The 125532-nt window shown below is 42.1% G+C and overlaps 1 protein-coding gene across 1 annotated transcript; it reads left to right on the top strand.

The window, feature by feature from the left end:
* The first annotated feature begins 10990 nt into the window (after positions 1-10990).
* nox5 (NADPH oxidase, EF-hand calcium binding domain 5) lies at positions 10991-89963 on the top strand. The gene is made up of 16 exons (XM_059952453.1): positions 10991-11061; positions 14064-14187; positions 17563-17713; positions 20071-20281; positions 22490-22727; positions 26289-26442; positions 27546-27721; positions 36390-36572; positions 44051-44183; positions 45957-46099; positions 56597-56641; positions 59022-59146; positions 62308-62392; positions 72168-72267; positions 74285-74451; positions 89279-89963. The coding sequence occupies exons 1-16, from the start codon at positions 10991-10993 to the stop codon at positions 89411-89413; spliced, it is 2241 nt and encodes a 746-aa protein (XP_059808436.1). The 3' UTR covers positions 89414-89963.
* The last annotated feature ends 35569 nt before the right edge of the window (positions 89964-125532 follow it).

Below are 125532 nucleotides of genomic sequence, written 5' to 3'. Positions count from 1 at the left end.
ACTTCTGCCTTAAATACACCCAACGACCTGACCTCCACTTCTGCCTTAAATACACCCAACGACCTGACCTCCACTTCTGCCTTAAATACACCCAACGACTTGACCTCCACTTCTGCCTTAAATACACCCAACGACCTGACCTCCACTTCTGCCTTAAATACACCTAACGAGCTGACCTCCACTTCTGCCTTAAATACACCCAACGACCTGACCTCCACTTCTGCCTTAAATACACCCAACGACCTGACCACTTCTGCCTTAAGTACACCCAACGACCTGACCTCCACTTCTGCCTTAAATACACCCAACGACCTGACCTCCACTTCTGCCTTAAATACACCCAACGACCTGACCTCCACTTCTGCCTTAAGTACACCCAACGACCTGACCTCCACTTCTGCCTTAAATACACCCAACGACCTGACCTCCACTTCTGCCTTAAATACACCCAACGACCTGACCTCTACAGCTACCTGCAGCAACACATTCCACAAATTCACCACCCTCTGGCTAAAGGAATCACTCTTCATCTCCGTTTTAAATGGGTGCTCCTCTATCCTGAGGCTGTACCCTCTTGTCCTACACTCGCCCGTAATGGGAAACATCCTTTCCACATTTACTCAGTCTAGGCCTTTCAACATTCGAAATGTTTCAATGAGATCGCTCCTCACCCTTCTAAATTCCAGCGAGTACAGACCCAGAGCCATCAAAAATTCCTCATATGATAACCCTTTTATTCCCAGAATCATCACTGTGAACCTCCTCTTAACCCTCTCCAGTGCCAGCACATCTTTTCTTAGATGAGGAGGCCGAAACTGTTCACAGTGCTCAAGATGAAGACTCACCAGTGCCTTATAAAGCATCACATCCCTGGTCTTGTATCCCAGACCTCTTAAAATTAATGCTAACATTGCATATGCCTTCCTCATCACCAACTCAACCTGCAAGTTAACCTTTAGGGTGTTCTGCACAAGGACTCCCAAGTCCCTTTGCATCTCAGAGTTTTGGATTTTCTCCGTTTAGAAAATAGCCTGCATGTTTATTTCCACTACCAAAGTGCATGACCATGCATTTTCCAACATTGTATTTAATTTGCCACTTTCCTACCCAATTTCCTAAACTGTCTAAGTCCTTCTGTAGCCTACCTGTTTCCTCAACACTACCTGCTCCTCCACCAATCTTCATATCATCTGCAAACTTGGCAACAAAACCATCTATTCCATCATCTAACTCATTGATATACAGCGTAAAAAGAAGCAGTCGCAATACCAACCCCTGTAGAACACCACTGGTCACTAGGTTTTTAAAAGCTTCCTAATACTCATCTTCCCGCTAATTTTTGCTTTGTTGTATGCCGTCTCTTTTACTTTTACATTAGCTTTGCCTTCCCTTGTACTATTTTGCCATTTGAGTATTTCTTCATTTTTGGCATACATCTGTCCTATACCTTCCTCATTTTCCCCAGAAAGTTATGCCATTGCTGTTCTGCTATCAGCTCCTTTGAATTTACTTTGGCCAATTCCTTTCTCATACCATTGTAATTTCCCTTGCTCTACTGAAATACTGTTACACCTGACTTTACTTTCTCCCTATCAAATTTCAATCCTATTATGATCACTGTCTCCTGAGAGTTCATTTACCTTAAGCTCCCCAATCACCTCCTGTGCATTACATAACATCAATCCAGTATAGCTGATCCCCTAGTAGGCTCAATTCAAACTGTTCTAAAAAGCCATCTTGTAGGCATTCAACAAACTCACTCTCTTGAGATCCATTACCATCCTAATTTTCCCAATCGACCTGCATGTTGAAATCTCCCATGACTATCATAACATTGCCTTTTTGGCACAGCTTTTCTGTTTCCCATAGTAATCTGTGGTCCACATCCCAGCTACTGTTGGGATATAACTGTATATAACTGCCATCAGGGTCCTTTGATCCTTGCAGTTTCTTAACTCAACCCACAAGGATTCAACATCTTCCGATCCTATGTCACATCTTTCTACTGATTTGATGCCATTCTTTACCAGCAGAGTTACATCAACCCCTCTATCTACTTTCCTATCCCTCCAATGCAAAGTGTAACCTTGGACATACCGCTCCCAACTACAACCATCCTTCAGCCATGATTCAGTGATAGCCACAACATCATAGCTGACAATCTGTAATAGTGCAACTTATTTCTTATACTCCATGCATTGAGATGTAATACTTTGAGTACTATCTTTGTTACCCTTTTTGATTCTGCATCCCTAAAGCTGGCTGTAATTTTGTCCTATCATCTGCTTGCCCTACCTGTCAGTCTGATTGCATGCTACCTTTGCTTTTTTACCATCTGTCCTACCCTAAGTCTCTTCACTCTGGTTCCCACCCCCTGCCAAATTAGTTTAAACCCTCCTCAACAGCTCTAACAAAGCTGCCTGTGAGAATATTAGTCCCCTTTGGGTTCAGATGCAACCCACCACTTTTGTACAGGTCATACTTCCCCAAGAAGAGATCCCAATGCTTCAAGAACCTGAAATCCTGCCCCTGCAGTGGTTTCTGACCCATACACTAATCTGCTAAATCATCCTGTTTCTATCCTCACTCGCTCATGGCACAGGCACCAATCTAGACATTACTACCCTGGAAGCTCTGTTTCTCAGCTTTCTGCCCAGCTCTCCAAATTCTCTTTTCAGGAACTCTTTACTTTTCTTTCCTATGTCATTAGTACCAATATATACCAAGACATCTGGCTGCCATTCCTCCCACCTCCAAAATGCTGTGGATGCGATCTGAGATGTCCCTGACCCTGGCACCAGGGAGGCAACACATCATTTGGGTGGCCCTTTCACATCCACAGAACCTCCTGTCTGTTCCTCTATCTACTGAGTCCCCTAGCACAACCACTTCCCTCTTCTCCCTCTTTTCCTTCTGTACCATGGACCCATGCGCAGTGCCAGTAACCCAGTCTCTTGAGAGGTTGTCCCCCACAACAGTATCCAAAATGGTAAACTTATTATTGAGGGGAATGGCCATAGGGGTGCTCTGCACTAACTGACTATTCATATTTCCATTTCTCCTGAGGATCACCCAGCTACGTGCCTCCTGCAGCTTAAGGGTAATTACTTCCCTGTAACCCTGTGGCTTCAAGTGACCCTGATAAGGGGTGGTGGGGTGGGGGTTGCTAACCAGATGCTATACCTTGCCCAAGATGACCTGCAGGCTAGCGGAGGGAAGGACCACTTTTCACCTCCTTTAGTAGAGACGTATCTCCACTCTTCCACCCTCGAGATGTACCATGGAGAGCATCCTGACTGGTTACATCACCATCTGGTATTGGAGCCACAGTACGCAGGATTGGACAAAGCTGAAGAGGATTGCAAACTCAGCCATCTCCATTATGGGCACTAGCCTCTCCACTACTGAGGGCATCCTCAATTGGCAATGTCTCAAAATGGCAGTATTTATCATTAACGACCCCCATCACCCAGTACATGACCTCTCCACATTGCTACCATCAGGGAAGAGGTAAAGGAGCCTGAAAGCACACACTCAACGTATTAGGAACAGCTTCTTTTCCTCTGCCAACTGAACACTACCTCTTTTTTTGCACTACTTTTCTCAGCTTTCATAATTTTTTATGTATTGCACTGCTGCTGCGACACAAGAAGTTTCACAACATGTATCTGTGATAAAAATCCTGAACCTGAATTTAAGATCCAAGAAAGTTTTTTTGGCTTAGCCATCTTCAAAAGATCAACAGAAGATGTGGGGTGAATATTATCACCTGAAGAATCTTGCCACTACTCAGTTACTCATGTCACGTTTTTAATTAAATGACCAGAATCACATAAGACCAGATCATTTAAGGTTGGGAGCTGCCTCTGGAAGGGTGAGAACCAGCTCTGAGCTGGAGGCATTCACTATGAGAAGATGCCAAGGAAGTGAGTTTCAATCAACTCTCATTAGAAACATGAAGTCAAGCAGAAATAACTGAGGGTGAACAAGGTAAAAGACCATGGTGGACATCTCAGAACAACCACATCCCTTTCCTTAGCAATCAGGCTGCATTTCTCTTGATTGCCATCCTATCACAGACATTCCTCTTGTACTCTGTCATCTCCAATATGTTTGACTTCAAACTTTTCTCGGTACTGCGTTGCCAGGAAGTCTTTGTTTCTGTTTCCCAGAATTTGCTAATTTTTGCTTATCACAAAAAATTACAAAAATGTACTGTTCTGATTGGCATAAATCTTCTGTGCTTTGGTCTTAAAGGAGTAATTGGTCTCCAGTGCTAAGTGGCAGATTCATTGCATGTGAAAAATATATTCTCATGAATCTGATTGTAGAACTAAACCAATGAATTTGGACCTGTAATATATCAGGTTAATTGTAGACACAGTAGGAAGACTTTTTTCATTTGTTATTTTGAGTGTGATCGTAAATCTAGAGACAGTGAGTTCCCCTACCACCCACTGGATTAAAAAAAAACATTTTCCCTTGTCTTTCCTCTAATCCTTCCTCCAATTACTTTCAATCAATGTCCACACTGAGCCCTCTGGAAAACAGGTCCTTCCTTTATTTCCCAATGTATTTTGCATTCATCAGCACTTTTCACTTAAGGCTTGCTGACCATAGCAGAAACACAACAGTATCTTCTAATTCAGATAGCTAACCTTTTATTAACACACTTTCTGTTGAAGTACAGTACTGTGCAAAAGTCCTAGACACAAATTTTGAGCTAGGATCCCTAAGACTGTTGCATAATACTGTAGTAATTTTGTGTATTGTACCATCCAATACACACCCAAAAAAAGTACTGCCACACCCAAAAAAAGAAATTTCATGACATTTGTGAGTGATGGTAAACCTGATTCTGTTCTGGGTCTTTATTGTGTTCTGAGAGTGGGAAGGGGGCAGGGAGAGGGGAAGCATGGCTGGGAAAAGGGGAAGGGAGTGGGGAAGGAGCAGTGAGACATTCTGTAATGATCAATAAAGCAATATTTTTGCTTTGGAATCAAATGACCTTGCCTGGTGTCTCAGGTCTGGGTGTGTCTGCACCCACAGCATCCCCTGCCCTGGCACTCCTTCTTTGCCACCTGTCCCACATCCCTCCTGCAGCACTCCACTCTCGCCATTCCTAAAATCCTTTGCTCTGGCAGGAATTACAGACTTGCTCTCTGCTCCACGTTGACCATTATAGTATTGTGCGGAAGTCTGAGGCAACCCTGTATATGTGCCCAAGAGTTTTGCACAGTACTGTATAACTGCTAATCTTGAAGTACATAAGATCCTGTTGGGGTTCACAGGGTAGATCTTGGAATGTTAATTTTAGAATCAGAATCAGTCTTATTATCATCAACATGTATTGTCAAATTTGTTAACTTAGCAGCAGTACGGTGCAATACATGATAATATGGAAAGAAAAAATAAATAAGTAAATTATTTAAAGCAAATATATATGGATATGTATATTAAATGGATTAAAAATAGTGCAAAAACAGAAATTATATAGATAAAGGGAGGTAGTGTTCAAGGATTCAATGTCCATTTAGGAATTGTATGGTAGAAGGGAAAAAGCTGTTCCTGCATCATTGTGCGCCTTCAGGCTTCTGTACCTTCTTGCTGATGGTAACAATGAGAAGGGGGCATGTCCTGGGTCATGGGGGTCCTTAATAAAGGATGCTGCCTTTCTGAAGCACAACTCCTTGAAGATGTCTTAGACACCTTGGAGGCTAGTGCCTAAGATGGAGCTGACCAATTTTACAACTTTCTGTAGCTTCTTTTCGTCCTGGGCAGACAGTGATGCAGCCTGTCAAAATGTTCTCCGTGGTACATCTATAGAGGATTTTAAATGTTTTATCTGGCAAACCAAATCTCTTCAATCTCCTAATGAAATATAGCAACTGTCTTGCCTTCTTTATAGCTGTGTTGATATGTTGGGACCAGGTTAGATTCTCAGAGATCTTGACAGCCCAGGAACTTGAAATTACTTGCTCCCTCCACTTCTGATGGCTCAATGAGAATTGGTTCATGTTCCCTCATCTTGCCCTTCCTGAAGTCCACAGTAAGCTCTTTCATCTCACTGACATTGATTGCAAGGTTATCCCTGCGACACCACTCACCTAGTTGGTATATCTCACTGCTGTATGCCCTCTTGTCTCCATCTGAGATTCTACCAACAACGGTTGTATTATCAACAAATTTATAGATGGCATTTGAGCTATGCCTAGCCACATAGTCATGGGTATAGAGGGAGTAGAGCAGTGGGCTAAGCACTCGCCCTGAGGTGAGTTAATGTGGACTGTCAGCAAGGAGATGATATTATCACCAATCTGCACAGATTGTGGTCTTCCAGTCAGGAAGTCGAGGATCCAATTACAGAGGGAGGTACAGAGGCCCAGGTTCTGTAGCTTATCAATCAAGACTGTGGGAATGATGGTGTTAAATGCTGAGCTACAGTCAATGAACAGCATCCTGACATAGGTCTTTGTATTGTACACATGAAGAGCCAACGAGATTGCGTCTTCTGTAGACCTATGGTGATGATGGGCAAGTTACAGTGGGTCCAGGTCCTTGCTGAGACAGGAGTTCATTCTAGCCATGACCAACCTCCCAAAGCATTTCATCACCATAGATGTGAGTGCTACAGGACGATAGTCATTAAGGCAGCTCACACTACTTTTCTTAAGCACTGGTGTAATTGTTGCCTTTTTGAAGCAGGTGCGAACTTCTGACCGTAGCAATGAGAAGCTGAAAAGGAGAATCATTGGGAGAAACTCACATTTGATAGGTACACCTGTACATCTGCACATTAATGCATATATTTAATCAGCCTATTCTGTGGCAACAACTCAATGCATAAAAGCATGCAGACATAGTCACGAGGTTTTGTTGTTCAGACTAAACATCAGAATGGGCAAGAAATGTGATTGTGAAATGTGGAATGATTGTTGGTGCCATTCAGGGTTTTTTTTAAGTATCTCAGAAACTGTTGATCTCCTGGGAATTCAATGCAGAGCAGTTTCCAGAATTTACAGAGAATGGTGTGAGAAACAAAAAAATCCAGTAAATGGCAGTTCAGTTTGTTGAAATGCCTTGTTAATGGGAGAGGTTAGAGGAGAATGGCCAGACTGGTTCAAGTTGACAGTAAGTCAAATTGCCATGTGTTACAAGTGGTGTACGACTTACAAGCATCTCTGAACATACGATATACCGAATCTTGAAGTGGATGGGCTACAGCAGCAGAAGACCATGAACATACACTCAGTGATCAATTATATTAGGTACACGAGGTGCCTAATGCGGTGACAACTGTCTAGTTACGTGATCATGGGGCAGTATGTAAAATCAATATGCCTTCCTCTCACTGTCAGTAGCAAGTTTCTGGAATCCTCTGTTCCTTAGGATTTTTGATGTTGAATGTCAAGTCAAGTCACTTATTGTCATTTCGACCATAACTGCTATGTACAGTATATGGTAAAAATGAGACAATGTTTTTCAGGACCATGTTGTTACATGACACAGTACAAAAACTAAACTGAACTACGTAAAACACAACACAGAGAGGAAAGAATAACAACTACACTAGACTAGACTTACCCAGGTCTGCATAAAGTGCACAGAACAGTGCAAGTAATAAATAAGTAATAAACATGACAATAGGGCAGTAAGGTGTCAGCCCAGGCTCTGGGTATTGAGGAGTCTGATAGCTTGGGGGAAGAAACTGTTACATAGTCTGGTTGTGAGAGCCTGAATGCTTCGGTGCCTTTTCCCAGATGACAAGAGGGAGAAGAGTTTGTAATTAAAGAGAAGGTAAATTTATTTTGAAAAGTTCAGGAAATGGAGAATTTGCACAGAAGGAGAGGGCATGATCATATTGGATGATAGGGTGGTTTGAGAGGCTAAGTAACTTACTCCTGACTCCTATTTTCTTATGTTCTAATCTGTTCCACTTACAGTGACTGTACAGAAGGATGTTATTTACTGTTCATCCTTCTGCAGCCTCCTTGTCCTCCATTGATGCTGAAATTGTGTTAATTTAGTTTTATGTCCTCAAACCTCATATTACATGGAAACGTGGGCTTTAAATAAAGAGGAGGCCACTGTGCCTGTCACTGCCCTGAATTTTAAACTCACTGTGAAGAGTTGCTCTGGAATAAGTTTTACTAAATTTCGTATCCTTATTTCCTTCACTATCCCTACATCTACATTACCTTCTGTAAGTAATTGCTGGTACTTTTCCAATCAATGAGCAAGACAAAGCATAAATTAAAATTCATTTTATAAATGGTTATCTTTCTAAATTAGATTCTTTGAAGTCAAGTTTATTGTCATTTAATTATATACATGTACATAACACATATAACCATATAATGTATTGTAGCAATGTACTACATACAGAGCTAGAGACGACAACACGCAGTTGGTAAGTCGTTTCAAGGCTAGTTTATTCAAACTTCGCGGCACTGGTTTTTAATCCCTAGTGCCTGCCCTCTCCAGGCGGAAATGGCGTCAGAGGTGCATTACCAAAGTCTCTCCCTGTGTGCGGGCTATTTGTGAGCCGGTTCACCTGCGCAGAAAGTGGGTCGCCACAGTATATAGAAATAAGACAGCAGTAGTAGACATAACACATATTGCACAGTAACTTACAAAGGGAAGGATAAAACCTATAGATGAATCAAACATAAATAACAATCTAAAGTGCATAAATTAAATATTGTATGATGCATAACAGTTTAACTGATGACAGTTTGAATGTGATGTGGCAAGGAGTTCAGAAGCCTAATGGCCAGAGGGAAGAAAATGTTTCCCATCCTGACCGTTCTTGTCTTTATGCATCACACTCTCCTGCCTGATGGAAAGTGAAAGGGGATGCTGGATGGATGGGTGGGATCCTTAACAATACACTAAGGGCCCTGTGTACTCAGCGCTCCTGATGCTTTTCCTAATGGATGGTAGGGAGACGCTAATAATCCTCTCAGCTGTACTCACAGTCCTTTGTAGGGACTTCCAGTCTGATGCTTGGCTGATCCCAGACCAGATGGAGATGCAGCTTGCCAGGATGCTCTCAATGGTGCTCCTGGAAAATGCACTGAAGACAGGGTGCGGAGAACCTTACTTTCCTCAATCTCCTTAGGAAGTGGAGGCACAGCTGTATCTTCTTGTTCAGAGAAGTGATATTATGGGACCTGCTGGTGTTACCTGTGATATGAACTCCCTGGGACTTGGTGTACTTAACTCTCTCTACAGAGGAACAATGTATTTGTAGAGGGGGATGGTACTTCTGCCCTTCCTGAAGTCCACAATGATCTACTCGGTCTTCTTCATATTCAGGCTTGGATTGTTCTCCTGCCAATTCATCAGCCGCACTTTATCTTGGCATTGGTGTTGATGAGGCCAACCAGAGTTGTATCATTCGCAAAGGGTGACACGGTTTGAGCTGAATCCTGCGACATCATTATGTGTCAGCAGTGTGAACAGTGGGCTGAGCACACAGCCTTGGGGTTTCTGCCTTTTATTAAACTATGTCTTTGCATTATATTATTGTAAAGGTTCTTTTAGATCGCTATCTCCAATTAAATAATTCTTTTATGAGTCAGTCTTCATAACTTGAAATTAGATGGAACAGAGCAGAGGAATGAGACCATAAGACACAGGAGCAGATTAAGGCCATTCAGCCCATTGAGTCCATTCTGCCGTTTCATCATGGCAGATCCCGGATCCCATTCAACCCCATACATGAGCCCTCTCAGGATATCCCTTGATGCCCTCCAATCAATCAGGAATTTCTCAACTTTCGCTTTAAATATACCCACGGACTTGGCCTCCACAGTCTGTGGCAGAGCATTCCACAGATTCACCACTCTTTGGCTAAAAAAAACTCCTCCTTACTTCTGTTCTAAAAGGTCGCCCATCAATTTTGAGGCTGTGCTCTCTAATTTTAGATACCTTCACCAGAGGGAGCATCCTCTCCACATGTACCTTATCTAGTCCTTTCAACATTCAGTAGGTTTCAATGAAATTCCCCCCCCCCCCACTCCCCAGCTTTCTTCTAAATTCCAGTGAGAACAGGCCTAAAGCTGCCAAATGTGCCTCATAAGTTGGAAGCAGTTTGAATGAAGATTGATTTGGAGGAGTTCAAGTCAGTGTTCAAAGTAAAATAAGTAACCTATCTTAGAGTCGTAGAGTTATTGTAAAGTACTGTATGGAAACAGGCCCTTTGGCCCATCTGGTCTGTGCTGAACATTCTTCAGAAGAACAAAAGAATATTTCACCTATCTTGAATGGTGCCACAGCAGGAACTTCTCACTTAGCATCGGCAAAACCAAAGAGCTGATTATCAGCTACAGGAGAAAGAAGCTGTAGGTCCAGGAGCCAGACCACCAAAGGGGAACGGAGGTGAACAGGGGCAGCCCTTTAGATTCCCTCGCTTTTTCATGTCACAGGATCTATCCTAGCACCAGCAAATAAATGCCATTACAAAGAAGGCATGACAGTGCCTCTACTTTCTTAGAAGTTTGCATAGATTTGGCATGTCATCTAAAACTTTGACGAACTTCAAAGGTTCATTTATTATCAAATTATGTATCAGTACACAGCTCTGTGATTCATCTTCTCCAGCTTCAAGATTCGAAGCACATTTATTATCAAAGAATGTATAAATTATACAATGTTATATTACACTAAATTATAGTCAGGAAAGGCATGGAAATAAGTTAAAAGAGAAACAGCAAACTGACTCCCCCATAGCACAAAAAAGAACAGCAACATGATCATAAACCCCATAAACCCCCTTTCTCCTGCCCAAAAGCACAGTAACAGTGGCCCCCACACAAATCTCCCTCCCCACACAAAAAACTAACAAAATGTAGCAAGAACATCGACCCCCAAATCCCGCTCCCTCTGTTAGAGTGATTTTTGGGTTTAGGTCATTTATATTTAGCAAATGGCTTTGGCTACCAGTCTTCTGTTTCTTGATAATGTATTGTGGATTTAATTTGGAACAATGCTCTTCCTAAAAGCTGTGGATCCCAGTCCAGACACTGCTGGCACTGGTGGGATGGATGTAATCAGAAGGTGTGAAGCTTGTATGTAGCTTCAAAAGAAAGCATTGTCTATACTTTGTAAATATGGATTGCCCTTTGTGTGTAGCGAATAAATACCAGCCCCACACTGGGCCAACAGACCTTTCCACTGAAAGTGTCTCGGTGTGATATGATGCTTGCTGTACCTTGTCTTGTTGAATAAAGAAGCTGCTTTATATCTACCAGTAACTCTCTCTCTCTCTGGTGATTTCATTCATGCAACTACACCCCCCACACAAAAAAGACAATGAGAAATAACAGGTGACAACACATAACATGAAAACCATAACACTAAAAAGATCCATAGTCCATAGCTCAAATCCATAAATGTAAACCCTTGGTAATATCCTCTCATGTCATTGAAAGAGAGAGAGAGACACTGCGCAAAAGCAGAGACTTACCCCCTCCCCTCGCCGGGCACAACGATAGGCCATGCAGCACCTTCTCTGGCAGCAGGGGGATCCCATCAGCGATCAAAAGGTAGGTTGTCTGCACAGAACCCTTGTTTGCCTTCCACATTCACCTCGATGTTTCAATCTTTGTCGTCACTTTAATTGATGAAATGGAGTCGACCATCAGCTCGTGCCCTGACTCGTAGCTTCTTTGCCTCGGGACTCACACTTACTTCCCACTCAATCAATCTATTTCCAAATCACAGGCTCTAACAATTCCAGGCACAAACTTAAGGTGATAAACAGACGTAAAAGAAGTGAAATAAACAGTTTTGTGGTCTATCCAGAAGACATTGACTGAGAAAGCATTGTTCGCAGGTGCCATCTTGGCCAGATGCATAGTGGAGAGTATCTTGACATAGCAGCATAGTCTGGTATGGAAACACTAATGCCCAGGGATGGAAAAGTCTACAGAAAATGGTGGATACAGCCCAGTCCTTTGCAACACTGAGCATATTTACAAGGAGTGCTGCCAAAAGAAAGCAGCAACATCAACAAGGAACCCTGCAGTCCAGGCCATGCTCTCTTCTCACTCCTACCATCCTAGAGATGCCTTGGGTTACACTCCACCAGGTTTAGGCAGGGTTATTACCTTACAACCAACAGGCTCCTCCTGAACCAGCACAGATAACTTATGTTTTCAGTTTTTATTGTCTGTCTATTTATCTATTTACTTGTTTCCTCGCACAATTTCTCTTCTTTTGCACATTGAATGTTTGCCAGTCTTTGTTTATGTATAGTTTGGTTATCTATTATATACCTGCAAGAAAATGAATTTCAAAGTAATATATGGTGACGTATATGCACTTTGATAAATTTACTTTGACTTGAATATTTCCTGTTCAATATACAGAGCCTGAAGATTTTTATAGTTTCTATACCATAAGATTATGTTGTGTTTCCCTTTGAGCTAACAGTGTACGAGTTTTATACCTATATGTAATATTTAACATCAATTTGTAGGAAAAATAACCTTCCGTGCTCTGTATTGTAGGTCTAAAGTTCATCCTTCAGCAATAAAAGAGATGAATTAATATTTTAAGGGGACATTTTCAATGGTTCTATATTGCTTAATTCCCTTTTTATCTCAATATCCATGGTTCAAGTTTATTGTCATCTGACTGTACATATATACAACCAAATGAAACAATGTTCCTCTGGACTATGGTGCACCCACAATGCATATATCACACATGGCGTATAAGACAAAATATAGCCACAAATAAGTTAATAAAATGTAATTCATAATGCATGTGAAGTGTACAGCACAGGTATACAGTAAACAATTAAGTAAACAGCTCGTAGTCCCAGTGATGATACCTCGGTGGTGGCAGGGTATTCGCACCCTAGGAGGAAGAAGTTGTTACTCAGACCTGATCCTAGGTCTGATGCTCTGATACTTCCTTACTGTTTACTGTATTCTTTATTGTTTACCTGTGCTGTGCACTTCACGTGCGTTTTGAGTTGTGTTTTATTGTTTGTGATAATATTTTTTGTAGTACTATGTACTGTATGTGTATGCAGTCAGATGATAATAAGCTTAAGCTTAAATTTCCTGATGGTGGTGCCTCGAAGGGATTGTGAGATGAGTGGTATGGACCCTCAATAATGCTTTGGGCCCTTCATATTCAATGCTCCTCGTAAATGCCACAAGCAGGGAGGGGGGAGACCTGGAGACCCTATCGGCAGTTTCTAATGTCCACTGTAGGATCTTGTGGTGCCTTGCAGCTTCTGTATCACACAACGATGTAGCTAGACAAGATATCCTCGATGACGTTCCTGTAGTAGGTTATTAGAATAGTGCCTGGGAGTCTTGCATGGCTCAGAAGGTGTAGACGGTGCTGTGCCTTCTGGACTAATGAGGTGGTGTTGTGTCTCCAGGTTAGATCATCCATTATGTGGACACTAAGGAACATTGTGCTCTTCACTCTGCACTGTAGAGCCATCGATGCGTAATGGGAGTGGTTGTCCTGTACCTTCCCGAAGTCCACAATCATCTCTTTGGTCTTGTCCACGTTGAGATTTAGGTTGTTTTCACACCATTGAAAGCACTTGCTAACGCACCAAAATTTTCATGAGGGTTGGGAGCTTTAATCTGCACACACTGTAGCAGTTATTACCTCCCAAATAACATGGTGAAGTTAGAATAATGCAAATCTAGATTTAGATATATTTATCATATGTACATGGAAGCATACAGTGAAATATGTCATTTGTGTTAATCAACACAGCTAAGGATGTACATATGAATACATAATTTATGGATGAAAAATAAACTTTTCGCATTGTTAAGATCACAGGTCTCAATGCAACAGGATGCAAGTTGGGATTAATAAATGAAATGAGGGGAATATTTACAATCAACATCTCTTGGACTTCCAAGGAAAAGTATAAATGACTTCAATGAGAAAAAAAGTTGGGTTTTAGAGGAATGATCGAGAACTTTGGGGAGAAAGGGGAGAGGCACTGAAATGTTGATAGCAATGATATTTACTGTTTCCAAGTACTGATCAGTTGTTTTATTATCCCTTGCTTATTACAGCACTGTGACCATGGATGATGATGCCAAATGGTTGGAGTGGGTAACTAAGCAGTTTGAAAATATTGCTGGCGAGGATAAGGAGATTGATTTGGAAGAATTCAAGACAGCACTCAAAGTGAAAGAGGCAAGTATTCATTCATGCACAAAGAGAATATTCCACATCTATTTTATACCTCAGTAGTTAAAGATTGCTAATGTTAACCAGAGAAAGTGAGCTAACACTGCAGATGGATAATTGAATTGCAACACCTTGTGCTTTTACGTGCTGTGTGATTTAACTTCAGTGAGGTTGCAAAGATTAACCTAAAGATTCAGTCATGATACCCCCCCCCCACCCCAAAAAGACAAACCATTGAAAATGAGGGCATTTTTTAACAGAGCGTGTTATTTTGATCAGGAAAGCCCTGACCATTGTTACAATCAGTAATGCCATTTCTGGAGGCAGGTTAATACATCACTTAAAAAAAGTATAGATAAGAAATTGAAATTTGGTTATTTACAAGCTTTTTGGCAATGAACAAGCAAATGAGTCTAATTAAATGGTTGTGTTATGTTTTGTAATTATTTTTGTAAATGAATTATTTAAATGAACATGAATTGTCACATACCCCATGACTGGGTTACCAAACCAGCAAAAATGGAATAAACGTCGGAGTCTGGTATTATGGTAACTAAAAGTGTTTATTAGTAAACTAAGTAATACAGTACTATAAAAATGCAAATATATAAAACAGGTTAGCAATGATATATACAGAAGTGTGGAAATAGCAATCAAAAACCAAGCTCTATTGAAGTCTAGGGGCAAATGAACAGTCTTATGATGGTGCAGAGTTCAGTTCAGTTCAGTTTAAGTTGAAGTAGATGCTGTTGTACCATTGGAGAGAGAGAGAGCGCGAGAGATGATGCAGTTGCAGGAAAACCTTCCGTTGTCTCCTTGTCCTGTTGTGGTCACCGACTGTGACCCCTCCGTACCAGGCCAGACCATTCTTCAGTGGTCAGCCTGTCACCCAGATGAGAGTGGACACACATACAAGCCCCCACCGGTCTGCCTTCACACACTGAGAGCCTCTGGTCGATTCCTCCCAATCAATCCTCCAAACCCCCACCTTCCTGTGGGTGCACAGTGCTCTTCCAGTGTCCCGTGGTGAGTCTGCTTGTGTCTGAGCAGACTTGCTTTTATCTCCCCTGACGGGGTACCAGCCATTCATCAGCTGCCCAACACCTGGTACCGCCTTGCTGTCTCAGCAGGACTTCACACAAGCAGGCAAAATGAGCGTCCTTGGAGCAAAGTAAACAATTATCCATGGAACCATAACTTTAAATTTTTGTCACTCTCTCTCTCTCTCTCTCTCTCTCATCTGCACTGGGTGCCTCCCCCCTCCTCTCTCTCTTGTTAGCAGCACAAACAGTGTCCAGAAACCAGACTCATTCTCCTGACATTTTAAAGTGGTTTTCCGCAGAAAATATGAACCCTAAGGGAACCTAACAGAATGCTTGCTCAAATATTATTGAAATATTAAATGCACAGTCTCTTTCAAAGAACTGTCACTTGCACTATGATAAGCCCCAACAGACCTGAAAGACAAAATGAAGATTTATGGAACAGACACAGAATGAAGTGGTTGACAAAGAATGAAAGGTTCTTTTGTCAATCATTTTTATATTATGAGAGATTAGGAGTTGGAATGTTTGACTGAATGTAATACTTGAAATGTATTTTATTGTGATGATCAAAAGGAAAAGATTGAAGATTAAAGATTGGCTTTATTTGTCACATGAACATCGAAATGTGTTATTTGTGTCAATGGCCAATACAATTCGAGGATGTGCTGGAGGCTGCTTGAAAATATCACCATGCCTTCACCCTACCATGTAGTAACCCTAACCTGTATGTCTTTGGAACTGGGAGGAAACCAGAGCACTTGGAGGAAATCCACACAGCCAAGGAGAGTGGCAGGAATTGAACCTGGGTTGTGGGTGCTTTTAATTGTTACATTAACTGCTATGCTATTGTGCGGAATTCTGGGAATAGGGTTAGCAAGATTACCGTTAAATGGATCTAGCATTCTACTCAGTCTTCTTCATTGAAGAAACATGCCTGCGATTCTAGGATGGGCTGGTGACATCTACTTGCACATTGATTCCAAGAATCAATCTGGAAGTAGGTACACATTGTAAGAGTGGGCTCCCTCATTTCTGACTTTCAATAATAAGTAGATGCTTTGAGAGGCTGGTCAAGGTTTACATCTACAGCTTGTTACCACCCAAACTGAAACCCCTACAATTCGCCTACCAACACAACCAATTGACAGATGATGCAATAGCCACTGCTCTACATAGCGTCTTTACACATCTGAAGAAGAAGGATGCTTATGTGAGAATGCTGTTCTGAGACTACAGTTCAGCGTTCAACACCATAATTCCATTCAGGCTTGACAAGAAGCTCAGACACTTTGGCCTTGATCCTGTCTTGCACAGCTGGATCCTGGACTTCCTGTCAGATTGCCGGCAGGTGGTAAGAGTGGGCTCCCTCACCTCCGCCCCTCTGACTGTCAATACAAGAATTCCTCAGGGCTGTGTACTATGTCCCCTCCTTTACTCTCTGTATACCCATAACTGTATCGCTACCCACAGCTCCAATCTGCTAATTAAATTTGCCGACGACACTACATTGATTGGCCTTATCTCAAACAATAACAAGGTGGCCTACAGGGAAGAAATTATCTCTCTGACACAGTGGTGTCAAGAAAACAACCTCTTCCTCAATGTCACAAAAACAAAGGAGCTGGTTGTGGACTACAGGAGGAACTGAGACGGGCTCACCCCCATTGACATCAATGGATCTGGGGTTGAGAGGGTGAACAGCTTCAAGTTCCTCGGTATACACATCACCGAGGACCTCATGTGGTCTGTACACACCAGCTGTGTGGTGAGAAAGGCACAACAGCGCCTCCTTCATCTCAGACGGTTGAGAGAATTTGGTATTGGCCCCCAAATTACAAGAACTTTCTACAGAAGCACATCTGAGAGCATCCTGACTGGCTGCATCACTGCTTGGTAAGGGAACTGTACCTCCCTTAATCGCAGGTCTCTGCAGAGAGTGGTGCGGACAGCCCAGTGCATCTGTAGTTGTGAACTTCCCATGATTCAGGACATTTACAAGGACAGGTGTGTAAAGAGGATTATTGGGGACCCAAGCCATCCCCACCACAATCTATTCCAGCTGCTACCATCTGGGAAGCTGTACCACAGCATAAAAGCCAGGACCAACAGGCTGTGGGACAGCTTCTTCCACCAGGCCATCAGACTGATGAACTCATGCTGACTTGAGCGTACTCTATATTACATTGACTGTTCCATTTATTATAAATTACTATGATTGCACATTGCATATTTAGATGGAGAAATAATGTAATAAATTTTACTCATGTATGTGAAGGATGTAAGAAATAAAGTCAATTCAATTCAATCCTTTTTATTTTATTGTCTCTTGCCTCAGTCTTTCTTTGCAGAGAGGTTTTTTGCTTTGTTTGACTCTGATGGGAGTGGCAGCATAAGTCTGGATGAATTGTTGAAGGCTCTGAATCTCCTCACACACGGGACTGAAACAGACAAGCTACGATTCCTTTTCCAAGTCTACGATGTAGATGGTAATATCTTTATTCCATTGCACCTTTGGATTTGCAAGACCTTGTGGTTACCAAAATAATTAAGTTTTATATGTAACCCTCTCACCAGGCTCATGTGCAAACTCGGGTCATTAGCGAGCTCTGCTAAAAGCCATGTGACAATGGTCAGAAGACCACTTTAAAAAACACTCTACATCTACGGTTGGTATGATTTGGGGTTCAACCAAACAGGAACGCCATGATGTTGCAATTAGAGAAACCTCAAATTTGAGCGAGTGCTGTGAAGCATTCTGGCTCTCACGACCAGACTGTGTAACAGTTTCTTCCCCCAAGCCATTAGACTCCTCAATTTCCAGAATCTAGTCTGTTACCAACCTATATACATATATACATACATACATACACACACACACACACACACTCACTCCCTTTGCAATTTTTGCTCATTTCTTTCTCAATTCCTGCTAAAACATCGTTTAAGTTTACATTTACGTCATTTATTATTATATTGTAATTTGCCCTTTACTGTGCCTATTGTCTTGTTTATTAATTATTGTACTTTCTTGCACTGTTTTGTGCACTTTAAGTAGTCCTGTGTAGGTCTGAAGTCTAATGTAGTTTTGTGTTGTTTCATGTAGCACCAGGGTCCTGGAGGAACGTTGTTTCGTTTTTACTCTGTACTGTACCAGCAGTTATGGTTGAAATGACAATAAAAGTATTTGACTTGACTTAAATACTGCCCATATGCAATTTTAGATTGGCAAGAAATAACAGATCATACAGTGCATAAAATTATAAAATAAGTATATTTACCAATATCAGCTTTATCAGTCATTAAAAGAAAGAAAAATAAATAAACAGGCCTATTGCAGTTAAACCAGTCTGAATGTGCACATAACCCTTGGAACTCGTCTCTTCCAAAGCTGGGCATAAATGTTACTCACAGTGCCAAACCCATGGTTGGCGTGAAAGCACCTGCCACAGTTTGAACTTCCCTTGAAGTCCATCTCGAACAGAGTGACTCTTTCTCAGGAGTACTGGCTCTCCTCTTCGGAACCACTCATCTGCAGAAAGCACTTCTTGCAAAGGGGACTCTCCCTCCCATGGCATTCTGTAGCATCTTCCCTTCTGTCCCACATCCCAAAACATCCCCAAACCAGACTACTGTCTGTCACAATCTGTCTCCGCCCTGTTCTCTCCAGAACTTTCTTCAGATCCCACAATCCTGATTGGCTGTCACGACATTCTTAAGTTGAACAGCAGGTCTTCTCAACTTTAACCAAAGCCAAAATTGTCTACTTGCAGGACACATTATTTTTTGCGGAAAACTACTAAAATGAAATGCCTATAGCATAGCAATAGAAACCTTCACCAGGGCATTACATATATTATTTACTTTTGGATACAATAGAGTCTTTTAAGAGACTCTTAGATAGATACATGGAACTTAGAAAAATAATGTGCTGTAGATTTTCTATGTTTCTATGTTTTTATGTTTCAACGCTGGAGACAGGGCTAGAAAGTTGCCTTCAATTTTTAGAAAAAATAAAGATTATAAAAGATTCTGAGACAGATTGTTAGCGTAGATGGCGAAAGAATAGTTTCTCTAGCTGGAGAGCTGAGGACTAGGAACATGATCTCAGGTTCACAAATTGGCCTTTTGGGATTGTGATGATTGGTGATTGTGGGATTGGTTGTAAATATTTGGAATTCTTTAGTTGTGAATGAATATGTTCAAGGCAGTTGCTGAGGCACTTCCAGGCACAGACATTATGATTGGGAGTTAGGTCAATCCACGTGAAGCGGGCGTAATGAACAACATGATCTACTCTGGCTTTTGCTTCCAATGTTCAGTTGCTGTTCTCACACCACAAGGAGAAACTGACTCCTGTTTTATTGATGGACAAAGCGGGACTGATTTCCATCACAAGGAAGGTCACTAAGGATGAGTGAGACTAAATGAGGAATATGGAGGATCTTGGTGAAGTCAATCGAAAATGCAGTAGGAGGAGAAATTTTGTTAGGTTTTATACCAGACACAATATAATAAGATTCTCAGTGTCACTTCAGACTTGAATTTAGCATAATCTCCCAGTTTAGAAATGTCAAATTGTCGAGGGCATAGCTTTAAGGTGAGAGGGGTAAACTTTAATTTAATTCAAAGAGGATGTGTGGGGCAAGTTATTTTTACATAGAAAGTCGAAGCAGAAATGATAACTGCATCCAAGGGGCTTTTGGATAGACAGATAAATATGCAGTGAATAGAGGAAGGTGGATCCTGTGAAGGTAAAAGTATTAGTTTAGCTTGGTATCTCGCTCGGCTCACACATCGTGGACCAAAGGGTCTGCTCCTCTTCTGTACTGTTCTTTGCTTATAGGCAGTGGCTCCATTGACCCTGATGAGTTACGCACGGTCCTCAAGTCCTGCTTGCGCGAAAGTGCCATCTCATTGCCCGAGGAGAAGCTGGACGACCTCACTCTCGCTCTCTTTGAATCTGCTGACAAAGACAACAGTGGCACCATTACCTTTGAGGAGCTCAAGGAGGAGCTAGAGAACTTCCCCGAAGTAATGGAGAACTTAACAATCAGGTAATTACTCTGGATTGAATTCAGTTTCTTAACCTGTGCCTGTCTGTGCCAAAATTACTCCTGGCGTTGTTCTAACTGGCACGATATTTTCTGTCTTGGAATTGGAATTGGTCAAGATACAGTGTTTTGCATACAGTTCAGTTAAGATTCTGATGAAGGGGCTCAGCCCAAAGTGTCAACAGTTTATTCCTCTCCATAGATGCTGCCTGACCTGAGAGCTCCTCAGCATTTTGAGTGTGTTACTCTGGATTTCCAGCATCTGCAGAATCCCTACTGTTTGTCATTTGTCCTGTGGTGTTTTTAATCTTCCTTATTCCCACTTCTTATCATTCATTCTTTACATAATCATTTACTCCTTACTCTTTCATATATTTCTCCATCATTTCCTTGATATGTTTAGACTAAATTTTCCAATCATTCCATGAGAAAAGACTATTTCCCATTAGATTTTAATGTGACTATCTTTTATCTATGGCCTCTTGTTGTGGTATAGATCAAAGTGGTGTTCATCCACCAAAGTCTTTCAGGCACTCATAATTTTCTTTTTTTGTAAAAGAAGTTAACTTCAGCCTGTTTAATCTTTTCAGATTGCTGTAAGGTCTATAACACCCTTGTAAATATTTTCCATACCCTTTCAAGTGCCCATATATTGCTAATATACACTCAGTGGCCACTTTATTAGGTACACCTGTACACCTGTTTGTTAATGTAAATATATAATCAGCTAATCATGTGGCAGCAACAGAATGCAGAAAAAGTATGCAGGCATGGTCAGGAGGTTCTGTTGTTGTTTAGATCAAACATCAGAAAGGGATGTGACTCTGACCATGGAATGATTGTTGGTGCCAGATGGGGTGGTTTGAGTATCTGAGAAACTGCTGATCTCCTGGGTTTTTCACGCACAACGGTCTCTAGAGTAGGGGTTCCTAATCTGGGGTCCACAGACCCCTTGCTTAATGGTATTGGTCCATGGCAGAAAAATGGTTGGCAACCTCTTCTCTGGAGTTTACAGAGAATGGTGTGGAAAATACAAACATCTGGTAAGTGGCAGTTCTGTGGGTGAAAATGTGGGTAATAAGAGAGTTCGCAGAAGAGTGGCCAGACTGGTTCAAGCTGTCAGGAAGATGACAGTAATTCAAATAACCACCCGTTTCAACAGTGCAGAGCAGGGGCTACAAGAACAGAAGACCACTAAGGTAGTTGGTGGTCACTTTATTAGAGGCAGGATGTACCTAATAATGTGGCCACTCTGTGTATATTGCCATTTTACAGTACCAGAATAGTTTATCGTGCTCACAGCAACTTTTCATTTGTTGGAATTGGGAACTATCTGATTCCGCTCAGTATCAATTGAATTTGTGTTCAACAGCAGATCTCATAGTAGAGATGAACATGGATGAAAAATTACACATAAGCTGCTTTAGCAAAGACCCAGCAGATACAAAGGAATGAATGTTTTTCTTCTGTGCTGTTAACATTCAATTGAGAGTTAGTTATTCTTGTTTGAATCTTCTCTGATCCCAGTTCTTGTCAGTATAATCATCTAATCCTTGAAAAGTGTCAGATTGCACTTAAACTAAATGCTGAAAGTTTCAGTGAACAAAAATGTTGTCTGTATCTCGGTTTTGTGTTCCTGAATCAAATATTTTGGATTTAGATCCCTCTATAGAGGTTGAACCATAGAATCCATATTGACACTTTAGTCCAGTGATGAAGATCTCCAGCCTGTATTCACTGGAGTTAGAAGAATGGGGGGGAGGGGGGGGGGTTCTCATTGAAACTTAACAAATATTGAAAGGTCTAGATACAGTTCATGTGGAGAGGATGTTTCTATAGTGGGGGAGTCTAGAACCAAAGGGCACAGCCTCAGAATAAAAGAATGTCCCTTTAGAAAAGAGGTGAGGAGGAATTTCTTTAGTTAGAGAGCGGTGAATATTTGGAATTCCAAATGGCTGTGGAGGCCAAGTCACTGAGTATATTTAAAGTGGATGTTGATAGGTTCTTTATGATTAAGGGTGTCAAAGGTTATAGGAAGAAGGCAGGAGAATGGGGTTTAGAGAGATCCTAAATCGGTGATGATGGAATGAATGACAGAGAAGATTCAACGGGCAGAATGGCCTAATTCAGCTCCTTTGTCTTATGAACAAGGACTTGAGGATATCTCCAAAGGATATTAGCTAACCTGGTACTGTGTTCACTCTCTTCCAGTGCTGCCAACTGGCTAAAGCCACCAACTGCAGAGAATTACACAAGGACACCCCCACGGTACCTGACACCAGCCTACTGGCAGAATAACATTCGCAAGCTGCTCTTCATGTGTGGCTACATCCTGGTCAACATCTTGCTCTTCACATTTGCGGCTATGAATCACAGTAGCTCTGGTGAATGGTTTATGCTGGCAAAGGGCTGTGGTCAGTGTCTGAACTTCAACTGTACCTTCGTTGTGGTGAGTGGTGACGTGCACTTGCATTCAGGAAAGAAAGCTGTGTGGACTTTCATGCTGGCTCAAGGCCTTAATGTTTTATTTTGTGTGCTACTTAAGTAGAGTTTAGATTTGATGATTAGGCAAGTGTTCATAAGACGGGGAAGAAGAATTAGGCCATGGGGGCCATCGAGTCTACTCTGCCATTCCATCACGGCTGATTTATTATCCTTCTCAACTCCATTTTCCTGCCTTCTCCCCATAACCTTTGACACCCTTACTAACCAAAATCCATGTCGCCATGCTTCCAGAACCAACATAGCATGCCCCCAACCTACTAATCCTAACCCCTATATTTTTGGAATGTGGGAAGAAACCAGAACATCTGGAGGAAATCCATGCAGTCACAGGGCAAACATACCAACTTACAGACAGCAGTGGGAATTGAACTCCAGTTTTATACCTGGTACTGTAATACCATTGTGCTAACTGCTTGGGAAGCATAGAAGCTAGGAACCCTTCACGTCTACTCCACCATTCAATATGATTGTGGCAGGTCATCTACTTGTACCCTGTTCTCATCAAATCCCTTCATCTCTTTATCATTAAGAAAAGAAAAACACTCTGTGGCCACTTTATTAGGTACTTCCATTCTAATGATTGGGTCTGAACAACAACTGAACCTCTTGACCATACATGCCTGCATGTTTTATGCATTGAGTTGCTCCTACATGTTTGGATGATTAAATACTCGTAGTAATGATCAGGTGTTCAGGTGTATCTGCAGGCAGCTGGGGTTCATCAGCCTTAGATGGCAGTCTGCCTAGGAGAAGGAAAATTTAAACCTCCGCTGCCTTGCGGCCATGCCCACCCATGGGAAAGGCTTCAGGAGCAAACCACGAGGAAAAGATCCAGTGCTGTTTGATGTTGTTTTCAACTTCACTCTGGCAACCTCTACGACGACACCGGCGCCAAGCTGTATGGGCGCTTGCCATTCCCTTAGATGACATCAGCGACGTGGAGAGGGGGAACCTGCTGCACGGGCAACAGTGGGTTCCTCAAATCTTCCCTCCCAGGCTTGTGCCCTGGGGAGGACACAGCCCACCAGAGGCGCAAACCCATGATCCATTGGGATCGACAGCTGCCTACTACTACAGGTGTATCGTATAAAGTGGCCACTGACTGTATAACCACATTCTAAAATTCAAACTTCATTCATTATCAAAGTATGTATAAATTATACAACCTTGAGACTCATCACCATACAGGCACCCACAAAACCAGAAACCTGAAAGAACCCTTTAAAAAAGCACTAACCCAGCATTACAGGCACATTGAGAAGGGAAAAAAAAAAATCACACGTCATACAAACAATGAAAGTAACCAATAGCATTCAGAACTAAAGTGAGTCTATAGATTTGGTCTGCACTGTCTTCTATGGTAAGAAACTTCACAGTTTCCCCACTCTCCAGCACCAGGGGCCACAAGGTATCTGCTGGTAGTTCTCATCGGCTGTCTACTGGCTGTGTCAGGCGTTGTGATTCAATAATTTCCTTGTGTAAGAGTAAACTTGTGTCTGGTTACACTCTTTGATTGTCCAGAGGTTCAACTGTGTTCTCAAAGTATAATCCTTTTGCCTTGGAAACTGCCTTCCTTCAGCCATAGCAATTCACTGCTTGTCCCCCTCATGGAGCAGCATGATAGTGTGTAGGGCAGCCTGGTAGCGTAGCAGTTAGCACAATTGCTTTACAGTGCCTGCAGTCAATGATCAGAGTTAGATTCCCATCATTTCTATAAGGAGATTGTACGTTCTCCCAGAGTGCACCTGTTTCCTCCCACATCCCAGAGATGAATAAGTTAGGGTTAGTCAGTTGTGGGCATGCTACGTTGGCACTGGAAACATGATGACACTTGTGGGCTGCCCCAGTACAATCCTAGCTGATTTGAGTTGATGCAAATGACACATTTCACTATATGTTTTGATGTATGTTTGAAAAAGAAAGCTGATGCTGCTGCTCTACTTGTAATTCATAAGTTCCATTAAAATCAGCATTACACAACAAGATTTGTGTGAGCTCATCCCTGTATCAGTTACGATTTGTAATTCAGATGATCTTAGCCAGGTTTAAGGAAGGGGTGAGCAGCTTCAAGTTCCTGACTTCAGCATCTCAGAGGATCTATACTAGGCCCAACCTACTGACATGATCACAAAGAAAGCACACCAGCAGCTGTTTTTTGGTAGGAATTTGAGGAGATTTAGTATGTCACCAAAGACTTCAGCAAATTTCTACAGATGTACCGTTGAGAGCATTCTGACTGGATGCATGGGATTGCAAGAGGTTGCAGACTCTGCCATCTCCATCACAGACATAAATCTCCCCACCATTGAGGACATCCTCAAGAGGTGGTGCCTTAAGAAGGTGGCATCCATCATAATGAAACCTCACCACCCAAACGTGCCTTCTTCTCATTACTATCATCAAAGACAAGGTTCAGGAGCCTGAAGACACACCTTCTGCATTTTCCTTTTTGCTATCAGACTTCTGAATGGTCCATGAACACTACCTCTTTATTCTTCTTCTGTTCTATTGATTGATTCTTTTTTAAAAATTTTAACTTACAGATTATTTTCTTTATGTTCTTGTACACGGGGTGATTGATAAGTTCGTGCCCCAAGGTAGAAGGAGTCAATTTTAGAAAACCTAGCACATTTATTTATCAACATAGCCCCCCTCCTACATTTACGCCCTTAGTCCAGCTTTCGTGGAGCATACGAATCTTGGACCTCCAGAAAGTGTCCACAGCAGGGATGATTGATAAGTTTGTTGTCTAAGGTAGAAGGAGATGAGTTATACAGCTCTCGTTACACGCACATGCAGATCAACTCTTTGAGTGATTATGCAGAAAGTTTGAAGTTAATAACATCTCCTCTTACCTTAGACCATGAGCTTATCAATCAGCCTGATGAGTTATTAACTTCAAACTTTCTGCACAATCACTCAAAGAGTTGAACTGCACGTGCATGTAATGAGAGCTGTATAACTCATCTCCTTCTACCTTAGGCCACAACCTTATCAATCACCCCTGCTGTGGACACTTTCTAGAGGTCCAAGATCCGTATGCTCCACGACCGCTGGACTAAGTGTATAAATTGTAGGAGAGGACTATGTTGGAAAATAAATGTGCTAGGTTTTCTAAAACTGACTCCTTCTAGCTTAGGCCACAAACTTATCAATCACCCCTCGTATTGTACTGCTGACACAAACAGCAAATTTCATGACATACGTCAGCAATGGAGAATGAAACTTCCTCTAACCAGTGTCTTGTTAGCAGATGTACAGAATCTGGGAAAATAAAGACTGAGGACCTGAAGGCAAGATTGTATCTGCATAGTTTGTTGTCTTTTGTGCATTGGTTGTTTGTCCGCCTTATGTGTGGTTTTCAATTGATTTTATGGTGTTTCTTTCTATCTACTGTGAATTCCTGCAAGAAAATGTATCTCAGGGTTGTATATGTATTTTGATAATAACATTAATTTGGAACTTTGAAGATAATAAACTTGATTCTGACTCTGATTTCTTGAAGGTGCTCATGCTGCGCCGGTGTCTGACATGGTTGAGAGCAACCTGGGTAGTGCGCGTCTTGCCACTGGACCAGCACGTTCTCCTGCACCAGCTGGTGGGATTCGCCATATTCGGACTGAGTACCGTTCATGCTGCTGCACACCTTGCCAACTTTGGTAAGTGCTCAGAAGCAGTCTCAGCCGATACTGTAAAACACCACCAAGCTGTAGAACTCTAACAAGACACCTCAACCCTGAATTGATTCCACAACCTATGACTCACTTTCAGAAGCTCTACAACTCTTATTCTTCGTATTCTCTCTCTGTCTCTGCCTGTCTCCCTGGGTCTGTCTATCTATCCTTTTCACAGTTTGTCTTGTTTTGCACGTTGGCTATTTGTCAGACTTTGTGGGTAGTTTTTCATTGATTCTATTGTGTTTCTCTGTTCTTCTGCAGAAAATGAATCTCAGGGTAGTACATGGTGACATACGTACTTTAATAAGTTTGATAAATTTACTTTATTGTCACATGCACAGGTGCAGTGTGATACAGGTACAGTGGAAAGCTTGCTGACAGCAGCATCCCAGGCACATTGGTACAGACATGAACACGGAGCTGAAATTATTCCTAAATTCTACATGAAACCTATACCCCACACTGAAACAATTGACAGTGCATAACAAAAGCAAAGCCACCGTCAGCTACAAGTCCACAGCTGTGCTAAAGGTGGACCGTAGTGTTGCTATACAGATCATTCCAAAACAGGTGGTATAAAGGGAAAAGTGTATTTCATCACTTACATTTAAGATATGATTAGCTTTATTTGTCACACTTACACCAGTACATTGAAACATACAGTGAGATGTGACATTTGTGTCAGTGACTAACACAACGTGAAGATGTGCTGGGCAGCCTGCAAGTGTCACTACACTTCCAGCGTCAACATAACGTGCCCACAACTTGCCAACCTTAACCTTATGTTCCTGGAATGTGGAACAAAATCAGAGCACGCAGGGGAAAACCATGTAGTCACAGGGAGAATGTACAAATTATTTGTAGACTACAGCAGAAATTGAACCCCAGTTGGTAATCACTGGCCTCGTGCCACCCACATTTACATTTTGAAAAACAGAGAAATGGGCCATTGGTCTATAGTGGCCTTGCTGCCTGTGCTCCCTAGCCCATCTGGCTCACCTTTGCCTCTGTTTCCCGACTGTGTCCGTGTCATTTGCCACAAATACTCCGAATGATTTACTGAAGTTTGCTTCTTTCTTCGTCAGTGAAAATGACTCACAGGGATGGAAGCTACCAGTTGTGGGAATACCTCTTCACAACAAGGCCTGGGATTGGATGGATTTATGGATTGGCATCCATTACTGGAATAATTTTGCAGTTCTTAATCATGTTGATGTTGATCTGCTCGAGCACGTTCATCCGCAGGAGTGGACACTTTGAGGTACAAGAAACTGTCGATCAGCTTGGTAGTACAGGTTGAAACTCTCCGGTCAGCATCCTTGGGACCTGACCACTGCTGGATCAGAGAAAATGCTTGACCAGGAGAGTTTCAGGCTGTACATGTAAGCAAGCTTGCCAAGGCTGTATGATGCATTGATGTGTTTATCACTGAGCACTTGAGACGATCTGAGTATCAGCTCAACAATCCAGACTCACCTTGTTTGGAATTCTCCTTGTATTCCTCCGCTCACCCTATACTTTGCCACTAATGACTAAGAGCCCAGAGGACCATATGTGTTACACCAATGATAAAACCACCAACAGCAAAGTAATTCATTGCATTCAAATGACTGTATACTTGTGATGGTTGGATGAGTCAGACAATTCGCAGTTAGTCACAGCAGCCACGTTCTTTCTTGTTGTCACTGCGCGATTTGTTCTTTTTGCACGTGATGGGGATGTTGATGTTTTTTCTTTGAGCGTGTTCCCATGCTTTTCTTTCATGTTTTGCTTTGTTTCATGGCTGCCTGTGGAGAAGATGAATCTCAGAGTTGGATACTGCATGCATACTTTGATAATAATGAATCCTTTGAAACTTTGGGGCTGGAGCTCAGATGAGAAATAAGAGGCAGTACCTGTGAGTCAGAATCACTGACATGTGTCATGAAATCTGTTGTTTTGTGACAGCAGTACAGTGCAATACATAAAATATATTATAAATACCTTTATAAAAATTCAATGTGCCAAAAGAGGGCAAGCAATATTGAGATTGTTTTCATGTGTTCATTTTTGTTCATAAATCTGATGGCAGAGGGGAAGAAGCTGCCCCTGAAATGCTGTGTGTGTCTTCAGACTCCTGTAGCTCCTCTCTGATGGGAACAATGAGAAGAGGCATCTCCCTGGATGGTGGGGTTGTTAATGATGGATATTCCCTCAGTTCTTACCTCGAAAGAATGGAGATTAGGGATGTGGAAGGCTATGGTCCAGATACGGGTTAATGGGACTAAGCAGTGTAGGGGTTCAGCATGGGCGAGATGGATAGAATGGCCTATTTCTGTGCTGTAGTTCTCTATGACTCTGTACTTCAGAGCAATCAATATTGTTGAAACTGAAGATAAGGGTGGAGATAGGCCTGGTCAGACAAGAGCAGCTTAATTTCAGGTTTATTGTTATAAACATACCTGTATATCACCAGGGTATAAATGCCATGAAATTTCTCTTTTTTAAACAGCAGCAGCACAGTGCATTAAAGAGACTAAAGATTAGCTTTATTTGTCACATGTACATCGAAGCATACAGTGAAATGCGTCATTTTGCTTTAAATCAAATCAGCGAAGATTGTGCTTAGCAGCCTGCAAGTGTTGCCATGCTTCCGGCACCGATGCAGCATGCCCAGGACTCAGTAATGCCAAACCTGTACATCTTTGGAGTGTGGGAGGAAACTGGAGCACCTGGTGGAAACCAGCACAGTCATGGGTTTCCATGCACACAGCAACAGGAACTGAATCCTGATGGGTGATTACTTGGTGCTGTAAAGCAATGCTCAAGCCCCTACACTGTTGTATCACCACATTCATGCTGATAAGTGTGAGGTGCTACATTTTGGTAAGAATAATCCAAACAGTACATACATGGTAAATGGTAGGGCATTGAAGAATGCGGTAGAACAGAGTGATCTAGGAATAATGGTGCATAGTTCCCTGAAGGTGGAATCTCATGTGGATAGGGTGGTGAAGAAAGCTTTTGGTATGCTGGCCTTTATAAATCAGAGCATTGAGTATAGGAGTTGGGATGTAATGTTAAAATTGTGCAAGGCATTGGTGAGGCCGAATTTGGAGTATTGTGTACAGTTCTGGTCATCGAAGTATAGGAAAGATGTCAACAAAATAGAGTACAGAGAAGATTTACTAGAATGTTACCTGGGTTTCAGCACCTAAGTTACAGGGAAAGGTTGAATAAGTTAGGTCTTTATTCTTTGGAGTGTAGAAGTTTGAGGGGGGACTTGATAGAGGTATTTAAAATTATGAAGGGGATAGATAGAGTTGACGTGGATAGGCTTTTTCCATTGAGAGTAGGGGAGATTCAAACAAGAGGACATGAGTTGAGAGTTAGGGGGCAAAAGTTTAAGGGTAACACGAGGGGGAATTTCTTTACTCAGAGAGTGGTAGCTGTGTGGAATGAGCTTTCAGTAGAAGTGGTAGAGGCAGGTTCGGTATTGTCATTTAAAGTAAAATTGGATAGCTATATGGACAGGAAAGGAATGGAGGGTTATGGGCTGAGTGCAGGTCGGTGGGACTAGGTGAGAGTAAGCGTTCGGCACGGACTAGAAGGGCTGAGAATTGTTATATGTTATATTACAAAAATGAGAAAGAGAAGTTGATGTAAACGCAACATAAATTATAAATACTTTGCATGATAAATATAAGGACATTAGTGCTAGTTGAGAGAGAGAAAAGCACTTATTCTACACAGACTTGATGAGTATGTCACTTTATCAAAGTTCAAGGTACATTTATTATCAAAGTATGTATTCATTATACAACCAAGAGGTTCGTCTCCTCGCAGGCAGCCACAAAACAATGAATCCCAAAAGAACCCATTAAAAAAGTTGATCGTCAAACACCCAATGTGCAGAGAGAAAAAATACTGTGCAAACAATAAAATAAGCAACTAGCATTCAGAACAGAAGTGGGTCCACGGACTCGAAGCCCGGAGCAGGCCACTGCCTCAGCCTCTGTTCAGCTGAAAACCGACTACGCGTCGCGGAGCCCTCAGACACAGAGTCTGGAGCCTCTTTCTGAACAGTAGATAATCTATTTGAAGCAGTGGTGGAGAGATTGCAAAATCGCTTCAGCCCAGTGCCATCGGAGATTGTAGAAAGTTACATAGTCAGAGCTAAAAAGCCAAAGGTCAGCTTGTTAACTGGTTTCAGATGGCATTGGATGGGCTTGGGTTTGGATTTGCATGCAGCCAGATGAATTCCTCCCTTAAGCATATTTGGTGACCTAGATGGATTTTGTTCGATAATCCAATAGTTCCAATACAGTCTTTCAAGTTAGACAATGTCTGTTTAATTTACTGAATGTAAATTATCAACTAGAGACCCGAGAGACTGTAGATGCAGAATCTCGAGCAATGAATAGTCTGCTGGAGGAACTCAGTGGGTGGAAAGGAATTGTTGATGTTCCAAGACGAAGTCCTGCTATGTTGTCTCCCAGGGACGTTTTGGATCAGGTCCACAGCATTCTAAAGGGGGAGGGAGAGCAGCTGGAAGTCTTGGTGCATTAGCATTGGCACCAATAATTTAGGTAGGAAAAGAGAGGATCTAGAGAGCTAGGTAGAACCTGAAAAGCAGAACATCTAAGGTAGTAATCTTTGGATTGCTGTCCCTACCATGTGCCAGTGAGGGTAAGAATAGGATGATTTGGCACCTGAATGCTTGGCTGAGGAGCTGGTGCAGGGGACAGGACTTCAGATGTCTGGATCACTGGGATCTCTTCTGGGGAAGGTATGACTTATACAAAAAGGACAGGTTACACCTGAACCTGAGGGGGAATCAATATCCTTGGGGCAGGTTCGCTAGAACAGTTGTGGAGGGTTTAAACCAATTTGGCAGCGGGCTGGGAACCAGAGTGATAGGGCTGAGGATGGGTTAGTTGGTATACAAGCAGAGGCAGTGTCCAGTGTCCAGACTGTGAGGAAGGACAGGCAGATAATAGGGCAAAATTCTCGTCAGTGGGATGGGATGCAATGTAACGGGGACAAAATTGAAAAGGGTGGTGAATACAGGACTGAAGGTGTTGCAGCATATTTAGATACACGTAATATATGGAATGAGATAGATGATCTTGCAGCACAGCTTGAGATGGACAGTTATGACATTGTGGGCATCACTGAGTCATGGCTGAATGAGGATTTATAGCTGGGAGCTAAACATCCAAGGAAATACACCGTGTCTACATCATATCGGCAGCAAGGAGGGCAGAGGGGGTGGAGCAGCTCTGTTGATAAAATAGGAAATCAAATCCTTTGAAAAAGGTAACACAGGATTGGAAGTTGTAGAATCCTTGTGGGTAGAGTTAAGAAACTGCAATGGTAAAAAGATCCTGATTGGAGTCATATTCATGCTTCTGAAAAGTAGCCAGGATATGGGATACAAATTACAACTGGAGAAAGATGAGGCATGTCAAAAGGGCAATGTTACAATGGTCATGGGAGATTCCAATAGGCAGATAGATTGGGAAAATCAGGTTGGTGCTGGATACAAAGAGATGGAATTTGTAGAATCCCTATGAGCTAACTTTTTAGAGCAGCTTGTGGTTGAGCCCTCTAGGGAATCAGTTATTCTGTGTTGGGTATTGGGTAATGAATCAAATTTGTTTAGGGATTGAACATAAAGGAACCCTTAGCAGATAGTGATAAAATTCATCCTGCAGTTTGAGATATTGAAGCTAAAATCAGATATATTAGCATTACAGTAAAGAGAATTACAGAGGCTTGAGTGAGGAGCTGGCCAACGTTGAGTGGAAGGGGGCACTAGCAGGGATGATGGTAGAGCAGCAATGGTTGGAGTTTCTATGAGCAATTTGGACGGTGCAGGATAGTTAGATCCCAAAGAAGTAGTATTTGAAAGGCAGGATGACACAGCTTTGTCTGACAAGAGAAGTCAAAGCCAATATAAAAGCAAACAAGGGGTCAAATAATATAATAAAAATTAGTGGGAAGTTAGAGGATTGGGAAGGTTTTACAAACCAATAGTGAAAAGATGAAATATGAAGGTAAGCTAGCCAATAATATCAAAGAGGATACCACAAGTTTTTTCAGATATGTAATGAGTAAAAGAGGCGAGAGTAAATATTGGACTGCTGGAAAATGATGCTGCAGAGATTGTAACGGGGAAAAAGGGAATTGGGGACGGACTGAATATATATTTTGCATCTGTCTTCACTGTAGAAGACACTAGCAGTATGCTGGAAAGTTGAGAGTGTCAGGGGACAGAAATGAATGCAGTTGCTAGGGAGAAGTTACTTGGGAAGCTGAAAGATCTGAAGTTAGATAAGTCACCTGGACCTGATGAACTACACCCCAGGGTTCTGAATGAGGTAGCTGAAGAGATTGTGGAGGCATTAGTAATGATCTTTCAAGAACCAATCGATTCTGGCATAGTTCAAAAGAACTGGAAAATTGCAAATGTCGCTCCACTCATTAAGAAGGGAGGGAGGCCGAAGAAAGGAAATTATAGGCCAGTTAACCTGACTTCTGTGGTTGGGAGGATGTTTAAGGTGGAGTTTGATAGTCAGGGCTTGAAAAGTTATAGGGAGAAGGCAGGAGAATGGGGTTGAGAGGGAACTTGATCAGCCATGATGAAATAGTGGAGCAGATTCGATGGGCAGAATCACCTATTTCTGCTCCTGCGTCTTATTTACATCAACAACCAATACTTTCTGAGGTGCTCCCAGTGCTGATGTAGAGTGCTCATACCTTGCTAATGTAAGGTGTGAGCACTCTATACCCACCTATGTTCCCTTCTTGCTTACGCTCGTGACACTTCTCATGCTTTGAACTTTTTCAATGATTTTAAGTTCCCTGGCCCCCACTGCCTTGTTTTCACCATGGATGTCCAGTCCCCCACCGGGAAGGTCTCAAAGCTTTCTGCTTCTTTTTGGATTCCAGTCCTAACCAGTTTCCCTCTACCGCCACTCTCCTCCATCTAGTGGAATTAGTCCTTACTCTTAATAATTTTCCCTTTGGCTCCTCCCACTTCCTTCAAACCAAAGGTGTAGCCATGGGCACTCGTATGGGTCCCAGCTATGCCTGCCTTTTTGTTGACTTTGTGGAACAGTCCATGTTCTAAGCCTATAGTGGTATCCGTCCCCAACTTTTCCTTCGCTACTTCGACGACTGCATTGGTGCTGCTTCCTGCACGCATTCTGAGCTCATTGACTTCATTAACTTTGCCTCCAACTTTCACCCTGCCCTCAAATTTACCTGGTACATTTCTGACACCTCCCTCCCCTTTCTTGATCTTTCTGTCTCTATCTCTGGAGACGGCTTATCTACTGATATCTACTATAAGCCTATGGACTCTCACAGTTACCTGGACTATTCTTCTTCCCACCCGAATCCCAAAAATGCCATTCCCTTCTCGCAATTCCTCTATCTCTGCCGCGTCTGCTCTTAGGATGAGGCTTTTCATTCCAAGACAAAGGAGATGTCTTCCTTTTTTAAAGGAAGGGGCTTCCCTTCCTCCACCAACAACTCTGCTCTTAAACGCATCTCTCCCATTTCACACACTTCTGCTCTCACCCCATCCTCCTGCTACCCCACTAGGGATAGAGTTCCCCTTGTCCTCACCTACAACCCCACCAGCCTGCAGGTCCAACATATAATTCTCCGTAACTTCCGCCATTTCCAACGGGATCCCACCACCAAGCACATCTTTGCCTCTCCCCCCTTTCTGCTTTCTGCAGAGATTGCTCTCTATGCGACTCCCTTGTCCATTCGTCCCCCCCCCCCATCCCTTCCTACTGATCTCCCTATCTTATATTCCGTCTAGGTAGCCTCCAACCTGATGGCATGAAAATTGATTTCTCTAACTTCTGTTAATACCCCCCCCCCCTTCTTACCCCATCATTTATTTATTTATTTATCTATTTATTTCCTTTTTTCTCTTTTTTTCTCTCTCTGTCCCTCTCACAATCACTCCTTGCCTGTTCTTCATCTTCCTCTAGTACTCCCCTCCCCCTTTCTTTCTCCCCAGGCCTCCCATCCCATAATCCTCTCCCTCTCCATTTGTGTATCCCTTTTGCCATTCAACTTTCCAGCTCTTAGCTTTATCCCTCCCCCTCCTGTCTTCTCCTATCATTTTGGATCTCCCCCTCCCACTTTCAAATTTCTTACTATCTCAACTTTCAGTTAGTCCTGACGAAGGGTCTCGGCCCGAAACGTTGACTGTACTTCTTCCTATAGATGCTGCCTGGCCTACTGTATTCCACCAGCATTTTGTGTGTGTAACTCTACCCCAAGTGTACTTTTGGAATGTGGGAAGAAACATCAAGTGGGAATTGAACCCCGGTTGCGAATTGCTGGCACTATGAAGTGCTGCATTAACTGATACGGCACCGTCGTTGTGATTGCAAGTAGCCAGTGGTAATGTCAAAATCTGAACATTGACTTACCAGTTTAGTGATTATTCAGGCACCTTAACATAATCAGAACTGATGTAGTATTCAGCTTTTTGCACTGTTTATCTCATTGTGTTCATTACTGAGCAACAAGCAGTGGCTTCTCGGACTATTTAAGCAACCCTCCAAAGAGAGGACAGCAGTTTGAGTTGTGTGGAATATGTAGGCATTTCATGAATAACTCCCTAACATTGATAACCCAGCTAATCAGGCATCAAACTTTATAACTGGGTAGATGATTCAAAAGGGTTGTGTCAAGTGACTGTTGTTGTCTGTGAGAGATGCTGATGGTGTTTTACAAGTCATAGAATACTGACTTTGTTTCAATGTCAGCTTTCTACTAGATTGTATACAACATTGCAAGCTCTGAACTACTTTAATGTGGAGAGCCTGATAGCACTGAACAACTGACTCTATAAACACACGCTGTGATTGTTTTTGATCGGCAATTCAAGCTCAATTGACATTCAACCATACAGTTAAAGGAAACCTCATTCCTCTGGGAACACAAAACACAGTACATGTAGTCACACACAACACACGTAATTACAATGGCACATACAGTCACAGAATATCATTCGCGCAAGTCCTTAAGTAGCATGGCCCAAAGGTGATGGTGCATGAGATGTTGTCCCGGAGCCATGTTTCTGTAAGGACAAGCGTGCAGCAGTTCCTCACCTTGTGCTGGGTCAGCCGCAGGTGAAGGCAAATCAGCTTGTCTCATGTCCATGTATTAATTTGTCCTCCCTGTGACACTAATTGTCAACTGTTGTCCTCTTGGAAAGACCTTCATTGTTGAGTTAGATGGTGGTGGGTTCAGGAATTAAGCATAAAAAATTAAGGCACTTTGGTGCAGTACTGGTAGTGATGTTTATATGATGGTATATTAAACCCATGAACTCTTGAGTGGAAGCAAAAGATCTATGGCACTATTTTAGTGAAGGTATCCCTGGTACACTGCCAAATATTCATCCCTTAGTCATTTTGACTAAACAAGATTATCTTGCTGTTATTGCAAAGAGGCACAGTAGTGCAGTGATAAGTGCAACTCTTTACAGTGGTATCTGTAAAATCGATCGCAGTTCAATTCCTTCTGCTGATGTAAGCAATTTGTACATTCTCTACTTGATCGTGTGGGTTTCCTCCCAGTGTTCAGGTATCCTCCCACAACCTAAAGACGTATAGTTAGGGTTGGTAAGTTGTGGACATACTATTTTGGCACCAGAAGTGTGGTGACGTGTGTGGGCTGCCCTAACACATCCTCGGATGTGTTGGTCATTGATGCAAGCAACACAACTTGTTTTTTGTAGTAGTGGGATAGTAGCAGTAAAACCTTTGGGAATTCTCAAAATACTGTAAAAGCCATTGTGTAAGCGCAAGTATTTTTTCTTTCAATCCTCTTAAAGACATGAAATTAAAAGCTGAATCTTTTTTGTATGTTTGAATCTTATGTCACTCAGCCCTAACTTTTGGTCTTTCCTGCAGCTGTTTTATTGGACTCATTTGTGCTACATTTGGGTGTGGGGTCTGCTAATTCTTCACTGCCCTAACTTCTGGAAATGGTTTGTTGCTGCGGGCTTCTTGTTCCTCATGGAAAAAATAGTCGGAATCACAGTCTCACGTATTGGCGGGACACAGATCGTGGAGGTCAACTTGCTACCATCCAAGGTGAGCAACTCTTTGCTGCTGCTTCGTATTTCTCAATGAAAATATGGGGATAGATGGATAGGTTGGATCAAAGATCAGCATATTGAAATGGTGCATGGAAACTCTGTTACATTAATCTCATCACCTACTCATCTTCATCTCACCTAGTGCTTTGTACAAGTGGACCTCGACACATCTGTCTCTGAAAAAGATGGAGGAATAGATCATAGTTGAAGAGTCTTGATCCAACTTTGGGAGAAATGAGTCAGCAATTTGCATGCTTTTTTTTAACTGAGGGCTATTTGATTGTGTCTGGTAGCAACCTCTTCCACCACCTTCCTTTAATGAATATTTGGATTTGAATGCCTAGTGGCATCTTGTGGCATTTTCCTACCTTGAAAAGAAATTATTGATAACACACACACCTGGTGTGTATTGACATCCTGCAGTGAATTCCCACTGACTCAGTGCTATGAAGTTTTGCAAATTCAGGGGTTTATGCTTTTATCAGAATGATAAACCTGAGATTTACAAGAGAAAGTTGGTCATTGAAATACCTAATATGACTGGGAGAACCGGACTTCTTATTTTGTTCCTCTGCTTTATAGCTTAGAATTATAGAACACAGATACAGATCCTTCAGCCCATCATAACACCACCACCCACACCCTGTCTAGTCCATGGGTTCCCAACCTTCTTTATGCCATGGATCTACCATTAACGGAGGGGTCTGTAGACCACAGGTTGGGAAACCTTGGTCTAGTCCCAATTACCTGCATTAGATCCATAGTTTTAGAAACATAGAAAACGTATAGCACTATATGAGCCCTTTGGCCCACAAAGTTGTGCCAAACATGTCCCTGCCTTAGAAATTACTAGGGTTAGTACTCTTACTAGGAAATAATTATCACAGGAGAGCCCAACTTTAAAAGCATGGATGGAAGTTACAATGGACATTTACAAAATGGAGAAGATAATAGCATCTGTTAATCATAAACTGGAACAATTTGATTCATACTGGGGAAAAATGGTTTAACTACATAATGCCTCATAGGCCTGATTTTATTCTCATAAATCAATGCATCTGTTGTAAAAAAAAGATTACTCCATACTTGTACATAGTTTTTTTCCTTTTGCTTGTTTTTTCTTTCCACTCTTTTCTATAAGTGTATACCTCAGATAAATACTATGTGGAGATTTGTGACATATATGATTATATGATATATATGTACAATGTCTGAAATACATCTTATGGAAATGTTTGTTTGATGATGAACTTCAATAAAAAAATAAATTACAAAAAAGAAATTACTAGGGTTACCCATAGCTGTCTATTTTTCTAAGCTCCATGTACCTATCCAAAAGTCTCTTAAAAGATCCTATTGTAACTGCCTCCACCACCATTGCCGGCAGCCCATTTCATGCACTCACCATTCTCTGAGTAAGATAACTCACTCCTGATATCTCCTCTATACCTACTCCCCAGCACCTTAAACCTGTGCCCTCTTGTGGCAACCATTTCAGCCCTGGGAAAAAGCCTCTGACTAACCACACAATTAATGCCTCTCTTATACACCTCTGTTAGGTCACCTCTCATCCTCCTTTGCTCCAAAGAGAAAAGGCCGAGTTCATTCAACCTATTCTCATAAGGCATGCTCCCCAATCCAGGCAACATCCCTGTAAATCTCCTCTGCACCCTTTCTATGGTTTCCTGATCCTTCCTGTAGTGAGGTGACCAGAACTGAGCACAGTACTCCAAGTGGGGTCTGACCAGAATCCTATATAGGGGCAACATTACCTCTCGGCTCCTAAATTCAATTCCACAATTGATGAAGGCCAATACACTCTATGCCTTCTTAACCACAGAGTCAACCTGCACAGCAGCTTTGAGTGTCCTATGGACTCAGACCCCAGGATCCCTCTGATCCTCCACACTGCCAAGATTCTTACTATTAATACTATATTCTGCCACCATATTTGACGTACCAAAATGAACCACTTCACACTTATCTGGGTTGAACTCCATCTGTTACTTCTCAGCCCAGATTTGCATTTTATTCATGTCCCACCGTAACCTTCAACAGCCCTCCAGACTATCCAAAACATCCCCAGCCTTTGTGTCATCAGCAAACTTACTAAACCATCCCTCCACTTCCTCATCCAGGTCATTTATAAAAATCACAAAGAATAAGGGTCCCAGAACAGATGCCTGAGGCACACCACTGGTCACTGACCTCCATGCAGAATATGACCTATCTATAACCACTGTTTGCCTTCTGTGGGCAAGCCATTTATGGATCCACAAAGCAATGTCCCCTTGGATCCCATACCTCCTTACTTTCTCAATAAGCCTTGCATGGGGTACCTTATCAAATGCCTTGCTGAAATCCATATACACTACATCTACTACTCTTCCTTCATCAATGTGTTTAGTCACATCCTCAAAAAATTCAATCAGTCTCGTAAGGCACGACCTGCCTTTGACAAAGCCATGCTGACTATTCCTAATCATATTGTGCCTCTCCAAGTGTTCCTAAATCCTGCCTCTCAGGATCTTCTCCATCAACTTACCAACCACTGAAGTAAGATTCACTGGTCTATAATTTCCTGGGCTATCTCTACTCTCTTTCTTGCCTTGGTGATGCAAGCACACGTCTAGATGCTTCTTGGAGTGTTGTGAGCAGCTTTGGGCCCCCGATCTAAGAAAAGATGTGTTGACAGTGAAGAGAGTCCAGAAGGAATTCATGAGAATGACCCTGGAATGAAAGGCTTAACATATGAGGAGCGTTTGAAGGCTCTGGGACTGTACTTGTTGGAGTTTAGAAGAATGAGTAGGGATCTCATTTAAACTTCTGAAATATTGAAAGGCTTAAATGAAGTGCATGTCTCCTATAGTGGGGGAATCTAGGACTAGAATGCGCAGTCTCAGAATGTAACAGAGATGAGGAGGAATTTCTTCAGCCAGAAAGTAGAAGTGGAATTTATTGTCTCAGATGGTTGTGGAAGCCAAATCATTGGGTATATTTAAAGGAGTTGAGAGGGGTAATAAATCAGACATGATGGAATGGCGGAGTAGATTTGATGGGTCAAATTCTGCTCCTATGTTTTATGGTCTTATGGTTTAAATGTCTAGATGATTCTCATATTTTCAGGCACTACATTCAAGATTTCAGACATCCTCTCCGTAAAAAAAAAAAAATTCCACCTCAGATCTCCTAGGAACCAATCTCTCATCTTAAGTCTATACCCTCTTGTTTTTAATATCCTCACAATGGAGAAAAAAGCCTTTTTACCCTACCTATGTCTTCGATCATTTTGTACACCACTAGCATGTCACCCCTCAGCCTCCTCTGCTCATTGTACAGTATTAATGTGCACAAAACAGCTCTTTTCAGCCTCCCCAGCCCTTTAGTCTTCACATACTTTCCAGAGAGTAGTGACACAATACTCCAGCTCTGGACTAACCACTACTTTATAGAGCTGTAACATGATATCCGTGCTCTTGTATTGTATACCACAGCCTGTGATGGCAATCATCCCAAATTACCTCATTTCCCATATCTGTTCCATGTATAAATACACTTTGTTGCATGGCACAGACCTGAACAATCTATGGAGGGCCATTGCAGAGGAACAGAATAATTTGCAGAGGGCTGTAATCTCAGCCAGCTCCATCATCACATTAGCCACCCCAGCATCAAGGACATCTCCTCAAGATAATAACTCGAAAAAGGACATATCTATCATTAAGGACCCCATCACCTAGTGCGTGCCCTCTTCTCAATACTACCATCTATAATACTCTGTACAGTATTTCATGATATATGCCTGTGATATTAAACTTGATCCTGATCCTGATTCAGTCTTCACCCTTGTCTATGCCTAACGACTTAAAGCTTAGCCCCTGCAGGATGTTGGAATCTCTTTGATTAATGGAGGCAAAATCTAAGAACGTTTCTGCTCATAGTTACTTGAACTTTTCCAGAATGTGCACGATTATGGAAGAACTGAATTTTATCCAAAAATGTGTTTCACAATATCCTAACTCATAATTATATGCTTAGTCCAAGTCTGCCAACATTTCCATTGTAAAGGTCTTCCCTTGCATTCAGATTCTTTTGTAGCCTGGTTCCTTCATCCATAAGATATAGGAGTAGAATTAGACCATTCTCCCTGAGTCTGCTCTGCCATTCAATCATAGCTAATTTATTATCCCTCTCAACCTCATGAGGCAGCGCAGAGGAGGTTCACCAGGTTGATTCCAGAGATGAAAGGGTTAACCTATGAGGAGAGATCAAGTTGCCAGAGACTATACCAGGCATGGGCAAACTACGGCCCGTTAAGCTTTTTAATCCAGCCCGCAGAACCTGATGAAATTATATTAGTAAACCTTGTTAACGGTTTTTCCCCGCAATTCTGGCATTTTCCCAATAGATGACGCACTCTATATACATTGACCTTTGTTGAGGTGCAGTGTATTACTCCACATTTGCGCTTTACTCTTTGTTCGGCTCGACCTATTTGTGTGAACAGGCGTTCAGCGTCATGAACATCAACAAAGCCAACCACAGACCCAAGTTAACTGACCAACACCTCAGATCCATCCTGAGAATCGCCACAACAAAACTAAATCCAGACTTTGATGCGCTGGCTAAAAAGGGAGACCAACAACACTGTTCCCACTGAAATTAAAAATAAGTTTCTTCGTTGTGTTATGTAAAAAATGCATTTGAAAATATTTTTTTCAATAAGCTTTATATGTTACATGTCATTTCTGTTAAGTGATGGACATGAGTAGTGCGCAGGTGCACGTACGTTCTCAAAATAAAAAATGCGCTCCAGATCAAATAACGCGCTCCGCATACTGGCGCGCTGTCCCTGTTCTGTCTTTGTGCTGGTCGTTGTTGAGTTTTGGCACAGGGGACAATTGAATAAGAAGGAGCAGGACAAGTAGACCTGCATCTCCTACCGTTTTTGAAATAAAGACAGTCAGGAGGAGAGTGATGATGATAATATCTTGAAGGATAACAGAATTTTCAGTGCTTTAAAATAATAACTGTTACTATTAAAAAAAGCTGTATTTTATTCATTTAATTTTCAGTGTTTTAAAAGTCATTTCAATAAATAGCTAAATACCATGGGACTTCAAAGACAGATATTTTGTTGTAATGCATTTGTTCATTTTCAATTGAAATTAAAGCACATGTTTTCTACATATCCCATGATATTTTATTTTCTCATGAGGTGTATTACCAAAACACTCCGTCCATCTGCTCCTGGTCTGGCCCCCCTGTCAAATTTTAGAACCCTTTGTGGCCCACAAGTCAAAAAGTTTGCCCACCCCTGGACTATACTCTCCGGAGTTCAGAAGAATGAGAGGGGATCTTATAGAAACATACAAAATTTTGAAAGGGATAGATAAGATAGAAGTAGGAAAGTTGTTTCCATTGGTAGGTGAGACTAGAACTAGGGGACATTGCCTCAAGATTCAGGGGAGAAGATTTAGGATGGAGATGAGGAGAAACTCTTTTTCCTAGTGAGTGGTGAATGTGGAATTCTCTGCCCACGGAAGCAGTTGAGGCTTCTTCGCTAAATATATTTAAGATACAGTTAGATAGATATAGTAGAGGAATTAAGGGTTATGGGGTAGATGGAGCTGAATTTACAGACAGATCAGCCATGATCTTATGGGCCAGATGGCGTACTCCTGCTCCTATTTCTTATGTTCTTATACCATGCCCATAACTTACTAACCCTAACCTGCATGTCTTTGAAATGTGGGAGGTAACCAGAGAAGCCAGAGGAAACCCACATGGTCACGGGAAGAATATACAAATTCCTAACAGACAGCATGCAAATCAAACTCCAATTTAAAAGCTAACCATTATGCTACTGTGCCATGGTACAGCACAGTTTGGGCCCGTCATTTCGCAAAGTTGTGTTGATCTTTTAACCTACTCCATGATCAATCTAACTCTTCACCCCACATATCCCTTAATTTTTCTTTCATCCATATGCCTATATAAGAGGCTATTAAATGTCCCTACTATCACCACCGTCAGTGCCTAGGCACTAGGGAAGCAAAGCTTAGTTGTACCGAGCTCAGAGCAAAGTGTTTTTGGTCATTGGACGTGGATCACCCAGCTACAAGCAATCACTATAGGAATTTGATGGGACAGTGTTCTCCACACTTTTCAGCCACTTCATCAATAATTCCATAGATGTTACGTTTAGTAAGTCAATGAGCATGCTAAATTGGCACAGGAAGCACAGTGATACTCGCGGGCTGCCCAGCACAATCCTCACTGATCTGATTTGACACAAGCAATACATTTCACTGTATGTTTTGATGTACATGTGACAAATAAAGTTAGTCTAAAATTAGATAATCTGTCTTTACTGTCCCTGTTCTATGATCCCGATTCACATCGACTTTAGTTTTCCAGACTTCCTTAATGCTGCATTCTTTCTGCTTCCCGTATGCCACTTGGCTCCCATAAGCCATAACTCAAGCAATAACCATGTCCAAGCATTGCATGTCTGCAGAGACGAGCTCTAAATAATGCTGAACATAGAAAATGCTTTGGGTAGAAATTAGTCAAATGTACATCTCTCAAGGCCTCCCTTGGTCAGAATTAACTATGGATGTTGCTCCCTATGTATCTAGGTACCCAAGCCTGGGCAGTACAATACGGAGAGCAAGCTGTTGCCCATGTAGTAAGCTCCCCCTCTCCACGCATCTGATGAACTGAAAGAAACAGCAGAGACCAATACACTGCAGGAGTTACTAGAGCAGTGAACTCCATGTTGGACTGTCTTAGGGACTGCAGCTCTAGGCTTTTCCTTTGGGATTTACTCCCAAAGCCTTCCCCATGAGTGGGTATAGTGGCCAGGCAGCAGAGATTTGAGATCAGAGTTTTCCTTCTCAATGAACTGCCAATCACAGCAGATGAGCCCATCTGCCTGAAGCGGCTGGTTTTAAGGCTCCAGTGACCCACCTTTACCCTTTCACCTCTCAGTAGAAGTTGTTCTGCTGGGCTTAATAGCTGAGCCACACCTGAAGGCCAGGAGCTGAAACTGGTTGTCAGAGGCTATTTGAGGTGTACATCATTGGGAACGTTTAATTGGTAGCAAGAGCTTGCCCCATTACCATCCCTGGTTATAACAATCTTAAGAAACAAAGTATACAGCCCACAATAACACACCAGTTTAAAAAAAAATCTACCCCCCCATCCTGAGGTGTGATGGACATCGTAATTAGCTACTGGAGAGGAAATCGGGGGGAAATTCTTGAAGTAGGGTCTCAGTCCAAAATATTTACACTTTATTCCTCTCCACAGATGCTACCTGACCTGCTGAGTTCCTCCAGCATTTTGTATGTGTTGCTCTGGATTTCCAGCATCTGCAGAATCGATCTGATGTGCTTCCGATTGGAGGGAAAATGATTGTGTGGGACAGTTTCATCAGAATATAATTGTTAAATTTTTTTTGATATGTAGGTAACCCATCTAGTTATCAAGCGATCAGCGTTCTTCCATTACAAGCCGGGAGACTATGTATACCTCAACATCCCAGAGATTGCCAAGTACGAGTGGCATCCATTCACAATCAGCAGTGCTCCAGAACAACAAGGTATGGAGTTCTGATGAAGGGTCTCAGAGTCTAAATGTTGACTGTTTCTCCTTCCATAGACGCTGCCCGACTTGCTGGACATCTCCAGCACTCTATGTTATTGCTGTGGAGTGAGAATATGCTTTTAGACCATAAGACAAAAGAGCAGAATTGGGTCATTAAGGCCATGGAATTGGCTGTGCCATTTGATCATGGCTGATTTATTTCCTTCTCAACCCTATTCTCCTGCCCTCTTCCCATAACATTTGACATCCTTACTAATCAAGAAACTTTAAATATCCCCCATGACCTGACATCCAGAGCTGTCTGTGGCAGTGAATTCCAGAGATCCACCACCCTCTGGCTGAAAACAGTCCTCCTAATTTCTGTTCTAATGGAATATCTGACAGGGTGCCCTCTGGTCCTAGACTCTCCTACTATTGGAAACATTCTCTCTATGTCCTGGCTATCTAGGCATATTCATTATCTGTTCTTCTTCCATTGAAGATTGACGGTAGATGACGTAAATTGGGATAGGCTAACCTAAGTAAAAGAGGCTTTGTTGTGACCAGACAATCATTTTCAGGCAATTGATTCACTCGTTCCCCTTACCTTTTCATATTGATCATCTTCCCTACTTCTTTCTGATGAAGGGTCTTGACCCGAAATGTTGACTGCTTATTTCCCTCCCTAGATGCTGCCTGACCTGCTGAGCTCATCCAGCATTTTGTGTGTGTTGCGACAGATTTCCAGCATCTGTCGTCTCTCTTCTGACTGTCATTTCTGGGGTTATACACAAAAAAAGTTTTGAATAGTAACTCATGCAAGGGATTTCTTGATTGATAACAGAAAAATGTACCTGTGTTGTTTGGCAAATGGAAATTCTTACCCAAAGGATGACAAACACCAAAATGGAACAGACATTGGACCAGGTTCCAAGGAAAATTAAAAGAGGGAGAAAGGGAAAGAAAGTGGTGGGGTGGGGAGTGAGAGAGAGATAGAAAGTGTGACAGTGGGGAAAGGAAGAGAGAGGGAGAAGGTGTGTGAGGGGGAGAGAGAGTGAGAGAGAGAGAGAGAAATTGAGAAACAGAGAGAGAGAGATAGAGAAAAGTGTGAGGGGGAGGGAGAGAGGGAGATAGAGAAAGTGTGAGAGGGAGAGAGTGAAGGAAAGTAAGAGAAAACATTTTTTTACTTATACATACAGCAACTGTAACAGGCCATTATGGCCCAATGAGCTCACACTGTCCAATTACACCCATGTGACCAATTCACCAGTACTCACCAGTACGTCTTTTGGAATGTTGGAAGAAACCAGAGCACCTGGAGGAATCCTATGCGGTCACAGGGAGAATGTACAAACTCCTTACAGGGAGCGGCGGAATTGAACCCTGCTTGCTGGTCTATAATAGCGTTATACTAACTGCTGTGCTGCAATACTAGCCCTCTGTTACTGCTTGGGTGAGTTCAACATGGTTGCAGAGTGTCTTTAAACTTCTCAGATGAGTGGGTGAAGGGTGAAGGAGTTCTACATATGCAATCTGTGATTGGTTTCAAAATAACTATAACTTTGAAAAAAGTGAGCAAACAACTATCTCATTTACCAGTGTTAGAGGTGGCATTAACACTTACCAGAGGGGTCTGTTGGTGATGCATTTTTGCCAACTTCATTTCAAACCATGTGTAATGAGCAGCATCTAGTGGCAAGTTTTTAATGAATGACCTTGACTCACAGCAGTTTGTAGGAAAGAGGAGAGGGATGATATTTGTGATGCCTGCATTTACTTTAATCCACAGACACCATTTGGCTTCACATCAGATCACTTGGCCAGTGGACCAACCAACTGTACGAATACTTCCGCCTCCCTGGAAAATCAGGCAATGAGCCAAAGAGGCTGACGAAAAACCTGAGGAACAAAAAGCATCAGAAATGTATCCAGGTCTGCTCTGCACTGTGTGTTGTTTCCAGTTCCTTGTCAAAGCTTTAACTTTAGCTCACAGGTTCATACTGTTTTCCAAAGCAATTTCCCATCTATTATATGATTGTAATTAATTCATTCCTATTTTAGTTCTTACTGGGTGAACTTTGTGCTAAGATTTAACTCTGAAAGGTGAGCAATGTTTGTCAGTAGCATCTTTCAAGAGTTGGTCCTCTTCCTCCTTTGTTCTGTTGTACAGTATGATGTAGTTTTCAACATCCAGGCAAGTGATTGAGAAGTCAACATTCCTATCCTGTCACACTCTGTCTGAAACCCGACGACATAACTTTAAGCTGATCAAATCCAGAGGACACAGATTTAAGGTGATCTGAAACTAGAAGACATCAAAGTTCAAAGTAAGTTTATTATCAAAGTATGTATATGCCACCATGCACTCACCAGAGATTCATTCTCTTGAATGCATTTATAGTAGAACAAAGAGATACAATAGAATCAGTAAAAAAACTAAACACAAAGACTGTCAAACAGCCAATGTACAAAAGAAGACAAACTGTGCAAATTAAAAAATAAACAAATAATGAATAAATAATACTGAGAACATAAGTTGTCTTCCAGTTTAAGATGGTGCCACTGAAAGTGGGTGACTACTTACTGATGGTTACCAAAACATGGAATCCAACTAAATACTTTATTAATAATATTTCATCTGGAAAAAGCAATGGTAAGCGATTACTGCAAACAAAGAAGAGGCGAGTGAAGGTGAGGCTGAGTCAATGGTTGAAGGGTGCGGGTGCGAAGTGAGGTCGAGCCACCTTCTAGAAAAGTTCGGGGTAAGTTGAGCAGAGTGGTGGAGAAACCGATTCCAGACCCATCAACTTAAACCAAAAGCGAGCTTTGATCAACCTAAACACTGGGCTGAAACGTGGAGGCAGGCTCCAGGACCAGACTGTCTCAATGCCACAGGGCCCAGGTCTTACAGCAAAGAATGACCTGACGTTTAGACAATTTAAACGCCGGGCCAGATGGATTGAAAAGGCAGGGAGTCGGGAACAGAGGCGACAGCTGGGCTGGTTCTACACACTGCTCCATGATATTTACATTCTTTCCTACACTGAGGCTGAGGCTGTGGCCCGCTCTGGCTGCTCTGGGCTCCATGTCTGCAGGCTGTGCAGCATTTACTCTGCTAGACACTGAAATGAGGCTTCATGTCTGAGGACTCATTTTCATTCTAATTGCTATTTGCTTACTTGTATTGATTGCACGATTTGTTTTTTTATCTCTCTGCACATTGAGTGTTTGACAGTCTTCTTTTCATTTATGGGTTCTTTTTTTTGTTTTGTGGCTGCCTGTAAGGAGACGAATCTCAAGGTTGTGTAATGTACGCATACTTTCATAATGAATGTACTTCGAACTTTGTAGAGTTAACATAGAAGGTTGTGAGTATATGGAAAGCCAGAGAGCTGATTTTGGCCTGAAACGTCGACTCCATATTCCTTCCAAAGATGTTGCCTGATCTGCTGATCTGAGTTCCTCCAACGTATTTTGTCTGTTACTCTGAAAAGCCAGGGAAACGGGCATAGGCAGGTACAAGAACATTTAAAAGACATTTAGACAGGTACATGGATAGGGAAGGTTTAGAGAAGGGGCTCGCAACCTTTCTTATGCCATGGACTCCAGGTTGTGAACCCCTGGTTTGGAGGGATATGAGCCAAACACAGACAAATAAGACAATCTTGCATAGACATCTTGGTTGGCTGAAGAACCTGTTTCTGTGTTGTGTGACTGTAGAACTCTGACTCATCTCTACCAGTTACTGACATTCCCATTCCTATCTGCATGTATTTGGTAGTTAGTGTTATGGCTGTAAGAAATGTCACGTATCCTGCAAGAGGGGACATTTGCAAACTGATTGGAACATCAACCTCAGTCCTGAGCCAGTTATTTCCCCATCCCCTTGCCTAATGTAAGACCCCTTCTCAATTTCCTTTGCATTCCTGGCTAGATATCAAAAGCGAAAAATCACTGAAAAAGATGAGGAAAAAGATACAAGACTCAAAAGATGAAGGTTAGCTTTATTTGCCACATGTACATTGAAACGTACAGAGAAGTGCATTGTTTGCATCCAACTAGATCAACGAGGATTATCCCGGACAGCCTGCAAGAGTAAACTTTCTTTTGGTGCCACCATAGCATGCCCACAACTCAGTAACCCTAACCATATGTCTTTGGAATATGGGAATATAGAAACCCACGCAGTCACGGGGAGAATGTACAAACTCTTCAAGACCTGATCGGTGATCACTGGCGCTGTAAAGTGTTGTGCTAACTGCATGCTACCATGCGCTACCAGTGGACAATAGGTAACAATATAATTTCTCCCCACTCTTACTGAGCTTACGTGATGCGCTAACTTCTCCTGGAGCACATGATGTTTGGCGCCGTCTGTTCACATTACTTCTGGTCAGCTTTCGTGAATCAGATGTGGGAGTCTGCCATCTGGAGTTGCTGAGAGATGTCCCGAGAGACCCATCAATAACGTCCAGTGATGTTAAGTTTACAGATATTACTGCTTCCTGTGTGTCCCTAAGCAGCAGCATATTGAGAAATTCAGGCAACACTGATAAATGACTTCAGTTTCAGCCTCTGGGGAGATAATCCTAGCACTGTGCAATGATATAAAATGGCTGAGAGTGAGGTAGCTATCTACTTTCAATGGATTTTAATGGAAATAAAGATCAGGAGAGTTGTAGCAACTGTTTTATGCTGTTGCAATGAGTCAAGATCTACTGAAATCTGTGGCATCTGCTCAGCATGTTGTTGCTATTATGTTTTTGTAACTACACGGACAAATGCACAAACAATGTATTTGACTGTGTGTTTCAGTGTACATGTGACAAGTTAATGAATCTAAATCTGAATCTGCTGGAGGAACTTGGCAGATCAGGGAGCATCTATGGAGGAGAATAAGCAGCTGACGTATCAAGCTGAGACCCTTCATGTGTCCTTTTTAGCCCATACCAACAATTTATTCTCCTCCATGGGTGTCAGAGTGGAGATACATCTCTACCAAAGGAGATGAATGGTATACCTTCCTTCCACTAGCCTGCAGATCACTCTAAGGCAAAGTGCAGTGTCTACTTACACCCCCCCCCAACCCCCACCACAATCAGGGTCATGCGAAGTCATGGGAGCAGGTGGTGGATGGTTGTATGAGCAGCCGGTGCATATTACAAGTCTGGATTATGTGGCCACTGACGCCAGGTGAACAATCTGTGAAGGGCATTGAAAATAGGTGGGGTCACCCGTCTTGTAAAGACACTGCCCAGAAGAAGGCAATGGCAAACCACTTCTGTAGAAAAATCTGCTAAGAACAATCAGGGTCGAGGAAAGTCCATGATCACCCACATCATACAACATGGCACATAATGAAAATGACATAGATGCTGCCTGACTTGCTGAGTTCCTCCAGCATTTTGTGATCACTTGGAAAATAGAACATTACAGCACAGTACAGGCCATTTGGCCAACAATGCTGTGCTGACTTTTTAACCTACGCTGAGATCAATCTGACCCTTCCCTCCTACATAACCCTCCATTTTTCTACCATCCATGTGCCTATCTAAGAGTTTTTTAAATGTCCGTAATGTATCTGCCTCTAACACCACCCCAGGTAGGAAATTCCACACAGTCACCATTCTCTGTGGAAGGAACTTGCCTCTATTCACTTTAAAGTTATGCCCCTTTGCTCAGGATTGCCAGCATTGGCAGATTGTCTTGTGTCTATATTGTAGTAGATGCATTGCTAGCCTGGATTCAGTACAGTCCTAGTTAGCTGCCATCATTGCAGTTCATGCTCATTCCTTCCTACAGCATTGGACATGATCCGCCTGTGTATTACACTTTCTAGGAACACCTGATAAACTCAACTGCCTCGATTGATTCAGTCGCTACAAACAAGGATGATAAAGTGGAGCTGACGTCATATAAACAAGGCTTGTCTTGCCAGAGTGAACCCTTGGAAATCACCATCAAGATGGATGATACAGATGGACCTCAACCCAGGGAGGTATGAGACGGTCTAGGGTAGAAAAGGATGCATAGTTGGGATGAGAAGAGCAGGGTGCAATTGTTGGAGAGAATGGTGTATAAATACTATGCTATTAGAGTCATACAACATGGAAATGGGTCTTTTGGCCCAACTAGACCATATCAACTGTGTTGCCTAGCAGGCAAGTTCCAGCTGCCCACATTTAGCCCATAGTCAACTTATCCATGTAACTATCTGTATAGCTCTTTAAGTGTTGCTTAAGTACTTTCTTCAACTACCATATTCCAAATATGCACCTTTCTTTGTGTGAAGAAGCTGCCCCGATGTCTATTTTAAATCTCTTGTCTCTAATTGTAAACCTACGGTATGCTGTTTTGTTTTTAGCACCTCCTTTGATTGTGCGCTTTCACCCTGTCTATATCTCCCATGATCTTTTATACCTCCATCACATAACCCTTCAATCTCCTACATGGCTACATCTCCCTATAATTCAGGCCCCCAAGATCAGGCAACAATCTGGTCAATCTTTTCTGCAATCTGTTAGGTTAATAACGTTTTTCCTAAAACAAGGGGACCAAAATTAGTAGAAAAATGGAGGATTATATAGGAGGAAAGGATTAGATTGATCTTAGAATAGGTTAAAAGATTAATATAACATCACAGGCCCAGTAGTGTACTATGTTCTAAAACTGTACACATAAGCACTTTATTACTAAGTTATCAAATCATTCTTGTCCTTCTGTCATACTTCAGTGTATTCCTGAGGAAGTATCATCAATGAATAAGTAGGACACCCAATAGTTCCAACTCATTAAACACTTGAGCACCTGATTATCACCCTGGTTGTATCTACTATTGTGTATTTAGAATTTAAGTAATGTTTGAGTAATTAGTTTTGACAAGCCATCTCAGGTTTGTTTTAAAAAAGCCCATCCTTGTCACCAGTGTTAGGCTCTATATCTTCAAAACCTTAAACTAATTCAAAGGAAGACACAGGAGTCCAAAATATGGGTCTAACCTTGAGTTTACTTTTAAGCAAGGAGCGCGCATATCAAATGGTAGCATGATGATGTGTGTAATTCACATATTTATACATTTAATCCATAATTATTTATATATATATATGTGTGTGTGTGTGTGTGTGTGTGTGTGTGTGTGTGTATCAAGCAATTACTCAAACATTACGTAAATATTAAATACACAACACCTCCTATCTCAGTGAATGTACTTGTTCTGTGTAAAATTGATACTACTGCTAGCATGGAACATTTCAAAAATGTTTAAATAATCATTACAAAACTTTTAAAAAAGTTAAAAAATATACAATTTTGTAGTACTCAAACAAGAAAAAAAGTACTCAAACTAGTAGAGTAACCCAACAGGTCATGTAGCATCTATGGAAAGGACGAAGGAGTCAATGTTTCAGGCTGAGATACTTCATTTGGACTGGAAAAGAAGGGGCTTGTGTATGTTACTCTGGACTTCCAGCATTTGCAGAATCTCTTCTGTTAAGGAAATACGTACAGTTTTTTAGCACTGTTCAAACTTCTAATGGATTTGAAAACACACTGTGTCCGTAAAGGGGGCAACCAACCTATGTGCAGCAGGATCTCACAAACAGAAGACCTGGTTTCATTATATCAATTGGAATATAAATATTCATAAGGCAAACACACTCTTTGAATTTTGTGTGTATTTTTTTGCTATGAATGCCCACATACCATTTGTTTTTTCAAAAACTTTTTACTTGGATGTACTGGTGTATATGACATCTGGGTCTCATCACAGCCTCCCCTATTCCCACTCTGTCAACACAATTTATAAACACAAGTCCTGATGAAGGGTCTCAGCCTGAGCCAAGGATTGTTTACTTCCCTTCATAGATGCTGCCTGATTTGCTGAGCTCCTCCAGCATTTTACGTGTGTTGCTGCCTGCAAAAATTAGTATTGCTATTTGTGCACCAAGGTGGATAGCCTCATATTAGTCACATTATATTGCATTTGCTGATTCCTTTCATCTATCCAACTTACAATGGAATCTCTGCATCTTCTGCAATGCTGACACTCATACCCAGCTTTGTGCTGTCTGCAAACCCGAAGCTACTATGTTTAGTACACTCACCTGAATCAGTAATATATATCCTGAGTGGCTATCATCCAATCACTGTATCCTGTGTTATTCCCTCTGCTCACAGCCTGCCTCTTGGAAGAAGACACGTTTAGTCTGTCCTTTTTGTTTTTTCTGTCTGCCAAACAGTTCTGTGTCCATGTCAGTAGATTACCCCGCAATCCCACATGTTTTAATTCCGTACATCGACCACATTAATAGATTATTCGAAAGAAAGCATGCCCTCATAGAGCAGCGATCCCTCAGTACTGTGTGGGGGCACAAGCTGAAAACTTTGTGCTCTGGGGTGGTATTGAGCGTACTACCTCCTGTTAGCAGTCTCTAGGTAGCAGCTGTTGTATGTACCGCACGCCGAGCTGGGTTGGTATAATTTATATAGCTAATGTTTTCTGAGCTTTTCAGCTGACAGTAGGTTTGTTTATTAATTAATAACTTTGGATCATAAGGCTTGCAGGCTCAAATCCCACTCCAGCAAATGGAATGCAGAAACCTAGGCTATTCCTCCTCTGCAGACTAAGCTTATTGTCAAATCCAAGGTTACTGAAACACTAAGATAGTTCTGCAGATGCTGGAAATACAAAGCAACACACAATATGTTACCTGGGTTTCAGCTCCTAAGTTACAGAGAAAGGTTGAACAAGTTAGGTCTTTATTCTTTGGAGCGTAGAAGGTTGAGGGGGGACTTGATAGAGGTATTTAAAATTATGAGGGGGATAGATAGAGTCAACGTGGATAGGCTTTTTCCATTGAGAGTAGGGGAGATTCAAACAAGAGGACATGAGTTGAGAGTTAGGGGGCAAAAGTTTAGGGGAACATGAGGGGGAACTTCTTTACTCAGAGAGTGGCAGCTGTGTGGAACAAGCTTCCAGTAGAAGTGGTAGAGGCAGGTTCGATTTTGTCATTTAAAAAAAATTGGATAGGTATATGGACAGGAAAGGAATGGAGGGTTATGGGCTGAGTGCAGGGAAGTGGGACTAGGTGAGAGTAAGCATTCTGCACAGACTAGGAGGGCCAAGATGACCTGTTTCTGTGCTGTAATTGTTATATGTTATATGGTTAATATCCTGGAGGAACTCCGCAGATCAAGTAGCAGTACTGTTGAAGGATCTCAGCCCGAAACGTTGACTGTATATTCATTTCTATAGATGCTGCCTGACCTGCTGAGTTCCTCCAGCATTTTGTGTGTTGCTGAAACACTGTCTTTTTTAAGTACCTTAAAATGAAAGTGGGGGGGGGGGGGTGAGGCGACGGTGGAGAAACACATATATCTGAATTGCTAGAAAATTCTGAAAATGTACGTAAATTGATGTTAGTATATTTAAGAAAACAGGAGGAAATCTGCAGATGTTGGAAATTCAAACAACAACACACACAGAATGCTGGTGGAACACAGCAGGCCAGGCAGCATCTATAGGGAGAAGCGCTGTCGACGTTTCGGGCCGAGACATCAACAGCACTTCTCCCTATAGATGCTGCCTGGCCTGCTGTGTTCCACCAGCATTTTGTGTGTGTTGATATTTAAAAAAAGGATATTTTAAGGATAACACACAAAATGCTGGAGGAATTCAGAAGGCCAGGCAGGAGAGGGGAATAAAGAATCAACATTTCAGGCTGAGACCCTTCAGGACTGGAAAGAAAGTTCAAAGAAAATTTATTATCAAAGTATGTATTGTTACCATATACTAGCCTGAGATTCATTTCCTTGCAGGCATTAACAGTAGAATAAAAAGTACACATAACCAGTGGATGAGAAACAACCAATTTGCAAAAGAAGGCACATTGCACAAATACAAAAAATGCTAATAATAATAGTAATAGATAAATAAGTTAGTAAATAATACTGGGAACATGAAAAAATGAATAAATAATACTGAGAAGCTAGAATAAGAAAGTGGAATGAGGAAAAGGAGTACAAGTTGGAATGTGATAGGTGAAGGCAAGTGAGGGGGAAGGTAGATAGGTGAGGGAAGTGAGAAGCTGGGAGGTTTATAGATGGATGAAGCAAAGGGCTGAAGAAGAAACAATCTGAGAGGAGGGCAGAGTGGACATGGGAGGCAGGGAAGGAGAAAGGCAACAGAGGGAAGTAATGGGCAGGTGAGGAGAAGGGGGTAAGAGGGGAGCCAGAATGGGAAATGGAACAGAAAAAGAGAGAAGGGGAAGGGGGGATTTCAAGAATATCATCAAACCATTTTTATTTTCTTCATTGTAGTGGTTTACAAATAATAGAGGAACAAAACCAAAATTAATGAATTAAACAGGAATATAGAAGTGCCTGAGGCAGTCGTTCATAAAAGAATTAGATTTCCTGCTGTTGTTAGATCTGCAGCAAAGTAACTTTATCTCCAGTTGTACACAGTTCTTGTCTGTATTGCCAGGAGGAGATGCTTTCATGTCCGTATTTTAATCATCGTTCTTCACTTTGTTGTACTTTAATGTAATTTCCTCCCCTTTACTCCTGCTTTCGTTAGCTATATGCCATCTCTTCGATTCTTACATCTTGAATTTGTCCACAAGGTGGCACACAAAACTAGCCTTGTCCCTGTAGAGTCTTTCTTGTCCCTTTCTGGATGTCTTGATGAATGTTACGCCAATGAGGGTTTTTGAGTTGAAAATGCTGGGTAACGTAGCAGAAATAACAGTGTGTTCTTTATCAGATCTTCTGTCATCAGCATCAGTGATGACAATGTTGGCAGGACTCTGAAATACCCCCAGTGGTCTTCTTATTTTTTTTATATGTGGTTTGTTAGTTACAAAAATGTAAAGTAAAAAGAAATATTTTGATGGCTAGATAGTGCAAGTTAAGAGGACTCACAGGAATGTAACTGGAAGAGGTGATTACCACAACCTCAAAGCCCAATTTCTTCCTGTTGTTGTCTGTAAAGAGGTTGTATGTTCTCCCCGTGACCACGCGAGTTTTCCCCGGGTGCTCAGGTTTCCTCCCACAGTCCAAAGATGTACCAGGTAGGTTAATTGATCATTGTAAATTGTTCTGTGGTTAGGTTAGGGTCAATAGGGTTTGTGGGCGGTTGTGGAGCATGACTCAAAAGGCCTAGTTCATACTGTAATTCTAAGTAAAATAAATAAACCCAACTCCAGATGTCAACCTTCACTCCAGACGCCCATCCCTGACTCCATAAACCCAGCCCTGCTCCATAAATGCCAATCCCAACCATGAGAGCCCATTACCAACTCCACCAACTGAACTGCCAGCTCCAAAAACCCAACTCACCCAAGAGTAAATGTAGCTTCAAAGTCTGGGTTATGTTGACTTAGCACACTATAATTATGCAAGGTGTTGACAAGACTATCTTTGGAACATTGAGTATAAGTCTGATCTTCCTACCAAAGGAAGGATATATATAGAGTTAAGGGGTGGAGGAAGGGATTGTTCTTTAAAAAGCACTTAAGCAGACTGAGTCCACACTTTCTAGAGTTTCTAGAAATGAAGAGTGATTTCTTTGAAGGGTTTAAAACTCTTAAAGGGGAGATGCAGGAATAATGTTTCCCCAGGCTGGACTGACTAGCGCTAGAAATCACAATCTCAGCATAAGAGGTCAGCCAGTCTAGGTTGAGATGAGAAGAAATTTCTTCATGAAAGTGTGGTGAATCTTTAAACATCTCTCCCTTAGTGCTGTGGGAGGTCACTTGCAGAGTATATTCAAGACAGAGGTCTATAGATTTTTGGACAATGAGTATAATGGGTAGTGGCTGAATGGCCTAGTCTGGTTCTATTTCTCATGGTGTCACAGCTGATCAAATTTGTCAAAAGTAATGAGAAGAAAATGGACAATTGCATCACTACCCTCTACCCCTGACCTTCTGGTTTAAGATGGCTTTCTGCACTTTGTGACTACGGACTCACTTTCATTCTGAATGCTGTGCTTGCTTTTATTTTCTGCACAATTTGTGTTTCTTTTCCCCTCTCTGCGCTTTGGGTGTTTGTTAGTCTTCATCTAATGGCTTCATTGGGGTTTCTTGTTTTGTGGCTGACTGTAAGGAGACAAATCTCAAGGTTGTATAATTTATACATACTGTGATAATAAATGTACTTTGAACGTTGAACTTGGTCATTGTTAGCAGAAGTAAACACGAGGGATTAAGGTATGGTTGGAGTTAGCATGGGCTCTGGTATGTTCCAGACTCACCAACAAAGCATGCCCATTTTCTAGAAATGCAGAAGTGCAACAGGCATCTGCAAAACCATCTTTCCCTCACGATGAACAGCTTTAGAAAGAAAGAGCAAAAAGGAAGGCAAAGAGGTCTTGTTGAATCTGTGGAGTTTTTCAGTATCACCAATTCAGCCATGACTATTGTTTTTCAGGTCTCTACAAAGCTGGGTGAGAATCATCAATACTGCAACATTAAGGTGAAGAAAAACTTTCTAACGTTAAAGATAGATTCTCTAGCACATTAGCACATCTTTAAAGGAAATGAAAGTATTTCTGATGCACAGCGCATTACCTTAAACAAGTGTCATTATTTCATGTATACAAACATGGGGTAATTTTTGACTCAACCAAGGAGTGTGAGCAGAATCAGAATCAGGTTTGGTATCACTGACATATGTCATGAAATTTGTTGTTCTGCAGTAGCAGTACATATAAATAAACTATAAATTGCATTAAGAAATACAGTAAATATATATATTTAGCTAGGGTCCCTAAGACGTTTGCATGGTATTGTATTTGTCAATGTGGAGCAAAGGGTGAGTTTGTAAATCTGGCAGGAGCAAACAATGTTGGAAATGGCGAGGGTGGAGCACCGCGGGAGGGGTGTGGAACAGGTGGCAGAGAAGGAGTGCTGGGGTGGGTGGTGGCATAGGTGTAGACACACCCAGCCCTGAGACACCGGGTAAGGTCATTTGATTCCAATAATTGTTTTACTTATTGTTACAGATTGTCCCTCTGGTGCTTCCCCCTCCCTCCCCACTCCCTTCCTCTTTTCCCAACCATGATTCCCCTCTCCCTGTTCCCTTCCCACTCTCAATCCTCAATAGAGACCCATATCAGAATCAGGCTTACCATAACTCACAAATGTCAGGAAATTAGTTTTTTTTGTGACAGCCATACAGTGCTGTTCATTACATTATTACAGTACTGTTCAAAAGTCTTAGGCTCCTTAGCTATTAATACGTGCCTAAGACTTTTGCACAGTACCGTATATATAAACAATTAAATTAAATCCAATAAGTGGTGTTAATAGAGAGCAAAAATAGTGAGGTAGTATTCATGCGTTCAATGTCTATTCAGAAATCTGATGGCAGAGGGAAAGAAGCTGATCTTAAAACACTGAGAGTGTGCCTTCAGGCTCCTGTACCTCCTCCCTGATGGTAGCAATTAAGAAGAGGGTTTATCCAGGATGATGGGGTCCTTAATGATGGAAGCCACCTTTTTGAACTGGTTTTGGTTAGGTTAAAGAACTAACACTCACCAGGATACCGGGAGAATTTGCTGTTCTTTGTGGGATGATAGTAGGATCATTAAGGTACAAGCTAGCAGGTCACAGGTGAAACCAGGTGGGTGGGTAGGGGAAGGGAGATGAATTGAGAAGCTGGGAGGTGGTAGGTGGGAGAGAGGTGGGGGAGGGGGCACTGTCTCATTTGACATAAAATTTGTTGTTTTCCAACAGCAGTACAGTGCAAAGACATAAAATTGAAATAAATTACAAAATAAATAAATAGTGCGTAAATGGGAATAATGAGGTGTTGTTCATGGACCATCAGAAATCTGATGGTTTAGTGGATGAAGCTCTTTATGAATCACTACATGTGGAATTTCAGGTTCCTGTGCCTCCTCACTGATGGCAGTAACAAGAAGCTTAGGCATCCATCAAATGAACAAATCGAATGAAGAAGACTCCCCCACCCACCCACCTTCCCCTCACCTGTCACCTGCTAGGTTGTAGACATTCCCCTCCCCTCAACCTTTTCATCCTGTCTTCTTTTCCAGACATAGCTTATAATGGAACAGTATTTTGACTAAGTAAATTTATTTCTTATTTCCTTCCTCCTGCAACCTCAGAAGACTTCTTCAGTCCAACACTTTATGTTGGTAAAAGATAGAGAGAGATGTTGAAGTTGCAGACAGATGTAAAACCTATGCTGCTCCTGGAAAAAGCCTTGTTAGACCACAAGACATAGGAGCAGGATTCAGCACCTAGAGTCTGCTCCACCATTCCATCAATTTTCCTTCTCAACTCCATTCTCCTGCCTTCTCTCCATAACCTTTGACATGCACCAATCAACCTTCTCATGGTCTTGTGACCATGAATGTCTAGGCAAATATTTCTACAGAAGTGCTTGGCCATTGCCACCTTGTGGGCATTGTCTTTACAAGACAGGTGACCCCAGCCATTATCAATACTTCGGAGGTTGTCTGCCTGGCGTCATTGGTTACATAACCAGGACCTGCGATGTGCACCAGCTGCTCGTACAACCATCTATCTTTTGCTCCTATGTCTTCATGTGACCCTGATCGGGGGGCTAAGCAGGTGCAACACCTTGCCAAAGGGTGACCCGCAGGCTAGCAGAGGGAAGGAGTGCCTTGCACTCCTTTGGTAGATACGTATCTCCACCCTGCTATCTGTTATATTTTTCAGAGATTTTTTTAAAAATACAAGAAGCAACATTTGTATCAGGCAAGAGATTTCACTGTCCTTTGTTTCTCTTTACAGGGAATGGTACAGATTTAGTCAATACTTTCATCTGCAAGCGTGTTCATTAATGAATGTTCTGTGTTCCCTGCCAGTGCTACATTGATGGCCCATATGGAACTCCAACTCGGTCCATCTTCACCTCCGAACACGCTGTGCTGATTGGAGCTGGCATAGGTATCACCCCATTTGCCTCGATTTTACAAAGCATTATGTACAGGTGGGTTTCTATTACAAGCAATAATATTAGCAGTAATTATGGCACTAGATTCCATCTCCTTTTTCTCCAGAATGGGTTCACCTTCTATTTCAGCCGAGCAGTGTCAACAGAGTCAACATTTTGGAACCTCATGTAGATAGGGTGGTGAAGAAAGCTTTTGGTATGCTGGCCTTTATAAATCAGAGCATTGAGTATAGGAGTTGGGATGTAATGTTAAAATTGTGCAAGGCATTGGTGAGGCCGAATTTGGAGTATTGTGTACAGTTCTGGTCATCAAATTATAGGAAAGATGTCAACAAAATAGAGTACAGAGAAGATTTACTAGAATGTTACCTGGGTTTCAGCACCTAAGTTACAGGGAAAGGTTGAATAAGTTAGGTCTTTATTCTTTGGAGTGTAGAAGGTTGAGGGGGGACTTGATAGAGGTATTTAAAATTATGAGGGGGATAGATAGAGTTGATGTGGATAGGCTTTTTCCATTGAGAGTAGGGGAGATTCAAACAAGAGGACATGAGGTGAGAGTTAGGGGGCAAAAGTTTAGGGGAACATGAGGGGGAATTTCTTTACTCAGAGAGTGGTAGCTGTGTGGAACGAGCTTCCAGTAGAAGTGGTATTGTCATTTAAAGTAAAATTGAATAGGTATATTGACAGGAAAGGAATGGAAGGTTATGGGCTGAGTGCAGGTAAGTGGGACTAGGTGAGAGTAAGTGTTTGGCATGGACTAGAAGGGCTGAGATGGCCTGTTTCCGTGCTGTAATTGTTATATGGTTATATGGTTTATTAAACACTCTCAGGTGAAATGGAGAACTAAAGGAAGATATTTGGGGCATCCCAAAACTCAGGACAAATGCTGTAAATACAGGATATTTTGCAGATGCTGGAAATCCAGAGCAACACACATGAAATGCTGGAAGTACTCAGCAGGTCAGGCAGCATCTATGGAGAGGAAAAGTCAGTCAATTTTTCAGGCCGAAACTGGAGAGGAAGACAATAGAAGCCAAAGTAAGAAGTTGGGAGATGGGAAGGAGTAGAAACTGGAAGGTGATAGATGAGACTAGGTGAGGATAAGGTGGTTGCATGGGGGAGGGAGGATGAAGTAAGAAGCTGGAAGGTGATAGGTGGAAGAGATAAAGGGTTGAGGAAGAAGGTGTCTGATAGGAAAGGAGAGTAGACCATGGGTGAAAAAGGAGAAAGGGAAGCAGAAAGAGCTGATGGGCAGATGATAAGAGAAGAGGTGAGAGGGGATGCAATACAGAGAATGGAAGAAAAAGAGAAGGGGGAGTAGGGAGAAATTAATGTCAAATATTTTAAGCTGTAGTCAAGGCAGCCAGCTTGTTGGTAGGGAGGTCCTACACACAGCAAAATAGTAAAGTCTGGATAATCTGCAGCACCAGTACTAACCGGAAAGGGAAAGGGAAGTAGTCCCCTGCTCCTCTACGAATGGTGTCATGGGATACCTTAACAACCTCCTCAGCCCCTTGGTTGAAGTGTTCATCTGGAAACCACCTGGTAAATTCCAGCAGAAAGCAGAACAGAGCTGCCTTAGCTCCGCCCAATACAAATTATTGGGCTCAATCCCAAGTGAGTGCTTCCCAGTGCACAGTGGAAAGGTTCCTAATTCCCATAGTCTGTAGCCTCTAGTTTCACAATGAAGAGTCCGAATCAGCAGCGACTTCCAGCTGTACATCTATGTTCAGGATCTGAATTAACACCCCAAGTAGAGTGTAAAGAACTTAGACACAATAATTTATTCCATCTCTGTGGGATAACATTTGGAGAAGTTTTATCCAGTAGTACTGTAATGGAACTTTGTCCCAGGGAGAAATTTGTCTTTGATCACTGGTCAAAGTATGAACAAGAATACTGGACCTTGAATGTTCATCTCTCCACATTTGGTCCTAATGAAGTTGGTGGAACTGAATGAGCAAAGTGTGCATGATCAGTAATAAAATTCATGTGTGTATTATGTGAAAGGTGAGTTTCTCCTCTAAAAGCTTGTTACATCATCAAGTGGAAGCCCTGATATATAATAGGACTGCACATTGAATGGGTGGATGGAGCTCTCAGGACACAAACATTGAGAAGAATGAATGTCTTGGTTGACAGGAGTCCCTAGAAATGGATGCCACCTTTTAGGGGCATCACCTTTTGAAGATGTCCTCAATGGTGGGGAGGCCAGTGCCCATCATGGGGCTGGTGGAGATGCAACTTTCTGCACCTTTGTCCGATCCTGTGCAGAGGCCCCTCTATATGAGTTGGTGATGTAAGCAGTTAGAATGCTTTCCACGGTATATCTGAAGAAATTTACAGGAGTCTTTAGTGACATACCAAGTTTCCTCAAACTCCTAATGAAATACAGTTACTGCCGTGCCTTCTTTGTAATTGCATTAATTTGTTGAGCCCAGGATGTATCTTCAGAGATGTTGATGCCCAGGAACTTAAAACTGCTGACCCTTGCCACTGCTGAATCCTCGATGATGGTTGCTGTGTGTTCCCCAGACTTCCCCTTTCTGAAATCTGCAATCAAGTCTTCGGTCTTACTGATGTTGCGTGCGAGGTTGTTTCAATGCCATTCAACTACCTGATCTACCTCACTGCTCATCACCATCTAAAATTGTGCCAACTATAGTTGTATCATTGGCAAATCTATAAATGGTATTTGACCTGTACCTTGCCACACAATTGAGTGTGTAGAGAGAGAAGAGTAGTGTGCTAAGCACGCATCCTTCAGGTACGCCAATGTTGATTGTCAGGGTGGAGGAGATGTGATTTCTGATCCGCACTAACTGTAGTCGATGATGAAGAAGACAAGGATTGAATTGCAGAGGGAGGTACAGAGGCCCAGGTTTTGGAGCTTGTTGATTAGAATTGAGGATATGATCGTGTTGAGCTATAATCAATAAACAGCAGCTTGATGTAGGTATTGCTATTATCCAGGTGATCCAAGGCTGAGTGGAGAGTCAGTGAGATTGCATCTGCTGCAGACCTATTGTGGCGATAGGCAAATTGTGGCAGGTTCACACCCTCGCTTAGGCAAGAGCTGATTCTGGCCTTGACCAGCCTCTAAAAGGACTTACTATTGACTGTAATTACCTTGAGTGTTTCAACATATAAAACTAATCTCCTCACTGTGGTAATCTGTTGCCTCTTGTTTATCGCAGGTATCGCATGAGAAAACAGAATTGTCCTAATTGTAACTACTCCTGGTGTGAAAACGTCAAGGATAATGAGATGAGTTTGAGAAAGGTAATTGGACTCACAGGAGGTGATTGCCTCGAGTCACCAACAACCTGGGTGCACTCTGTGGATGGTACACACAGAAGCCATGGTAGTGATTATAGCCAAGAAATTAAATTGCAGACCGAGTGGGAATATAACAAACAACATTTCAGAGTCACTTTCAGTCCAGAATTTCCCAACATGAGACGGTTTCATTGTTGGATTTGAATTTAATGACATCGTTCTCTGCTCTGTGTGTGTGTGTGTGTGTGTGTGTGTGTGTGTGTGTGTGTGTGTGTGTGTGTGTGTGTGTGTGTGTGTGTGTGTGTGCGTGCGTGTGCGTGCGTACGGGATCATTTTGGGTCTGACCTTTGAGCTACTCACCTACTAATGATACCCCCCCCCCCAACCCACCTTCTCAAGGCTCCCAATCCTGAAAAGGGTAGCTTCTCCTATCCCACTACCGCTGACCCCAATGTTAATCACCAATCCAACCATCACCCTTGCCCTTAAGCTTGTTGCTAACTCCCCACCCATCCACTGGACTCTGCCCTCTCTTCAAAACAGTCATGGGTGGTTTGGGCCCAGAGCCTATTCTGGGTCCTTATTTCATTTCATATAAAATTGTATTATTTACAAATATGATGAGTGTTTGGGGATCCTTTGATGAATAGCAGGTATGTGTGCCCTATCCATCAAGGAACCAAGGGAATGATTCCTGTCACTAAGATCAGTGGTTCAGGAAGGGCCCGGTACCAGAAGGTCCTTCTCCCAGTGGCAACTGAAGAAATGTTACTGGTGGATTTCTTGCCTTCAGTGCAAGCTTTAGAATTACAAGGCTAAAAGACATGTGACCAGAATTAGACCATTCAGCCCATCGAGTCTGCTCTATCATTTTATCATTGAATTATTATCCTTCTCAACTCAATTCTCTTGCCTTCTCTCCATAGCTTTTCAAGCTTTTACTAATCAAGAACCTATAAACCACATTAAATATATTTGATGCCTTGGCATCCACAGCCTTCTGTGGCAAAAAATTTCACAGATTCATCATCCTCTGACTAAAGAAATTTCTCCGCATCTCTGTTCTAAAGGGACGTCCTTGAATTCAGAGGCTGCTCCTTCTGGTCCTGGACTCTCCCACTACTGGAAACATTCTCTCTACATCCACTCTGGCTGGAGCTTACAATGTTTGACAGGTTTCAATGGGAAACCCCTCATTCTTCTAAACTGTAGTGAGACACTGAACAGAAACTAAATTTTTCGCCAATCAAAGCTGCACTGATAATCACACTAATCCTACAGTAGTTACACTTTTTATTCTCTTCAGAATTTTTGTCAACTCTGTTTATTTTTATTTATTAATTGAGATACAGCACTGAATAGGCCCATCTGGCCCTTAAAACTGTAATGCCCAGCAATCTTCTGATGTAATCCTAGCCTAATCATGGGAAAATTTACAATGACCAATTAACCTTCCAACTGGTACATCTTTTGGACTGTGGAGGAAACCCACATGGTCACTGGGAGAACATACAAACTCCTTACAAGCCACCGTGGGAATTGAACCCTTGTCACCTATACTGTAAAGTGTAATACTAACCACTACATTACCGTGCCTGAGATCCTATGCTCACCTACACACAGAGAGCAACTTACAGCACCACCCTGGATGTCTTTGGGATGTGGGAGGAACAAATGCTCTGTAGAAATATGGGGTTTGTTTAGGTATCACGTATGGGGTTCTGGACAGAATTGTCCCACAGAACCAGGGAATGAATTGGTAGGGTGAAGAGAGATGAAACATATTGTCAAAAGGAAGAAGGAAAACAAAAGGTTTAGGAAGCAATAATTGCTCAGAGCTTTTGTGAATTATAAGGTAAACAGGTTGAGCGGCAGGGTGGAGATATGTCTCTTCCAAAGGAGGTGTAATGTGCTCCTTCCCTCCACTAGCCTGGAGGTCACCCTTGGGCAAGGTGGAGCACCTGCTTAGCCCCCCCCCCCCCCCCCCCCCGATCAGGGTCACGTGAAGCCATGGGAGCAGGTGGTGGATGGTTGTTTGAGCAGCTGGCTCACATCATAAGTCCTGGTTATGTGACCACTGATGCCAGGCAGACAGTCTCTGAAGAGTATTGATAATGGCTGGGGTCACCCATCACATAAAGATACTGCCCCAAAGGAGGCAATGGCAAATCACTTCTGTAGAAAAAGAAATTGCCAAAAACAATCGTGGCCAATAGACCATGATCACACACATCGTACAGGATGACACATGATGATGATGATGATGATGAAGACAAACAGGAAGGAGCTTTAGAAAGGGTTTGGGGAGCCAGAAAGGGAAATAAGAAGTCCTTGGTGAGTAGGATTAAGTTCTGGGATTCACTATGGTAACGTGGTAGAGGCAGATACAACAGTGCCATTCAAAAGGCAGATGGATGTAAGAAAAATGGAGGTTATGGGCAGAGTAGGAGGTGAGTAAGTGTTAGATTGAACATGGAGTAGGTTTATATTTGCCTGCACAACATCATGGGCTAAAGGACCTGAAATGGGCCACAGTAATTTGTATTCCATGTTCTCCGGGGGAGACCTGTGCGTCAGAATGAAAATGCACAAACTCCATCAGGATCGAACCAGGATCTCTGGTGATGTCAGGCAGCAGCTTGACTCAATGAATCACTTTGTGTGGGCCACACTGCTTGTGTGTTGACCATCGTGGGTTTAAAGTCAGGTCAGGAAGCAAAAGAGTTCGTCAGATGCCAATAGTTAAACGTTTACAAACCGCCTAACGTCTCTCACAAATGTTGAAATTTGATTGGAGTGTGGTGCCCTTTGGTGTGGTGGTAAGTATCCTTCTCTTAATTTCAACCTTTAACATTCTTGTCAGGTATTTAAACTAGGACTCAAATTCATGCTGCAAAAGTTTTGATTGATTTAGATTTAATTGTTTATATTGATTAAGAATACTGCTCTACCCAATGGATAACTGGACACCAGCCCTTGTCTGAGATGCTCTTGCATGAAACTGTACTGAGCACAATAGAGTTAAAGTGCCATCAGCCCTTTGCATCACAGTGCACAACAGTCACCTATTTCTATACCTAGGTTGGGTCTGCCTCACTTTGTATGAGGCATTAACATGCTGTGTGAAATCACTAATTGAGTTGGCATCAGCTTATGGAAAACTTGGGGACCACGCTGTGATCCCTGAAGATTAAAACTGTACGCCTGTCAATGGTCTTTTCTGTCAAAGTGAGTAGAATAGGACATTCTTCACAGTAGGCCAATATCATTCAGAAGTCTTTTACTTCAATTCTAAATGCTAATTACTTAATTAATGTTATGAAATATGAACTGGTATTTTCTGACAGTAACAGACTTGGGTGGAGATTAGCAGGGGTAAGGAAATAATTGGGAGATCATAATTTAAGGCACAAATCCCAGCTGCATGTCAGAAACCATAAGAAATAAATGCCTGTGGTTTGTATTTAAAATAGGTTGGTTTTCTCTCCGGTCCTTGAAATTCAGCAGCTATGCACTTATCCAATGGGCAATTGGCCATCAGTCCTCTCTTTGAGATTTGTTCTGGATATTTAACCTAACGAGCTAATCATTGCATATTTAGCTCATTATATTAAATCTGGCTGATCATCTACAAGAAAAGCAACACGCACAAAATGCTGGAGGAACTCAGCAGGTCAGGCAACATCTATAGAAATGAACAAACAGTGGAGGTTTTGGGTCATGACCCTTCTTCTGAACTGAAAAAGAAGGGGGAAAGATGTCAGAATAAAAAGGCAAGGGGTGGGAAAGGAGGACAGCTAGAAGGTGATAGGTGAAGTCAGGTGAGGGGGAAAGGTAAAGGGAGAAGAAAGAATCTGTTAGGAGAGGAGAGTGGGCCATAGGAGAAGGGGAGCCAGGGGGAGGTGAGAACTGGTAAGAGGCCAGAGTGGACAATAGAAGAAGAGGGGAGGGGAGGGGGGGAGGGATTTCTTAAAAGTGGAAATCGTTATCTATAAGAAAAGCAGCATTGTCACTCCTAATTCTGTCATTATCCACGTCCCCACTTCTATCCTGCCCCTGAATCTACATAGACAGATAGAGCTTACAGTTCCACTCAATAGCTGGGTGGGACCCAGTTATTCTTTTTCCACCAACTTTTCCTCATCCCTTTGGCCAACGTATTTCTGGCTCACTGCATCCTCACATTTAGTCCAATTTAATATGGATAAATGTGAGGTTATCCACTTTGGTTGCAAGAACAGGAAAGCAGATTATTATCTGAACGGTGGCCGATTAGGAAAAGGGGGGATGCAACGAGACCTGGGTGTCATTGTACACCAGTCATTGAAGGTGGGCATGCAGGTACAGCAGGCGGTGAAAAAGGCAAATGGTATGTTGGCATTCATAGCAAAAGGATTTGAGTACAGGAGCAGGGAGGTTCCACTGCAGTTGTACAAGGCCTTGGTGAGACCGCACCTAGAATATTGTGTGCAGTTTTGGTCCCTTAATCTGAGGAAAGACATTCTTGCCATAGAGGGAGTACAGAGAAGGTTCACCAGATTGATTCCTGGGATGGCAGGACTTTCATATGAAGGAAGACTGGATCGACTGGGCTTATACTCGCTGGAATTTAGAAGATTGAGGAGGGATCTTATTGAAACGTATAAAATTCTAAAGGGATTGGACAGGCTAGATGCAGGAAGATTGTTTCCGATGTTGGGGAAGTCCAGAACGAGGGGTCACAGTTTAAGGATAAAGGCAAAGCTTTTTAGGACCGAGATGAGGAAAAACTTCTTCACACAGAGAGTGGTGAATCTGTGGAATTCTCTGTCACAGGAAACAGTTGAGGCCGGTTCATTGGCTATATTTAAGAAGAAGTTCGATATGGCCCTTGTGGCTAAAGGGATCAGGGGGTATGGAGAGAAAGCAGGTACAGGGTTCTGAGCTGGATGATCAGCCATGATCATACTGAATGGCAGTGCAGGCTCGAAGGGCCGAATGGCCTATTCCTGCACCTATTTTCTATGTGTCTATGTTTCTATGCTTTTCTTGCTGCCATTAAAAGTTTAAAGATCAGCTCTATTTGTCACGTGTATATCAAAACATATAGTGACATGCGTTGTTTGTGTGAACGGACAACATAGTCCGAGAATATGTTGGGGGCAGCGCGCAAGCATCACCATACTTCAGGTGCCAGCATAGCATGCCCACAACTTACTAACACTGACTCATAAGGTTTTGGAATATGGGAGGAAACCACAGAAAAGTCATGCAGTCATGGGGAGAATGTACAAACCGTTTACAGACTGGGAATCGAACCCTGATCATTGGTGCTGTAAAACGTCATAGATCTGTGATGCACAGATCTAAAACACGTTTGTGCTTTTTGCCTTTAAAAGTCATTTTTCCTGACTATCCTTTTAGATTTTTTTGTGACATTCCCATATTACTGGGCCCTATTGCTGGTCTTGTTTACAAGTGGAAACATTTTCCCTGAATCTTACTGATCAAAACCTTTTACACTTTGAAAGATGTTTGTCATCTCTCAGTCTTCCTTTTCCTGAGGGTCCTCAACTTGTTCAGACTTTTCGGATGTGCATGATTTCTTTTTGTATGGGGGAGGGGGTTTTGGGGCTCGATGTATCTGTACCGTTTTTGTTTGTTTTTTTGTACGGGGAGGGGGATTTGGGGTTGATGATCATACTGCTATTCTTTTCTTTCTTGGTTTTGTGGCTATCTAGAGAAGAAGGATTTCAGAGTTGTAATCTTTGATAATAAATGAACCTTTGAATCTTTGAACTCAAAGGTCTGATTTCATTCTGGTAAATACCTTTTCTCTCTCATCTCCTTTGGCAAGGATCAGAGAATTGTTACAGCCCACTGAGTTGACACTGGATGTTTGTAGAATAATGCAGTAAGTCGTGCTGTCTTGCTTTTCTCCTGTGACCCTACAGAGTCATTCTGAAGTGCAGTTTAACTTACTTTTTAGACGTTAAACATCTGAGTCTTTCAATTTTGCCTCTTTTAAAGTGAGCCACAGTTTATTTCATAGTTACAAAGTGCATTGTATAAGGTTATTCAGCTCATCCTGCCCGCACAGACTGTCAAGAACCTCTCTATCGTTCATTCGTTATGTGCTGTGTTGTATGACATGGGCAATCATGGTCTTTCCATGACCATGATTGTGCTTAAAAGGCTGTTTATGGATAGACACGTGGATATGTAAGGAATGGAGAGATATGGATCATGTAACCAGAATACATACGTGCAGATTTAGGCCATTTGGCCCATTGTATGTATTCTGCCATTCTATCGTGGCTGATTTATTATCACTTTCATCCTCATTTTCCTGCCTTCTCCCCATAACCTTTGACACCCTTACTAATCAAGAAACTGTGAACCTCTGCTTTAAGTATACTCAATGACTTGGCCTCCACAGATGACTGTGGCAATAAATTCCACAGATTTATCACTATCTGACTAAGGAAATCCCCCCTGATCTCTGTTCTAAAGGGGCGTCCTTGTATTCTGATACTGTGTCCTCTGGACCTAGACTCACCCACTATAGGAAACTTTTTTCCACATCCACTCTATTTAGGCCGTTCAGTATTCAATAGGTTTCGATGAGCTCCTTGCCCATCCTTTTAAACTCCAGTGAATATAGATACCGAGCCATCAAATGCTCCTCGTACGCTAAGCATTTCATTCTCGGGATGGCTCTCATGAACCTCCTCTGGACCCTTTCTAATGCTAGAATATGATCAATAAAGTATGTCTGTCTGTCTGCCTGCCTGGGTCCCAAAACTGTTCAACATAATGCAAGTGAGGCCTCACCAATGCTTTATTAAGCCTCAGCATATACTTGTCCTTTTGAAATGAATGCTAATATTACATTTTTCCTTCCATACTTCTGATTTAACCTGGGAGTTAACCTTTAGGGAATTGTGGACAAAAACTCCCAAGACCCTTTGCACCTCATATTTTTGAATTTGCTCTCCAATCACCTTAAAATTATGCCTCCTCATATCAGCCATGTTTATCCTTCAGATCCTTCGGCCCACGACATATTAACCGACTATAAGATCAATCTAGCCCTCCCCTCCCACAAAAACCTCCATTTTTCTTTCATCCATTTATTTATCTGAGAGTCTCCTAAATGGCCCTAATGTTTGTGCCTCTACCACACCCCTAGCAGTGTGTTCCATGCACCCACCACTCCATGTGTATTAAAAATCACCTCTGACACACCCCATGCTTTCCTCCGATCACCTTAACATTATGCCCCCTCATATTAGCTATGTTTATTGTTCAGAATTTCACAACAACTTGTACAAGGGTGCTGGCATAATTGGTTCATCATTTGGCTGCAAGGTAGGGCGAGATAACACCACTTCATTCTTTTAACATCTTACCTTCGGTCCATGTCCAAACTTGTGGGACTTTTGTTCACAGGCGACAAGCTGTTTCAGCACAACCTTTTCATCCAGCAATGAATGTCTTCTAATTAGGGTGCACATTTATTCTCCCATGCTTTGAAGAATCGCGGTCAAACAACGCAGGCACTGAGCAGCTAAGCCCTATGAATTTTTGTGTGTAATCCGATTGCTGGTTGATAAGCCTGAGAAAATTCATTTTAACCCTCTGTGAAGTCCCTGCATCTGGTACACTGAAACAAAACAAACCTTCTGGTTGTATTGCTAGATTCTTTTTTAAAGAAAGCATTAAATAAAAGGAAGAAAATAGAGGATGTCAGTTTAAATGGTTCAGTGGAATGTCTGTAGCCAGAGATAATTTGGAACGGTTCCCAGATGGGTTGATCAAAGTGGAGCATCTGTGGGGAAATCAGATTAGCATTTGGGGGGTGGGTGGGTGTGGAAGTATAGAGGGTTATAATGAAAGGATTAAATGAGGAAGGGTGTGAGGAAGTTTGAATGGGACATGAGCATCCAAACACATCAAAGAGATCCTGCAGATGCTGGAAATCCAGAGCAACACCTACAATATGTTGGAAGAACTCAGCGAGTCAGGTAACATCTATGGAAAGAAGTAAATAGTTAACATTTTGGACCGAGCCCATTTAGTCCTGAATCCTCAAATCCTCGCTGATTTGAGTTGAGTGTGTTTCACACACAAAATGCTGGAGGAACTCAGCAGGTCAGGCAGCACCTATGAAGGGGAATAAACAGTTAACATTTTGGGCAGTCTCCCTTCAGTCCTGGCCTGCTGAGTTCCTCCAGCACTTTGCATGTGAAACACATTGAGTTTTGCTGGGATTGAATCTATAATGAAATTCTCAGTTACTTTCATCAGCAAATGATCAAGTAAAACTATTCACTTTTGTAGCTAATACTTTTCTCCTCTTCATCAACTTTTTGCTTGTTGGCTCTCAGGAGCAAGCTGAAGGAACTCAGTTTGTACTGCTGTATCCCTGTCATTGAGAAATTGAAGTTTAATTGGCATTGGCGTAAAATAGAGGGGAGTTTACCAAAACTGAAGCAAAATTTCCCTTATCCAGTTTGTAAAAGAAATTAATTGCAAGCGTTAGTTATTGAATCAAGCATAATTCCTTGAATTTGGTAAAACAGAGATGGACATTTGTCTCCATCTAACTGAGGATGGCATGGTAGCGGTTAGCACATCTCTTTACAGCGCCAACTATGAGATCGGGGTTCGATTCCTGCCGCTATCTGTAAGGAGATGGTACTTTCTCCCAATGACTATGTGCATCTCCTCTGAGTGCTCCAATTTCCTCCTACATTCCAAAGGCATATGAGTTGGTGGCTTGTGGTCATGCTGCGATGACACTGGAATCATGGCAACATTTGTGGGTCATCTAGCACAACCCTTGCTGATTTGATTTGACAAAAACAAGCAACTCACTGTATGTTTCGATGCACATCTGACAAATAAAGCTAATTTTTGAGATGGTAAACCAGAAGTCTAGATTATGACCCTCTGATATGCTCATGCACCCACAATGGCAACTGTGCAACAAAATTAGGTTTATTAATAAAGCTTGGGACTAATGGTGTTTCAAACGGATCCATACTGGGACAACTTATGTTTGTGATATTTTGGATAAAAACTTGGACCAGTGGGTTAGTAAGTTCACAAAACATACAAAGATTGATGGCATTGTCAATAGGGTAGAGGGATACCAAAAGATACAGTTCAGTTGCCAATATGGGCAGAGACATGGCAGTTAGAGGGATGGGGGTGGCTGAGTATTTAGACAAGTTGTACATGTACTGTATGCTCGTTGGCAGCTGGGTGTTAAGAAATCTAACAAACTGTTCTGGAATTATAAAGGAAGTTGAAATGAGGACCAAGGTACTGCTGAATTGTTAAACTCACCCAGTTTACCAATAGAGAAGGGTGACATTCTTGTGGATAAATTATAAAGGATTTCAAAATTGCACAGAGTATGTGTTTATCCTACACCTCTTAATCTTTCTTTACAACATAAATAATGATCTTTAACAGAGTGACAAAGGAAGGTATATTTTCTTGAGTTAAATTTACTTAAGATGAGCAAGCCTTCATAGCCCTTCTCTGGATTACAGACAGCTTCTGTCATTCAATATATACCTTGCATTTGAAAACATATACCTGTGTTTGTATAGAACGATCAGGGTTTTGTTGGCAACCAGAAATATTTCTTTGCTGTCTCTGCTGATCTAATGCTCAAGATATAAAAGAAATAATAAGTTTTATATTGGAGATGCAACCTTGAATAGAGTGCGGATTATGCATTGAAACTGGTTCTCAGTGAGAGATTTAAGGCTGTTTTTGGTTGCAGGTTGACTTTATCTGGATCAACAGAGACCAGAAGTCATTTGAGTGGTTTGTTAGCCTCCTGACTAAACTGGAGATGGACCAGGCAGATGAGGAACCTCAAGGTAGGTTCCTAATAAATCTTTAAATTTCAACATAAATTTATTATCAAAGTACATAGACTGTATGTCACCATATACAACCCTGAGATTCATTTTCCTGTGGGCGTATTCAATAAATCCTATAACCATAATAGAATCAATAAAAGATCACACCAGCAAGGCAGACAACCAGTGTGCAAAGGATAACAAACAGTGCAAGTACAAAAAGAAGCAACAGTGATGATGATGATGATGATATTATTATTATTATTATTAATAAATAAGAAATAAATATCGAGAATATGAGATGAAGAGTCCTTGGAAATGAGACCATAGGTTGTGGGAACAGGTCAGTGGTGTGGCAAGTGAAGCTGAATGAAGTAACCCCCTTTGGTTCAAGAGCTTGATGGCTGAGGGGTAATAACTGTTCCTGAATGTGGTGGTGTGAGTCCTGAAACTCTTGTACCTTCTTCCTGATGGCAGCAGTGAGAAGAGAGCATTGCCTGGGTGATTGTGGTTTCTCATGATGGATGCTGCTTTCCTGCAACAGTGTATCACGTAGATATGCTCAGTAGTGGGGAGGGCTTTATCTGTGATGGAGTGGACAGTACATTTTACTTTTTGTAGGATTTACTGTTCAAAGGCATTGGTGTTTCCATACCAAGCCTGATGCAGCCAGTCAATATACTCTCCACCACACATCTACCAGAAGTTTGTCAAAGTTTTAGATGTCATGCTGAAACTTCTAAGGAAGTAGAGGCACTGCCATGCTTTCTTCATAATTTCACTTTGGTGCTGGCCACAGCTCAGCTCCTCTGAAATGATAACACTGAGGAATTTAAAGTTGCCACCATGACAAATATGCACCCTGATGAAAACTGGTTCATGGACCTCCAATCTCCTCCTCATAAAGTCAATAATCATCTCCTTGGTCTTGCTGAATTTGAGTAAGTGGTTGTTGTTGTGGCACCACTCATTCAGATCTTCAGTCTCCCCCCTATATGCTGATTTGTCACCACCTTTGGTTTGGCCTATATGACAGTGGTGTCATCAGCAGACTTAAATATGGTTTAGAGCTGTACGTAGCCACTCAGTGATAAGTGCAAAGTGAGTAGAGTAGGGGGTTAAGCACACAGTCTTGTGATGGAGATTATGGAGGAGAAGTTGTTGCCAATCCAAAGAATTGTCCTCTTATTCCATGCAAAGTTCTATCAAAACAAACAGTGATACGTGGATGCACAGTACAGTTTAATTATCACCATGCAATGTGAACCTAAATCACAGGTAAGACTCAATTTGATTATGATGTGGAACTTGCTCAACATTTAGATGGAATCTGATGACAGTAGTCCTTCCCCCATCCCTTGCAGAGGGCTCAAGTAGATTTGAAGGGCTAAACTCTAAGTTAAAAATTAGTAGTTTAGATTTTCCTTAATTATTTCAGCACTTGAAATGCTAACTGTTTTTAAGTTTCAGGGTTTTTAATTTAGGTTCTTCTTTTCAGAAAGTTTTGACAGTTTTAATAACTTGAATGTTTCTAATTGTTCAAAAAGTTTGATGGCTTTAGCAGTTCCAAGAATATTGTTTTGCTGGAGAAAAAGGACTTTTGATGAAGTGCCTTGGCCCGAAATGTTGACTGTTCTTTTTTCCATGGAGGCTACCTGGCTTGCCAAGATCCTCCAGCATTTTGTGTGTGTTGCTGGGATTTCCTACATCTGCAGATTTTCTCTTGTTTATGATGGCATGCTCACAGGTCACTCACCCTAACCTGGAAGTCTTTGGAATGTGGGAGGAAACCAGAGCACCCAGAGGAAACTTTTCACACTAGCCATCTCACCTCTCCACTCTCAGTCCTAATGCAGGTTTTTGGCCTGAAATGTCAACAATTCCCTTCCACCCCACCAATGCTGCTCGGCCCATTGATTTCCTCCAGTAGATTGTTTGCTGGCTTATTTGATGTTTTCCTTATGAAACATTATCAAATACATACGTACATTGACAAAGAAACACTAAATTGTTAATTCTTTTTCCAAATGTGCAGGCAGGTTTTTGGAGATGCACATGTATATGACCTCTGCTCTCAGTAAAAATGACATGAAGGCTTTGGGTCTACAAATGGCTCTGGATCTACTGGCCAAGAAGGAGAAACGTGACTCTATTACAGGCCTGCGCACCAGAACACAACCAGGTCGGCCAGATTGGAGCAAGGTAACACTGTTCGTACATAAGTAGAGAGTGAATATAATTGTAAACCTTTCCTCTCTGATATCCTGAGTTTTTAATAAATCAGTTCCACTGGGGACAGGTGCGGAAGGGACCAAAGGTGAGTGAGTTGCTCCAGAATGAGCATGACAAGCCTGTAACGTTCTCCTTCGGGTGTAACGAACGCCGAATTTAACGTCCGGATAAACCACAGCCAATGCAAACCAGATCGCAGTAAGATTAACCATTTACTGTTCACTCTTCACATTAACATATGGTGAAAACTGTTGATAAAACAATACAAGATTGATACAGTATTTGTTCCTTCCTTAATACCACATTTCAAGTGTAAATACTTGCAAAGGTAACTATAACTACATTACACTAAGGTGCAGTATACAGGGAGAGTTTACCTGCTCCATTGACTACTTTAAATACACTTCCATGCAAACTATCCGCGATTCTTTAACTAACGAAAGCATAAACATTATCTACCGTCGTTACTTCTAACAGGATCGGCATTAACATCTTAGTTCAATATATCGATTATCTATTAACTTACAGCGTTGCTCTCACTGTGATTTCTCATGCCTGCAAAACTGCTTCTGCTCAGGTGAGCCTCGTGGAAAGCCCCCACCCTCGCGCTAATTTCAAACCGGTGTTTTCCCACAAGACGCGGCGAAACCGGATGTGACGTCATCGCATGCCGATATATTTTACATGCAATGAATACACTTTAAACACTTCTAATTCTAACTAGAAAATACTATTGAATGAATTACTAAGCGAAAATATTATAAACTAAATAACTGTCGTAAAGACAGCACACTCCCCGCTTGACCTTCGTAAGGTCACAATGAGCAGAGTACAAAACTTAGTCTCTTAATCAGTCATTGGGTAGAAGTAGAATAACTTCTGTAACTGGCCCTTGGTAAATTTTCACATCGCCTTGGTCGGTAGTCTTCAATTCGATCTTCCTGACATGTCCATCCTCGTTAGGGAATGTAGCAGTGATTCTGGCCGTTGGCTTGCTTGTCCCTGAGCAGGACTAAGTCTCCAACTTGAAGATTCCTTCGGGGTTCTGTCCACTTTTGTCTCTGTTGCAACAAAGGTAGATATTTTTGTCTCCAGCGAGGCCAGAACTGATTTGCCAGAGCCTGGACTTGTCTCCATTGCTTTGTGTACAAATCCTTGTCTGAGAAGTCTCCTGGTGGAGGAGGTGCTCCTGCCTTCTGTGTAAGGAGCGTTGATGGCAAAAGTATAAAGGGGTTTTCTGGGTCAGAAGACACAGGTAGGAATGATTGTGCGTTTATAATGGCTGTGACTTCTGCCATTAGGGTGCACAGTACCTCATGGGCCAATCGGGTGTGTTGCTGCATCTCAGGTTTCCTTTTCCAGGTTTTCCGTAAGGACGTGAACTGTTTGCCTGCTCTTTGTTATCTGGTGAGCGCTGGCATGGTTCTCTGATAGGCAATGGGGCAACCCCATTATTTGCTTCATCTCTGAAGACCTTGGTGTCTTTGGGTTTTAAAGAAATGGTATCTTGAGCTGATTGTGCAAGTTTGTTTCCGTGCTCGGTTTGAACAAAAACTGACTGACCTAGCGTCTCGTCGGTTACTTTACGCTTGGTAATGTCTTGTTGTGCTTCTTTAGGGTACACCTCAGTGAGGCAGATCTCGGAACAAGAACGGCTTGACTGAGTTTGACCGCAAACTTCTTTACAGTTAGAGCTGACAATTGTTGTCCTGGAGTGAACCTCTCCCTCCCCGCCGTCCTGTTGTGGGGGTGAAGGAGCGTTGTTGGTTCTTTCATTCTTGACTTCATCACGGAGCCGTGAGGGTAAATTTCCTTCCTCGTATGGATGTGATGCAATCGTGACTCTCTGAGGTTCCTCGTAGCTGGGGAAGTTATCGAATACATATGGAGAGGGGAGACGAGCCTGCCTATCTATTTGAGATTGTACATAGTCGCTTGTGCGTTCCAGTCTGGTCCTTTCTAAAGTAGATCTTACTTCGGTCAGATCACGCAACCCTTCAGCTTCTTCTATGTACTTTGCTTCCGCCATGGCAGCTTCTTCTTCTCTTTCTAGCTGCAGCACTTGCAACTCTGTCGATATTTTTGCCATTTCCAACTGGGTTTCGGCTTCTCTGGCGGCCTCTTCTCTTTGTCTGGCGGCCCTTTCGGCTTCTCTGGCGGCCAGTTTCATTTTCAAAACTGCTTCTTGTTTGGCGTAATGCAGTCGCACCTTGGCAGCTTCTGCCTTGGCTCTTGCCTGTGTGGACTTACTTGATGTCGGTTTACTGCCCTTGTCGCTGGGCACCATCGACTTGATCCCGGATCGAGCTGACATTGCAGCACTTGGAACACCTGATAACGCCTGGGTGGGCTTACTTGATGTCGGTTTACTGCCCCTGTCGCTGGGCGGCGTCGACTTGATGCTGGATTGAGCTGACATTGCAGCACTTGAAACACCTGATAATGCCGCTTTTTCACTGTAACGTTCTCCTTCGTGTGTAACGAACGCCGAATTTAACGTCCGGATAAACCACAGCCAATGCAAACCAGATCGCAGTAAGATTAACCATTTACTGTTCACTCTTCACATTAACATATGGTGAAAACTGTTGATAAAACAATACAAGATTGATACAGTATTTGTTCCTTCCTTAATATCACATTTCAAGTGTAAATACTTGCAAAGGTGACTATAACTACATTACACTAAGGTGCAGTATACAGGGAGAGTTTACCTGCTCCATTGACTACTTTAAATACACTTCCATGCAAACTATCCGCGATTCTTTAACTAACGAAAGCATAAACATTATCTACCGTCGTTACTTCTAACAGGATCGGCATTAACATCTTAGTTCAATATATCGATTATCTATTAACTTACAGCGTTGCTCTCACTGTGATTTCTCATGCCTGCAAAACTGCTTCTGCTCCGGTGAGCCTCGTGGAAAGCCCCCACCCTCGCGCTAATTTCAAACCGGTGTTTTCCCACAAGACGCGGCGAAACCGGATGTGACGTCATCGCATGCCGATATATTTTACATGCAATGAATACACTTTAAACACTTCTAATTCTAACTAGAAAATACTATTGAATGAATTACTAAGCGAAAATATTATAAACTAAATAACTGTCGTAAAGACAGCACAAAGCCCCTTCACCAAAGGTGCCTCCCCTCCATGCACACCCCATACATGGTGGTATATGTGACAATAATAAACCAGTGAACAAAGGTAGCAACAAAGAGCCAAATGGTTTTGGTGAGAGAAAATGGTGTCATCAGTGAACAGAGAAAATAGATTTCCTATTGGCCCTCCATCCAGCCATCCAGCACTCCAAACACTTCTGAGGGAAATAGCAACTTACAATTCTCTAACTTGGTTTGCTGCAGTCACTGTATGCAGTGCATTTCCTTGCAGCAATATAATCTAAAACAATGCAGTATAAAGCGTAACATCTACAAAAAAAAGTGCAGTGCAGGTAGAAAGCAAAGTGTAAGATCACAACGATTTAGATTTGTGAAGTTGAGTACATCTTATCATACAAGTGTTGACAATGGAATAGTAACTGCCCTTGAGCCTGGTGGAATCTGCTTACACTGTCCTCCTGTATGATTCTGAGCTCTCTCTCAAATATCTCCTTAATCCCACGTTCTGTTCCACCTCCCCCTCTTTGTCCTAGAGCAGAGGAATCTGTCAAGGTGGTGTGGGTCTGTTGAAAGCTTAGTCCATAAGACTTCCTGACTTACTTATTATCTGTTACACCACTGACATTTAGGGCAGCACCTCCATCTCCCTGTCCATACCTTCTCACACAGACATAGAGGGATTCTGCATTGCTGTTTCCGTAACTGTTTTTTGACCAGCCACAGATGTTAGCTCTGAGCTGAACCCCTGAACCTTGAGGAGCAGTGGACTACTCTTAGTCTGGCCTCTACCTTTTGATCTTTTTGGCATGGGTAGCCCTACCAAGAGCTAAAGCGCAAGGCCCTGACTCCAGCCAACATAGCTCTCTGAGTCATTGAGGCATCCAAACCTTAGGGCAATGTTGTGGTCCTTCTGGAAGAGATCATAAGATATAGGATCAGAATTAGGCCACTCGGCCCATTTAGTCAGCGCCACCATTCCATTATTATCCCTTCAACCCCTTTCTCTTGCTCCTGTAACTTTTGACACTGTTACTTAATCAGGAACCTATCAACCTTTGCTTTAAAAGTACCCAATGACTTGCACCCCCCCCCCCGCCACCCAAGCCATCCATGGCAATGAATTCCACAGATTCACCATGCTCTGGCTAAAGAAATTCTTCCTCATCTCCATTCTGTAGGGAGAAGGGTAGTTTGTGAAGATGGGAGTTGAGGTGGTCCTTGCCGTCAGGTTCCCTTATCAGGTCAATGTATTGGCAAATCTGCACCCTTGGTCTTGACCCACTTTTCTCATTGCAGTTACATTTAATTTCACATTTGTCCTTTTGCCTTTCAAACAACATCTCTGTTCCCCACTTCACACCCTCCCCTCAGCTAAAGGAATATTCATTTTAATTTTAATTCATTTACAGCTTCTCTCCACTGTCTTGAATATAAGTTCATGGAGCTGGAGTCTTTTGAGAATTCTGCTCCTGTTTGTTGCTGTTGGTTTGGGCCCTGGGTTCTGGTTTCCCTATACCAGCACAGTTACCGTGCTTACATTATAGCCCAGGGCACATTACTTTGATCTCCCCAATTTCATTTCTATAGGGAAATCTGCTTTAAAAGAAATTAAGATAGAAAATACTGGAAATACTCAGCAGTACCAGTAAAAACAGAAACACTGTCAATGGATTATTGGAGAGTTGTGTATGCAGCTCAGCACATCATGGAAACCAGACTTCCCTCCATGGGCTCTGTCTATATGTACTTCGCACTGCATCATTTAAGTAACCAGCATAAGACCCCACCCATAAAACTGTAAGATATAGGAACAGAATTAGGCCATTTGGCCCATTGAGTCTGCTTAGCCATTTCATCATCATGGTTGATCAATTTTCCCTCTCAGCCCCTATCTCCTGCCTTCTCTCCGTATCCCTTCATGCCCTGAGTAATCAAGAATCTATAAAGGCTTGGCCTCCACAGCTGCCTGTGGCAAAGAATTCCACAGATCCCCATTCTCTGGCTGAAGTAATTCCTCCTCATCTTTGTTCTAAAAGGATGCCCCTCTATTTTGAGGCTGTGTCCTCTGGTCCTATACTCCCACCATAGGAGACATCCTCTCTACATCCATACTATTGAGATTCAACATCCAATAGGTTTCAATTAGATCACCCCTCATTCTTCTGAATTCCAGTGAATACGGGCCCAGAGCCATCAAACTCTCTTCATATGAAGCATCGTTCAATATTGGAATTATTTTTGTGAACCTCCTTTGAACCTTCTCCAGTTTCAGCACATCCTTTCTAAGATAAGGGGCCCAAAACAGCTCACAGTACACCAAGTGAGTGCTTCATAAAGACCCATCATTCCACCCAACTTGGATATTCTTACTTCTCCCCCTCCCATTGGTCAAAAGATACAAAACCCTGAAGTTACATACCAGCAGACTCAAGGACAGCTTCTCCCCCACTGTTAAAAGTCTTAAATAGCTCACCAGTGCGAAAAGACGAACTCTTGACCTTACAATATATCTCATTATAATCCTGTATCTTATTGTTTACCTGTTCTGCACTTTTCCTGTAGCCATTACACTTTATTTTGCACTGTTATTCTTTTACCTTGTTCTACCTCTATGTAATGTGTAATGATCTGATCTGAATGAACAGTATTCACCGTATCTCAGTATATGCAACAATAATATTCCAATCGCAATTCCAATTCCAAGGTTGGTGACTTATCATTAGAGTGTAAATTGGGATCAGTTCTGTAGAAAGAAGAGGCTATCTATGTTCTGAACTTCAAGTTGATTTATATAACGAGAGATACTAAGCTCACCATAACATCCAAACAATGTTGCCTTATAGCTTTCTCTTCAGTTGCGGGCAATCAGGGTGAAGAATAAATGGCTGGTGTTACCACCCTTGTCCAACATTGTGGCCAATCAGCAGTAGCATTTGCTGTGAGGAATCTTTTCGGCACAGTGGCACAAATGAAAATTACCTTAAATGGTTCTACTAGTAGGGACAATTATATTTTATGTTATTTCCTTACTTAGAGCTGTCACAGTCCTTTCCAGCCCAATGATCCGGCGCCACTCAATTGCACCCACGTGACTATGTATATCTTTGGAACACGGGAGGATACCAGGGCACCTGGAGGAAACCCACATGGTCATGGGTCGGGCTAATTAACCCCACAATCTGCACACCTTTTGAAACGGGAGCACATGGAGGAAACGCACATGCTCACAGGGAAGACGGCTGAACACCACAGCAAGAGTATCCAAGATCGGGGATTGAACCGAAGTTGCCTGAGCTGTTAGACATTTCTTTAATGTTTCTTTCCATAACTTTATGAAAATAACGGTGCAACAGGGAAAAGATAATTTAGGAGACAAAATAAGGTGGAAGTGTCTCTACTAGAATTGACTTTTGCAGCAGTTGGCTATTGTTTAGAATCAGAATCAGGTTTATTATCACTGACATACGTAGCTCTCTACTTTATCCCTCCCCCCACTTCTTATCCCCCCTTGACCATCCCATGTTACTTCACTCCTGATGAAGGGTTTCGGCCCGAAACGTCGTCACTACCTCCTCCCATAGATGCTGTCTGGCCTGCTGAGTTCTGCCAGCATTTTGTGTTTTTATTTATTTCCAGCATCTGCAGATTCACTCATGTTGTGAAATGTATTGGCTTGTGGTAGCAGTACAATGCAATACATAAAATGTGCTATACATTACCATACAATATATACTGTATATATGCAAAAATAGCAAGGTGGTATTCATGGTCTATTCAGAAACCTGTTAGCGGAGGCTGTTACTCAAATGTTGAGTGTGTATTTTCAGGTTCATGCAGCCTCCTCCCTGATGGTAGTAGTGAGAAGTGGACGTATCCTGGGGTCCTTAATGATGAATGCCACCTTTTTGAAGCTTCGCCTTTGAAGACTGCCTTTTAAAACTGCTAGTCTGTAGTATGTGGGTTGGAGAGAGTGGGGTTCGCTGTGTTTGTGAAGTGGTTTACAGCATCAACATCCAAACCCCACCTTCTAGCAAGTTCAGTTTGTATCTCTCCGTTACAGAGGAGTGATATTAAGGAGCAGGAGGGGACAGGAAGAGAATACTAATTTGGTTATGTAAGATGGTAATTGTTACCTCTGGGAATTTAATGTATTGGACAGCTCTTTGCATTCAAAAGGCAAAGTGTTGAACAGACACATCAAAAATAATTTATAACACAGATGCTTTACACGGCTTCTTAAATTACAGAACAACTGTAAAAAGAGCTTTTAGATTATGACAGAGTGACACATTGATTGTGCTCTTGTTGAGCCGTAAATCAATTGATTTTCATTCCCACCTACCTTCCCTTTGTGCTATCGATTTCAGTCAGCCATTATGTGGGTGTGAGAGGTGTATCAAACGCTTTAGGAGCAATTTAATCTAATGATGCATGTTTCACAGTAACAACCTCTAATGAATTGCAAAGAAAAAGTTATGCTAAGAGATATTTTAATAATATGTTGTAAAACCCTCAGTTGCTCAATACCAAAGGCAGTAACCTTGCCTTTTAACTTCCCACAGGGGTCTCTGTGGCAATTCTATTAGTGGTGTATGCATATTTAATAATACCCACTTGGATTTTTTCTCATTGTGGTTAGTGGCTAACCACAAATCCTGTGGAACTGAGAAGGAGCTGACAGCAATTTCATTTGGTTTGTTTTGAAGAAAGTACAACTTTCATCTTCAAACTTGGGTCCTTGAAGAACTGGGCATTAGTAAGTGTCTGCTTCAGCCCAGCTGGAGTTCAAGCCTGGGCAGTAGGTGGTTCAAGAGAGAAACAGACTGAACCTTTGCCTCTGAATTCTCATGTCCAGAGCCTTTCATGGTAATGTAGAGGCAGGAGTAGCCCATTTGGACCTCAGAGTTAACCCTAGATCTCGTCAAATCACAATGAAATGCCCCTAGAAACTCATCCTACTTTGTCAGTGTTAGTATTTGTGATTAGTGTGAACCTTCATCCATCCATCTCAGTAACCATCTGCACACCCTATCTGCCCGAAGTGACTGGTCTTAAGCCACCAGTAACCTTATCCTGCCAGTAGAAATGGTTCCACCAGACTTACTAGCTAGGCCACATGTGAAGGCGAGAAGCTGGACTTGGTTGTCAGAGGCTATTTGAGTTGCATGCCATTGGGAGGATTTAATAGGCAGTGGGAGCTTGTCCTCATCACTACCCCTGTCTATAACAACCTTCAGGAGCCAATCTAGTCAGTGTTGAACTATTATTTTGTCTGGTTCCATCTGGGCCATAGCACTCTATACCCCTCCTATCAATGTATTTACCTAAACTTCTGATCTGTTGAAATTGAACCTGCATCCAACTCTTCTGCAGGCGGCTCATTCCACACTTGCATCACCTGAGTGAAGAAGTTCCCCCTCACATTCCCCTTAAATATTCCACCTTTCACCCTTAACCCATGATCTCTAATTCCAGTCTCAGCCAACCTCTGGAAGAAGCCTGCTTGCGCCAATCCTGTCTATACCCCCCCATATTTCATCCCTTCCTGTATCCTCCAAACCCTTTGGATTGGCGCTGCAGATTTACGGTTACTAAAAATTCCCACTAATATTTTGATTTCCATTTTCTTTTACATTCAGTTTAAAATTATGTCCACAGGCACAGAATCAAATCCTCTTTTAATTGAATGGGGCTCCAGGATTTTTTAGAGGATGTGCTGGGGTTAGATTGCAAGCATCACCATGCTTTTGATGCAACATAGATTCAGATTTACGTATCACATGTAGATAAAAACATCTAGTGAAATGTGTTGTTTGTGTCAAGTCAAATCAGAAAGATTGTGCTGGGCAGGCTGCAAAAGTGTCACCATGCTTCCAGCACCAACATAGCACGTCTATAACTCAGTAACCCTATGTGTATGCCTTCGGAATGGGGGAAGAAACCCATGTGGTCATGGGGAGAATGCATGAACTCCTTACTGACATAAGTGGGAATCAAACCCCAATCTTACAGCTGGCACAGTAGTAGTGTTACGCAGACTGCTATGTGACCATGACTCCTCTACTTGGAGTGGAATTTTTGGAAATTGCATTCCAAGTAGGTTTAAACTGATGCCCTTGCTCCTGATCTCTGCTCTACGACTTTCTGCCATCTGCCTTTGGCTTCTTCTGACCTTGTAAACATTCATATTTATGGATTAAACCTCAGTAAACAGAAGAGAAACAGATGATGCAAGCAAATGTTATTTTTAAAGTGTATCTTCCCTCTGATCGTGCAGGACTTGATGCTAATGGAGTCCTTTTACTAAAATTGTTCCCAAGATTTTGCAGATCTGAATGGGTACAAGATTCATATTGCACCTCGTTTATGTGTAAGAGTATTCCGGCTCTTTGGCACCAGAATTTGTGGGACACTTATGGGCTGCCCCCAGCATACTCTTTGGTGTGTTGGTTGTTAACAAAAAAAAGATGCATTTCCCTGCTTATTTAGATGCATGTGTCATAAATAAACTTGAATCTTTATGGGTCAAGGTATGTACATTGTTGACAATAGTTTAGATCAGGGCATGGAAATGACCCATTAGAAAGCTTTGAAGCAAGCTCTGCAATTTTACACTGCACTGCTGATATCTTGACAGCAACTTGGATTCCTATCACACTGTGGACCAGTTGTTAAATGAAATGTGTGGAACAGGCAGAGAATCAGGTTACTGTGGACAAAGTTGGCAGGATGTCAGTGAGATCCTTGGAGAATTTAAAGAAGATTCCATCAGAACTGAATTGAAGTGTTGTAAGTTCAAAGTACATGTACAAACCTGGGATTAATTTTCTTGTGGGCATACACAATAAATCCAAGAACCGTAATAGAATCAATGAAAGGCCACACCCACCAGGATGGACAAACAACCAACTTGCGAAATACAACAAATGATCTAAGTACAATCAAAATAATAAATAAGCAATAAACATTGAGAGCATTAACTGAAGAGTTCCTGAGAGTGAGTCTACAGGTTGTGGAAATAGTTCAGTGATGGGGCAAGAGAAGTTGAGTGAAGTTATCTCCTTTGGTTCAAGAGCCTGATTGTTGAGGAACAATATTGTTTATGAACTTGGTGGTGTGAGTCCTAAGTCTCCTGGACCTTCTTCCTGATGGCAGCAGTGAGAAGAGAGTATGGCCTGGATGGTAGGGGTCCTTGGTGATGAATGCTGTTCTCCTGCAACAGTGCTCTGTGTAGATGGGCTCAGTTTCTGGGAGAGCTTTACTGACTATGTCCACTATTTTTTGTAGCTTTTTCCATTCAAGGACATTGGTGATTCTAGAACAGGTTGTGATACAAGTCAATAAACCACCCATCACAAATCTATAGAAGTTGTCAAAGTTTTAGATGTCATGGAGAATCTTTGAAACCTTCTAAGGAAGTAGACACACTGCTGTACTTTCTTCATAATGACCAAGGACAGAACCCTTGAGAGGATCACATCAAGGACCTTAAAGTTGCTGACCCACTCCACCTCTGATGCTCTGATGAGGATTGGCTCATAGACTTCTGGTTTCCTCTTCCTGGAGTCAATAAACAGTTCCTTAGTCTTACTGACATTGAGTGAGAGGTTGCTGTTGTGCCACCGCTCAGTAAGACTTTCAGTCTCCCTCCTGTATGCTGATTCACCACCAGCTTTGTTTCGACCAATGACAGTGATGTCATCAGCAAACTTAAATACGACCTTGGGTTGTGCTTAGCTTCAGAGTCATAAGTATAAAGTGAGTAGAGCAAGGGGCTAAACACACAGTGGTGCACCTGTGCTGATGCAGATTGTGGAGGAGATGTTGTTGTCAATCTGAACTGACTGGGACCTGCAAGTGAAGAAATTGAGGATCCAATTGCGTAAGGAGGCTGAGGGTTTGAAGCTTACTGATGAACTTTGAGGGGATGATAGTATTGAATACCGAGCTGCAGTCAATGAAGAGTGTCCTGATGTATGTACCTTCACTGTCCAGATGTTCCAAGGTTAAGGGAAGAGCCAGTGAGATGGCATTTGCTGGTGGACCTGTTGCTCTGGTAGACAAATTGCTTTTCAGGCAGGAGATAATGTTTCATCATCAACCTCTCAAAAACATTTCATCACAATAGATGTAAGTGCTATTGGACTGTAGTCATTAAGGCAGTACACAATTTGTCTAAAGATTAACTTTATTTGTCAGGTACATCAGAACATGCAGCAAAATGCGTTGTTTTGTGTCAACAACCAACATAATCCGACAATGTGCTGAGGGCAGCCCATTAGCGTCACCATGCTTCCAGCAGCAATATACCATGTCCACAACATATTGCCCATAAGCCTAAACCATAGGAATGTGGGAGGAAAAGCTTTTATAGATATGTGAAAAGAAAAAGATTGGTCAAGACAAATGTAGGTCAGAAACAGGTGAATTGATCATAGGGAACAAAGACATGGCAGACCAATTGAATACTTTGGTTCTGTCTTCACTAAGGAGGACATATTAATCTTCCAGAAATAGTAGGGGACTGAGGGTCTGGTGAGATGGAGGAACTGAGGGAAATACATGTTAGTAGGGAAGTGGTGTTAGGTAAATTGAAGGGATTAAAGGCAGATAAATCTCCAGGGTCAGATGGTCTGCATCCCAGAGTGCGTAAGGAAGTAGCCCAAGAAATAGTGGATGTATTAGTGATAATTTTTCAAAACTCCTTAGATTCTGGATTAGTTCCTGAGGATTGGAGGGTGGCTAAAGTAACCCCACTTTTTAAAAAAGGAGGGAGAGAAAAACTGGGGAATTATAGACCAGGGAGTCTGACATCGGTGGTGGGGAAAATGCTAGTCGGTTATCAAAGATGTGATGACCTCACATTTGGAAAGAGGTGAAATCATCGGACAAAGTCAGCATGGATTTGTGAAAGCAAAATCATGTCTGACGAATCTTATAAAATTTTTTGAAGATGTAGATGGTAGAGTGGATAGGGGAGAGCCAGTGGATGTGGTATATTTAGATTTTCAAAAGGCTTTTGACAAGGTCCCACACAGGAGATTAGTATGCAAACTTAAAGCACACGGTATTGGAGGTATGGTATTGATGTGGATAGAGAATTGGTTGGCAGACAGGAAGCAAAGAGTGGGAGGAAACGGGACCTTTTCAGAATGGCAGACAGTGACTAGTGGGGTACCGCAAGGCTCAGTGCTGGGACCCCAGTTGTTTACAATATATATTAATGATTTAGACGAGGGAATGAAATGCAGCATCTCCAAGTTTGCGGATGACACGAAGCTGGGCGGCGGTGTTAGCTGTGAGGAGGATGCTAAGAGGATGCAGGGTGACTTGAATAGATTAGGTGAGTGGGCAAATTCATGGCAGATGCAATTTAATGTGGATAAATGTGAGGTTATCCACATTGGTTGCAAGACCAGGAAAGCAGATTATTATCTGAACAGTGGCCGATTAGGAAAAGGGGAGATGCAATGAGACCTGGGTGTCATTGTACACCAGTCATTGAAGGTGGGCATGCAGGTACAACAGGCGGTGAAAAAGGCAAATGGTATGTTAGCATTCATAGCAAAAGGATTTGAGTACAGGAGCAGGGAGGCTCTACTGTAGTTGTACAAGGCCTTGGTGAGACCGCACCTAGAGTATTGTGTGCAGTTTTGGTCCCCTAATCTGAGGAAAGACATTCTTGCCATAGAGGGAGTACAGAGAAGGTTCACCAGATTGATTCCTGGGATGGCAGGACTTTCATATGAAGAAAGACTGGATCGACTAGGCTTATACTCACTGGAATTTAGAAGATTGAAGGGGGATCTTATTGAAACGTATAAAATTCTAAAGGGATTGGACAGGCTAGATGCAGGAAGATTGTTTCTGATGTTGGGGAAGTCCAGAATGAGGGGTCACAGTTTAAGGATAAAGGGGAAGCCTTTTAGAACCGAGATGAGGAAAAACTTCTTCACACAGAGAGTGGTGAATCTGTGGAATTCTCTGCCACAGGAAATAGTTGAGGCCGGTTCATTGGCTATATTTAAGAGGAAGTTAGTGAGGCCCTTGCTAAAGGGATCGGGGGTATGGAGAGAAAGCAGGTACAGGGTTCTGAGTTGGATGATCAGCCATGATCATACTGAATGGTGGTGCAGGCTCAAAGGGCCGAATGGCCTACTCCTGCACCTATTTTATATATTTCTATGAAACCAGAGCATTAGGAGGAAACCCATGCAGCCCCAGGGAGAATGTACAAACTCCTTACAGAGAGCAGCAGGAATAGACCCCTGATCATTGGCACCTGAAAAGTATTTTGATGATGTCCCCACTTAGGAATGCTTTGGTGAGAAACTCACCACTTAATTCCCTAAACCTGGCCACCAAAGCTCACGTCAGGAATTTGGTGGAACACTCTCCACTGGCCTGGATGAGTGCCGCCTCACCAACGTTCAGGAAGCTTGCACCATACAGGACACAGCAGCCCACTTGATAAACAACCCATCCACATTCATTGACTTCAGCCAACAACACAAAGTGGCAGAAATTTGTACCATCTACTGGGTGCACTGCAACAACTCACCAAGACTGCTCAGACAACACCACTACCCACCACTTCTAAAAACTAGAAGGACAAGAGGCAGAGAGACTCATCCCATCTTCCCACTGCCTTAACCGGGTTAGAGTTCCTCTTGACCTCACCTACCATCCCATGATCCTCCACGTCCAACACATCATTCTCCATAACTCCCCTCATCTTCAACGGGATCCTACCACCAAATGCATCTTTATTCCCCCTCCCCCACTCTCTGCTTTCTACATGGGTCGCTCTGTCCATGATTCTCTCGTCCATACATCTGTCCAGACCCATAGACATGGTGGCCCATATTCCTGTGAGCAACAGAAATGCTACACCTGCCCATTCACCTCCTCCCTCACCTCCAAACAGGGCCATAAACAGTTCTTCACGGGGAGGCAGCACTTCATCTGCAAATCTGTTAAGATTGTATCCTGATGCAGCCTTCTCTACATTGGTTAGACTTGACTAACATGGGACAATGCTTTGTTGAGAACCTTCACTCCATCCATCAAAAACAGAAGTTCCCCATGGTCAAACATTTTAATTCTGATTTGCATTCCTATTCCCGTTCCGACATGTTGGTCCATGGCCTCCTCTTTTGCCATGATGAGACCACTCTCAGCTCAAATTCCATCTGGCTTGCCTCCAATCTGATGGTATGAACATTGACATCTCTTTCTGGTAATTTTTTTCTCCTCGCTCTTCCCTCTTCTTCTATTTCCCACTCTAGTCTTCTACCTTTTCTCCTCACCTGCCTATCACATCCCCCGGTTCCCCCCCTCCTTCCCTTTCTCCCATGGCCCACTCTCCTCTCCTATCAGATTCTTTCATCTCCAGCTCTTTATCTTTCCCACACATCTGATTTTTCCTAACAACTTCTAGCTAGTTCTCCTTCCCCTCCACCCCTCACCCTACCTTTTTATTCTGACATTTTCCCTTCCTTTCCAGTCCTGATGAAGGGTCTCAGCCCGAAATGTTGACTGTTTATTCATTGCCATAGATGCTGCCTGACCTGCTGAATTCCTCCAGCATTTTGTGTGTGTTGCTCTGGAGAATCTCTTATGTTTATGATTTGCCTGTGCACTAATAGCATTTTGATTTTAACTTCCAGGTTTTCCAAAGGGTTGCAGAAGAGAAGAAGGGAAAGGTCCATGTTTTTTTCTGTGGCTCTCCAGTTCTGGCTAAAACAATCAAGGCCCAGTGTGAGCATTTTGGCTTCAAGTTCTACAAAGAAAACTTCCAGTGACATGTTATGGGTTGCGCATCAAAATAGGCTTTCCTCTGGTACCATGTACTATGTAGCAAAATCAGAATAAGATTTAATATCACTGATACAAGTCAAGAAATTTGTTCTTATGTGGCAGCAGTGTAGTGCAATACATAAAAAGCTACAAATTACCTTAAGACCATAAGATATAGTAGCAGAATTAGGCCATTTGGCCCATTGAGACTCCTCTACCATTTCATCATGGCTGATCCATTAATCTCTCAGCCTGAATCTCCTGCTTTCTCCCTATATCCCTTCATACCCTGACTAATCAATAATCTACTAGCTTCTACCTTAAATATATGTAAAGATTTGGCCTCCGCAGCTGCAGGTGGCAATAAATTCTACAGATTCACCACCTTCTGGCTAAAGAATTCTTTTCTCATTACCATTCTAAATGGATATCCCTTTATTCTGAGGCTGTATCGTCTGGTCCTAGACTCCCCCACCTTAGGAAACATCCTCTCTCCACATCCACTCTATTGAGGCCTTTGAACACTCAATAGTTCTAAATTAGATTCGCCTTCATTCTTCTGACATCCAGTGAGTACAGGTCCAGAGCCACTCCTCATATGATGAAGCTTTCATTCCTGGAATCACTTCAGTGAACCTCCTTGGAACTCTTTAGAATGACAATAAGAATGTAAATATTAAATAAGTAGTGCAAAGGGAGAGCAAAAATAGTGAGGTATTTTTCATGGGTTAGTTCATTGTCCATTCAGAAAGTTGATGGTGGAGAGGATGAAGCTGTTTCTAAAACATTGGGTATGTGTCTTCGGGTTCCTGTACCTCCTAGCTGATGGTGGCAATGAGAAGAAGGAATGTCTTTGGTAATGGAGGTATTTACTGATGGATGAACTTTTGAAGGTGTCCTCAGTGCTTAGGACATGATGGAGCTGGCTGAGTTTGCAACCCTCTGCACCCTTTTCTGATCCTGATGGTGATGCAGCCAGCTAGAAAGCTCTCCACAGTCCATCTGTAGACATTTGCTAGTGTCTTTGGTGACATACCAAATCTCTTCAAACTCCTAATAAATATTGCTGCTGATGTACCTTCTGTTAATTGTGTCAATATTTGGACCCATGTAAAATCCTAAAAAAAAAACACTGAAACCTTCACTAATCAGCTTTATGGAAAATATTTTGTAGGGGTTTCTCTTCAGAGATTGCCTTCCTGGAGTCTGTGGTCAGTAATCAGAACTTGTGATATGCACCAGCTGCTCATATGACCATCCACCACCTCCCATGGCTTCATGTGACCCTGATTGGTGAGGGGTGGGGGGCTGAGAAGGTGTTATACCTTGCCCAATGGTGACCTGCAGACCAGTGAAAGGAAGGAGTGCCTTACACCTCCTTCAGTAGAGACGTATCTCCATTCCGCCACCTTGTCTGGGGTTACCCATCTTGTAAAGTCACTGCCCAGAAGAAGGCAACAGCAAACCACTTCTACAGAACAATTTGCCAAGTTTAGTCATGGTCATGGATCGATAAAGACAGATGGAAGAACATAATCGCCCATGCAATACAATATAGCATATAATGATGATGATGATAGGAAGTTGCTGGTGACAGGATGATCCAAGTTTGGCTCTGGTGGCTTGGTACAGAAATAGCCTAGACACAGGAATATAGAACAGTAACAAAGTCTGATGTTGAACTATTTTTGTGCACGAGTCTGATTAATGTCTGGTAGAGGAGATTGAGCAGGCTAGCAAAGAGAAACCTTGTCTGAGCTTTATCAGAGGAATATCTTTGCTGATAATCAGAAGGATACAGAGAGAAGCTTGTACTTTGGCTGTACCTTTCACAATTTCCAGATATCTCAAACTGCCTTACAGCCTATAAAATAGGAAACACGGAAACTAGCTGGTACAGAGAAAGCTCCCCCCAATAAAGCAGCACCGATTCTCCATTTTTAGTGAACTGTAGATTCTGTTAAATGGTGATATGTTTGATCACAGTGGCTTTTACAGGGCCAACCAAAGGTGTAAATGTCTTTTTTTAAATGTATTTGCTATGATTACAAGACCCTGCTGAATTTTAAGAGCTTAAGGTCTGGTAGTTATACCCCATCAGCGAGTTGCTTGCTGGTGGAGAAATTGAAGGAGCTGGACTTGATGCGGATCTCACTGCTGCCTGTATCAGAGAGACATCTGAGGAGTTGCTGCACAAAGGTGGTGTGCAGTCTAACAGCAAGTGATCATTTTAGTTGCTTTTCTTGTGACCTCAAGACCCTGTTGGACCTTGTTAATGCAGAATGCTGCAAGTCCAATTCACTGATTTACTGGTGGGTGCAGGGGCAAACGACAGGAGGGCTGCTTGACCTCGATCCTATTTACAGCTACTCAGGAGAGAGATGTTGGAGTCGATGTGCTCCACTGGAGGTGGTGTGGTGAGGCGTCCAAACTGGAGTTGATGCTGCCCCCAGTGTTCTCCCTCCAATATATAATCTAATTTACTACCTCATCCTGAATGCCTAGCAGCTGAACCTTCTCGACCAATGTCCCATGTGGGATCTTGTCAAAGGCCTTGCTAACGTCCATGTAGACAACATTCATAGCCTTGCCTTCATCACCCTTTTTGATAACTTCTCAAAACTCTATAAATTTGGTTAGATATGACCTACCATGCACAAAGCCATGTTGACTATTCCTAATCAGCCCCTAAGTGTCCAAATACTTACGCAGATTGAGTATCCCTTATCTGACATGCTTGCTGCTGGAAGTGTTTTTGGATTTCGGATATTCTTTTGGGATTTTGGAATATATAATGAGATATCTTGGGATCACCATCATTTCTGTATGCGAATTTATGTGCGACTATTAAGCAGTTTTAGTTCTACAGTAATTCATCCCATACATGTACTGAAACAACCATTCAGCATGTTAGATTTTCACTAGTGATGATCTTGGCAAACTGATCAATGAATTACCAGGCTGCTCCGTGATTAGCAGATGCTTTATCACCACAGATCTTTAAAAAATTAATGCCGTGCCCTTCCTCAAATTTCTGCAACCAGCCTGCTGAATATTCACAATTACCTTCAATTTTCAGTTTATCTCAATCAATCTTTGATTGTTTCATGATCAGCATACTGTTAAGTGACATATATTCACTCCACTGATGAATCCACTCTTCAATATACAACTGAGATCTTCATTTTTCACTTTATGCAGTGTTTTTCTATTTTTCGTGAGCTTCTGTTCATTACCAATCTGAAGTCACTTCTCTGAAATGTCTGTGATGCTCAAAGACCTGTGCATCACCTGGGAACCTTCCCAGTACCTTGTGAAATTTTCCATTGGTGACATCATGTCAGTGTTCAAAAGCATTTCAGATTTCAAAGGTTTTCAGATTTTGGTATTTCAGGTAAGGGGTACTCAACCTGTATATCCGGTCCCTTAGAATAGCTTCCAGTAACTTTCCCGCTACTGATGTCAGATTCACCAGCCTATAACTTCCAGTCTTATTTTTAGAGCCTTTCTTAAACAACAGGACATTAGCTATCCTCCTCTTCAACATGGCTAAGGATGTTTTAAATATCTCTGCTGGAACCCCTGCAGTTTCTGCAATAGCCTCCCACAAGGTCCAAGTGATCACCTCGTCAGGCCCTTGGATTTATTCACCAGAATTTGCCTCAAAACAGTAAACACCGCCTCCTCTGAAATTTGCATATTGTCCGTGAGGCTGGGAAATGGATATTCGCCATGGAGATACATCTTTACCAAAGAAAGGTGTAAGGGACTCCTTCCCTCCACTAGCCTGCACGTCGCCCTTAGGCAAGGTATAGCACCTGCTTAGCTCCACACAAAGCCATGGAAGAGGCTGGTGCATATCACAAGTCCTGGTGTCACCACTGATGTGTGGCAAACAATCTCTGAAGAGTATTAATAATGGTTGGGGTCAGCTGTCTGGCAGACAGTGCCCAGAAGAAGGCAATGTCTAACTACATCTGTGGAAAATTTGCCAAGAACAACCATAGTCAAAAGATCATGGCACATAATGATAATGATGATCAGTTTGCCAAAAGTTCTATTTAGGCCCCTATCCACCTGTGACACCACTTTCAAAGAATTATAGATCTGTATTCCCATATCCCTCTCTTCTCTTTAGCCCATAGATCTTTCCTTTGCTGGTAGTCTCTTTCCACCCTCTGTGTCTCCAGTACAGTCTCTCTATCTGCTTAGATAACTGAAACCATCACTTGACCAGCAAAGCAATGGTAAGAACCTGTCCTCCACACACTGCCAGTTCAGTTCCCTCCATCAACCATCAGAGATGCTGGATGAATTTCTGTACTCCATTCACCAACGTTACTGGAGTGAGCACACTTCATTATTGCTTCACTGCCTGTGAATTGTTTAGCGATGTACTGAAAATGCAAAAGGCAACACAGAAATGCCCAGCTGTCTGCTGACATTGAGATTGTAGTCACAAGATAATTAAGCAGAAGGGCTGGGGTCACCCGTCTTGTAAAGACACACCCAGAAGAAGGCAATGGCAAACCACTCGTGTTGGAAAAATTAGCCAAGAACAATCATGGCCATAGACCAACGTATGTTTTTAGACATAGCACATAACAAATGATGTTGATTCCAACATGTTGCAAAACAAATGGGGAAAGTGATTTAAAATTAATGGATTAATTCAATGATGTTTTTCTTTTTTATATTTTGGTAACATTCTCTGTATTATAGTTGATGGAGTCAAGTCATTAAAGATGTACATTTTAACAGAAGAAATCCCAGGTACTTGCAATAAGCAATCCCAATGACAATTGGGGAGCGCGTAATCCAGTCCATGTCTGCACTTGTCTATTTTTTCTAATGTGTTTTGGCGTCTACAGAAATAATAGTCATTACAGCAGCAGTACATGTCACTGGCCATCTATGTGGCTGTATAATGAGTACTTTTAATGAATGGAATGTACTGCCAGGGAAGGTTGTAGAGGCAGATATAATAGGGTCTTTTAAGAGACCTTAGCTAGGTACATGGAGCTTAGAAAAATAGAAGGCTATGTAGTAGGGAAATTCTAGGCAGCTTCTAGAGTAGGTTACATGGCTGGCACAACATTGTGGGCTGAAGGGCCTGTAATGTGTTGCAGATTTCTGTGTTTCTATGTTTTAAAAGATTAATGTGACTGATTCATGTTTCTTTGAATAACAATGACTTGGTTGGTGCAGCTTGCAACAAGTTCCAAGAAGTCATCATGTGTAGCAGAAGCTGAGTCCTCTGTTTCCACACTACAGAATTATGTCCCTGTTTACACCCTGCCATAAACCCCATTATTACAGAGGATATGAATACAAGAAAACAGAAGCATGATTAGGCGCCTCTGCCACTCAGTTCTGCTCTTCTGCATCTTGTTGCCTTCTCTTCTCTCGCTCAAGCCCTTACACTCTCCTTTGGGCAGACCTGCCCATTTCAGAGTCTGCATACAGTCTGTAGAAAATAGAAGGGGCCCTTCAGCAGACACTATTGTGAAAAGCTTCTTAACCTGCTCTTAAGATCTGTTTAACTCTTTCCTCTCATGTAGATATGCCTATCCAAGAGTCTTCTAAATGTCCCTAATGTATCTATCTGCCTCTATCACCACTCTCTCAGTGGGGAAAAAAAACTACCTTTGTCATCTCTCCTATACTTTCTTTCAAGAACCTTGTGTACCTGTTCACATTCCTGAGCCCACTCTCTGACCCAGCACTCCGTAGAAGCCTCACTGAGAATGGACGGGAGTTCCCGCTGGTTGCTAGGGATTGTAATGAGATCACGTACCTAACCATTATGGTGCCATATCCCAAGCTGGTGCCTTGCGATAGCCTGCTCTGTTCCTCATTCATTGGCTTTCCCTCGTCCCACACACACACACACACACACACACAACGTTTCAGGCCAAGACCCTTCATCAGGACTGGAAAGGAAGAGGGAAGAAGCCAGAATAAGAAGGTTGGGGGAGAGGAAGGAGTATAAGCGAGAAGGAGAGAGGTGAGAGGGGACAGTGGATGGTTTGGCGGGGGTGGGGTAGAGGATCCAGGAAATGAAAGGTGGAAGGGGTGAAGAGAAAGGAATCTGATAGGAGAGGAGAGTGGACTATGGGAGAAAGGGAGGGAGGAGCAACAGTGGCACTATAGATCCTTGCCTTTTCTCAGCTTAACAAGAGCTGGAATTCTACTCCCTGGAATTCCTGCTCTTTTATATATGAGTTTTATTTTTCAGAGAGTCTTTCTTTCCCTCCTTTCAGGTTACAAGAGACTGATGCTTCATCTTGGTGGCAGATGTTGGGAAATGGATGGTGGTGGCAGAAGGGAGGGGATCTTAGAATCAGAGTTTGACAGGCAACGTTCAAAAGCACTCAGTGTGGTTTGAATGGGAAGTCAGGCGGCGCATCCCCACTGCTCCAGATTTCACATTTACAAGTATAAACCTTCTCATTAGTTGCAGTCAGTCTAAGGATTCGTTCTTTAGCCATATATTATCATGCTTTTTCCAAATGCAAACAACCCCATGCCATCACATGTCAGGCCCAGCATGTAGAAAGCCTGTTTATTTCAGTAGTGGATCCTGGGAATTTATCATATTGCCAACATTGCTTTGACGCCCAGAGTGTTTCAGGCTAAATTTGGCCGCTCATTAGTCTGCTGTTGTCTACCTGAAGGTTATGGCAGTCACCAAGCCCAGCAATGAGAAAATCCCTCATTGGCAATTAGGCAAAATCTCTCCTGCACATGAACCAGGAATGGGGCAAGGCCCGGAGTAAAATGCAAACTGATGGATGCTGGAAACCTGGGGAAAGGACAAGCAGATAATGCCAGAAACATTGGGGAAAAAAATGTGAAGCATCTGTGCAGAAGACGGAAACAATGGCCAGGATTTTGTGTGAGACAAGCACACACAGTTTGCAATTCTCCATTGTAAGTTTGAACTTGCCTTATTTACTTCCCACAGCAGGAATTTGCTGAAGGCAGCTGGTATGATGCTCCAACAAGCCCTGCTCACTGACTGCTGTAAGAGGCTTTCACAGCCGGCTCAGTCACACCAGCATAAGCCAGCAAGAACATTGCCAATTTCTGACATGTTCCAACTATGTAAACACAAACTAGCAAAGTCTTTATTATTACTAAAACTGTGAAATGCATTTAAAATTATTCAATTATAGTAATTTATTCCAAGGTCTGAAACATCTAGTGCTATCTTAAACCATGGCTTTTTAAATTCTCAATTGTAATCAGCTGGAGAGGTGTCCCTGACTCAGGATCAGGGTCAAGGATTAACTTTACTCACCATTTGCTTTCACGTTTAAGAATTTGCTGTGGTGTGTTGGTTAGTATGTAACATGCAACAAAAAAAAAACAATATTCAACAATTATGAAGTACAAAGAATTATATAAACTAAAGTGTGAATGTGGAATAAAATGTGCATAAATAATTAAATATCAGCATGTATTTTCAATGTAAGCAACATTATAAAAAGTGGCTTAAAGTGTTTACAATGCAGTACAGGGACAGGGATAATAGAGGGGGTTGGGGGGCTAACTAGAATGGTTGATCAGATTAAATGCCTGGGGGAAGAAACTTTCATGATGCAATGAAGCTTTTGTTTTAATATTCCTATAAACTATTAAAACCAAAACTTCACACCACTTTAAAAGTTACTTCCCCCAGACAGTTAATGTTCATATTGGGTGGTTGCATTGGGTTCCTTCCCCTATGTGATGAGCAACCGATACAACTTTGTACTGTCCTCTGGACTCCACCCCTTACCTGTCCCAAGAAATGAGGAAAACAGAAGGAAAACGAGGAATTTTGTTTCTCGTGGAAGATGAAATCAAGCACAGAATAGAGATTATAAAATGGAAGACATAATATGACCTTCATGAAACAACTAGAGATTCTGCAAATACTGGAAATTCAGAGCAGCACACATGACATGCTGGAGGAACTCAGCAGCTCAAGCAGCATCTATGGAAAGGAATAAAGTGTTGATGGCTCGGGTCCTGATGATGGGTCTCAGCCCAAAATGTTGACTCTTTCCGTAGATGCTGACTGACCTGCTGAGTCCTTCCAACGTTTTGTGTGTGTTATTCTTTAAAAATATATTTTTTCCCACGGGATTTGAGTGGCTACTGAACATCCCACACTGGTTCTGAACCTGGTGACTTGCTTTTCCCGCTTATATCGGAAGTGGCCAGTTCTCCTGTAAGGTTACCCCCTCTGTGATAGTAATTCCACTATTCCCCCCAACACTGTCTAAATAGATTAGCTTTATTAGGTTTATTTCTCACATGTATGTTGAAATATTAAAACATACAGCAAAAGGCACCATTTGCTTTGATGATGTGCTGGGTGTAGCCTTCAAGAGTTGCCATCGTTCTGGCATCAATATTGCATGTCCACATTTAGTAACACGTACATCTTTGGAACGTGGGAGAAAACTGGAGCACCCAGAAGAATCCCATGCATCATGGGAAGAACATACAAATTTCTTACAGATTGTGGCATGAACTGAACCCTGATTGCTAGCACTGTAAAGTGTTGCACCAATTGCTACGTTACCATGCCGTCCATGACAAAGTTCAAAACCTCAAAGTCACATCTACACAAAGTGTTGTTGCAGGAAAGCAGCATCTATCATCAGGATTCCCAGCACCTAGGTCATGCCGTCTACTCACTGCTGCCATCAGGAAGGAGGTACAGGAGCCTCAGGACTCACATCACCAGGTTTCGTGACAGTTATTACCCCTCAACCACCAGGCTCCTGAACCAGAGAGGATAACTTCACTTATTTTCACTTGTTCCACCATTGAAATTTTCCGATGACCTATGGAGTCACTTTCAAGGACTCTTCTTCTTATGCTCTCGATATGTATTGCTTGCTTATTTATCTATCTATCTGTCTATCTATCTATCTATCTATCTATCTATCTCTTTTTGAACTTGCAGTTTGTTGTCTTTTGCATTCTGGTTGAATGCCCAAGTTGGTATGGTCCTTCATTGATTCTATCATGATTGTCATTCTATTACGGATTTATTGAGAATGCCCACAAGAAGATGAATCGGAGGGTTGTATATGGTGACATATATGTACTTAGATAATAAATTTACTTTGAACTTTAATGGATTATTGCACATGCTTTTTTAGATTTGCAGCAAATCTGTTTTGTTTCAATTGTTCCAGTATGTTTTCGTTTTTGCTTTTCTCCTCAAACTGTGCCCCATTCACTCTCTCCTATCTCAAGTCTTCTTCTTGTTCTCTTCTTCCTTCCCTCTCCTTTGCAACATTTGATTTCTAACTTTGCTTATGTCTGATATCAGGTCTTCAACCTGAAATGTGAACTTTGTCTCTCTCAGCTTGGATGCAGCCTGACCTGCTGAGTTTTTTCAGCATTTTCTGTTTTTGTTTTAGATCTCCAGCATTGACAATCTTTTCCTTTTAGATTGTGGTGTAAGAGGTAAGGAAATGAAAATAATGCATGGTGTCCAGGATAACCTTGGCCCTGGACCTGGTTAAAACTTTGGCAGCCTCGTGCCTCAGTCTCGTTTCTGTTTCTTCTGGCTTTTGTATCTCATTAAAAATGTAGATTGATCTTTAATGCAATTTATAATTGAACTGAAATATCAATCAGATCTGTCAAGTTAAGATAGCAACATAAGTCATGAATTCCACAACCCTCATACATTATGAGGCAGAGAAAACTGGAAGAAATCAATTTAGGTTAGCTTTATTTGTCACACGTACATTGAAAAATACAGTGAAACGTATTGTTTGCATCAATGAACAACATAGTCTAATGATGAGCTGGGAAGAGCCCGCAAGTGTCAATGTGCTTCCAACACCAAAACAGCATGCTTACAGTTTACTAACCCTAGCCCTCATGTCTTTGGAATTTGGAAGGAAACCCATGTGATCAAACTCCTTACAGACAACACTGGGAATTAAACCCTGATAAGTGTTACACTACTATGGTGGCCCATTACATGTCCTCATAAAGTTGAAATCACCAGAGAACGATAATTAAAATTTCAAACGTGAGAAGTCTGCAGATGCTGGAAGTCCAATGCAGCACATACAAAATGGTGGAAAAGCTCAGCAGGTCAGGCAGCATCTATGGAAATTACCATAAAAAACAAAAAAAAACATTTAAAAACAGTCAATGTTTCTGGACATGACCCTTCTTCAGGACTGAGAAGGAAGAGGGAAGATGCCAGAATAAAAAGGTGGGGGGGTGGGAGGGAAGGAGACTAGATGGGAGGTGATAGGTGAAGCCAGGAGCCAGGTGAGTGGGAAAGGTCAAGAGCTGGAGAAGGAAGAATCTGATAGGAGAGGAGTGTGGACCACAGGAGAAATGGGAGGAGGGGACCCTGGGGATGTAATAGGTGTGAAGAAGTAAAAGTGGGGAAAGGGGGTGGGAGGTGGATGGAAATTGTTTACCAGAAGGAGAAATCAATATTCATACCTTCAGGTTGGAGGGTACCCATTCGGAATATAAGGTGTTCCTCCTCCATCCTGAAGGTGGTCTCATCATGGCACCAGAGGAGGCCATGAATCAACATGTAGGAATAGGAATCAGATTTAAAATGTTTGGCCACCGGGAAGTCCCACTAGCGGTAGATAGAGCAGTGGCGCTTGACGAAGTGGTCTCTCAATTTACAATGGGTCTCAGTGAAGTAGAGGAGGCCGCATTGGGAGCACCAGACACAATAGCCGACCCTAGCCGATTCTCAAGTGAAGTGATGCCTCACTTGGAAGGACTGTTTGGGGCCCTGAATGGAGGTGAGGGAGGGGGTGTATGGGCAGGTGTAGCACTTAGACCACTTGCAGTTACAATTTATTTATTTTATACTGACCGAAATTTTAAAAAGCATAGGCATACTTGGATCTACTGTGCATATAATATTTGACTATTAAATCCTGAGTCTTCGTTTAATATTCTATTCTAAGACTGCCTTACCATAGGACTCACAATCTTTTTTTCATTTGCTATGCTTTGTATTTACAGGGAAAGAAATATCTAACACCAACACATTTCGATGAAGTCTTCACTTGTGCCTGGGGTAATTGTGTTCCTGTTTTGTGAGATGGATCTCATTAGTTCCCTTTGTCTGTGACATCTGGCTTCTGAATCCAGAATTACTTTTTTTGGTTTGAAACTATTCATAAATCTGGGTAACCATTCATAAATCCACAAATCTTGCATTTGGCCTGGAGTGATGATGTTCAGCTTTGCTTTCCCATCTGTTCAGACAAGAGAGAGCAAGGTGGTTAATCCAAAGTACTACTGATACCTCTTACTATGGCAACCATCAGACAGATAAAAGGTCAAGAATTTGATCTGAGCAGTCTGTGCTGAGACAGATGGCTGCAACCAATATTGTTTCGGCTCTGGAGGAGAAGAGAATGAGCCATGGTTTTTGGCTGCAACATGGAACATGCAACATTGAACATACAACAGTACTTCACAGGAACAGGCCCTTTAGCCCACAATGTCTGCTCAGACTACTTTGCAAGATTAAAATGAATCACTTCAACCTGCACTTGATCCATATCCTTCTATTCTCTATAGGTGTTCCAAACCTGGGGTCCACTGACCCCCTTGGTTAATAGTAGGGGCCCATGGCATAAAGAAGGTTGGGAACCTCTGGTAAAATTTTTAAAGATTAGCTTATTTGTCACTTGTACGCTGAAACATTGAGGTACACAGTGAAATGTGCTGTTTGTGTCCATGGTCACCACAGTCCAAGGTGTGCTGGGGACAGCTGAGCAAATATTGCTAGCCTTCTAGCACCAGCCTAGCATGCTCACAATTTACTAACCCTAATCCTTATGTCTTTGTAATGTAGGAGGAAACTGGAACACCCAGAAGAAACCCATGGGGAGAACATACAAATAAGTACCAACAGGAATTGAGCCCAATTGCTGATCGCTGGTGCAGTAAATTCAACCAACGTCCTTTTAAATGTATCTGCTTTCAACACTCTCCCCTGGCAACCAGTTCTGGGCACCTGACACTCTCTAATAAAAGCCATGCCCTGCACTTCTTTAAAGTTACCCACTCTATCCTCAAGCGTATTCGCTCTTGTATAAAGGCAGATCTTGAATGTTCCTGTGAAAAAGCCAAGGCTAACAGGTTTAGGGAACTTTGGTTTTCTGGGGATATTGAGGTTCTGATTAAAAAGGAGGAGGCACTTAGGATCAAATGTGGTGTTTGAAGAGTTTAAGAAATGCAAGAAAACATTTAAGAGGGAAGTAGGTAGGACTAAAAGGAGACATGAGATTGATCTGGCAGATAAGGTAAAAGAGAATCCCAAGGACTTCTATAGATATATTAACAGTGAAAGGATAGCAAGGGACAAAATTGGTCCTCTTGAATATCAGCATGGTCACTTGAGCGTGGAGCTGAAAGAGATGGGGGAGATCGTAAATGAATGTTATGCACCTATATTTGCTTGGAGACAGACATAGTGTTTATAGAACAGAAGTAAGGGAGTAATGAGGTTATAGACAATAGACAATAGGTGCAGAAGTAGACCATTCGGCCCCTCAAGTCTGCACCGCCATTCTGAGATCATGGCTGATCATTCACTATCAATACCCAGTCCCTGCTTTGTCCCCATATCCCTTGATTCCCCTATCCATCAGATATCTATCTAGCTCCTTCTTGAAAGCATCCAGAGAATTGGCCTCCACCGTCTTCTGAGGCAGTGCATTCCACACCTCCACAACTCTCTGGGAGAAGAAACTCTTCCTCAACTCTGTTTTAAATAACTGACCTCTTATTCTCAATCCATGCCCTCTGGTACTGGACTCTCCCAACATCTGGAACATATTTCCCGCCTCAATCCTATCAAATCCTTTAATTATCTTAAACGTTTCAATCAGATCCCCTCTCAATCTCCTCAATTCCAGCGTGTACAAGCCCAATCTCTCCAATCTCTCTGCATAAGACAGCCCTGCCATCCCAGGAATGAACCTAGTGAATCTACGCTGCACTTCCTCAATTGCCAGAATGTCCTTCCTTAAACCTGGAGACCAAAACTGCACACAATATTCCAGGTGTGGTCTCACCAGGGCCCTGTACAAATGCAAAAGGACATCCTTGCCCTTGTACTCAATTCCCCTTGTAACAAAGGCCAACATTCCATTTGCCCTCTTCACTGCCTGTTGCACTTGTTCATTCACCTTCATTGACTGGTGAACTAGGACTCCTAGGTCTCTTTGCATTTCTCCCTTACCTAACTCTACACCGTTCAGACAATACTCTGCCCTTTTGTTCCTGCTTCCAAAGTGGATAACTTTGGAAGCAGGAACTTTTATGAACCATTTTGGATTACAGAAGAGGAAGTGTTGCTGCTTTGAGGCAAATTAAGGTGGATAAATCCCCAGGGCTGGACAAGGTGTTCCCTTTGATCTTGCTAGTGCAGAAATTACAAGGGCCTTTGCAGAGATATGAAAAACATCCTTAGCCACAGGTAAGGTAGCAGAGGACTAGAGGATAGCAAATCTTAAGAACATCAAAAATAGTTCTAACAATAACCCCAGAAATTTTAAGTCAGTGAACCTGATAGCAGTCATGAGTAAATGACTGAAAGATATTATAAAGGATGGGAGATATAAATATTTGGATAGAAAGGGCCTAATTAGAGGCAACTAACATGGCTTTGTGCATGGTAATTCATGTCTAAACAATCTTGTAGAATTTTTTGATAAAGGAAAAGCAGTGGACATCATCTACATGGACTTTAGCAAGGATTTTGACAAATTCTTGCATGGGAGGATGGCCTAGAACAGGGGTCGGCAACCCACGGCTCCAGAGCTGCATGCGACTCTTTCATCTCTGTACTGCGGCTCCCCGTGGTTTGTTAGTTTTTGAAATGTAATTCGAAATTTGAAGATTATGGTGATCTTGTACAATCTAAATAAAACGTTGAGGCGACCCCATTTCCTGGCACATCCGAACCGGCTTACAATTAGCCACCGTTCCGGCTAAGGGAGATAGCCTATGGGGGTTTGTGAGTACGTGTCTTTTGGAGCATCCGCGCCCACGGGGGGTGGGTTGAGGGAGGCTTTAAAGCAAGGCTGTTTAGTTCGAATAAAGTTATCTTTGACTGCAGTGTCGTTATCTTAGCGCTGCATGTAGCACACCACCACAACGTGTTTTTTATCGCTATTAATATACGTCACCACTGCCAATCCCTGACACCCACCAGTGCGCGATTTCTTTTAATTTTTCGATGGAAGGTAGGCTAACTATGGAGTAACCTTCAACCCAACGTCTTTTTTTCAGAGTTCAAAATGTTTTCGTTGCATGCAGAAATGTAATTTCGTTTTCTCTGCAGGAGTTCATCAATTTCATAAATGTAACACATTATAGTTTGTTTATACATAGCATAAAGGCAAAAAAAACCGTTGTATGCAGTGTTATACGGCTCCATATGGCTCTTTCAGTGGTAAAGGTTGCCGACCCCTGGTCTAGAAAGTTAAGCCACTTAGCATTCAGGTTGAAGTGATAAATCAGATTCAACATCATTTTAATGGGAGAAGCCAGTAGATGGTTGTCTCTCTAACTGGAGGCCTGAGACTAGTAGAGGGCCACAGGGATTGGTGATGGATCCATTCTTGCTTACCATCTGTATTAATGAATTAGGTGATAATAAACTGGATCAGCAAATTTGCAGAAGACACTAAGACGGGGTGGGGGTGTAGTGGATAATGTTAAAGCTTGATTGAGAAACTGGGCTGAAAAATGGCAAATGGAATAATGAATTTTAATGTATACAAGTGTGAGGACACTTTGGCAGGACAAACATAGAATTGGCTGACACATCAAATGGTAGGGTCATTAGGTATGCGGTGGAACCAAGTGATCTAGAATACAGATTCACAATTCCTTGAAATTGCTGCCAAAGATACATAGTGTAGTAAAGAGAGCTTTAGGCACATTGGCCTTCATACTCCAAAGAATTTAGTACAGGAGTTGGGATGTTATGTTGAAGTTGTACAAGATGTTTGTAAGCATCACACACATTAGGCAGCATCTATGGAAAAGAGTAAATAGTTAACATTTTGGGCTGAGACTCTTCATCAGGACTGGGAAAAAAAGATGAGAGCATCTAACTGCATGCTTCTTAGCTAAAATATGCTTCTTACCTTTTTATTTCCAGTCCTGATGAAGGGTCTTGTCCCAAAACATCGACTGCTTACTCTTTTCTATAGATGCTCCCTGGCCTGCTTAGTCCCTCCAGCATTTTAAGTGTGTTGCTTTAGATTTCCAGCATTTGCAGATTTTCTTAAGTTTGGTCAAGTTGTTTGTAAAGTTGAATTTGAAGTACTGTGTGAAGCTTTAGTCACCTACAGGAAAGATATCAATAAGATTGAAAGAGTACAGGAAAAATTTACAAGGATTTTCTGGACTTGAGGACCAGAGTTATAGGGAAAGGTTGAATATTGTAGGACTTAACTCCCTGGAGCATAAGAGAATGAAGTAAAATTTGATAGGGATATACAAAATTATGAGAGGTAAAGATAGGGTAAATACATGTAGACTTTTCCACTAAAGTTGGATGAGACTAGAATGAGAGGTCATAGGTTTAGGGTGAAAGGTGGAATATTAAGGGACGCCTGAGGGGGAAATTCTTAACTCGGAGGGTGATGTGAGTGTGGAACGAGTTGCTAGCTGAAATGATCTATGCAGATTCAATAACAAAACTTAAGAGAAGCTTGGATGAGTACATAGTGGTGTGGAGAGCTGTGGTCTGAGTTTAGTTAGATGGAACTAGGCAGAGAAATGGGTCTGCATGGACTATGTTGGCCGAAGGACCTGCTTGTTTGCTGTAGTGTTCTATGATTCTAGTTCCTTGGGAAGAAGGTTAATGTCTGTTAGCCTTATCTATATCTCTCATAATTTTATAAATTTGTAATAGGCTTCCCTCAGATGTTCAGAAAAAACAACCCAGGTTTGTCCAACCTCTTCCTCATATCTTTGGTCCAAGTTTAGGATGACCCCTGCATGCAATTGATACCTCTCTCTCTTGATGGAGGGTGAGAGCCCGTTGGTCCCTGAATCAGGGGACTTGGAGAAGCAACGTGGAAGATTGTAACATTGGAACAGTAAGTTGCTGGTCTCCCACTCTCACTGCAGGAGCGATCTCTCTCCTCTCTCTCCCTCACTGGTGCGACATAACCTGTCTGAGATACCAAAGTACTGGTTGTGGATTGTAGTTCTTAATTGGCTCCAGATTAAGGTCTCTTTGGGGGCTTTGCTGCTACTTGTATGCTGGGGGGGGGGAAGGGGAGGGGGAGAGTTGATGCTTTCGCTGCTGCTTATGAGTGGGAGGGGGGTTTTGGGGTTCTGATATTACTGTCATTCATCCTTTAGGCTTTCTCGTTCCATGGGTGTCTCTGTGAAGAGTAAGAATTTCAGGTTGTATACATTCTCTGATATTAAATTGAGCCATTTGAACCTCAAGTTTGGAGAATCTCAAAAGAGGAAAGGTGCTTTGGTATGAGCATCTGAAGGTAAGGAGACAGTAAAAAGAAATTATTGAACTGCTGAGTATTATTAGATATGCTGGACCAAATTATTCCATGTAATTTCAAATGACGTGTGGAAAATTGGAGGCAGAGTGACATAGCCAACAGAGCTGCTTCCTTCCTGCACCAGCGACCCAAATTCAAACTCGATTTCCAGTGCTGTCTCTGTGGATTTCACACTTTTTCCATGTGACTGTGAGAGTGTTCTTCCATATCCAAAAACAAGCAGACCTGGGCAGCGTAAATTACTCCTCTTGTGTTGGTAAGAGGCTGAGAATGTGGGCGGAGCTGAGAGAATAAAATAGGATGAGCGCTGGATTAGCGTCAATGAGTGTCGATGGTTGGTGGGAAGTGGGTGAACCGTAGGTCTAACTTCCATGCTGTGTGGCTCTGTGACACTAATATAAAAAGACAGGAGCAGAATTAGACAATTAGGCCCATTGAGACTGCTCCACCATTCCATCATGGCTGATTTATGATCCCTCTCAACCTCATTCTCTTGCCTTCTCCTCATAACCTTTGAAATTCTTACTAATAAGAAACCTATCAGTCCCTGCACAATGACCTGGCCTCCACAGCCATAGGTTCAGCATCCTCTGGTTAAAGAAATCCCTTCTCATCTCTGTTTTAAACGGATGTCCTTATATTCTTAGGCTGTGCTTGCTAGTCCTAGACTCTTCCTCTGAAGCAAACAGCCTCTCCATGTTCACTCTGTCTAGGTTTTTCAATATTTGATAGGTTTAAATGAGATCCGCCCCATCCCATTCTCTGGGCTAGTGAGTACAGGCCCAAAGTCATCAAGTGCTCCTCATATGTCATCCTTTTCATTCTAGGAGCATTGTCATGAACCTTCTCTGGACCCTCTCCAATTACTGAATATCCTTTCTTAGATAATGGCCCCAAGTGGTTCACAATACTCCAAGTGCAGTCTGACAAATGCCTTATAAACCCTCAGCATTACATCCTTGCTGTTATATTCTAATCCTCTCAAAATCAATGCTTTTCGTACCACCAACTCAACTTGCAAGTTAACCTTTAGGGAGTCCGACAGAAAAACCCCTCAATCTCTTTGCTCCACTTTTGCTCCAGTTATCTTTCTTCAAATTATACTTGGTAGTAATAATAATAATAACTTATTTATAGAGCACTTTTCATTCAGATTATGTAGTTCAAAATGCTTTACAATAGGATAAAGTGCCAATATGAAAATCAAATAAAAAAATATCCTAACATAATAGACAAAAAGATTCTAGTTAAAAGCAAGGTGAAATAAGTAGGTTTTGAGCTGGCATTTGAAATTGTCATCTGATTTGCATCCCTTATAGTTTTAGGTATTGAGCTCCATAGTTTAGGAACTTAGTTAAAGAAAGGTGACCTGCCAATTATCTTTTGAGGGAAATGGTTTAAATTTGTCACCAGCGGAAGAAGACCTAAGAGCTTGAGCAGGATTATAAAGACATTCAGGAAGAATGAGGGGATTAATGCCAGATCAGAAAATTGCCAAGGCTGGAAATTAAATGAAAAAAAATCCCCCAGAAAATTCCTAGCCTGCAGGTCAGGTAGCATCTGTAGAGGGAGAATGAGAGCTAAATGTTTCAGATCAATAACCATCCATCATTGTAGACATTGTTAGTGTAGTTCAGCTTTGGACCAGGAGAGGGAAATACTGTCCTACCAGTTCTTCCAAAAATCCCATGACCATGAAGGACACTGCAATTAAATTCGACTTACTGTCACTGTTCATTTTTTCCTTCCCTCTATCTAAACAAAAACATTAAGACAATATAATTTACAACAGGTTTACTGCCTGTTTAAAGTGTCTGTAAGAAGTTGTTGATTCTGGTGTTGACTGGACTCTTGTGTGTTTTTTACCGTTAATTAATGATGGAGTCAATCAATTAGTGCTCAGGAAGTAAACACGCAATTAAATCAATTATTCCAGTCAAGATCAAGCTGAGGCAGGTTATCCATTCATTATGGTCAATGTTTGTGTGTGTGAAATATTGCATTGTTTGTTTCAAATACAGAAAAAGTTTTTATATAACAGCTCAGAGCATGTCAAAGTGTTCCAGCAGATTAAACTTGATGCTGTCTACATAAGATATTGGGACAGGAGACCTGAAGCTTCCTCAGTGAGAGAGGTTTGAAGAGCAGCTTAAGGAGGAAGGAGAAGTGGAGAACTTTAGAAAGGGCATTCTGAAGGTTTAGCCTCATTGGCTGAAGACACAGCCAGTGGTGGTAGAGTAGCCAAACTCAGGGATGAGTAAGAAGCCAAAGGAATACAGAGATGTGGAGGGCTGGAGTGGATTACTAGAATAGCAAAGGGGGAGGCCATAAAAGGATTGGAAAGAATGTAGAACATTACAGCACAGTACAGGCCCTTCAGCCCACAATGTTGCACTGACCTTTAAACCTACTCTAAGATCCTACTCTAAAGCACTTTTGCCAGAGTAGTGAATTTGTGGAATCCATTGCCATGGACAGCTGTAGAGGCCAAGTCATTGGGTGTATTTAAAGTGAAGGTTGATAAGCTTTTGATTAGTAAGAGTGTCAAAGGTTATGGGGAGAAAGCAGGAGAAAGGGATTAAGAGGATTAATAAATCAGCCATGAAGGAATGGTGGAGCAGACTCAATGGGCCAAATGGCTTAATTCTGCTCCTATGTCTTAAGATCTTATGCTCTAAAATCAATCTAACCTTTCCCTGTAATATAGCCCTCCATTTTTCTATCATCCATGTGCTTAAGAGGATCTTATATGTCCCTGATGTTTTAATGAGAGAGATAGAGCATGGAGTAGGTCCTTCTGGCATCTCAAACTGCCGCACTCAACAACCCCTGATTTAACCCTAGCCTAATCACAGGACAATTTTACAATGACCAATAAGCCTACCAACCAGTACGTCTTTGGACTGTGGGAGGAAACTGGAGCACCTGGAGGACACCTGCACGGTCATGGGGATAAAGTACCAACTCCTTACAGACAGCAACAGGAATTGAAACTGTGTTGCTGGTACTGTAAAGTATTGCGCTACCCACTACGCTACTGTGCGGCTTAATGTATCTACCTCTACCACCAACTGGCAGGGCGTTCTACACACCCAGCACTCTCTGTGTAAAAACAAACTTAACTCAAATATCCCCCCATATACTGGGAAGTTGTGGCTGCTGAGCCCACATCTGATTGTTACCTGCCCTGTTCAATAGACTTCCCACCATTCTATTGACTGTGTAGTAAATGAATTGAATAATCTCAACAGTTCCACTTGGTGACCACAGTAACATCAGAGTTAACCAGTGCCCCTGAGGTTTTTTTACTGTGAGATCTCTTGTTGATTCAAACCATGTACTTTGGGAAAGGACCCAACTCATGGGTCTTCACTAATGCCCCAGTACAACACCTTCATTGCTGCTTCAACAAAGAAAAAGCATCTGTCCCAGATAGGGTACCTGGCCAAGTACTAAAAACCTGAGCTGATTAACTGGCTGGAGTGTTCACTAAGATCGTTAACCTTTTGCTTTGGCAGTCTGAGAAGGAGGCTTCTGGTGCCTAAGAAGAACATGGTAATCTGCCTCAATGGCTATCATCCAGTAGCACTTACTGTATATCCACAGTGATGAAGTGGCTTGAGAAGTTGGTAGTGAAACATATCAACTCCTGCCTGAGAAGTGACTTGGATCTGCTCCAGTTTCCTTACTGGCAAAACAGGTCCACAGCAGATGCTATTGCACTAGCCTTTCACTTGACCCTAGAATATCTGGACAGTAAAAATGCATACATCAGGATGCTCTCTATCGACCACAGCTTGGCATTCAATATCATCATCTCCTCAAACTAATTAGTAAGCTTCAGGACCTTGGTTTCAATACCTCCTTGTGCAATTGGATCCTCGATTTCCTCACTACAAAGCTGTGTACTTTGCCCCCTGCTGTATTCGCTTTACGCTTAAGCCTGTGTGCATAAGCATAACTCTAATGCCATATTCAAGTTTGCTGATGAATCAGCATACAGGAGGGAGAATGAAAATCTGGTGGAGTAGTGCCACAACAACACCCTGTTACTCAATGTCAGCAAGACCAAGGAGTTGATTATTGACTTCAGGAGGAGAAAACCAGAAGTTCATGAGCGTTCTCATTAGGGGATCAAAGGTGGACAGGTTTCAGCATCTTTAAATTTCTTGGTGTTATTATTTCAGAGGACCTGTCCTGACTCAGTACATAGGTGCAATTGTGACGAAAGCACAGCGGGCACTTCTACCTCTACCTCTGAGAAGATTCAGCATGACATCTAAAACTTTGACAAACTTTTATAGATGTGTGGTAGAGAGAATATTGACTGGCTGCATCACAGCCTGGTATGGAAACACCAATGCCCTTGAATGGAAAACCCTATAAAAAAAGTAGTGGATATGGCCCAGTACATCACAGGCAAAGCCCTCCCTACCATTGAGCACATCTACACAGGGCATTGTCACAGGAAAGCAGCATCCATCACCAAGGACTTCTACCCCCCCCCCCCCCCAGGTCATGTTCTCTTCTCACTGCTGCTTTCAGGAAAAGGGTACATGAGCCTCAGGACTCACATCACCCCATTCAGGAATACAGTATATATAACCCCTCAACCATCAAGCTCTTGAACTGGAGGGGATAACTTCACTCAACTTCATTTGCCTTGTCAATGAAATGTTCCCACAACCTATGGACTCCCTTTCAAGGACACTTCATCTCATGTACTCGATATTTATTGCTTATTTATTATTATTACATCTTCTTCCTTTTTGTATTTGTACAATGTATTGTCTTTTGCACACTGGTTGTGCAGCCTGCTGGTGTGGTCTTTCATTGATTCAATTATGGTTATTGGATTAATCGAGAATGCCTGCAGGAAAATGAATCTCAGTGTTGTACATGGTGACATACATGTACTTTGATAATAAATTCACTTTGAACTTTGAACACTTGGGATTGTGGCCTTGTATTGGGGAATTTAGAGGAAGAATCCTGAACCCATTTCAGGAGTTTAGTCTCACATTTTCAGATGGCATAACTTCTGTCCTCTGTGGTATCTTTAAAAGGGTCTGGCTGTCCATTGGGAGCTGGCTATTGCATTCTCATTAGATCAATATCTATAGTGTGAAGTCTCTCATGATATTATGAAGCACTGAAGAACCCAGGGCAGCATGATAGCATAGTGGTTAACACAGTGGTACTACAGTGCCAGCAACCTGGGTTCAGTTTCGTCCTGCCTGTAAGAAGTTGGTACATTCTCCCCATGGTGGCATGGTTTTCCTACAGGTGCTCTGGTTTCCTCCCTCATTCCAAAGTGTGTGTGTGTGTGTTTAGACAGTTATGAGGGTTTATCAAACCTAATTTCAGGTTATGGGGTCAGTAACCTTGACCATACCCCTCCCACTTTCCCCCACCACCACAATTGGCTCTGTTTACACAATAGGGACATATTATCAAGCCTTCCTCAAGCCAAAATGACTTGGGTGACCTGTCAATATAATAGTTTTCCCGAAGCTGACCATTCATCAATGACAGGCATGTAAATTGTGGTATTATTTGCAAATTCGCATCAATTCCCAAAGGCAGACTGAATTCTGCATGCTGAAAACAGGGTGAATCGACAGGTGTAAACTCCAAATGAATAAGGTTTCCACCCATTTGTCACTGATGTCCCAATGGGCTTGATTTACAAGTGAGAAAATTCTTGTCAATCTGACCTTGAAAATCTCCAAAAGGTTTCTGTCAAACATGAGCAACTAACGGTTCATTAATGTACAAGATTACTATTGTAATCCCATTCAGGATGTAGGCATAATTTGCTGTTGCTGTAGTCCCCCATTAGTAATTCCGGATGAGGTACGCTGTCTGAATTTAATTTTTGCACCGTCTATAAGAAATTCATAGGCTCGTGACCCGCTTTGCAGCAATTTAAGTCTTACAGTGGATTTCAGTGAGTTACGATAATGCTAACATTTCAGACTCAGTACATGACATCCTCCAAATCAGTGCCTTTCAAATATATCACTGCACATACTTCCTTTGTCAATTTTCATTCAGCTCATTTACAAAAGAGCTGACTGTTGCTGAGCTATGTAACTACAGGAGCCATCGCATCACCAGCCCTTCTGCCTAATTATCCTGCAACTACAATCTCGGTGTCAGCAGACAGCCGGGCATTTCTGTGTCGCCTTTTACATCTTCAGGACATCGCAAAGCAATTCACAGGTGGTGAAGCGCTAATGAAGTGTGCTCACTGCAATAACGTTGGGGAATCGAGTGCAGAAATTCATCCAGCATCTCTGATGGTTGATGGAGGGAACTGAGCTGGCAGTGTGTGGAGGACAGGTTCTGATCTTTGTTTTGCTGGTCAAGTAATGGTTTGAGTTATCTAAGCAGATGGAGGAACTGTGCTGGAGAGACAGAGGGTGGCAAGAAACTATCAGCAAGGGAAAGCTACGAGATAAGGAGAAAAGAGGGATCCATAATTCCTTGAAAGTGGCATCTCAGGTTGATAGGGCGTAAATAGAGTTTTTGGCATATTCATCATCATTATCATTATGTGTTATAACTTATAACATAGGCAATCGTGGTCTTTTGACCGTGATTGTTCTTGGCAAATTTTTCTCCAGAAGTGAATTGCCATTGCATTCTTCTGGGCAGCGTCTTTACCAGACGGGTGACCCTAGCCATAATCAATACTCTTCAAAGACTGTCCATATGGCATCAGTGGCCCCATAACCAGGATTTGTGATATGCACCCGCTGCTCATATGATCATCTACCACCTGCTCCCATGGCTTCACGTGACCCTGATTGGGTGGTGGGTGGGAGAGGTCTAAGCACGTGCTACACCTTGTCCAAGGGTGACTTGCAGGCTAGCAGAGAGAAGGAGCGTCTTGCAGCTCCATTTTGTAGAGACGTATCTCCACTCCACCACCCCTTTGGCACATTGGCCTTCATAAATCAAAGTATTGAGTACGGGAGTAGAGATGTTATGTTGAAATTGTATAAGACATAGGTGAGGCTAAACTTGGAGCATTGTATAGGAAAGATATCAATGAGATTGAAACAGGGAAAATTTTACAAACCAGGACTTGAGTTATAGGTAAAGGTTGAATAGGTTACAACATTATTTCCTGGAGTGTAGGTGAATGTGGGGAGATTTGGTAGAGGTATACAAAATTATGAGAGGTATAGATTGGGCAAATGTAAGTAGGCTTTTTCCACTGAGGTTGGGTGAGATTAAAGCCATGGGTTAAAGGTGAAAGTTGTAATATTTAAGGGGAACCTAAATGGAAACTCCTTCACTCAGAGGGTGGTGAGAGTGTGGGATGAGCTGCCAGTGGAAGTGGTGGATGCAGGTTCAATTGCAACATTTAAGAGAAATTTGGAGAAGTAAATGCAGGACAGGACTATGAAGAGCTGGGGTCCAGGTGCAGGTCAGTGGAACTGGACATGTTAACAGTTCAACACAGACTAGATTGGCAGAAGAGCCTTTTCTGTGCTGTAGTGCTCTGTGACTAAGAGAAAGTAGGAAGACGTGGGGAATAAAGATCCAAGTGAAAGCTTTGGCCATCTGGTGTCCAAGCACATGACATTCACTTCCAATTATTTCATATCTACTAAGCTGTCTTCAAGGTTAACCCGTTGGGGATAGACTTTGGCAGGAATCCAGTAGGATTTGGCACCAAATAACTGGATTCTGACAACTCACCCTTGTTTCTCACTCACACTTCAGGTACAGTACTGTGCAAAAATCTTAGGCACGTATATATAGCTAGGATGCCGAAGACTTTTGCACAGTATTTTTATTTGTCAGCGTGGAGTGGAGAGTGAGTTTGTAAATCAGGCCGAAGCAAAGCAAGTTAGGAGTGGTGAGGGTGGAGTGCCACGGGAGGGGTTGTGAGACAGGTGGCAGAGAAGGAGTGCCAGGGCAGGTGGGAGGGTGGTGTATGTGCGGACACACCCAACCCTGAGACACCAGGCCACGTCATTTGATTCCAAACAATTGCTGTATTGATCATTATAGAATGTCTCTCTGGTGCTTCTTGCTCCCTCCCCTCTCCATTCCCCTTTTCCCAACCATGGTTCCCCTCTTCCTGCTCCCTTCCCACTTTCAGTCCACAATAGAGACCCATATCAGAATCAGGTGTATCATCACTCATGTATGTCATGAAATTAGTTTTTCATTGTGGCAGCAGTAGAGTACAATAAATAAAATTACTACAGTACTGTGCAAAAGTCTCAGGCACCCTAGCTATATATATGTGAAGTACAGTCCCATCACTAAACTGACCTAAAATCTAAATAAAGAAATGCATTTGTATACAGAAATTGACTAGTTGGATACAGGCATTGATCTAAAAGGTACTTTGTTCACTTTTAAATCCCAGTCTTTGCATATTTAAATCCTAATCAAAATACATATTTCAGGTGTTAATAATGAATTAAATCTACATGTTAATTGCCAATAAGACCTGAGATTTACTAAAATAACTATCCAATAGTAAGTTTTACCTAGAATACTGTGTTTACATCTTGATTCTGTCTTGTTCACCTTGATATCCAGGCTTGAATGGAAAGGTTGTGGAATGGAGATTTGGGCTTTCAATGGTTGTGTTCAGCTGGGTGACTGCATACTGTCTCTGTCAGTCTGTCATCTTCACTGTTGTCTTACTGAACCTCCACATTCAGAAAAGGTTGTACAGAGGGAGTCCAGCTCTCAAAGGTTTGGTTCAGTTTGAGAGTGTACAAAGTGTCTGCAATCTGTTGTGCCAGCACACTGTTTTAAATCCAACCTTGTTGTGCAAACAGAATGTTAGTCTTCATTGCTGGAGGGATTGAATTCAAGAGCAGGGAGGTCATGCTGCAACTATACAGGGTACTGGTGAGGCTGCGCCTGGAGTACTGTGTGCAGTTCTGGTCTTCATACTTGAGAAAGGATTTTGGAGGCAGTGCAGAGGAGATTCACCAGGTTGATTCCAGGGATGAAGGGATTAACCTATGAGGAGAGATTGAGTTGCCTGGGACTATACTCTCTGGAGTTCAAAAGAATGAGAGGGGATCTTATAGAAACATACAAAATTTTGAAAGGGATAGATAAAATAGAAATAGGAAAGTTGTTTCCATTGGTAGGTGAGACTAGAACTAGGGGACATTGCTTCAAGATTCAGAGGAGAAGATTTAGGACAGAGATGAGGAGAAACTGTTTTTCCCAGAGAGTGGTGAATCTGTGGAATTCTCTGCCCAGGGAAGCAGTTGAGGCTTCTTCACTAAATATATTTAAGAAACAGATAGGTTTTTACATAGTAAAGGAATTGAGGGTTATGGGGAAAAGGTAGGTAGATGGAACTGAGTTTACAGACAGATCAGCCATAAACTTATTGAATGGCAGGGCAAGCTTGATGGGCCGGATGGCCTACTCTTGCTCCTATTTCTTATATTCTTATGCTCTTGCTGTTAGTAGAACGCTATAACAGTGCCATTAATTGGGGTTCAATTCCCACCACTATCTGTAAGGGGCTTGTACATTTTCCCTGTGACTGTGTGGGTTTTCTCCAGGTGCTCTGGTTTCCTCCCATGTTCCAATGATATACGGGTTAGCTGGTCAATTGGTCACATGGGTGTAATTGGACAGCGCGGGGTCGTTGGGCCGGAAGGGCCTGTTTCCATGATGTGTCTCTAAATAAATAAAAAAACAACTACCACACAGGCTCTAATGGATGATCACCTACTGGAGGAGAGAGACAAGTAGATTCAGAGAGTTTGACAGCCCAGTCTGTCATGCTGGCCAAGGTGTCCATCTATGTGAATCCAAATTTGCCTGAAAATGGTCCATATCCCTCTAAATCCGAGATTCCAAACCTTTTTAATGCCATTGACCAATACCATTAAGCAAGGTAGCTGTGGACCCCAGGCTGGGAAACACTCCTCCCACCTACTGGAAGGGAGAGAGAGGAAGCTGGCGATTAGAACACAGGGGAGGAGGAGATAGGGAAACAATGACTGGAGATGTAGACCCTTCTCACAAACATTGAAAGAAGGGGATTGGAGTAAGGGGTAGTGTATTTTTGAAGAGGAGTTTCACAAGCAAACTCCAGTGAGTACAGGCCTATAGCCATCAAACACTCCTCACACCTCATACATTCATTAGGACCGAATGGTCTCAGCTGGAAACATCAACTGTTTATTCCTCTCCATAGATGTTGCCTGACCTGCCAAGTTCCTCCATCATTTTGTGTGTGTTGCTCTGGATTCCCAGCGTCCGCAGAATCTCTTGCGTTTATAGACTGAAGTGATTGGCTTCAGACTGAGTGTGTTGCAAACAGTACAAAGCTGAGCAACATCAATGCAATCATCCTAATTGAGGGCAGATCAATGAAGTGAATTTAGTAGTCAAAAAGAGATGTATTTTTTCACACCTTGTTTGAAGGCAGACGGTGTTAGCACCACAGGAATTATTGAAGGTTCTTAATGGCATGTAACTCTGACATTTATAGTGAAACATCAAGAAATCAAAACCTCTGGGAGCTGGAACCCAGAGCAAGAACACATTTGCAATTGAAAACAAAAACTTGTATTTGTATGACACCAGTCATTTTCTTTACAGTCATTGTCTAATATAGTAACTGAATTAAACAAGATCCTGACAGTGCCTAACCTGTATTCTGTTGGTTAAGGGGCAAACACAGGTACAGTACCTGCTATTCAAAATTCAGATCCAGATTCAGATTTATCACATTACACATGGAAACAAACAGTGAAATACATTGTTTGCATTAGAACCAACACACCCAAGGATTTAAGGCATTCAAGGTATTTAGCGATACAGTGTGAAGTAGGCACTGCCACCCCTTCAATCCACCAACCCCTGACAAATGCTATTAACCCTAAACTAATCATGGGACAATTTTTTAACCCAATATCCTCAGACTATGGGAGGAAACAAGAACCCCCAAGGAAAATCCACACGTTTCATGGGAACAGGCACAAGCGTCTCACAGGTGGCACTGGAATTGAACTCCGGAATGCCCCAAGCTGTAATAGCATCACACTGATTGCTAAACTACCATTCTGGGAGCTGCCTGCCACCGTCATTGTGCTTCCGGCTCCAACATAGCATCTCTACAACTCATCAAACCTAACATTTATTATTATTATATATTTTATGTTTATCTGAGCTCAAGCTGGTAAAACCTGAGCTAAGGGCATATCCAAGCACACCCATTTCTCAATTGCTTGGCAGTTTCAGAATATTCTAATGCAGGTTAGTATTATGGCCTTCTAGAGATTTACATAAATATTGTTGCGCCAGTGTAATGGTTTAATGCTATTAGAGAGTGACTTTGGGATGATACCAGTTGTGGGTATTACCCTTGGGACAATGTTTACCCTGTTCATGTTCCATAGTCTTTCAATTTCCTCTTTTAATTCATCAAATTTCTGGTGTTTTTCACTTATTAATTTCTATATGTGTGTTTGGAATGGCTATACAGTATATATTAAGTAAGTTGTTGTTGCTGGTTTAGCCTGTAATATTTTATCCAGGCAGTTATTATGGACTGTCCTATTTGTAATAGTGGTAATATAATTTGTAGGACTCTGACTCTAAAACTGGACCAGGCTTGTACTTTTGGTGAGGTTTGGTGTCTTTTATGAGTATGTTTTTAAAGCAAGATTTTGGTGAATGATGTTTGCCATTGATTGTGCCTGTGTAAGTAATCAGATTGAGTAAAACTGCACCATGATCCTGTATTGTGTTGGATTGTTTCTGGTTTCTCTTGCCTTTTTTTTGCATTTATCGTCTTCAATTTGTTGGTCTTTCTTTAAAAAAAAATTGTTTTTGTTAACCACCTGGTCCTGTATTCCCACAATGAACCCCTTTGTTCACCGCCTAGGAAGAGGTCTCCAAACCTGAGGAAGGACTTTTAACAGTTCCTTGTCAACATCTAGTCTGCTCAGATCATGGGGATGTCTTCCATGGAGGGTCATGCTCTTCCGTTGGTTAGCTTTTCCTTCTGTAGTGATAATTTCTTCATTTTTTTTGGGTTGTGCTTTCATTTAAGTTTAGTATATGTACTTATCAGAATTGCAAATCCTTGTGTGGAACCTGTTTTCATTGATGAAAATATATCCTCAGAAGATTTTCTGGTGACCCAACCAAATCGGGAGAAAGAGGGGAGGCAACTCACAGATCTGTGAGTGAAACTTTAAAAAGGAGTGTTTTCCAATGGCCCAATCAACTAGCAAAGTATCTGGGTAAGTTTCTTCATCTTCATTCTTCATCTGTTAGTACATGGAGCAGTGAGGATGGCTCCAGGGACTGTGTTCCATTCTTTGCATGAGATGTTGGAATTCGGGGAGACTTCCAGCGCACCAAATAACCACATCGGCACCAGGTGCACCAAGCTGAACCTCCTTGGAGAACGTGTCAAGGAAATGGAGCTGCAGCTTGTTGACCTTTGGTTCATCCGGGAATCTGAGGAGGTGATAGATAGGAGCTACAGGGAGGTGGTCACCCCTAAGATGCAAGAGGCAGGTATCTGGGTGACTGTTAGGAGAGGAAAGAGAAATGGACAGCCAGTGCAGAGTACCTCTGTGGCCATTCCCCTCAAAAATATGTAGACCACTTTGGATACCACTGGAGGGGTGGGAAATAACCTATTAGTGAGAATCCACAGTAATTACATATTTGGCACTGAGTCTAGCAGTGTGACTCAGAAGGGAAGGATGAGGGGGGAAGAAGACTGCAGTAGTGATAGGGATTCCATTGTCAGATGAGTAGATACTAGATTCTGTGGAAGCAATAGAGACACCTGGAATGTACGTTGCCTCCCAGGTGTCAGGGTCAGGGATGTCTCGGATCAGGTTCACAACATTTTAAAGGGGGAGGGTGAGTAGCCAGAGGTCTTGGTGCATAATGGCTCCAATGATGTAGATAGGAAAGGGGAGGACCTACTGAAGAGAGAATTTAGGGGGCTAAATAGAAAGCTGAAAAAGCAGGACTTCCAGGGCAATAACATTTGGATTGTTGCCTGTGCCATGAGCCAGTGAGAGTAAGAATAGGATGATATGGCAGATGAATGTGTGGCCAAGGAACAGTTGCAGGGACAGGGTTTCAAATCTCTAGGCCATTGGGAACTCTTCTGGGGAAGGTATGATCTGTACAAAAGGGATAGGTTACACTTGAACCCAAGAGAAATCAATATTCTTGCGGCTGGTTTGCTAGAACTTTTGGAGAGGGTTTAAACTAACTGTTATGCAGTGAGAGATTGGCATCACTGAATTGTGGCTGAAAGAAGATAATGGTTGGGGCCTTAGCATCTAAGGATACACTTTGTATCAAAAGGACAGACAGGTAGACGGAGAAGGTGATGTGGTTCTCCTGGGAAAAAGTGAAATCAAGTCCTTAGAAGAGTAAAAGAGAAGCAAGAGTAGATATCAGACCACTGGAAAATGGTGCTTGAGAGATAGTATTGGGAACAAAGAATTGGCTGACAGACTGACTAAGTATTTTTTGTGGAAGACACCAGCAGTATGCCAGAAGTTTGAAGTGTCAGAGGGAGGAAGTGAGTGCAGTTGTTGTTAACAGGGAGAAGGTGCTAGGGAAACTGAAAGTTCTGAAGGTAGAAAAGTCACCTGGACAAGATGAACTACACCCCAGGGTTTTGAATGAGGTAAATGAAGAGATTGCGGAGGCATTAGTAATGATCTTTCAATAATCATTAGATTATGGTATGGTTCTGGAGGACCAAAACATTGCAAAGTCACTCTGCTCCTCAAGAAGGGAGAGGCAGAAGAAAGGAAATTATAGGCCAGTTAACTTGACCTCAGTGGTTGGGAAGATGTTGAAAGCTGCTTGTTAAGGATGAGGTTTTGGGGTAAAAAAGACCAAAATCAGCACAATTTCCTTAAGGGAAAATCTTGCTTGACAGGTCTGTTGGAATTCTTTGAGGTAATTACAAGTTGGATAGTCAAAGGAGAATTGGTTGATGTTGTGTACTTAGATATTCAGAAGGCCGTTGACATGGTATTACCCACGAGGCTGCTTAGCAAGTTAAGAGCCTGCAGTATTACAGGGAAGATTCTAGCATGGATAAAATATTGTCTGATTGGCAGGTTAAAGAGGCCTTTTCTGATTGGCTGCTGGTGAACAGGGGTGTTCTGCTGTGGTCGGTGTTGGGACAGTTTCTTTTTACGTTGTATGTTAATTATTTAGATGATGGTATTGATGGCTTTGTGTCCAAGTTTGCGGATAATACGAGGATAGATGGTTGGGGAGGTGCAGATAGTGTTGAGGAAGCAGGGAGTCTGCAGAAGGATGTATACAGATGAAGAGAATGGGCAAAGAAGTAGCAGGTGGAATACAATGTCGGGAAGTGTATGGTCATGCACGTTAGTAGAAAGAATAAAAGCATACACTATTTTCTAAACGGGAAGAAAATTCGGAAGTCTGAGGTGCAAAGGGACTTGGGAGTCTTTGTGCAGGATTCCCTAAAGGCTAACTTGCAGGTGGCGAGGAATGCAAATGTGACGTTTGCATTCATTTTGTGAGGACTAGAATAGGAAAACATGGATGTAATGCTGAGGTTTTATAAGGTATTGGTGAGGCCTCAGTTGGAGAATTGTGATTAGTTTTGGGCCCCTTATCCTAAAAGATGTGCTGACCTAGGAGAAGGTTCTAAAGAGGTTCACAAAAATGATTCCAGGAATGCAAGGTTTACCATATGAGGAACATTTGATGGCTCTGGGCCTGTACTCACTGGAATGTAGAGGAATGAAGCGGGATCTCATTGAAACTTATTGAATGTTGAATGGCCTAGATAGCGTATATGTGGAGAGAAGGTTTCCTGTAGTCAGGGAATCTAGAACTGGAGGGCACAAACTCAAAATACAGGGACATCCATTTAGAATGAAAATCAGGAGGGATTTCTTCAGCCAGGCTGTACAGGCCAGGTCTCTGGGTGTACTTAACGTGGAGGTTAATAGGTTCTTGATAAGTCGGGGTATGAAAGATTACAGAAAGAAGGCAGGAGAATGGAGTTGAGAGGGAAATGGATCAGCCACAGTCAAATGGTAGAGACTTGATGGTCCGATTGGCTCAATCTTGCCACTATCTCATCTTGTATTATGGTCTAAGTTTTATGTGACTGTTGTGCAAATGTTTTATGCCTATTATTGCTCATCCTCCTCCTATCCTAGGTAGTGTTCATCTAAGTATGTTTGATTGTACATAGTCTTTTCTAAAATTTGTCAGTTCTATGCTATTTTTCTTTGTAGATTTTCCTGATTAGTTTTCGACCAAGATATTATGCCAAAAGAATATGTTAGTATGGTTATAGCAAAAGTGTTCATTGCCATATTTTGGTAAATATTTTGCTATATTTTTTACTGTTGAGCTCTGTTTGGTATATTTCCTGATGCCCTGAAATAAATTCTGTTAAAAGATTTCTCTTTATCACACTATGATCTATTGTCTTTGCTTGTTGATATCCCAGACATTTGTATGCTTCATATTCATCCATCGGTTGTATTGTATCCAGCTGCTCTGTTTTATATTCTACCAGCTCTGTTGCACTTTTCTTTATGTTTAACATTCTGCAGTTGTCTTGTTCAAAGTTCATGTTTATATCTCTAAAAAATAGTTCTACTGTTTGATTTTACTCCTTTTGCTTTTCTAATGAAGGAGCATATAATTTCAAATTGTCTATAGAGGGTATGTCAAGGTATAATTCATTTGATTGTCTGTGATTTAATACCTATTTTCATATGATTTAGTAAATTAGGGAGTGATTTGTAATTAACAATTACTATTTGGTAATTCAGTAAATTATTATTTTTATTTTGTATTTGCACAGTTTATCTTCTTTTGCCATTGTTTTTGTTCATGTGTAGCTTTTTCATTGATTTTATTGTGTTTCTTCGTATCTACTGTGAGGCCCACAGGAAAATGTTTCTCAGTGTTGTGTATGGTGACATGTACATACTTTGATAATAAATGTACTTTGAACTAACTGTATGTCTTTTAGAATGTGGGGAGAAACCAGAGGACATGGAGGAAAGTAATGTGGTCACAGGGAAGAATGTACAAATTACTTACAGATTGTGGCGAGAATTGAACTCAGATCACTGACTTTCTAAAGCATAATGCTGACCGATACACTACCTTGCAGTCATATGATAAGTTGTCTGAACTATCACTACAACTCGACCTCAGCTCCAGCAACAACCGTGGAAAGAATGCTCTCTCTCTGCCCTCTAGTACGTGACTCCCAGAAGACTAAATAATTTATTATGTAACACACTGTATGTACTGACCACAAAGAAAGGAGTATGCTGCAGCTTCTGATGATAATTCATCCCTGGCTTCCTGCTTCAACTCTCCATCTTTCTGAAGAGCTACAACAGTTGTCAGAGCTTAAACGTGCCCAGATTGAGAAAGGCTGACAATCCTCTCAAGTACCCCTTTACTTCTGAAGACTCACGGCGCATTATACAACAGGCTTTCCAAGTGCTACTTTAGAGGAATGGTGCTTCTCTGAAGCGACTGGTTTATGTTTCCTGTGCCCATTACCCAACTGTTGTTGTCAGTGTTGGCCTGGTGCCAAAAGAGCAGAGCCAAGCTCAGCTCTGGAGGTCGAGCCCTCTGCATGCTGTGCCAAGCCATCTGCAATGCCATGGCTGGCAGAGCACTTTGTTCGCAGTGACACGCCAGACAGATGCATTGAGTCTTCGGTCCTTCACAAAGTTACTTGGCATGGGCTGAGGTTTCCTACAAAGACTCCTGCCACTTTCATTATCTAATTATGAAGAGAATGCTGCCTGAATTGATGGTGAGTTAAAGACTTTGAAACAGTGGCTTGTTTTTGCTGATAATGATATTGCATAAGGCCATAAGTGTATTGGGATCTGTCAATATGCAGGAACTTGGAAGGTTGCCATACATCGACGATGATGGACAGTCAAGCATTGTGCTTACTTGCACAGCATTCCCATCAATGAGTTTCTATATCTCCAGGACTTCATTCAGCATGAGATGTTATAGAGGGACTGAATTGAGAGCTTTTACTTCTGTAGAGTTTTCACACCATCAAATCATTATCGAGGCATTTTATGGTTAATAACATACACTTAGTGGCCACTTTATTAGGTACCGGAGTGGAATTTGGTGTGGTCTTCTGCTACTGTAGCCCGAACACTTCAAGGTTCGACATGTTGTGCATTCGGAGATGTTAGACAATAGACAATAGGTGCAGAAGTAGACCATTTGGCTCTTCAAGCCTGCACTGCCATTCTGAGATCATGGCTGATCATTTATTATCAATACCCGGTTCCTGCCTTGTCCCCATATCCCTTGATTCCCCTATCCATAAGATACCTATCTAGCTCCTTCTTGAAAGCATCCAGAGAATTGGCCTCCACTGCCTTCCGAGGCAGTGCATTCCAGACTCTCTGGGAGAAGAAGTTTTTCCTTAGCTCTGTCCTAAATGACCTACCCCTTATTCTCAAACCATGCCCTCCGGTACTAGACTCTCCCAGCATCTGGAACATATTTCCTGCCTCTATCTTGTCCAATCCCTTAATAATCTTATATGTTGCAATCAGATCCCCTCTCAATCTCCTTAATTCCAGCGTGTACAAGCCCCATCTCTCTAACCTCTCTGCGTAAGACAGTCCGGACATCCCAGGAATTAATTTTGTGAGTCTATGCTGCACTTCCTCTACAGCCAGAATGTCCTTCCTTAACCCTGGAGACCAAAACTGTACACAATACTCCAGGTGTGATCTCACCAGGGCCCTGTACAAATGCAAAAGGATTTCCTTGCTCTTGTACTCAATTCCCTTCGTAATAAAGGCCAATATTCCATTAGCCTTCTTCACTGCCTGCTGCACTTGCTCATTCACCTTCAGTGACTGATGAACAAGGACTCCCAGATCTCTTTGTATTTCTCCCTTACTTAACTCTACACCGTTCAGATAATAATCTGCCTTCCTGTTCTTTTTCCCAAAGTAGATAACCTCACACTTATTCCCATTAAACGTCATCTGCCAAGTATCTGCCCACTCACCCAGCCTATCCAAGTCACCCTGAATTCTCCCTACACCCTCATCGTATGTCACACTGCCACCCAGTTTGGTATCATCAGCCTTCATCTAAATCGTTGAAGTAAATCGTAAACAACTGTGGTCCCAATACCGAGCCCTGTGGCACCCCACTAGTCACCACCTGCCATTCCGAGAAACACCCATTCACCGTTACCCTTTGCTTTCTATCTGCCAACCAGTTTTCTATCCATGTCAATATATTCCCCCCAGTGCCATGAGCTCTGATTTTACCCACCAATCTCCTATGTGGGACCTTATCAAATGCCTTCTGAAAATCGAGGTACACTACATCCACTGGATCTCCCTTGTCTAACTTCCTGGTTACATCCTCGAAAAACTCCAATAGATTAGTCAAGCATGATTTACCCTTGGTAAATCCATGCTGGCTCGGTCCAATCCTATCACTTCTATCTAGATATGCCACTATTTCATCTTTAATCTTTAATGGACTCTAGCATCTTCCCCACTACTGATGTTAGGCTGACAGGATGATAGTTCTCTGTTTTCTCCCTCCCTCCTTTCTTAAAAAGTGGGATAACATTAGCCATTCTCCAATCCTCAGGAACTGATCCTGAATCTAAGGAACATTGGAAAATGATTACCAATGCATCTGCAATTTCCAGAGCCACCTCCTTTAGTACCCTAGGATGCAGATCATCTGGACTTGGGGATTTGTCAGCCTTCAGTCCCATCAGTCTACTCATCATCAGTTCCTTCCTAATGTCAATCTGTTTCATTTCCTCTGTTACCCTATGTCCTTGGCCCATCCATTCATCTGGGAGATTGCTTGTGTCTTCCCTAGTGAAGACAGATCTAAAGTACTTATTAAATTCTTCTGCCATTTCTCTGTTTCCCATAACAATTTCACCCAATTCATTCTTCAAGGGCCCAACGTTGTTCTTAACTATCTTCTTTCTCTTCACATACCTAAAAAAGTTTATGCTATCCTCCTTTATATTCCTGGCTAGCTTGCATTCGTACCTCATTTTTTCCTCCCCGTATTGCCTTTTTCATTAAGTTCTGTTGTTCCTTAAAAATTTCCCAATCAACTGTCCTCCTAGTCACCTTAGCTCTGTCATACTTCCTTTTTTTTAAATGCTATGCAATCTCCGACTTCCTTTGTCAACCACTGTGGCCCCTTCCCCCCTTTGAATCCTTCCTTCTCCGGGGGATGAACTGATTTTGCAGCTTGTGCATTATTCCCACGAATAACTGCCATTGCTGTTCCACTGTCTTTTCTGCAAGGATATCCGTCCAGTTAACTTTGACCAGCTCCTCCCTCATGGCTCCATAGTCTCCTTTGTTCAACTGCAACACTGACACCTCCAAGCTGCCCTTATCCTTCTCAAATTGCAGATAAAAACTTATCATTTTATGGTCACTACCTCCTAATGGCTCCTTTACTTCATGATCGCTTATCAAATCCTGTTCATTTCACAACACTAAATCCAGAATAGCCTTGTC

This window comes from Hypanus sabinus, chromosome 28 (genome assembly GCF_030144855.1).
Source record: "Hypanus sabinus isolate sHypSab1 chromosome 28, sHypSab1.hap1, whole genome shotgun sequence".
Taxonomy (NCBI): Eukaryota; Metazoa; Chordata; class Chondrichthyes; order Myliobatiformes; family Dasyatidae; genus Hypanus; species Hypanus sabinus.
Note: the sequence above shows the minus strand (reverse complement) of the source record. Positions and strands in the feature narration are given on the sequence as shown.

Bases quoted from the DNA above. Each gene is read 5' to 3' on its own strand.
- nox5 (XM_059952453.1), top strand. From the start codon at position 10,991: ATGCTCTTCCTAAAAGCTGTGGATCCCAGTCCAGACACTGCTGGCACT. The intron at 11,062-14,063 runs GTGTGAAGCTTG...TGCTTATTACAG, and splicing joins GGGATGGATGTAATCAGAAG to CACTGTGACCATGGATGATG. The intron at 46,100-56,596 runs GTCTGCTCTGCA...ATTGTTTTTCAG, and splicing joins AGCATCAGAAATGTATCCAG to GTCTCTACAAAGCTGGGTGA.